Source organism: Triplophysa dalaica, chromosome 13 (genome assembly GCF_015846415.1).
Source record: "Triplophysa dalaica isolate WHDGS20190420 chromosome 13, ASM1584641v1, whole genome shotgun sequence".
NCBI lineage: Eukaryota > Metazoa > Chordata > Actinopteri > Cypriniformes > Nemacheilidae > Triplophysa > Triplophysa dalaica.
Genome location: NC_079554.1, coordinates 18625866 through 18770044, shown reverse-complemented (window position 1 = coordinate 18770044; position 144179 = coordinate 18625866). Strand labels below are relative to the sequence as shown.

The following is a 144179-nucleotide window of genomic DNA, read 5'->3' as shown; positions in this document are numbered from 1 at the left end:
TGTCATTTGAAACCTGCGTGACTTTCTTCTGTAACTCAAAAGATAAAGAACGTTGGTAACCAAACGACACTATTGACTTCCATTGTATGGACACAAAACCACTGAATCATTTCTCAGAATATCTTTTGCGTAAATGAGAACGGCTTTCATTTTAACACATCCCATAAAATATGAAAACAAGAGATTATTCAAAACTTCTGCCTCTGCTCAAATAAAGAAAAAGATCAAATGAAAGGCACATTTGTGTAAAGAAACAGTGTTGGATGGAACTGATTGCGTTCACACATGATCTGAATCGCCCTGCCGTGAGATGAGATCCATAAAAATATGAGCGCTTACTCATCTAGACAATGGCGTTATTAAAAAACACATGTTGCGAACGGGACGGTCCTCCAACAATCTGTCATTCCCGCCCCGGCTCGTGTCACGCAGCTCCGACCTGTGCTTTTTCCCCTTTTAACAAACAAAACATCAATCAATCAATCTTTCAGTGGACTAACTTTCGCCTGAGAAGGACGACAGGGCATTTGCGGTTAATGTTTACATTCAACCGCGCTTCCCCCCCTGCTCGAGCTTCATACAGACGTGTGTTTCATACAGACAGATGTAAAAATCGAGTTTTCATTGAATAGCCCTAAACATTCCCGTTAGATGCTTGAAAGCGCATGCTGCACAACATCTCGATTCAAATAGCTTGTCATCGTTCAGTCGAAACCCATAATTTGCCCCAACAATAGTGTTTTACGCACCTCAAGTCTGAAGCTAAAAGACATGTCAACACGTCATAGATCGAGACTGTTTGTGTGTATTCCATGGTGATGTGTGACCCCTCTCCGGGGACGAAATCTAAGGGAGTAACAATGATTAAGAAAATGACAAATGAACCGATTTGTTCCTCTCATGCAATAGGAACATCTGTTCTCGGAGCCGGTCGGCGAGGGCCTTGAGTTCACGGAACGCCATCCGAGCAGAGGGCACCCACCCGGGTTGAGAAGCAAGTGGAGGAGCTCCAAAGCTCCATGGAGGAGCTCCAAACCCAGTCGTCTGCCCCGCCCCTATAGTCAAAATTACGAGTGTAAACATTTACATATCTGTCTGTTAAAAAACATGGCTTAGGAAATAAACAAGTCGATTGGCCTCTACAGAACATTTCACCTCGACTCTGGTGTTGATTTGCACCGGTTGCCTTCTTGGTGAACTCCATTTTGTACAGGCTGTGCCCGGTCAACCATAGCGAAGCGTTTTATTTCGAATCTATTCTGAAAATTCTTGTCAGCGCCGCGTTCCTCCTGCGAGCATCTTATCCCTTTTGTTTGGAACAATTTCGAATTTCATGGCTGGAAGCCTACGCACATCATTGGAAACACACAGGAAAGAACCGGAACAAAGCAAAGGTGCGTGTGAGAATATGTAAACTGTGCAATTTGCGAACGCAAACTAATTCGGTCCACATCATCAATAAAAGCAATGTGTTGTGTGAAGTGATCACAGATGGACATCGACCCGGAGAAAAAAACCTTACGGATATCAGCTGTATTATTTGAGCTGACAAAAGATCTCCGCCCCACAGAAAGATAAATACCTGTCGGCTGCGAGTTCTGTCTGCTTTCTTCCAACATCTGTAGCGCACATGACAATGCGAGGTATTTCAACACCTCTGACAAGACCGTTTCTTTTAAAAGGCGAAAGAAAACACACTTCTAAAGTTTGTCCTGGGGGAGAAAAAAAGAGCAAGGTGCTCCGCCTAAAGCAATTCCCAGAATATTTTGCAGTCTGGATGGGTTGCACAGTGCATTCCCTGTCCTTTTTGTTAACTTTAACCAGGAATCTTCGCTTACAAAAAGCCAAAGACAGCTTTTGAAGGTGAGATTTTTAGTCAGATCTTATTGACATGGACGGAATCTAAACTTAGGCCAGGTATGCTTAGCACGATGGTGAAAGATGCTTGGTGCGATGAGCCGTTGTGTGCAACGAAGAAATCGAGACTGAAGGAATTTGGTTAGCACTATTACATGTTTTTTTGCATCAGGGAAATTAAAAGAACTACAAATCACTTGTTTAACCAAGCAAACAATATTTTAACTCATATTTTACACATTTAAGCCATTGCAACATTAAATAGCACCACCCAAAATATGTGCACTAGTGTTGCTTGTGTTGTGTTTTAATGAAAATTGTATCCGTTTCAAATGCAAAGGGATGGTACACCCTAAAATAAAAATTAAACATTCAAAATCTGTATATGACTCTTTCCTCTGTGGAACAGTAGAGAGAAGTGTCTCAGTGATTTTGTGTCCATACAATGGCAGTCAATGGAGGCCAATGCTGTTTGGTGACCAACTTTCTTCAAAATATTTTCTTTTTAACCAGTTTGTAGTGATTGGTCGAAAAATGCAAGCTTGTGATGGAAATATAACGCCTCTTACCATATTTGGAACATCAGGCTCCAAAAGCAAATTTACTGACAGGTACGCCCACCTTACTTGCGTATTTCGGCGGTCTTAGTCGTAGATTTGTGGGGTATGGTTACACAAGGCGTTTCAGCAAGGTCTGGGTGAGCATTTGACTTTGGATAGAATGGATCCTTTGTTCCGACACTGTAATTTATGCAATTTTATGTGTTTAATAGATGCATGGGCAACTTCTAACAGACCAAAGACACAGCAAAACACGTATTTGCGCCCTATGACCCCTTTTAGAAAAAAAAAATGTCATTGCTGTGTGAAATTTCCCTTTCATAAATTTTCCCCCCAGTTCATAAAGTATTGCGTTAGCAGTGGAAAGGTTGCAAATTCGATTCTCAATTATCACACATACTGACAAAACTTACAACTTTCAAAGTGCCAAATTGATATTTATACATTTTGTATTTAACATTTTTGTTAGGGTGGACATAACATGTCATACAAAGCATGTCATACTCTGTCATGACCCTTATAATGAAAAGCAGACCCAAGGTTAGTCAAAAAAGTCTAAAAATGCAAAAAGCAGAGAGGTCTGGTGAAGACAGAGCATTACAGATTCCTTCACCATCCAATTATCCACTAAAGCAATCGTCCGTGAAACAGGCAAGGGGATGTGCTTTCAAATTAGTAAGTGGCGTCTGGGTCTGAATCCCTCAACTAAGAATAAACCATTATATGAAGATGCTGAACAAAAGCGAGACACGGGACGCGGTGAGGCCTGCGTTTGTGCACACAGGCTCCATATTAAAAAGGAAGGACCAAATTATCTGATTAAAGGAGAAATGGAGCAAGGACACATGGTCCACAGGCTCAGCCGTCTGGGAGGAATTAGAGTCAGTTGGAACCACAGAGAGCTCGAAAACAGCCCTGTCCTCAAATACTTGAGCGGGGGACAAATATTAGCCTTGATGTTAGAACATTGAGGAGCTCACAAGCTGTTCCTCAGCTCATCAGAAAGAAGGTCATTTGTATGCACGGAGCCTGTGTTTGCAGCTAGCTATCCTGCTGTTGCTAGGGTTCTATTGGCTGGTTTAGAAATAGAGGTTTATTGAATCGGACGTGTGAAGGAAACAAAACATGTCTGGACTGACAATGTCGACTTCCTCTCTTCCTCTGCAGCCTTGATGAGGTCTGTTTAAAAAAATTGAGACTGAAGATGCTAGAAGCAAGACCGTCTGACATGTTTTATTTGAAGTGCCGCATAAGATCTTATCAGAATCATATTATGACCTTTTCAGCATTTAAATGGTATGTGTGAGTCAAACTAATATTAGGGAGCAGGTGCATGCCAAATATTTAGAAGTGAAAGAGTCCCAGTTCAGTGTGATGAAATTATCTAGACAGATAAATATGCCATTTATAGACTTGACTTGTTAACATTTCTAAAAATGTAACTTGGATAAATTGACAGAAAAATGCCAAAAACCAGTCGGAACAATTTATAACACTCAATGGGCCAACCAGGACCTCCTTGTAACACCCTAGAAACCAGTCAAAATACATCCTGGGAAAGTAATCAGAGCAACTCTAATACCATGAGCAAATTTACATGATGAATCTTCAAAGATTCTTGTTTTTTCTCATTCTGAATACGTCTTGTCTTCTTTAGCGAAACCATTTTAAATATAAAACAAGTGAAAGTTTTATATTTAATAACAAGTGATATGTCTCACGCACTCAGCATTTTTCAGTTGAAATTACGTAAGCACATCAAATAATGCTGCGCTGAGCTTTAAAAATAAGATGATCTCTCGAGCTCTTCAAGGGATAATTCATCCAAAAACAGAATTTCCATCTTCATCCAAGCTTTTTTGAAGAACATTGGTTACCAAAAAACATTGCACCCTATTGACTGTATGGACACAAAATATCTTCTCTTGTGTTCCATTTAAGAAAGAGTCATATACAAGTTTTGAATGACATGAGGGTTAATAAATGATGACAATTATTTTTATATTTTTGGGTGAACTGTCCCAAAAGTTTTTTCATGTTCATATATATATATATATATATATATATATATATGTATACACACACACATAAAAATTAGACAATAAGCAAAAATTAGACAATAGATTTGTGTGACATTTCATATGCACTATGTTCCAAACAACTTCATAGTGTAAACATTGGTTTCATGTGGTTTTACTGTTCAGACTACAAAAAAGATAAACAGATTAGATTCAAAGATTATTAAATTTAAGTCTAAACAAAACTATTTTGTCCATGTGATCCTTAGCCCAGTTTTATTTATATCCCTGCAATTTCAAACCAACCAATTGTCTTGTAACAATACACAGGTGTGAAAAGAATCCAAAGCCGATTTCCCTAAAATAGGTAAACGCTATTGAACTGTCCACCCAGACACATCATGCGCAACAAAGCTTAAAGATAACCAAAACCACATCACTCTATTTTCAAAACCAGATTAACTGTGTGCATGTGTGGCAGAAAGTTTCTATCCTCTGTCATGGAAAATGTTTTCGTTTTTTTTCTCCTATCCTTGTGTTTCAAGGTTTTCGAGTTCCTTGAATGATTTTCATATGGCCAAAATGGAGCATTTTTTTATTGCGCTCTTATAGTTACTTCTAGTTCGGGGTCAGATTCACAAGTTCCTTATAAAATGAAAAAGTGCCACCAGTACAGTTTTTAAAGTTCCTATTTCGGGCTTTACTGGATGAGGGTCAGTGATATGACGGCCATTTTTCTCATTGGGCCTTTGAAATTTTTGAAATATACTTCAGTAATGCAGTTCATACAGAGATTAACTTGACTGCAGCCATTCTGTTTTTTAACAGTCAATATGTTTTTTTAAGTTAAAATTGTGATATATTTGTGGGGCATAAAGTGCAATATGTCTAAGTGGTATAACTGTCTAGAGAAAAACTAATCTTAAAACTGAATTTATGGGAAAGGAAGTAGTTTGGCATAATCCTTATTTATGATTTTGTGAAAAGCAGCTGTTTTACAACATTATGAACATTAGAAAAACTACTAGAGAAGTGTATTGGGAAGTCTAGTAATTTTACACCATTTGGCATTTTTATTTTTTATTTGCTAATAATTGTAGGGAAAATACAAAGACATTTTAAAGCTGCAATCCGTAACTTTTGCATCTTACCATCCCTGAAACATAAAATCACAGATTATTTATAATGCATTTAACAATCTTTAAATGGGTTACAAATTTGACCCGCTTCCTGTTGTGAATCAGGGTAAGGAAAAGCTTATTCGACTCTAACGGGCCCTTTGAATGGGTCAGGCAGGCAGTCCCGTGCACAGATAGGGATCAACCTGTGCAGAGCACATGCCCTCTCTGAAGTACCATTTCTTCATTAAATCAATGCTATTGGTCACTCTTTACGTCTGTCTGACTGTTTGACAAATATTTATCCAATAAAAGGTTAAACAGAGCTTGTGTCTAAATCTTGTGGCTCCACAACTGTTACTGAAGTTCATTCCACACACACAGCAGCTCAAAGTCTTTTAAGGGTAAAGTTGTCGTTAAAGGTGCAGTTGGTAACAATTTTGCAGTAAAATATCCAAAAACCACTAGGCTAATCTTATATATTTTGTTCAGCCTAGTACTAACAATATCTCGAATGTTTCCAACTTAATCGTTGGAAAATCGGCATTCTAAACAGTGGCACGGGTCGGTGCAGTTGCCCGTCAATGGCGTCATATCCACGTTACCCTTTGGCACCGCCTTTTCTTAGGTAGAAAGCGCATGACAACAGTGTCGTGGACAAATGCGGAAGTGGTGTCTAGCAAGACACTAGCTTGTTTCGAGCAGTCACTTTCTTATGGACCACAATTATTCGCAACATTTATAAACTTTACATCATCAGATAACATGACTTCTCATCAAGCTACGGCATTGTTTTTGTTTGGATTGTGCGCCCTCTTTTTACAAACTGTAGCTTAAAATAAAGATCTTGTTGTTTGAACAATTACAGCGTTTTCTTTACGCAAGAAATATTATGTCTAAAATCTTCAATTTTATGTAATTAAAGTTTGAGACATTTGGGACCGGAGAGAGAGGGCTAGCATTTGCCTGCACTTATTAGCATATTCACACAGTTGCATTTCATCTATTGTAAATAAGATTTGGGCCAAATGTATTTTACAACAGGAAAACAGCACTCATATAACTACGAACATGTTTTTGCATGTTGATTGTGATGTAGCCATTTAAATGATGACGGATAAAATGCACGTTTTCTTGGTAATTAAACAGCATTTGAGTTGGACACAAAGTGACTAAGTTAACCTCGTCACAAGAAATTGAATTTTTAATTTACGATTGATGATACACTCAATTTATGAATCAATCGTATTGAATGGTCACATGGTTAATTAATGTACACGCTGTTAAAAAATGTTTTGGATTTGGAAAGGACTTAAAACCAGCTTTCATGTGACATCCAAATCGGTAACGTTAACAAGCAAAATTTTCTAGCTCCAAATGTAAAGAAGAAATGAATGTGTTTTGTAGCTTTAATGAGAATTCTGTATAGAATTTAGCAGTAAAGACTGTAAAGTGTTTACGAAGTTCATTCAATTTCTGTATATTATAATATAAAGCTTTTCAGACTATTATTTTGTTTGATTTAATTTGTCATTAAGATGAGGGGGGTTCTGCCCTTTTTCAGTTTCAGCACATGCCCCTCAAAGTTCTGTGCACGGCCCTGGGGTGAGAGACCACCCGCCAAACAGCTGCCTGCTGCGAAGGTCAGATGCGAGCACCACATGCAGTGGAGTATTACAGAGGTCGAATAGTTGACGCTTTCATTTGGACAACAAGCCACACTGAATCACTGAGGATTTTTTTATGCCCGCCTCTAAGCGAAGCGCCAAACCTTCAGCACTCCGGCAGAGCTTCACCGGTGACCGCACCGATTTTATAGTATTTCTTGGCGGACTCCAGAGCACCAGTCATTTGGTGATGGAGTGTACTCGAGCTTTTTCATGCCCTATCATCGTTAACCATCTCCACTACCCTGCACAAACAGCAGCGGGCGGCCAAACCACAGAGGGCCTCTCAAATTAAACGCTTATTTAAATCAAAGCGAAAAGTGAGTTCCGAGCGTTGTTGCTTGAGAAATGAAAGAAGGAAACTTTAGAAATATGTGATGCTGCAAAAAAGGAAAACTGTAAAAGGTTTAACAAATGCTTTGTGTGCACTTCCAACACTAGCTCCAGACAAATGGCAGATTTTGCATAAAACTTTATAAAGTTTCACTTAATAGATCTCAAATAGCAAAAGATCTTGTCAGAAATACTACTATGAGTGGGGTTTTCACCATTTAAATTGTTCAAAATCTTATCTGCATAGACAGACACAACATACATTTAAAGTGGTCATATACATGTTTTTCTGTGTCTTTGGTGTGTTATAATTTGCCAATGCGTGTATTAGACACGTAAAATTGTAAAGATTCAAGTGTTTGAACAAAAGATGCATTCTATCTAAAAGTGAAAGCTCACCCAGACCTGCCTGAAACGCCTGGTGTAAACACACCACACAAATCTACCCCAGTTGGTGGTATGATTTTACGAAGACCGCCCAAATGTATACGCAAGTAAGGTGGGCGTACCTGTCAGTACAATTGCTTTGGAACCTGATGTACCAAATATGGTAAGAGGCGTTACATTTACATCACATGCTTGCAGTATTACACCTATCACTACGCACTGGTTGACTGGCCAATCATAGCACACCTCACTTAGAGTGATGGCCTTTGTAAAAAATGTTTGCGTTTCAGAGAAGACCGGCAAAGAGGAGATATAAACATGCACGGTATGTGTAAAATACAGCATTTTTAACCATAAATTGTGTAAACATTTCATTACATCTAAAACAAAGACGTTTTAGACGTTTCATATCACCCCTTTAATAGTACTCATAGTGAAAAATGCTGTGCTATTTTCACCCCAGCTTTGAGGCAAAAGGGCCGAACCCAACCGATGAGTTGTAAATTATCCTATTTTGGATTTTTACAACCAAAAAGTTAAATTGTTTTAACCCATTGTTGGGTCAAATACAAAGCATTTAATGGGCTGATTTAACCCAATGGCTGGGTTTGTCCCTTTTGGACCCAACACTAGGATCGAAATTAACCCAGCATTTTTTTGGTGTAGTTTTTCAGAAAAGATAAAAAGAATGTACTGCATCACATCATTTTCAGTCTGCTGGCTTACATACTTGTTAAACCTAAACAAGGCATAACTTTAGTTATTCGTATTCATCACTCTAATGGTCTTACCAAGTCTGACTTTCTCAACAAAGCTGTTGTTCTCTTGAAGATATTGTATTGCTATTCTTAAAAAAGAAAAAGTGGGCCTGTAATTGTCTCCCTATTGCTCTTAACCTGTTATTGTATATGCCTACGAGGTCTTATGGCATTTCTTTAAAAGAACCGGAACAGTATATTGGCTCCGCAGTAAAAGTTTGATTCCAGTAAGCCCAAATACAACTAGAATCTTGAGCTGTAAAATGCAGAGGGTATAATAAAGTTGATTCAATGATTAATTATTGAGCTATTCACAATTTTACAAGAGAACACCGGGTTCTTTTATTAAACCCTTTCATGTGAGGCCAAAAATACCGCGTTTGCACTCTGAGCGATACATAATTTCATATAAGAATTTCGTGCGGGCAATGGGAACCAGTAAAACTGTGCTTCTCTTAGACCTCCATGCTTCACAACATTTCCAGAAGAAAACAAAGGAAACTTGATACGGTAAGAATGTCTTTATATGTTAATAACTTAACATTAAAGCAATAACGTAAATGTAAAAAAGTTACCTAGTCTTTCTAGTGCTTGTCTTTTCACAAGATTTCTTTAATCTTTCTTTAAACTGTAGAGACATGAAGAAACAGTAGAACATTTTAAGTGCTCGGGTACTAAAAGCAGAATTCCACATCAGCAGTAAACCAGTGTGAAGATTTATTACCCACGAGGCCTTTCATTCCAGCGCTCACCTGAAGTACACAATGTCATGAGGTTCAGTCGAGGATGGAATTGTGTCGGAAACTTTGCTTTGTGTTCCAAGGATGAATTTTCCATTTCATACAGAATTTGTGTTATTGTTATTATTCAATTATATGCTGTATAAATGTGAACCACCTGTTGCGATGCCTTCGGGGCGGCGAAGGCAAATGGCCGCTCTCAGGGGGCGGATTGATGCCTGTTAACAACTAAACCCAGACCATCTCCTCAGTACTGCCATGTTAATCGTTTGGAATCCACAGTAATACATGCCTGATGTTTGCTAGGGCCTGTATAAGGGTTCTGTTTGTGTGGCCTGATACAATTCCAATGATACCCTCAATAAATAGAGATAAACCTTCCCATGAGTCAATGCGTCAGTTTGAGGGAGGCATTCTGCTGCAGTTTCCTGCCTCCCCGCTGCATTAGCATGAACGTTCATAGTAACAAACTGCCATTAAGGGATAATATGTGGCCGAGCGTCCCAGAAGAAACTCAAACAGGTTGCTCTTTCACAGTTCGGGAGATTGTATTGAGTTGCGAGTTATGTTTTGTTTGGGAACCAATTTTGTTGCAGATGTTTCTTTTAAAATTCCTAAGAAGAAATATAATAAAGACAAAGAAGATAAATGTACACAAACTTCATTGCAAGAATAATGAGTTACAGGATTTAAGTGGCTAGCCGGGAGTTATTCTAGGATTGAGTATTAGCTTGAGCTGAGTTACGTGGCATATATACAGATATATGTATTTCGCAATTACACAGAAAAACACAGATGAGCTTCTTCAAACAGTATAGCAATGTCTAATTCACATGGCTAGAATATCATGAGAAATGTTTGACTTCGTAGTTCTTCTTCCAGAGCTTGAGAAATGGGACACTAAACTCTAGAAGTCTAAAACTCATGAAACTCTAGAATAAGGTACAGTAGTTGATAGTTAAGGCTGTCACGTAAATAATATATTACAATATCTAATGAAACATTATTTACATATAATATGCCTGATCCTACGTGCATCAGTCAAATACATCTTTTTTTATGGCCAAAAGATCATTCTCAAAATATGAGTGTTGAAAGTTCGTAACCTGTATTGAGAGAAAGTTTATAACCAGTAGCTTTTTAGGTCAAATTTTATAAGCCTACTGAGTTATTTACAATATAAGGTTAAAAAGGTATACAACAGTCGATCCTTGCAAAATAGAATGCCACACAATAATCGTTTAACATCGATTATTTTGATTTTGTAATCACTGGAAAAGACAACTACAATTAATTGCACAGCCGATTTGTGTTAACACTATCTATCGAACGAATCATGGTTTTTAATATCAGGTGACAATACGTGTATATAAGTGCTACTTAGGAGATTACTTAGAAACAAAAGAGATCTTTTATGATTTTTCTTCCTTACGGAATTGATAAACATATGAGTACATGTACAATTCACACAGATTCTCTGGAAAATATGAGGCAATTTAAACCAAAATTATCCTAGGTCATATCCTACATCTACTGTTTACTGTTCTGGTTTCTTGTTTCACTGTTGTCAAGTTTAGCGTGAGACTTCTGTCTCCATTGGATATCAAAATCCCTGGAAGCCATTTGTTTAACTCGAACATGTCTAAGGCTATTACACATCATCGCTGTCCATCATCTCAGAAGGCTAAAAAACAATTTGAAAACACAGATCAAAGGAACAAGTTATATACCCTTACACGCTACATTTTGCCGGTTATGAAACATGCCACAATATCTGATCGGTGAGGTTTAGGGGGAAACAAGGATTTCTGCAATAACTTCCTAGAATTCACCAGGTGCGTCACTAAAGAAAAACATTTATATTCTAGTCAGTCTAGACTGGGAATCTTAACGTATTGTCACAAGTCTGTTTCTTATCTATTTTTTCTTCAAAACATGGATTCATACGTATACCTTTTTCTATCAAATAATCATTTACCCAAAAGGCAATGCAATCAGTCCACAACTGCCAAAGCTTGGGTGTTTTTGCCAACTGTTGGGAAATGCAGAGACCATTGGCCTGACTTCATAAGGATTGTTGTTGTCAGATTTTCACCACAGTAACTGGATATCTTGCTTCACAAATTCACAAGACAAAAATAAATAACTTAAAAAAAAGGTTCTCAAAGATGTTGTCCCAACTCCCGCTGTCCCTGTACACCCACCAGTCCAACAGCAGTTTCACTTAATTCTGTTGTTGACAAACTTTGCAGGCAAAAATCTCAAGCCCAATTTAGTTTTGGGATAAATGTAGGCTGTAGAAAAACAGGTAATGATTTAAAATAATTCAAAACATAAAACATCCCATCATTGGTGAATTAAAGGTTCTGTAAACAATGTAACCGGTTCGAAAATATTCACCAGACTCAGCCACTGGTCAGGCACGCCCTTTTTACAAAACTCCGCCTCCAAACACTTGCACACACTGATCAGAAATGCAGCTGACGCTCATCATCGTGTCAATGGTTCATGTAAGAAAGATAGATAGATAGATAGATAGATAGATAGATAGATAGATAGATAGATAGATAGATAGATAGATAGATAGATAGATAGATAGATAGATAGATAGATAGATAGATAGATAGATAGATAGATAGATAGATAGATAGATAGATAAGCCTTTTTAATAGAAACAAACATGTTTTACCCAACTTTTACAAGAAGGTTCAAGGGATAGTTCACCAAAAATGAAAATCAATGTATTCTTTACCCACCACAATGTAATTTCAAACCTGTATGTATATCTTTCTTATGCAAAACACAAAAGAAGATATTTTGAAGAACGTTGGCAACCAAACAACGTTGGTCCCCATTGTCTTCTACTTCATGGATGCAAAACCAGTGTATGGGGGCATTTCTCAAAACATCTTTTGTGTTCCACAAAAACCAAGAAACAAATACATGTTTTGAGGGACATGAGGATGAATGGTCCTGTTTTTTATCATTAACTTACCACCCCTTGGCCACATTTTTAGGAAATATGGCATTAGTTTTCACTGCTATGCTGACACCCAGCTCTACTTCTCTTCTAAGTCAAATTCTACCATTCCATCTTCCTCTCTTTTGGATTGCTAAGAAGAGATAAAATCCTGGTATACATGTAATTTTCTTAAGATGAATACCAACAAAACATTGGAACCAAATCTGATTTGTCAAATTCAAATAGTTTTTCACTTTCAGTTGATAATTCTTTAATTTGCCCTTCTACTCGGTCAAAAGTCTGGGTGTTGTCCTCGATAGTTTCATATCTATACCCCAAAGCATACTCTCAGATCTTCTTCATCTGTTTACCTCATTGTACCTTCTGTTTCTTTAGCCACTATGGGGTCTAGGGCATTCACTTATGCTGCTCCTTATCTTTGGAATTCGCTTCCACAATCTATGAGAGAATGTGACTGCCTGATGACTTTTAAATCACCTCTTAATACTTATTTGTTTAAATTAACTTTTTCTAATCTATTCTAAATTTGTTATACTTTTGGTTTTGTTTGTTGTTCAACATGTTTCAATTTCATTATTTTACTCTACGGTAGGGCTGTGCAATATATCGAAACAAATGTGCATAACACAATATGCATATCGCAATGGTTTGCAATAAATGAGCTATTTAATTCTTCGAAAAGTTATGTATGGTCAAAGTTTAAGGTCGATGGGGATAGTTGTATCTATCTGGCAAGCGGATGTTAGTTGGGATATAGGTGCATGCGAAGGCTAGCATGCATATACTCTGACGCAAATAAATCAACAATCTGCGTCGCAAAGCTTTCATAGCGGCCCAAAGATGAGCCATTCCGAGACATCCACAGCTGCTGCTGACGATTTAGTGCCAAAGCGAAGAAGCACCTCAAAGATATTTTTCAGCAATCTTTCAGAAGATGTAGTTATGCTTTCTTTTTCCTAAAATAATGTGACACGTATGTTGGTTATATATATATTTTTATATATTAATATCATTGATTGATTTTTAGAAAAATAAATATATTGCATATCGAATATCGCATTATTTAGCATGCTATCGCAAATCACATTTTTCCTCAATATCGCACAGCCATACTGTATGTTATCCTTGAGTCCCCTGATAGGCGCCTTCAAAAACAAATATATTATTATTAAAGGTGATCAGGTGAGGCGGCACATTACTTTCAAAGAATTAAAAAATACACAACGTGGCGTTTCCTTTGAAAATTTTTAAATCCTACTGCATTCATGTGCACTTATCTCATATGATCATACTGATACGATTCAAGACAATTCTGCTTACATCACATGTTAGCATCACTTCTACCCAAGCACGCTCACATTGAACATCACATGGGCACAGCGCACAACAAAGGTTTGGGTGAATGCTCTCTTTGTCTCTATGACACACTGTACCATCTGTGCCAACTCGGACCACCTTGACTGAAGCGAGGGTCAAAACATTAGGGTTTATTCCCTAAGTTTGGACCTAGGTCCCCATTTCTGCTTCTTTATCCACGGTCCACAGAGGCTTTGGTTATCAAATAATGCCATGATGGGTTTCTAGCAACAGGCAAAATAGTGTTGGGCAGAGATACTCTCTTGCATGTTGAGAGACTCCAGCGGAGGGCCGAAAAACAGCTAGCGCATTTCTGTGCCGACGAAGGCCTGAGCTTAGCAACAGCTTTGTCCTCTGCAAAATTCTACCAGTAAGAATCTTTTCATGAATTAAACATGTGGAACACAAAGTGCTAGAGATGTCCAAACATTATTTACTGATTTTGCGTTATATAACCTGAGACAAAAGCCCACTCTAATGGAGTTGAAATCCTGCCAGGGGACTGTAGAAAAACAATCTTACTTACCCATGCAGACCCGAAAGATCTGACTAATCTGTTTTTCACTTACATAACATGAAATCAACTAGATAGAAACAGGACATGAGTAATACATGAGGTTACACTCGGTTGTATGGTCCATGTTCCAATGTAACCTGTTGAGGAAGGAAAATAATGTGGATCATCAATTGTTACCTTCAATCGTACCTGTAACAGTTACGGTTTACTGCAGGGATCTGGAATATAAAAACCCTTCTGTGACCACGATCTAGTCCTACAACCACGCGCTCGGTTCATCCACAAAAAAATTTAAGAAAATCAAATGCACATAAATGCATGTAAAATAACTTTCCATGACGCCATATGGGCCACGCAACCTTCGCCAACAGCGGAAGTCAATAATACATTTACTTATAAACAGCCATTACAAGAAAAAAATGCCATGTGAACCTGCCCTCTGGTTTTATCGTGTGTTCTTTCCTCTTAAATGTGGCAGCTTAGATGTTTATCATCCAAGGTTATTTTGCTCTTATTGAATTTATAAGGAATCCATGCAAGGTCATGACAGGAAATTAAAAAAACAGGTACCCACAGGAATCTATCGGTCAGAAATCTTGTGGTACGTCGCAGCTTCATGGAAGAATAAGAATGGATCATCCACTGATGAGTTTACCTTCCAGGGTAACGGACAACAAGATTGCTTTCCTGACATTCCGCCACAGCTAAGCATTGAATATTGAAAAAATAGTGGGATATATTATGAGACGAAAGGTAACAATATACTGGTGGGGCTTTTTTAACTTTGGGCAGTTTTATGTCCCTGGGGTGGATTGTTATTAAAATAAACAGTTGGTAAAGACAACATTAGACATGTGATAAAAGAAATATCAAGATAAATATCACCTGAAGAAAATATTTTGAAAGGGAGTTTAAAAACACACAAGGTCAAAAGTGAACATAGCTGAAGAAACACCTATAAAACTTTGTGCAAAAGAAATATCCATCTTGTACTGAAATGACATTGGTCGATGTGATAATCTCCATTAGCACGTAATTAATAGTCCTTAACATTAACCACACACAGTCCAACATCCTCAAGCATGTGCAACAGTTGCATGATGGAAATTCTGGTGTCTTGATGTATCTTGTGCATCTGAAACAAACACATACACACTCAAACGCACAAAGATCTTATAAAAGGCAGATGGGTAAAACATGTGTTGAGCCCTGTAACGTGGTGCACCACATCTGAGCGGTTTGTCCGAACACACGGTGAGCTGTCACTATTAAACTGATAATAGAAGGACCTCTACTGGAAGTTTCACAACTTTGTCCTCTTCATATCAGTCTTTAGAACAAGGAAAGAAACAGGCTTGATTCAGAACACAAAGCTCGATTCGTGGATCATTTCATATAAAGAACACTGTATTATATGTCTTAATGGAAAACAGGTGATAGTTTCCATCGTGATGTTCTTGCGATCTCGCGTCTTTGCAGAATCTCACATAACTGCTATCATATGCGATCAAAAACTTAGCCATCACAACAAGTTCTAGAAACAAAATGGGCGAAGTGACATTCCAGTAACAGCTTCGTTCAATTTGCGAGCAGATGATATGATAGAATTATGATCGCGTTGCTGTTTTGTAGCATCGTAATATTAACACAACCTGCGAGTTCAACTCAAACGTGCTATTTTAGGCCCCATCTGTCCCTCTGCATATCAAAGGTTGATGTTTTACTGCTGAAATCGTTCAAGATCTCCAAACGCTCCAAAAGCCAGATGTCTGCGTCTCGGAGTGACATTCGAGGCAATCTTATAACAGCATTGTTTGATGTTTCATTAATCTGAAGAGTTGTTTTCTCTTTGGTTCCATATACAAGCTATTTCGCTTTTGTCAGCATTGTGGATAATTTAAGCGACGTGTGAGAGCCCACAGTTTCAGGACCAGCTTTGGAGATTTTACGGAGATCTCAGTTATGTTTCATTTAACTATTTGTTCTCACGTGTTCAAAGTCAAACAGGAAAAACAAAAATACTCAAATGAGACATTTTGGATTACAGAGGATACATAAGGATTACAGGACCATATAAATTATTTTGGATACTATAATAACTCAGAACAGCAGGTCTTGGACGAATCGGATAAGAAATATTTGAGTTGATATTTAAAAGTCTAATGTATGTGATTGCGGATTTTAGATCCCTTTAGGAAACACAAGATGTTAAAGGAGATATAAAAGGGATAGTTCATCCAAAAATACAAATTCTGTCATCATTTATTCACTCTCATGTCATTTAAAACCTTAATATCAATAATTTTATCTATTGAACATGAGAGAAGATATTTTGAGAAATCTATATGGTTTTGTGTCCATACAATGGAAGTCAAAGGGTCCAATGTTGTTTGGTTATCAAAATATCTTCTTTTGTGTTCTGCAGAAAAGTAAAGTCATACAGGTTTGAAAAGACTGAATAAATAAGCTGTATGAGTAGTTAGAATAGGACAATATGTGGCTGAGATACAACCGTTAAAACTCAGGAATCTGAGAGAGCAAAAAAAATCTAAATATTGAGAAAATCGCCTTTGAAGTTGTTAATCAGAGGCACTGTAACAGGCCATCCCCTCACAAAAATAAAGTTCTGATATATTTACGGTAGGAAATTTACTAAATATCTTCATGGACCATGACCTTTCCTTAATATCCTTATGATTTTTAGCAAAAAATATATTTAAACTTAAAATGCTCCCGCGCTTCTTAAGACTGGTTTGTGATACAGGGTCACAAATGATGAAAGAATTTTCATTTTCCGGGGAAGTATATTTCATTCTGCTTACGCGAGGGTTAGAAACAATAAGACAAATACTGTCTTCATTGTGACTGTATTTAAACAAAACTTCTCTGATTACCATCATTGATCTTAATTGCACAAACCGACAATGGTCTCTCTCTTACATCGCACTGAAATTACACGCTTCTCAACAGGCGCTACTCTCTGGAGGTCAGCATGTCACTGGGATGCAATGCAAACGTGGAATTAAGCATGATCCCACACAACCATGTGTGGGGATTCTCCGCCGCTCGAAATGACTAGTTAAATCCTCTCTGTCCTCTCAAGATGCAGCCAAATGCATAATTAACATTCCCAGGCTGTTTACAGTTGATTATTTAACTCAGTGGTTTTCCCTGGGAGCCGGTGATTACGTCGCTGCTGGACTACTAATAAAAAAATCCCTTTGAAAGTCAAGGCTCATATCAGGGAGATCTGGCGAAGAGGAAACGGCTATTAAGACATAGACAAAACTCAGCAGCAGTCTAACATTCAACATAGTGAAGACGCAACTAAACCGATGAAGACTTCATAAAAATACAAGTTGCACCTTAAAGTGCTCTTAAGATTAACCGTGGGTGAACAGACATGGACAACTCTAACTGATCGATCCATACTCACTGATATCTAAAAGAAACAAGTGACCAAATAAAGATAGGTTATGTTTATAAAAACAGCAATGTTTACAAATACCATTAAGCTGTGACTTTCGAAGACAGCATCTGCATAAGTTGACACCTTGTGACCCCACAAAAACACAATTTGGTTAAAGTGTCTATATGCCAAAACATTAAGGCATCCCGATACAGAAATCTTGAGTCGAACAGCTTGTATTCCCATGTCGGTTCTCCCCACAATCCGGCCACATGAAAATACAGGCCTGCCTGCCGGTGTTTATAATTTGATAAGTGCGCACAAGTTAAAAGCTTGTGTGAATATCTGCTGGTCGGTATAAAACAAGCAAACCACTTTCCTACCACACACAAAACTAAACAGGCACATGGTGGCACATTTTGCCAGGAACGTGCAATTACTTGTAGTTTGCAGATCCACGCACTTCCTCTTTTTACACATTTTGTGTTCGTCTTTGAGAATCCGTTCGGAGGCATAACCACATGTTGCATTGGATGCATCTTAAATGTGGTGACGGGAACACAGTCGATGAAGCATTAAAATTCCACTGGGATCACATGGTTGATATACACGGTACGGCGATCCTCAACTTTCTTTAACACATACGTGTTATGATATCTGTGTTATTTGTATTACTGCATATACTTTATAAAATAAAGCCTTTTTTTGCATGGTGGGGTATAAAATAGAGTAGATTTACAATGAAAAAGGGATTTTGTTTCTCAACCAGGGCCAACCATCTTACTACAGACAAGACCATATCTATCATCAACAACACTCTGCAGTTATTGCGACTCACCTTGACCTCAAAGGATGTCAAGAATTCACCATTACTTTTAAGCGCATCAATATTTCTAAGCTTCAACAAGCACATAGAAACAGGTTGTTATTCGCAAGCTTGAGTTCAGATCCCACAATATAAAAGTCATTTATGTGAAATCACAACTGGAGAACAGACCCAGGTTTCTGTGCCATCTGGCAAACCCTGGGCTTTTGATTCAACAAAGCTGAAATGCAACAGGACTGATGAAAGCCATTGCTTACAATGAGTTCATCACAAACTATAGCACTTCCCACTTACATTGGATTAAAGAATGGAGAGTGAAAAACATCCTCTGAGTCTTCCAGACGTTCGTTCAATGACAATATTAAATCTCTAAATCATTGGCAGTATCTGTTATTTTTCTGTTATAAGTCATCATTACAAGTGAGGCACTGATTCATTTGGAGGGAATAAAATTTCTGTTAAACAGACCAATGCAGGTGTACGTGTGTCTGGTGTACACCAGCTTCTTTAACCAAGCCTCTTAACCAGAAAGGACATAACCAGATTTACTAGCTAAACTATGCAGTTGAAAGACATGTTCCACCAATTCAACGCAAATAAACATAAAAAAAATCATATTTTTTGCCTTTCATCATTTACTCACCATCACGTCATTCCAAACCATGACTTTCGTCCTTCAGCAGAACACAAAAGAAAAACGTTGTTAACTAAACAACCTTGGCCCCAAAGACGTTTATGAACCAAAAAAACCTGAGACATCTCAAAATACATTCTTTTGTTTTCCACAGAAAAAGAGTAATTTACAGGTTTCGGACAACATGAGAGTGCATAAATGAAGATCATTTTATTTTTAGGTAAACTATAAGCTTTAGCTCAAAAGTACTGCTCAGAGTAGCAGTAACAATTTACATTTTAGTACACAATGGCGTCATGTTGGCCATAAACACTCACTACCTTAGAACACATACATGCTGTTAAATATTTTACACCCTGTGATCTGTATTAATGCATGACTTCAAGGTGCACATGTTAGAACTTAAGACCAATTTACTTAATGCTCTTCTCTTAAAAGAGCACTGTTTAACATCAGTACATCCTCCTGACAAATACCAGACAATTGTCAAGCATTTTTAACAATTTCTCTAAAGGTGAAGAACAAGTTCTAAAAGGTGGCTTTTGACTTGTAACACCATTAAGTAACATTGGCTCCCTACAGTTGTTCGCATCAAATTCAAGGCTCTGCTCTTGGCCTGCAAAGACCACCACTGGTTTGGCACCCCCTTATTTTAACCTGCTAATGCAGACCTATGTATCCACCAGATCCTTATCCTCTGCAAAGGAACGATTTCTTGTAATGCCATCCCAGAAAGGGGAAAAAATCTCTCTCACGTACCTTCTCATGATCTGTTCCACATTTGTGGAATAATCTGCCCACTGCTAAAATCAGTGGATTCTGTGGTCATTTTTAAGAATCGTCTAAAAATGCATCTCTTCTGTAAGCACCTAACCAATCAAAACTGACTTCTATCTCTTTTTGACTCTTTCTATGCAAAAAAACGTAGCTTTGTATACTGTGATAGGCTATATGAAACCAATTTCACTGCACTTTTTTACTGCTTTTTGTTGTCCTTATGTTGTTCCAGTTGCTTACATTGTTTCCCTAATTTGTAAATCACTTTGGATAAAAGCGTCTGCTAAATGACTAAATATAAATAAATAAAAAACAAGCCTCAGGTTCACGCGCACCAGATGGATAATGGAAGCTAGACATCAACATTAATAACGAGGTCATAGGGATGCACCGATACCGATACCAGTATCGGGTATCGGCCCGATACCAAGCTCATGTACTCGATCTCATATTCGTAATGACACAACGATACCAATGACCGATACCTCACGTGACATACGGAATGCGGAAAACGCGGACAGAATTGAGGCATAAAACCAGAATTTGCTGTACAACACGGAATGGCGCGGAATCTGGCAAATGTATTATTTCCTGACAAGAAATTAGCGCTGAACCGCTAACGAAATATTCAGATACTGTTTGAATATCTATTCTGCTTGTTTTGCGTGACTGTGTGTGAAAGAGAGGTACGGTTGCGTGTACTTAACCTGAACGCATTGTGCTTTTGAAACTTTCAGAGCCAGTGTTTCACTTCACGAGGACACGAACACAGTGATCCGACAAAACAAAAATCCACTTAAATTTAACAAACGCTCTTTGCGGCGTCCGTCAAAATAAAAGTCTGGTTGACTTGAACAAGTTATTATACACACTCACATTTTACCACATCACCCTCCTTAAATTTTTTTCAATTCCACCACAGAGTATATTGTTTACTTTAGCAAACGGAAGTAAATGTGCTAGTAAAATTGTGCTACTTATCCCAAAAAAATTTAACTTAATTTAAAAATAGTACCTAAATTTAAGTAGAGAGCCGTGTCGAGCAGTTATTTGGTTGATATATGCACTTTTTGGAGCATCCAAAAAGTCGACGCCCATTCACTCCCATTTTACCGGTTGGAAGTAAAATGATACGTTGTTTTACAACTTTGTCTGCATTATTCTTCAAGAAGAAAGTCATATTCAGTCAGGATCCCTTGAGAGTGAGTAAAACATGGTCATTTTTTTTGCTTATGATATATCCCGGTAAGCTACAAAAACAATACTATTTTGTGCCTTTTCTTTGGACTTCGACAGCCCCTGGTTACCATTTGGTTTTAAATGATAACCCTTACTTTTCCTTCTCTGCTGTTCGCAGACACAGGTGTGACCTCTCGCCACTGCTAATTTGGTTAAATCCATCAGATAACAGTGGCATCACATGCGCTGCATTGCAGAAACAAATCTGTTTACAGCACCTTCACCCCACACATACGCCCGGTGCTAAAAACTGGCTGGTTTTATACCTTCATGTTCAGCAGTGGCTGTATTTCTTTTAAACCTAGAGGACACCCAAGTTGTTGAGAGACTCTAAAATGGTCACACTCCGTATCATATGCCAAAACAAGTCGTGGACCACGGGGGATAAAGCTGGATGTCAAATAGCCTGTATTGAAAACAGCTTTGCTTAGAAAATAAATCCAGACTGTGGGTGGAGGCCCAGACTTGCCCAGAGCAAGCGACTGCAGCTCAACATTTCATTCCTAAACGAAAGGCATAAAACCATCAAAAGCTTGAAAAACACATGTAGTTCTTCATGCTGGAAATGATCAGGTAAACTCCAAAGGACGTATAAGCTGCTTAGAGAGCCGTCGAACGCGTTTCTACAACAGTGTGTCGACCTCTGTGAATGGAATTTTCATCTAGCATCCAATAAGTCTGTGTTGTTTTCAATGTGAAGATCAAACATGCAACTATTTAGTTGTTTATTTCCATATTAGGCCACCGGTTGTTGAATTCCATTTGTGTTGAACTGTTGTTGGATGTTCATTCAAGCGAAACTGAATGTCATACTATGCAATTGTAAGTTTAACAAGAACCTAGCCATCCATTAGGTCTCTAAGGCAATGGAAACCAAGGCAACAAGGATGTGCTGTCTGAACATTATGTAACTATTAAAGCACTTTCATACATTTGAAACAGCAGGAAAATTCTAGCCCTGTTATGACACATAAAAGCAATGAGTGTCTTTATTTGTTGCAGGCTTTTGTTATCGCAACATATTATATTTTAATTTCACTGTTTCTGTATTCAATTTTCTATTATTTATTGCTTTTTATTATTATGGCCTTCATTTGACTTTGTAAATATTATTTATGCTTACTGCAATAAAGTCTCTATATCCCACTGGGCATTTTTTGTAAAGATGTACCCCTCCAAACAATAAACATTTATCCGTGTACCTCCTCTCTCTCTCTTTTGTTCGGTTTTCCACACCTATTTATGCTTGTAAGTGCAAAAAATACATATAGTCGAGGAGGACACTCGGCACACAAATAAGACCATAAGTGTGGTACAAAATAAATGTGGCAAAGCGAATACAGATCATGACACACATTAACACTTGATCGTAAAATATATATTGATTGGCTTATCTGATTGGACCATTTAACTCTTTATTTTAGTTTTTAAATTAAAACAGTTTCTCAGCACCTTTTGAAAACCATTGCCCCAGGTGACTCAAAGTACAATCTCATTACCTGCAGTTCATACTGTTAAATAGATTTTCAGAAAGCAATAAGATGTCTAAAGCCTCAGAAATCACAACGCCTGGGGTGGAGATGCTTTAAAATCGTAGTTCTCATGTAATGTAATTCTCAGCACACACATCCCTTAAACCTCCTACTCTGTGGTCTGCCAGAGATATTTTAGTGGTTGCAACCCGTACGCAGTTGGCCGTTTCTCTGTATTTACAGCCTCAGTGTTTATGGGGAAGTGCTGAATATGCATATGAGACACAACAGGAGCCTTAAACCTGGCATCATCGCACCAGGTCTCTCAATGAAGAGGGATTCACGTTACTTCATAACCATAATAAGAAACACCTGGCGAGGTAAAGCCTTATAAATTGCTCTCTTGGGGGTCGTTTGCACTCCATCTGTCCAACGTTTAGTTTATCTGGACAAAAAGCCTTTCAATTGAATGCTGACTGAGAGCATTATTGCGACAAAACCCTCTGCTCACAATGGATTTCCACCTGAGCACGTGAAACCGCATAAACCGACCCATGTCCCATGTGGCCTATGACATCCAGCTAAGTGTTTTCAGAGCAATAAAGCCCCAAAAATGTTAATAATGAAGCATATAAATGTACATGCCAGGTGGTTCTGTGAGCTTGGCTGTATTATTTATCTCTTTACTTTTATGACACTTGGCATGCTGGTATGCAAACCCCCGATGAAGTGAAAACAGGGTACACGCTGACTAAATTGTTTTATTGCTTCATTATCACGGAGGTGAATCAGGGAAGAAATTTAAAAGAAAATGAAGCGATTTAAATGGAACCAGAGCTGTCATGCATACAAAAGGTAAAAAACTTGGTGATTTCAAAGAAAGGCCTGAAATGTAGGCTTCATCAAAGCCCAGATGTGCACATCCCTTGACAAAAGCTAGCACATTCATGAAGTTGCAGAAAAGAAAAAGATGACAATGTTGATTGCAAAGTGCACGTGGCACCGCATTGCTTTTATCAGTGAGTATAGAACTCAACGACTTTGTCCTTCAATCCACCGCATTGTTTTACTCGTGGCATAACACAACTACTGATATAAAATCAAAAGTAATATTCAAATCCTCTTGCTCAGTAAAATACAGATGTAACAGAATAACCAAGTTTGTTGTGCAGTACTGCAGCTTTTAAAATGTAAACTCGCTTTGGATGACGCAAGAGCAGTTGAAATACAGAGTTACGACACTCGGTGTGGTCACGTGGTTCATGGAGCGCTCAATAGTTCCAAACAACTCCGTGCAGTCAATCTATTTGAATGGAATTTAGCGGGACAGACAACAGCAACTATATTTGCATACATTTTCCTAAATATATTAGCACATTGTGTAAACTAACTACTACGTTGACTTCATTTATAGCAGCATTTTGTCTGGGGAGTAATGTGAATCAACGATCTATGAACATAAGATCTATGAATATAAAATATGTCCAAAGATTCCCGGATGGTAAACAACTTCTGGTAATTCGAAGTGCAGAAAGATGCAAACTCAGACTGCTGATAACAACTCACCGCGAGGAGGAAGTTTATTGACGCCAGTGTTGGGTGTAAATAGTTACTAAGTAATTATTTACTGTAATTTAATTACTTTTCCCTTGAAAAAGTAAAGTAAGGGATTACTCATATGTTTTCTGTAATTTAAATACAGTTACTTTTGATGTAATTAAACTAAATACTTTGTTAAATATATGCGTGTTTAATAGTGTAATTGACTTCAAAATTCAAAGTCTTACTTTAAAATCTGTGCTTTAATGTATAATTCTCACATTTGTAATACTTTGGTCAGTTAATAATATTATTTATTTGAATTAATTAAATGAGCCGTTTCATGTATATTCTTGAAACACTTAACTAATCAAGGTTGATGTAGGATATAGAAAGTAATTAGTAATGAGTAACTAAAATACTTTTTGGACAGAGTAATTTGGACAGTAATCTAATTACACTATTGAATATGTAATGAGTAACTAGTAATTAATTTCTTTTTCAGAGTAACTTACGCAACACTGATTGACGCTCCACTGCATTAATAAATTATATAACTAATGTGTCACTAAATTAACAAATTAAGTATACAGTATACATTACATACGAAATAATGAATGAATAAATAACTTAATGGAAAAAAGAGCAGTATTTTGATGTGTTTGACAGTTATTGGCCACGATGTTGTCTAGGCAACTAAGGGCACTTCCGCTTCCTGTCAGTATGTCCAAGTTTGTGCGTTCTATTTTGCCATGCACTCAATAGTACGTACTATTCCAACAAAAAGACAGTAACTTACCTACTATTAGGACTAGTAGGCGAATAGTAGGTAAGTAGGCGAATAAGTAGGCGAAATGGAACGAAGGCTAGGTCTATGCGAGTGTCGTTACTCTGTATTTCAACGGCACTGGATGACGCCATTAAAGAATGAAACTTCGAAGCAAGTTGCCATTTTATAACTAAATTTAGTTTTTCTCTTCTCTGCATCTTAATCCAGTGTTAATATAACGTACATACTCGTTGCCAGACAACAAAGCAAGTATGAAACCGTGACTGATCGTGACCTGTCAAAACTAGCGTTTATTGAAAAAATGTAAGATTTGCCCAAAAAGTGTGTTATAAAGTAAAAAAACGTCACATAAATACCCGAAAAGTTGCAAAAACTTAACATAAATACCCGAAAAGTTGCAAAACTGGTCATCCTTGGGTTGTTTTGAGAGCCGCCGTGGATTTGTTCTAGCGTGCAACGCGCTTGTGCGTCGCCCATTCAAAAACTCTTGCGTTGTAACAGACGTATCATTCGCTCGTGTGATACACTGGTTTCCTCACCTGTTATGACGTAAACCACTGCATGAAGCTACGTAAAACGTCAAATGTCCAACGCAGTAGCGCCACCAACGTAAAAGCATGGATAACGACGTTGAGAGTATACGCTAATTTACTGCAAAAAATATATGAAGTAGTTCGTTTGTATATGAGCAACGTCTCTAAACTGATAATATACGCAAACCTCAGAGATTGATTGTTTTTTTCACCTAATCATTCGAACTTAAATATTCATTCATGTGTCCATTCATTTAACGCATAGCAGTGCTGTTGTAATTAAAAATGGCCTCTCTTGTTTGTAGAATGGAGAAAAAATAACTTAATCGCCCAATTTAACCTTTTATTCTTGGACTCTGTGAGTTGAGTTCATACCCTAAAAACTCTTGATGCTGAAGTTAAATGTGAAAACATATCTTTTATTGCCTCTGGCTTAGGTGTCGTCTATAACCATTTCCAAGTCTCACCAGGCTGAAAGAAAAGAAATGGATTTTATGTTCTCTTTAAAGAACTTCCTCAGAGTAAAAAAAGCCATGTGTATCTGACATCCAACTGGTAAGGTGTGTTTTATTGTTGCAGTTTAAAACATTGGCTATAAAACACAAAGTAGTTGTATGATGAGATCATTTGATCTCAATTTGTGTGGTGGAATATGGGAATATTGCACCAATTAATACAGAGAAACACTACCATTCAGTTTCACTTAATCAAAGATGTTTCGAACAGCAATAAAAATGGCCTCCTTGGCAGCACTGCGTGGTCCAAACTTATCTATTCATTAGGTGAAAAATGAATTTGCTGAGGTTTGCACTAATATATTTTTCTCTCTTTCATTTTAGGTCTCTTAGACTTTAGGATTAATCAAATAATGAGAGGGAACAACAACTATAAAACAGGGGTCCAAGTTCTACATCCAATGGAAAATATCAATTCCTTCCAGGCGTTTTGGTCCAACTCTGTCGGAAAAAAACAACGAAAGAAAATGAAAAGACAAAAGAGAGGGCGAGAGAAAGCGAACTGCTTCACAACCAGCACCCACCTGAAGACATCAGAGTCAGGCAGTCGTTCAATGATATAATCTTTGTTGATTCCAATAACTGCTTTCTGTTTATGATAGATTGTGTGCATAATTATGCATGGCGTGTGTGTTTTTGGATGACATAGATTGCTATCTCAGCTTGATACTATAAGACATCCATAAGATATTTTTAGGATGAGTTCTCTGAACACTACCAATCTACAGTAAGTCCCCTGTAATCCACTTAAACAGTTATTATCTGTAATTGTACCTCAATTTAAGAAAATGTATAATCAGTTGATTCAAATATTTACCTTGCCTTTAATCTGATAATGTGTTTTGCTATCAAATGCAAACACTTTAGACAAGATCATTACAATGTAATCTGTTTGTCATTATTCATATAAAATAGGCCTACTGGAAAAAACCCACCACGCAAAAGTTCAGGTGTTACATATATTTCCATATTGCGATACATATGGTTCTACTATACTATAATTTGAACTGATATTCGCCATCTCCATAATCTTTCTTACCCAAGAATCAAAGAACATCCTAATTGCAGCTATTCGTAAGGCGCGTTTGATGTAATCTTTTGATGTAATATTACTGTCTGCTTCCATTAGACAGACTTGTCAGATTAGTTTTCTGTTGTGTCGAACATGAAGGTGTCTGTAGGCCTTTTATTACTTTTGTCCAACATCAGGTCTGGTTAATTAAACGCAGCCTTTTATTTCTCTCAGATGGCAATTTGTTTTGCAGCTGGCTTAACAAATTAAATCAAGTGCTAAGCATTTAAAAAGCACAATAATCAGTTATTTATAACATCAGCTAAAACTGAAATTACTATCACATGTGCGTATGTGTGAGTGAGAGGTAACGGTTGGAGGGCAGCAGTTGAAGACTCTTTGCAGCTGCGTGTTTAGAATACTCTTCGCAACATACATTAGGCATTATAGAGGACAAATGTTTTTAACTTTCTTCGCATGTGATTAGATTTATTTAAGCACGCTGCCCTTCATTCACACGACTAAGACCAATTTACTTGAATTTTTAGCAAGCACTTATATGTAATGTGCTTAACCAATATAAATGTGTGTGATAGATATACAGAATCACATAGCCATAATTCATTTTTGAAGTTTTTAGATTATGGCTGTCGCAATAGTATTAATGCAGTGTAATACTGACATCTAGTGTCAGAATAAAGTAGTGACAAGTGGTTGAGGGATGAACAACCAATGTTTAGAGTCAATTTCTGTATAAGCATCTATAAAAAGTTAATAAATTAAAATTAGATAAAATAAATGTTGAACTCATTTACCGTTTGTGTTTTCACAATGGAAACTTGCCATTAAATCGTTTTAGTATTATAGCTTATAAAGCAGATAAATGGGAAGTTTTTTATTGTGACAATAATTTAACAAGGGAAAAGAGAGAAAAAACAACACGAAAAAGATTAAAAAACATGGAACAGTAAATATGTAAATAGTATAAAAATACTATGAAAATGTTTTGGTCAACAGGACGTGTAGCCTATGAAGTAGCGAACGAATTATAATTGCAACAAAAAAACACGTTAAAATCTACATTCATTACAATACTGTTTGCCTATCTGTTTTAATTACATTTACATTTAGTCAATAATTCAGATATTTTACGAATATGAGTTATATTTTATATTTAATAATTGGAGTATGGGCTCGAAGACTAGCCAATCAGAGCCCACGCTTCTCCGTTTTCACTGGCTACCACCCACAAAGATGAGCACAGACGTGAGCGACCTTACGCAACACCACAACGGACCAATCCGGAGCTCTGAAATCCGACCGGAAGTTGTGTTTAGTTGCGTCGTTATTTTCGCTAGGCTAGTGTGTTGCCACAAGAACCGATTTAACTGACTGCTGTTATTTATTCGAACATTTTATTTTTCATTTCAGCAAAATGAAACACAATTCAAATGTTCCCGCTTTTCTCACGAAGCTTTGGACCCTCGTCGAGGATACCGACACCAATGAATTAATTTGCTGGAGTCAGGTAAAAAGAAAGAAATAACGTTACCCACCCACAGGCTAAGAAAAAGGATTAGCATTTAGCCTAGCTCAAAATGACACACTTGTTTGTGATCCGGGTAACCGTTACTGTGTTGTGTGTGTTGTTTATTTTCGATAGCTGACACACTATGTATAACGGGTTTTATCCTCCATGCTTCCATTTCATTGCATTGTATGGTTAATCACAACAGATTGTAGTTAAATAGACATTTGTACCTGTGTAAGTGGATTTATGTGTATCGAGTCTGTATTATAAATATTTACATTACAAGTAAATAAATGGCTTGTACATATGTTGAGGTGAGAGATTACGTTCTTCTGTTGTGTTTCATGTTTGTTAAAGACCTAGTGCATTACAAAATAAAAGTTCTGTATTTATTTGCAATTTTTTAAGAATGTGCACTCATATTTCTCAGCATACAGATATCAGAACAAAATCAGGGTTAATGGACTAAATAACACGTCTATTTCTTATAGGAAGGAAACAGTTTCCTTGTATTGGATGAACAACGGTTTGCAAAAGAGATCCTCCCAAAGTTTTTTAAACACAACAACATGGCAAGCTTTGTTCGACAACTTAACATGTGTAAGTACGCCCTCCGACAAAATGTACCTCCATCATCACTGATCTCATAATACAGTCAATGTCTCTTTTCTTCTGTTTCTATGCAAACAGATGGGTTTCGCAAGGTGATGCACATTGAGACCGGCATAGTGAAGCAGGAGCGAGATGGACCGGTTGAATTCCAACATCTGTACTTCAAACACGGGCAGGATGACCTGCTAGAAAATATAAAGAGAAAGGCAAGATGTTGTTTAAAAGAGGAAATGAGTCCGACAGTCACAAATTTCCGTTTTTTGGAGAGTTATTCTTGTAAACGATGTCATGAAGTTTATTTTTGAAGGCTTTTCATTTGAGGTTGATGATGTTATTCTTCATGTAGGTGTCAAATACACGACCTGAAGAGAGCCAAATAAGACAGGAGGACCTTTCTAAAATTTTGACCACTGTTCAGAGCGTCCATGAGCAGCAAGAGAATATGGATGCTAGGCTTGCCAACCTGAAAAGGTAATAATACAGTCTTTCGTGAGGTGCATTCTGTTCTCTTATGCATAACATTCTCTTGTCAATGTGGTTTTATCCAGTGTTGTCGAAAAGCAAAGCAACGTTGAGATTTATTATTTGTGATGCTTGCTAGGGCAAAAATCTTCATTATGTGTGCTCATACTTTGCAAATAAAATGTGTTAAAACTTCGGCAGATAGCATATAACCATGAGCCTATAAGCAATTGTAACAGCGAGTTTTGCATGGTCAAACACAACCACAACATCTATCAAGAAAATGTCAAAATCTTGTTCTCCTCTCCTTAGAGAGAATGAAGATCTTTGGACGGAGCTTTCCGACCTCAGACAGAAACACGTGCAACAACAGCAAGTCATAAAGCAGGTATGTTGCACTTCCATGCACCAGTTTTGTAACACATTTGTATAGGCCATTAAAAAACATGCACGGAGAAACCCACACATGAAACCTAATGACGCTTTTTGCATCGTTCCCTTAAGCTGGTGCAGTTCATCTTCACGTTTGTTCAGAACAATCGCTTGTTAAACTTGAAACGCAAAAGGTGAGTCAAGTATTGTGTCTAAAATTCATGCCACTGACTTTTGCAAGCTTTCACTGTTATTTTTCTCAATGTTCTCTTCTGATTGATTGCAGACCGCTTGCTTTGAACAGTAATGGAAAGAAGGCGAAATTGATCCACCAGATTTACGAAGAAACCAAAGACCATGGCAAAGTACGAGTCGAATCATGCGATTGTGAAAGCGGTCTGTACTCCGTATACTGTCTCACCTTCCCTTAAGGAAACCTGCTACTGTCCGTTATTTTGTTATTATCATCTTGCATTTTTCTGTCTTGATAAGATCTAAGGCATGATTCACTTTGTGTGAAAGTTTCCTGCCCCTGGAAATGCACTTTAAATTGTTCAAGTGGCCATCAGTTAAATTTGTGATGGTGTGGGACTGCTTTATTTTAATGAAAGAACTTTGATATTCTAATTCATATACAAGCTTGATTATTGGTTTGTTAGAGATTCATCTTATATCGTTTCCGTTAGTCCGCAGTGAATGGTGTCAATGGAATGATGAACAGTTCCGACATTTCTGACGATGTCATCATTTGTGATGTCATGGATGAAGATTCAGAATTTATAGATGACACTTCAGTAGTGGTTGATCAGAGGTAAGAGTTAAGTATTTAATACTATTTCCAGATTGAGTTTCATCTGTGGGGGATTTAAAATGGTTACTCCTGGTCTCTTGCAGGGATGCAGAAATTGTGGAAGTCGATTACGAAAGCAGCCATGTTACAAGAAACAGCAGTATTAACAGCACCGTAACAAATTCAACCGCACAAGAAGCAGCAGCCAAGAGCCTCTCTGACATTTCAGTGAACAGCGGAGCCCTGCAATTGAACAAACTCTCGGGTCTAAGTTCAGAGGATCCAGTTAAGCTAATGGACTCTATTCTCAGTGAGAATGGAGCTATTTCACAAAACATCAACCTTCTTGGCAAGTAAGTAGCTGTTACCTTTGTACAGCATGAGGGAGCGAAATATCTATATTTATCATAAGCTTGTTTGGCAAAATATGGCAAAAAAATGCTTTAAATGTGGAGAAGATTATTTACATATAGTCATTTAGCAGACGTTTATATCTAAAGCAACTTACGAAATATATTGATAACATTTTGTCTGTTAAAGGCCTGTTATTGAACTTTATTCATTTATGGTTTTTAAATCATTGTGAACTACATATTACAGGGTAGAGCTGATGGACTATCTGGACAGCATTGACTGCAGTCTAGAGGACTTTCAGGCCATGCTGTATGGAAAACACTTCAGCATTGACCCAGACATCGAAGAGGTATGTTGTAGAAATGTACGGAAGTTTCCCACTGGATAATCAACGTGTAAGAACACCGGCAGTACCGGTCTCATCGGGTTGCATGTCGTGGATTTCAGGGCGGCCGAAAATGTGGTCGTGCAAACGTCTCTTATTTACTTTCACTTTAATAAGCGGCAATTCAGCTGCATTTGCTTGAATTCATGATGGGTTCATTGTTTTTCTTAATAAAAATACACAAAACTCGCTTATATTACACACATTTTTATTGCAAGACAAAAATCACAGCACATATATCATGCAAAAAAAAAAACAGTTAAGAACAATTTAAAAAACATTCTGGTTAAATATCGTGCCTTTATCAACAAAACGAATAACCACTGCAACCATCAAATAAGAAACGAACGAATATAAAAAACTTTACGTTTGATAAGGTGCCTTTATCAACAAGACGAATAATCACTGCTTAAACAAATAAAAAACTGTTGATTTGTTCTGCTGCGGGACCCATTTTGGCCGCCTCATTTTTATAGTGCACTTGAAGTGTGAGTGTAAATTCAGTGTTACCTCCGGATTCTACCACCTTCATCAGGCAAAGTTTAGAGGTTGCCAAATATTTCCAAATAGGTGCTTTTGCATTTCGCTTTGAAACCAAATCTTCTGCCATCGTTTTATATGTTAACTAGCCTCACTCTCCTCATGTGAAATCTGAAATCCATAAATTAAATATGACAAGTGCTGCTGATCTTTATTGCAACATTCGTTGCGCTTAAGTTAAATTGAAAAGACGCGCTCTGGCGCTTTATTGTACTCAGTCACTAACTGAATTAAGTCCTTTTTGCTATAAAACGTATAAAAACAATGGTGGGGACGGTGCCGCGATGGGCAAGTGATGTAACCGGTATGTGGGTTAAACAACGTGTATCAACGGTAACACAGACTATCGCAACAAGCCTAGTATGTTGGGATGTTCATAAACTCTTTTTACCTACGTGTCCACCCATTTGTTCTGCTAATCCCATTTTTCATTGTTGTTATATAAACTTTAAAAAGTCAACCCCGGTTACCCAAGTTATTGTTGGAAAAAACAAATCTCCTTTTTTTAATGGGAAATGTAAGTTTAACATTAAATACGAAGTAATTTCTTAATGACCCTTTTGGGAAACACGTTAAAGGGATAGTTCACCCAAAAAAAAAATTCTGACATGAATTACTCAACCCTCAAGTTGTTCCAAATGGTGAAGAAAGATATTTGGAAGAATGTTAACAACCGACAGTTCTGGGGCATCAGTGACAACCAAAGTAGGAAAAATGATTGTATGTTTATATTTTTTTGTTCTGTTTAACACAAAATAAGATATTTTGAGGAATTTTGTAAAGCAAACAGTTCTGGGGCACCTTTCACTACCATTTAAAAAAATCTACTTTGGTAGTAAACAATGTCCCAGACTTACTGTCATTTGCTAACATAATTCAGAATAGTTTTCTTTGTCTTTAACTGAACAAAGAAATCTATACCGGTTTGGAACAACTAGAGGGTAATTCATGACAAAAGTCTTTATTTTTGGGTGAACTATCCTTTTAAAATAAAGTTTAACAAAGTAAACCCAAAAATATTTTTGAGTTTCATCTGAAAAAATGATGATCTGAAATGATGAAAAGGATTTTAAAAACTTGCTACTTACCATACATATTTCTCACCCTGAAAATAACCCGGAAAAACTGAAATGGGGTTTGAAAAAAATAACCTTTGTTGGGAAAGTGCTTCATTTGAATTTAGCATTAATTTTCAAGTTTATCTGAAATTTATCCACGTCTTCATTGTATTGAAATAAAGCCTTGTTTTGTTGTGCTGTTTACAGGAAACCGTCTTGGAACCAAGAGATGGTATTGGCAAAGACAAAAAAGGAAGGTTTGAGCTCGATAATGCAGGTGACTCATTCATGTTCCTCTACACATTAATTATCACATTAATTATTTATTCCTTCTTTGGATTTACTAACATGCTGGTTTCCTGATTCAGATAAGCAGTTGATTCATTACACCACCAGCCCTTTGCTGGCATTTCTGGATGGATGCACACCTCTGCCCCCGCACGTTGATCCTCAAACCGAAACCCTGAGCCAGTCTCTACTGGAGCCAAGCGCGGAGGAACCCGCAGACTTGCTGGCGGAAGCCCTAGAGACAGAGCCCCCCCGCAGCTCGCTGATCCGTCTCGAGCCCCTTACAGAAGCACAGGCAAATGAGGCCACGCTGTTCTACCTGTGCGAACTGAACTCTGACCTACCTGGTTCTGATACAGCACAGCTGGATATTTGAATCAGCCTGCAAAATACAGACATTTTTGTAAATATTCATCAAAATGGTGATATTTATTTTTTGACAATGTTTTGGTATCATCTGTCCATGAGTTTGACATTCCTTTATTTCAGATACGTCTTATATCGTTCACTAGTTAATGTACTTCTCACTAGGATCTCCATCAATCATGCTGCATTTATGTTGCTGGGTTACATTGCAGCTTGTTTTGTGAAGCACATGTATTCCTGTTCTTATTATTGACCGGTTCAGTAAAGATCAGAGATGGTCACGCGAGTCAACAGCTATTCTTAAGTGTATGGTAAAGAAGTGCCTGCCTGATGTGCTAATCTCGCTAATTCTTTATCTGTGAAGAATCTGGTTTAGAGTTAGTTCCATTATATTAGGCAACATACATTGATTTGTTGTTCCTGTGAGCTTTTCATTATATACTGTACTTGACAGTAGCAAATAAAGGATTCTTAAAGTGTCACTCCAGTGTGTTTTGGTTGTTTTACGCACACCACTCAGAAAATCATCTTGGTTTTAAATCTTTAATAAGACGATGGATCATAACAATGTCACACTTGTCAAAAGGTAGGAAATAATAACTCCTTACATGAGCATCTTTAAGAAATATCAGCAAGCATGCAAAGACTAAAAGAGTAATGATAGCAAATCAAGGGTTTTCAGAGATTCAGTGCAAAATGTTCAACACAAACACTGATTGGCTACTAGCTTAAAAACAAAATACACAACAGACAATGTGCAAACTACAAAAGGGTTAGCATTGATACAGTCATGTTCGTTTTTTGGTGCAAATAATTAAGAAGCATGTCAGTCTACAATTGATCACTTACTAATATTGTGCATTTTATGGGAAACTTAGTCTGACTTAGACAAGTACTTAACCTGCACTGTCACTACACAAATAACTTAAGGATACGTCTAGTTTACGTTTAACATACAGAGATCATCGATCATTTTTAGAATATACCATCCTGTTGAAGAATACACTCTCAAAAGTCTTAAGGAATATATGAACATCACAAGAACTCAAGCTGCTCACTTCATTTCGGTCTCTATCTGCTGAAATAAACACCTACCAACATGCACGATGAAAGAAAAAACATGTGATGTTAGTTGAATGAATGAAGCGCTCACAATATTTACATTAAGAACTCTGCTATCCTATACAGGTGGATATTCACAAAGATAGTGCGGGCAAGCTTTAGCTTTCAATGGCATTCCTAGTCGAAGTCGCGGTTGGTGAGGACCAGCGGGGCCACAAGGGTCCACACGTACAGAGAGATGCAGATCCAGCTGGAGGTGATCTTCACCCACACCGAGGGCCATTTGCTGGTCATGGTCTCATAGTTGGAGTCGGGGCTTTAAAAATAGCGACAAATCAGATTTTAGACCAGAATTTGAGATTGAGGTCACTTTGATTAATACTATATATATGAAGTAAGGAAAACTGTTGAGGACACACACCTGTACCAGTTGGTAAGTGTCATCATGATGTACAAAGAGGCCAGGAACAGCATAAAGTGGAAGAAAGAGTAGCTGTAGGTGACTCCATCCTTCTCGTTGTCAACAGCACGGTTGGTGCCGTCACTCCCTTCGAAGTTCTCAGGAGCGGGGCCGTCCTCGATCAGAGCAGACTCATCGCTGGTAAGGGTCAGCTTGTTCACTTGAGAGTTGCTGGAGTTACGGACACTAGGTAAAAAATATTAAATATCATTATGACGAACCCTACTCAGGTATTCAAAAGAGAATGAATGAGAAAATCTTTTACCTGGAGTACAGGACACACATCAGGAACAAAATCAATCCCACAACGCCTTGGGCATCCCACCACTGAACGACACGATCCTGACCGGCGGGGGTGGTGCTGTTCAGACCAATGATGCCGAGCAAGCTGGGGTTGCATTTACGATCTTGGGGGAAAATGTCACTTTAGAACAATTCTATTAAACTGCACATGTTCACAATAGAGTCCTAGGTTTTGACTGCATTGCATGCACCCTACAAAATGAATGTCATCCCAGAATGCTCTGCACCTATATCATTGCAACCACAAATCTACAAGAAGCAATGTCTTGTCAACTTTACTTTTGAGATTCAGTTTTAATGCCAGCTGGAAGCACAGTTCACAATATAGACAGCTCACTAGATTTTTGAAAAGACTTTCTTTAAACAAACATCTCACCAGGTTCATTGGACATGGCAGACCAAGTCAGATACATGGTGTACAAGGTCACAATAGAGGACTGCAAGAGACCAGACCTGGGCTGGGACTCCTGAAAAAAGAAAAGAACATTGACATTATTAACTAAAGAAATCGATTCTGCTATTATGTAGATAACTTCATTTTAATGGATAGTTCACCCTAAAACGGATATTATTTCATTCCAACCTGTATGACTTGATTGTTTTTACAGAAAACAAAAGAAGATAGTTTCAAGAACGGTTATAACCAAACAAGCCACCATTGATTTTCATTGTATGGACACAAAACCACAGAGATTTCTCAAAATGTCTTTGTTTGTGTTGCATGGGGGAAAAAAGAGTCATTGGATTTTTAAACGACACGAGGATGAATAAATGACGACTGGGTTTGGGTATATGAGAATTAATGATATTTTATATAAATGTGTTGAATGAAAACTAAAAGATTTGAATTGAAGGTTGTATACCTGGATTTTAGGCAAGATGGACAAGACAGAAGCCCCGACACACAGCAGCATGTTGATGCTTATGAAGACTTTGTTCTCAGTACAGCCATCAGAGTGAGTGTAATACACATAGAACAGAACCAGTGACATCAGAGACAGAGCGTAATTGATGGCGGTGGCGGACAGAAGAGCTATGAGAGGTGGAAAAAAATGTTTTTGTTAGTTACATTTGGTTCCTCCTTATGCTAGATCAAACAAAAGTCAAGCTCTTTGCTCACATACCTGCATACCAGCAGCGAGAATTTCCCTCCTCCATCTTCTCCACCCAGGACTCGTTCCAGGAGTGGGCGAAGTCGATCAGGAGCACCAGCTGGATGAGGATGAAACAGAACGCTCCAGACATACCTACATAAAACCAGACTGAAAGATAGCCGGCAGATCATTAGATCCTTACAAATTAAATGGGAAGAACATCTACTGACTGCAAGCTCAAGATCTCCTCCACTCCTCCATCGCGTGTATGTACAAACAAGTTGATACTTATTGTCTTTACAAAAAGCGTGTTTTAAAAGCAATACTATTTAAAAAAGTCATTTGAAAATGATTTCAGATTATCTTTTCTTATTTCTGGCTGAACTATCCTTTAGGGTAATGTCCTTAAAGATATTTTTCATTACCAGTAGTAAAGGGGCCTTCAGGAATGAAGAAAGCTCCAACGGTTATAGCAGTGGCGGCTACAAACTTGAAAAACCAAAACCTGTGGAGAACATGAACATTTTGAAGATTTTAGTTAACCTCGCACATTCTATTATATAAATATTATTTTATATTTATATTTCCTGAATATCCAAGATAATGGGTTTGAATCCCCAAACTGATAAATGTACACCTTAAATGCACTGCAAGGTGTATGACAAAAACATACAGACGTGATCAAATTTGTTGGTACCCCTCCACAAAAACCAAAGAATGCACAATTTTCTCTGAAATAACTTGAAAACTGACAAAAGTAATTAGCATACACCATTGTTTATTCCATATTTAATAGAAATCAGACTTTTCTTTTGATTTTTATTCAACATAATATTGTAAATAAATCAAACGAATGAAAACGTCATAGAGAAAAATGATGGGACCCCTAACCTAATATTTTGTTTCACAACCTTTAGAGGCGATCACTGAAAGCAAATGTTTTCTGTAGGTCTCAATGAGACTTCTGCAGCTGTTAACAGGTAGTTTGGCCCCCTCTTCCTGGGCAAACTGCTCCAGCTGTCTCAGGTTTGATGGGTGCCTTCTCCACGCTACAAGTTCAGCTCTTTAAATATAGATGTTCGATAAGATTCAGATCAGGACTCATAGAAGGCCGCATCATTCTTGGGTGATTTTAGCTGTGTTTTTTGGGTCATTATCCTGCTGAAGGACCTATGACCTGAGACTGAGACAGAGCTTTCTGACACTGGGAAGTATGTTTCGCCCCAGAATGCCTTGATAGTCTTGAGATTTCATTGTGCACAGATTCAAGGCACCCTGTGCGAGATGCAGATAAGCAGCCCCATAACCGAGCCTCCTCCATGTTTCACAGTAGGTTAGACTCACTTCTTTTAAAGCTTAATTTTTTCGTGAACATAGAGCTGATGTGACTTGCCAAAAAGCTCCAGTTTTCACTCAACTATCCAAAGGACATTCTCCTAGAAGGATTGTGGCAATATGACAGTCTACGTGATGCAACAGTTTTTAATTTCATTACTCTTCAGGAGGAATGAAGCATAATTTCAATGAGCTGTAAGGGTACCAACAAATTTGAGCACGTCTGTATATATATAAATAATCCTGAAAATATTTTGTTGTTATTTTTTGTATCTACTTCTGCCACATGGATTCTAATTGTCTAGTCAATGTCAAGAACAAGACTTCACGTTACATAAATATGCTAAAGACTTGCTGCTAATATGCTATGTAGCTTAAACCGGTTCGCAAGGTAATGTTTTAAGGCTATCTTATACATCGCCAATGTAGATGTAGATCGCCACCTAGGTGTTTTTTTCATGTTTCGCATTTTACCAGCTCAGATTTTTTGACGGCAGGATACACACCCATTATGCACAGTGGCTCGCGGGTCCTGGCTGCTCTTAACCTTGACCATGATGAGAGAGAAAAGCAAGAAGAACATAGCCATTCCAAAGCACACGCGATACACCGATTTATAGCCGACCAGCACGTCACAGTTCACGTGACCTTCGACACCTGGGATGGATGTGCCTATTCCTCCTTCACAAAAGCCTGGAATCTGTAGTGACAACACAAATATTTCAACCCCATAACAACCCTGCGTCAAACAAATTCAACAGTGCTTAATAATGACCTTCTTCAGATGGCCCTCCATGCCGGGCATGAGCATGATGCAGGCGATCCCCACACCAATCAGCATGAAGAAGGCATAGATCAGCCGAGTGACGGTGGAGTTGTTTCCACTCGGACAGCATGAGCACAGCAGGCAAGGAGCACTGCCACAAAGGCAAGGAATCTACGGAGAAAAGCACACAATCACACATGTATTAAACGTGGACACATACATTTCTACAAGACAACACCTTCCTTTGGCATGTAGGCCAATCCTATGTCAGGAATACAAAAAATGTCACTGAATGAGGGCATCTCTGTTTTCTGATCTGTCCCTCGCAGCTTGTTTCCCGTTTACGGAGTAGAGACATCACAGCGACAAATTCGGAGATCAACATTTTAGGGAGATCTGTCTGGTATTAGTGACATTATACAAACATCACCTTTAATTTTCCAAACACAATGGTTTCAGAATGTCTCATTTTGAGAGTTTATTGAATGTGTATCACAGTGATACTAAATAATAATGTGTCATCCCTCCTAACCAAAACATTCAACAGACAAAGTCACTTATAGCTTAATTTGTCTGGTCAACGGTTTAGATGTGATTAGATCAAAGAGGATATTAAATCTTTCCTAAAATAGAAATCGTGAAGCTAACACCTTGAAATTAAATCCACCTCACTAATATCATGAACAGACCTTAAAGTGATGCTTGACATGTCATTATAATGTAAACTGAAACTTTTAAGTCAACAAGCTTTTAATCATTTTATTTGTATGTATACAAGAACAACTAATCTGTTCAATATTATAAAATACCTCCCTTTATTTTAACTATAGAACCAGAGTTTGTTTTATTCGTGGTAAATGATATTTGTAGTAAAATGATGGTGATAGAAATTGTGGCCAAAACATTGTTACTACACTTTTAATATAATGAAACTCCAGTTATATTTCTTTAAAACAGTTATTATTAAGGCTTATTAAATACTAAATATTACTATATAGCTTCTCTCAAGCACCATGTTTTTATGTTCTGTGTCATAAACTGGCATCTGATCAGTGTTTTGGTGTCGCAACAACTATAATCATAACAAACATGACGTCCTTCTAAAACCTCATGACACCTCATGTAGATCGCCTGTAAACGATATTTTATTCCCCATGTTTAGGACAAAATGTCTAATCGATTGTTGACGAGAATCAAAACAAAGATTTGCTTGGGGAACCACCCATCCTGACGTTGAACATTTAAGAAAGCAGGGAGATTCGATCGATTCATATCACAATTGCACAAAATATAGTAAGTGAATATTAAGGAAATAGCCTAATACGCCATACGTGGTATATATAAACACGATCTATGTTTTTATAAATGTAGGGCATTGCGTTGGGCCCAGGCACCATTTTCCCTTTCTGTTTATCGTTGCGGTTGTCATCAGCATGACATAACTCGAATAAAACAGAAACATTTATTTTAATCGCACGTATATGTGATTATATTTTTACTTTTGACAAGAAATAAGTACATCAACTCACCCAACTGGCCATCGAACAAAGGCCGAGTACAGCCCCCATGTTTAACTGTAATGTATGTTTCTTCGTGCGGGTTTGAAAATGGACGCAGTGTGTTTACAGTACAGCGCCGCTGTCTGATGAAGCCGGACGTCACATGAACGGTAGCTATTTAAAATTTCAAAATAAAAGTCATTGGCGTTTTTTTAGTTTGTAGCCATCCAGCGTATGCGCGTCCAAACTTCTTGCAATAAAATAAACACATTTACTGAAGCGGCAAAGTTTCAACGTTAATCGCAAATGGGCGACTAACGTGTAAGTAGAAGTCCACGGATCGAGATGGATAGACAAGAGTCGCGTTATTCCCGTTCACACCTGACTGTAACGTTAGAGCTCTTAGTTTGTAACGGGGTCTTTTTTTAAACGGGTTTTTTTTAGTTTGTGGGTTGTTTACTTACCTGAAATGGGATGTACAGTCGTTAATTGTATATTGTCCATTAAATATATTAAATAATTCAATACATTACAGCGTATATCAAAAGCACTTTCACTGTCTAACGTAGAAACCCAGCATCACATGAGCGTGTAGTTATTTAAAGCCAATAATTTAAAATATACATATACACATTTATGTTTACTACATTACATTACATTTAGGCATTTGGCAGACGCTTTTATCCAAAGCGACTTACATTGTTTTATCCTATACATTTTACATAGGTATTTGCAATCCCCTGAGTTCGAACCCACAACCTTGCGTTGTTAACGCAATGCTCTTACCACTTAGCTTCAGGAAAGCTATTTTCAGTGAATGTTTTTCTTTTCTTTTTTTATCTCTAAATATTTTATTGAAAACATTTAATATTTTTAAAAGAGGGAATTGTTGAGCAATGTATTCTTAGGCCTGTTCCGGGAAAGCCTCGGAAGGTGGCTAAATGTCTGATGCACAATTTTCTGGAAACACTTCAGCACCTTGGAAGTCGTCATCTGATTGGTTGAATTTCACAGGATTTCCGTGAGACGTGCGTGTCGCGTTCTTTAACTGTCCGCCTGAAAACAACACGAAGTCGTGTGATCTGAGAAGTAAGCTGCGTGTTTACAACGGTTGCTATAAGAATTCACCACGTGCGACTAAACGCTTAATTTCTTTAAAATATGCGAGGTTTGCATAAATGCATAATCATGTTGTTGCTGTTAATCTTTGACACGTTCGTGAATGTACACCGGTCTGTTACTGCGAGACATTTCCACTCCTCAAAACTTGACGCAGCACAAAACGAAACGTGATTGGTTGCTTTACCGGTCAGTCACATGGCCTCTTTTGCGGGCCTTGGCCAAAGAAAGCGACGAAAAGTTCCAGACCATCAGTATTTGAGTCTCCAGACTAGTTCCTGGAGGAGTCCCCCCTATAGTACCCTGTAATGGGTTTCTGGGGTCAGTCAGTGAGACCTTTCAAAGCGTGTAGCTACATGGGGCACATCTAGAAACAGGGAAGTGTGTAATGTACAGTCAGCTAATTATTATCATTTAATCTAGTATATCTATGATATATTAATATTAATCCCACTACTGTACATTGTTTCACGTATAATAAACAAATGCACATGACGTATGTATTTAAATTTGATTTGCTTAACTATAAATTAAAATTGAGGAATGTTTGTAAGGGCAGCGCTCCTAATGTTGATAAGCTATTATTTAATTTTCTATTCTAAAGAACGAAACTTTACTTAAAAATGATTCACTTAAGAAATTGAAACAGGAACCTGGAGTTAGTTCATAGAGACAGCTGTGGTGTCATGGAAAGCTGTTTTTAGGACGGAAGGCATATGTGAGTAACTAGTGCATGGTCTAGAATATCAGCAGTGTTTTTAGAAAGTTGTTGCTGTTGCTAAGGAAAGCGAGTTATCCGTCTAGTACAGTCTGATATGAATGCTGGATGTGTATCGGCTCATCTGCATAGCGTTTAAATGTTGATAGTCAAATTCCCCATCAAGATTGTTTCAGTTTATGTAAAATAAAAAAGCTTTGTTTGAAGTATGTGCATTCCAAGGTATTAATCACATGTATACCTTTAATCCACTTTGAATTAAAATGTCTGCCAAATGCAAAAATATAAACGTGATGCACTTGTCCAGACTAGAATCTGATCTAAGGTCTAAGTGTCTTTTGGTATTCCAGGTTACTATTTATAGAAATGAATCTCTGGATTAAGGGTTTTCTAAATCTTTCAGACTAGCATATGACATGGTCACATCACAATGTTTAAATTGAGGACTTTACTGTAGAAGAAACAGCTTAGACTAATGGAATGAACAAATGTGCAGTCACTGGAACAGACCCAGCAGTATACCTCTATTATACCTTCTAATTTTCTCCAAATGAATCCTAATAAATGTGAATTAATCCCGCTAAGTAACTATAAAGGATACCTGCTCATTTGTTTAAACAGTTTGGACTTGAAGGCATTATTTGTGTGTTTTATCTGATGTGTGAATCCATCTAACAGCAAGTAAAATTACCATATCATGTGAGACGAAGTGAAGATTATGCAAAACTCTCTCATCCACATGTAGCACAGTCCAACGGGTTTAATAGGCCAATAAACAGGTATTACACGCTCATTTTGTGACAGCAAACCCTCAGCCGTTTGCTTTCTTTATCACTTGGCTGGGTCTTACCAAGAGAACTAGGTTGCCTATTCACAATAATTATTAACTTATTTATTTACATAATCTTTTTATATCAATATACTTTTTGTCTGCAAACCTCCTCTATCACTTCATAATCAAACACATGCCCTTGGGCCAGCAGAGCTCATTTTATTTTTGGAATTGACAAATGCAATGAAGTCACTGCCTTGGGGCCGTGTGGAGAGGTGATTATCTTCGGCTTGTTCTGAGTGCGACCGTTTTGTTTGCTAAGGGAGAGGATTGTGATTGTGTAAGGTGTTTAAAGCAGTTGTAACATGCAGATTAAGGTGTGACCCACAGTGCGGCGGGTCACTGAGTGGTAAAAATAGATCAATGCTTTGCTTAAAGAGCTATTGATAATAACATTGGCACTTGAAGCATCCAGTACATGTGAAAAATGAACCGGTGAATTACATTTACACTTTTGGCAACTTATGCACTAAATCTATCCTTTGTGGTCCATGGGAATCAAACCAAGGGCAAACCATGCTCTCACCAACTTTACCATATTAAAACCATGACATTTGTAGCTGAAATATTATTATACAAAAGGTAACGAGTCCTCCAAAAAGCATGGTTCTTTCACTTTTGGCAAACAAAACCATAGTTTATTTTCGAAAGTGTAATATGATGTGGGATAATGTACACATTTAAAAATAAGAGACATCTTATATGTTAAGTGATATGATTAAAGCAACAAAAGGTGAGATCTACTCTTCAGCAAAAAACGTATGCTTTTGTTTTTCTGGATGCGTTTGGGTATACCAGCGTCTGGCGCCGCGCGCTCTCGTGTGATGTCAGCGACAGCGGCGCGCGGGGTACATCTACTGCTCGCTCGCGGTGGACAGTGTCAGAGCGAAGGAGAGTCACGACGAAGATGGTCTTAATAAGCGGAGTTCCCTTCGCGGATAGCCTTTGTTGGTACTGATTCGGAGTGGACTCCTGGATAACTCGGATTCGGAGTGAGTACAGTGGCAGACGCGCGATAGGGATGCGGTGAGAGGTTACAAAGCAGTCAGGCGCGCTCTGTTTGTGGAGAGCATATATGCGCTTTGAAGTTGTGCCCTGCTGTATCCAGATGCGCACGGATGCGTTACATCTGTACATTAAATGATACGCGTCTATGTGAATGAAACGCAACACCGTGACAATAAGGGAAACGGGTAAATACACGTGTTTTGGTTGGCACTTAAACGATCTCTGTTTTCATATGGAAAATCTATTGTTCTCATTCGAGCGTTATTTGCAGTTCATGTAGAAAATGGTCATGCAATACATATCTGTCCAATTCACTAAGCAGACTGTATTTTGAAAAATGAATGTTTATATAAATTCACCTTGATTAAAGAGTGTCATAAAAGAAGGACAGTCGTTTCTTGGACGGGTTATGCCAGAACAAGTCTTTACTCTACTACTATAAGGTTTAAATTGCATTTATTTGAGTTCATAATTTATTTTTGGTGTATCTGTCTGACCTTGAATTGGGATGGATTCCGAAAGACATTTGCATATAAATTGATCATTTAATAATAACTGATGCAGTTTCATGTTTATCTGTTGATTATTACAGTTTACATTTATATGATATAAATCGTATTATACAGTGCTCCCTATGATTTTTTTATGCTTAATTTGATCAAATCTGCATAGTTGTAAATTCTTGCATTTTAGCTATATGCAATTGTATTGTGTATTGAGTTATTGTTGCATATTATTTAGTGCATCACATGTTTATTGAAAAAAGTTAAAATTAGACTTTTATCAAGGCCATTTTGTAACGCATTCATTAACTTCCTTTTTAATTTCACAACCACAGTCTATATGCTTTCAAGATATGCAAATATCATTAACAAAAAGAAAGACATTTACAGTCGTTTGCTGTTGTTACATGAAAAAAAATCTAACACTGATTTTAACGTAAGTTAAAATGTTAAAAGTTGCCTATGAGATGCAGCATTCATTATGTTTCCATCTCCCAAAAGAGGCATTTATGCAAGTGGACACATTGTCCTTTCCATTATAACTCCAACATTTTGTTCTGGTGTAAGGCTTCTTTGCCCATCATTACTGAAGATGCTATTTTTGTATATTTGATAGGGGTTGCTGGTAATAAAAGGCTGGCGTGTTTATGCTGTGTGATAATAGAGGGGTCTCCAGCGAGGTTAAATCACACATGAAATTACGCATTGATAGGGCCAATCTTTCCTCAGAAAAGCTTTATGACCCTCGTGAGATTTATTGACAGAGGGCAGGATGTGGTTTCCAAAGCCTGTTATTTTATTATCAGCCCGGTCATTGATATAATGTTAACTGCATTGCAAAAGTACCCTCAGAAAAAGATTTCAAAGAATAGTTCACACAGAATTGAACATTTTCATCAATTTCTGTGCCAGTCGTGGTCATCGTTTATGTTCATTGAATGAAAAAGGTGGAATTTGGATATTAGCTATAAAAACTTTCTTTTTGTTTGACAGAAGATAGAAATTCATAAGGTTTTCGAATGTTATAAGGGTGGGTTAACTCTTTTGCATGAAACCTATCCAACAAAGACGTCCTTGTGTATGAATTAATCTGAAGTCAAATGGGATGGAAAACAGGCAGATATTTTCATTTACAGCCATCGGACCTCATGATTTAGAAGCTGACCCGTCAATCTAAACGGCAGAATGTTCCTCGACCACAAAACAATGTTTGTCTGTTGTGTGTCGGTAAGGGCATCTCCTGCTGGGTGCCACCCATGGAGAATCTATTTTTAATTGGCCTTGTTGATGATAACAGAGACTTTGCAGCAATGTCTGCTCACCAAGTTCATTGTGCTCTTATCGTTTGGCTCAGTTTATTTTCTCCATTAGCACTAGTGCTGGGTTCGCACTCGCTTCTGTCTTTCACGCTTGTGTCACAAGCAGCAATTAGAATAGAGAAGCAGATTTGATGCCCAGACTTATTTTATTTTTTAGGCTATATGTGTAAATATGTGTGCAAAGCTATTGTCTTTACAGAATGCTGTTGTTTTGGATTATTTAGATCCTTTACTATTTAGCTTGTGTTGTTGTGATAGTGAGTATGTTAATAGCATTTTGCATTGTTTTTATATCAAATGCATTGATTTTGAATAGTAAAGGAATCGTTCTCCTTTAAAATGAAAATTCTGTCATTTGCTCACCCTGTTGTCATTTTAAACCTGTGTGATATTCTTTTTTCTGCAGAACACAAAAGAAGATATTTTGAAACATGTTGGTAACCAAATTGTTGGTCTTTCTTCAAAATTCTTCAAAATATCTGCTCTTGGATTCTGCAGAGGAAGAAAGCTCATGCAGTTTTGGAAGGAGATAAGTGTAAAGTGTATTTCAAGTAAATGATGAAAGAATGATGAAAAAATGGGAAGAATAAGAATCCCTTTTAAACTGTTGCCTACACAGTGCTGCAGTATAGCTATTGAGAGATATAACGCATGATGCTAATAAAAAGCAAAATGCATTGCAGCATTTTTTCGTATATTTATAGTTTAAAGCGTTGGTCCCCATTGACTTGCATTGGTTTTGTTTCCATACAATAGAAGTCAATGGGGACCAACGCTTTTCTGTTACCGCGTTTTTCAAAATATCTTCTTTTGTGTTCTGCAGAAGAAAGAAAGAAAGTCATACAGGTTTGAAATGACACGAGTTTAAGAACTCTTGTGAGGCAAAACTGAGCAATGATGCAATACCAGTCAAAGGGAGCTTGTGTTTAGTTTTTTATGAACAGTTTTCAGTCATTTCAGACACTGCCAAAAGATTCTTAACATGGCTCTCTGGATTACTTAGTTCTAATTGGTAATTTGCTGTATTGCGCTGTCAAACAGTCTTTTATATAATAACAACTAAACCACACAATATTTTAACCGTTGTCTCTGGCAATCAAACACTTTTACTGCACTAGTTTAATGCCTCTTGTAGTACTTCGTGATCTTTTTATTCTCGTGTTATAAAATAATTTCCGCTCAAATCAGTGTCAGGTCGATTTATTTTGTTATTTGGTGGTGCGTTGAGCAGGTGGTATGCTATCACCTTGTCATTATACAATGATTCTACATGGTGTTATATAAATGAAAAAGTCAAAAGTGAAAATATAACAAAACTACTGATCAATGGTAGGTCCAATTCATATATATATGTCCTATATATGTAGAGTATAACCAAAACTCCTTTGTAGTTTTTTCTAATCAGGTGCTTCAGAAGATAATACGATATGCAACAGATCAAAACTTAGCCTTGAGGAACTGTGTCATCGCTCTCTCTCTTTCTCGCTCTCTCTCTCAAAACAGCTGATATTCATTCTGTTCAGCCCCTTAGAGTATCATCAAGGCTATAGTGAAACCCATGACAGCTTCTGTTCTAGTGTTTCACTGGCAACATTTCAAGAGAGCTCAACTCTCCATTAATTTCTTCCTGTGAACTGTCACAAACAGTGACAAAAACAATTCAGAATTCTGTCATGCTCATCCAACTCGTAATCCAAAACCTGTATATGCCTTTTTCTTTTGAAGAACACAAACAAAGATATTTCGTGAATTGTCTCTGTGGTTTTGTGTCCATACAATGGAAGTCAATGGTGGCCAATGTTGTCTGTTTTCCAAAATTCTTCAAAATGTCTTCTCTTGGATTCTGCAGAGGAAGAAAGGTCATGCAATTTTGGAAGGAGATAAGTGTGAGTAAATGATGAAAGAATGATGAAAAAATTGGAAGAATAAGAATCCCATTTTCAACTATTGCCTACACAGTGCTGCAGTATTGAGAGGTATAACGCATGATGTTCATAAAAGAGCAAAATGCATTGCAGCATTTTTTTCGTATATTTATAGTTTATAGTCCCTTCTGGTATTGTAATATAATTGTTTTGTGAGGTAATGGTAAAACTTCGCAATAATAAAGTGTGCTTTGCAGATTCCCCAACATGGAATTGTTGGTTCAACCAACGGGATGAGAATACTGGAGGTGGCGTTGATGGATCAGAGGTTGTTTGCACCGACACTTTTCGCTAATGACATGTGGGCTATTGTGCATCTCGCCGTATGTGGTTCATGATGGTGTTCCTCTTCAGGGTGAGGTCTTAAAGACCACACATTGTCCCGGAGATAAGGATTAATCTGTACTTTAGCAATGCTTGTGTAAAGTCTAAAAGCAAAGGGTTATAACGTCCACACAGTCCTGCTGTTATCTGTCATCTTAAATATGCGGATTTGAGACAGTCATCGTCAGAGCTAAAAATAAACGGCATCAATCCAGGGAAAGAGGTATCCCGGCTTGCTTGCTTCTGTTCTCTGCTACCTGACAAAACATCTTGCACTAGAACAGCAGTCTCTTTTTATTGTCTGCACTTAGCCGTCTGTACCATTTGTCAGATAAATAAAACAGATTGTGATATGTTGTGGAGCTTTACAACTCGCATAAAACCTTTGGCTGTACTGAAAAGGGGTCGCATTCATAATGTCTGGCTATTGATCTTACACTGGAGCCCTCACAGACGTGAATTATTTATGATTGTGATCTTCATGCATTGTACGATATGTGTGCTGTAAACCTACATTGTGTGGATTCGTGTAAGGAGAAGTGTAGTAAAAGTCAGATCAATGTGCCGTAAGAAAGGATTGTCCTGCATTTGAGATTTAGTTTTGGCAAAAAACACGGAAGGTCAAATCGGAACGTCTGGCATATACAAAGTTCTTCACATCCCGCAGCTTTTGCATGTTTGCATTTGACTAATTTGATTTTGCTTTTCAGCTATGAAAAAGGTCTCTACAAAAATGTGACGACATTTACGCCTGTTGAGTTTGTGAACCCTATCATTACCGTTACATTAACTCATTAAGCAGGTGCTTTTGTTCAAATGAGAATCATCACAAGCCATTTATTATGTAAAAGTCAACAATGTTCAGACAAAAGCAATGCTGAGATTCAAATGTTTGGAGGAACTAATGGAATAACGCATTAAAGTGTCTTTAATAGTTTATTAAGAAGTGGTTCTGTTTATGGGAGTGGTTCAGTAAATTGTTTGCAGAAGACATCTTCAGCTATTTCTTGAAGGTTGTGATGGTGTCTGTAGATCAGATGAAGCATGGAAGCACAGACGAACGTCACAGATGAGCCAACAAGACGGCGCCAAAGCTTTTTAGATTATGGGCTGTGTTTGGGTTTTTAACTGCTGTATTGCTATCTAAGTTTAGGATTTAGTGGCTGTTGCACTTATAATTGTGTATCTTGGGAGTCATCTGCTTATATTTCACCTCTATCGGTGCAGTTTTAGAGCTTTAAATCACAGGCTGGGGTTGTGAAGGTGTCACTTCCTTATTGGGGCTTGTTATTGATCAGTTTTAGTTTATCTCCATGCTTTCCCTTCGTGACCTTTATTATATAACCTGTCATAAATCTTTAAAAGGTTTGTCAGAGCCTCAGACACACCGTTTTCAGCCAATAGTAAGGCACACAGAAAAACTCTTATCCTGATAAGATATAAAATTAAAACTCACTTGGACTCATTTGGCTACTTGAGAGAATTTGTTAAGCTAAGCATATATCGATTGGCTAAATAGAGCTTTAGGTAAATGCACTCGGATTGATTTAATTTTGTTGAAGGGCTCGTTGCTTAGATGTTAATCTGTTTTGAAAGAAAAGGGGGTCAATCATTTTATTGCTCCTGCTGTATTATATTAATTTAACATATAGTTTATTTTGGAGTCACCAAATTTGGTTGAACTCGGAAAGTTTTTAGAAAGCCAATGAGATGTCCGTCAAATGGCTCTTGCTGTTTAAGTTGGCGGTTGAAAATCATTGATGAGGTTTCTTGAGCATTATCAGGAACCGGGAAAACATATGGTAGATGTTCTTACAAAATCTTGTATATGTCCAAATTCAGGAAATGATTGTTCAGGAAATGGAAAAAAATTTTTTTTGAGCGATAAAATAGTTGTCAAAGTTGACACTTTTTAATACTTTCTATTGGTTAAATATTTGCCACAAAAACAAACAGTAACAAACTTAAATGGTGACTAATAATAATGATTTATGAGATTAAATAAAAATTAAGAAATATGGAGATACATGTTTCAGAAGGACAGCAGCAATATGCTAGGTTGTTTCAGCCCATGGTCGGGTCAAATATGGATTTTGGGATTGTCTGTATTTTGCCCAACCGTGGGTTAAAATAACCCAGCATTTTTAGTGTGAATGGGAATGCTAAGGTGTACTGAGTACTTTTTTCATACATATACCTTTATTTGTATATATGAGACATGTCACAATTGTAAAAACACTCTGTCTCAGTATTATGTTTTTCTTTAAAGGCCTCACAAAAAACAGCTGATAAAAGAATCTGATAAATGCAACTTTGCCCTTCTTTGGTATTTCAGCAGCATCCAGCCCACGTTGTTGGTGCGTCATTGAGTGAGATCTTTGTTTGAGGAGGCACACAGCCAATGGGAAAAGTGTCCTCTGGGGAGTCACAGTGCAGGGAACCAGGGGTTTGCCTTTTAAAAATGAGAAGATGAATCGCGTGTAATCCGTGCTTTGTTCTTCCATCCCACATGTGTTCTTCCTCTTCAGCTGCCGGCAATAGATTGAAACCTTTTTGTTGGACTAACCTCCCGTTCATCTTCAAATCACCGCTGCTGAGAATGTATCTGATCCTCTCTGCATGATTGAATGTGACTTGGCTCATGTTATTTTTGGCCACACATGTGATTCGATGCAGTAAACAGCTCTGATGACTAGGGGAATAGCTGGCGACATCTTTACAATGCAGCACTAATTGGCTTTGTTCTCCAAACACAGATGTGTCGTGAAGGCGTTGTATCATGTGAATGAGTGTTGAGTTAAATGAATTGGATCAGACCTCTTGTAGACCTTTTAAAGGTGTTTAATTACAACGTACAGAGAAATTTGGTGTGTTCAAGGTCCACATAGTATCTGTCGAAACATGAAATATAAATTCTCAGAGAATGTATTTATTATCAATATATAAAACCAGCTGTTTATGTTTTACTAAACCCCCTATGATGGAATCAGGACATCAGACAAATATCAGCTTACACTCTTAAAGTGCTTAAAAGGTTCTTCACAGCGATGCCATAGAAGGTCCTTTTTTGGTTCCACACAAGGAACCATTCAGCTAAAGGTTCTTTAAACGTCTCTTTCTTACTTTTTTATATTTTTTATAATCTGAAGAACGTTTTTGCCACAAAAAACCTTTTGTGAAACAGAAAGGTTCTTAAGATGTTAAATGTTCTTTAAGGAACCAAAAGGCATGGCTTTTCATAGAACATATGATAGATTTTCAATTTATAAGGAATATGGATTGTAATGGATGTGACATAATAATAAAAGGGTAATACTTGTCCGAATACCGAACACCGAACATGGCTTTTTGTATTTCTTCTGTTTATTTAGCCATTATTTTTCACTATTGTGTAATCGGAAAGGTCAAAATGCTTTTTATGTTTTGTCTTACTTTTCAATATAATACAATATAATGTAACTTAAAATAAAATAAAATTGAGCAAAACAAGTAGGCTAAAAATTGAGCCCTCACCCTTCTTGAATAGCCTATATTAGGCCTATAATGTTAACTGACTGCTTAAAGAATGAACTGTACTTGAATCTGTAGCCCTACTACAAAACACTCACTTAAAAAGTGTCATTCAACATTATTAGCATAAAAATGAATAAATGAAAACTGTTGGATTATTAAAGGCTACATTGCAAAATGATTTAAAGAAGAAAACATCCATGCAAGCAATTTTGAGTGACAACCATTCAGTTCACGTCTCTCCAAATTCCGCACACAGAAGCTGACTGTCAGTCACTATTCTCTTTTAAGGTGCACTCCTGGCCGGATTGCACAGAACATACTTTGACAAGTTGTTTAGTACATGGAATTTTTTGCACACAACCACTGTATGATGGCAAAGGATATCGCGAGCAGCGGGCTGTCAGACCGCCAATTCCATTCTGAAGTACACAAGTTACCGACCGGTAAAGATGATTTCATTCAGAAATGGACTCCTCCGGCACGGCAAGTTCCGTTCTGGGTCTTTCTCTGAGACTTTAAAGGTGTCATGTGACACGGCTAAAACGAATATTATTGTTTGTTTAAGATGTGATGCAATGTGTATACACGATTTAAGGTTAAAAACGCTGTATTTTTCACATACCGTGCATGTTTGTATTTCCTCCTTGCCCAGCCTCTCTAAAAGCGCAGATTTTTTACAAAGCTCATCACTCTGAAAAGTGAGGTGTGGTATGATTGGTCAGTTAACCTGTGCGTAGTGATTGGTCAAATACCGCAAGCATGTGACGGAAATGTAACGCCTCTTACCATATTTGGTACATCAGTTTCCAAAGCAAATGTACTGACAGGTACGCCCGCCTTACTTTTCATATACATTTGGGCGGTCTTCGTCAAATCATAACACAAATTGACGTAGAGTTGTGGGGTTGTGGTTACACGAGGCATTTCAGGCAGGTCTGGGTAAGCATTCATTTTTAGATGAAATGCATCTTTTGTTCCGACACTTTAAGTTTTGCAACTTTTCGTGTCTAATACATGCATGGGCAACTTCTAGCAAACCAAAGGCACAGAAAAACATGTATTCGTGCCATATAACCCCTTTAAAATGCTCCACACACTGGCGACATGTTTGCTGGATTTATAAAGTGCTTCTCTCTCTCTCTCTCTGCTGGTTGCTGCTTGATCATATCACACGTTATGTTCGGTAAATTTATTCAGCCATTTTCGGTTGCCGAACATTCGGTGCATCCCTACCTTTAAGATTAACAGTTGCCCGCATACTGCGGACTCCAAACTACATGCAGTCGGTCATTGTGCAGGTCCGACTATGTTAGACTACATCTTACTCAACTGGAGCTATTTAATAATTTAGGTCTAATATAGAACAGAACATGCAGCAATACAATCCTATTCCTTCTGGTGAAATGGGTATTGTGGGTAACATATTTCAATTGAACTCTGCATCCCTCACAGCAGGATGAAGCCGAAACATTTTAATAACTCTCTTTGTATGTCCCATATTCCCAGAGTTGCAATTCTGAAACTGAACAAACAAACAAAAGAGAACTAGAGCTTCACTTCAGCCAATGACACACGAGGAACAATGCCCAGATTAACACCATGAATCAAACACTTCTGAAGCTTATAAATCACTTATACTCAAAAAATAGTGTTCTTAAGATTTGTGCTGATGTTATTCCTAAAGAAATAAATGGAGTGTTTTGAACCGCAGGCTTTTATGAATATTCAGTGCGAAAACATTTTAATTAGTCACAACAGCCAGCGGTTACATACCGCATTCTTTCACACTGTGTGAATCATGTATATTTTTATGGCCACTCCCCTGGTATGTGTACAGATGGAAGAATTCAGTTAGCTTTCCAATAACGTGGAGATAAAGTCGCAGCTTTGGTCTAAAGCTTAGTGAGCTGTCTATACTTTATTAGACAACACTTCAGGCATCGCAGGCGTGCTGCCGATGAATGAAGACGGTCATTTTATACTGCCTTCTAACCTACCTCAATTTGGCTTAAAGAGATTTGTTTACAGAGATACAAACCCAGAATGCATTGCAAACCGAAGATGATGGTGATCAATGTTGATTAAAGATGTAGTGTATTCATTATTGATACCGATAGATATAAAATATTTACCCAAAACACCAAAAGACTATACTTGTTCACAAGGCAGACAGGCAGTTGACCTAAAAAATGACTTTATAGCTTTGGGTCTTTGCATCGCGCTTAACTGTTCATTCGTGTTCAGTGGGAACACAACATGACAGTTAAAGGGGAGGAGTTTACGGAGTTAACACCCTTTAAAACAAGGGTGGGCGGTATGACTAAAATGTACTCCACATGTAAAGCTGGGTTCACACCAAACGCGAACAATCATGTTCCCCATATTTTCAACCTTTGCGGAAGACGATATTTAAGCACGTTCGCAGAAATCAAGTTGCCTGATTCACGTCATTCGCAACGCCCGCCACTAGTGCGCGTCTATACGCATCCTTGCATTGACTTTGTATGTAGTTTACTCGCAAATAAAGCATTTTGCGCGAGTAAATTACATACAAAATCGATGCAAAGATGCGTAAGGCGCGAATGTGCGCCGTGGATGACGTGAATCGGGCGGCGCAATTGCAGCGAACTTGTGTCCATATAGTCTTCCGCAAAGGTTGAAGTATTTGTCATTTCGCCTCATTCACGAGAAAAGAGCGAACTTTTCACGTAAAGAGGTTGGAACGTGATTGTTTGCATTTGGTGTGCTCTAGCAAGTTCTATTTTGGGTTACCAGTAGAAGAACCATTACTTGGCTAAACTTAAATTCGACAAAGTTACACGACCATTTCAGCAAATTGTTTATTTATTAAATTAAGACCCAATAAATGTAGACAAATTGTTTATTTGTTGCAATTTTATACAATAATAATATAAATTTATTAAAATATAAATAGGTATATTATTAGCCACTAGCCAGACCGATCAAATAAACACAGACCGGAAGTTAACTTCGGGCCAGGTGCGTGCATCCGATTAAACGGTCTATACATTATCTCATTTAACTGGGGTAAATATACTGTTTATGTTGTTAGGATAAAATTAACACCTTTAAAGAATTTTTGATACATTTCATATCTCTGTATTGATTTAAAAACTGAATAATGGTCTATGAACATTAGCTGACTATCACAAACATGAACAGCATAGGAATATTCATTTGATTCTAGTTCCTTTTTAAGTGGAACTTGACAGACGCAAACTAAAAGATAAAATCATTTGTACAAGCGAATTATAAATTTGGAACGGGTGTAAAAATTTCAGTGGTATCTGTTCTGCTATATTTAAATGATGTGAGCTGTTACTAGGTAACAGAAGACAACTAATCTTTGTTGACACGTGGGTAAGATTAAGCAGTCAAGCTAGCTGTGTGGTTCAAAAGTCCAAGACCATTTACCTTAGCATATTGTTTTAATTTAAAATAAAACAATTCTAGTTAACATGACATGATACACTCCAGCTCTCGATGATCCATGATATCCCAGCATCCTTTGTGATCCAAAGCTTGACTTGAGTGATTCTGTGGGATGAAGGAAATCTGACATTTTGTCCGTAGGAAGTAAAGGTTAATACCATCATACCATCCAGGACTATAAGTGGCTTAGTGTATGATGTACTGTGGCAAATGTTTTGAGGCAGAAATATGAAGTCTCTATAATGACTATAGTGTTACAGATCAACTACTCTGGAGATGGTGGTCTCCACTGAACTGGTGAATCAAAAGGTTGCTGGTTCGATCCCAGCAGCCACCACCAGTGTGTCCTTGAGCAAGACACTTTACTCCATGTTGCTCCAGGGGGATTGTCCCTGTAATAAGTGCACTGTAAGTCGCTTTGGATAAAGGCGTCTGCCAAATGAGTAAATGTAAATGTAAACTACTCGCTCCTCATCCACTTATATATGTCAATATATGCCTCCCGAGAACATAAACGTGTCCTGAGTCCTGAGACACGTAGTAAGCTTGTTCAGAGGTCAGCATCCATGCTTGAGAAGCTGCTTGGGTTTTATCTGTTCCACAGCAGGATTGGCACAGTTACCTGAATCAATGTTCTATTAGCTCGGCTGTTCTAGGTCGTTGATGGTTATGTCCAATGCAATGATGGTTTATGGTCCTGTGAGACCTCAGGGCAGCATCCTCTTGGAAACCAAAACTTCTTTTTCTGCTCTGCGTTTCACCCGTGCCTTCCAAACAAATTACACCGGGTAACTTTATCGAACTCCCTGCGCTTTGCAACCTTTCTACGTCTTGCCAGCTAGAGACCAAAAGAAAGGAATGGTAGAAGTGTACGGTTAAGATAATCAGGTATGTAAAAATAATAAAATGCTACCAAATGCACCCAATTTAAAAGTTGCAAAAATGATGCACTACAATTTTAAGATTTTCATGGAAAGTTTAAGCAGTATTTCCTAAAAACCCTGTCGTTGGCATTTGTTGTTTTGTCTTAAATTTATCAGTTGGTTTACACAATATTTTAAGCAGTTTTTTCCAGTTATTTGTACCATAAATGAAATCCTTATAAAGCTTTATAAATGTAAGATAATTTGCAAAGCATTTTTGCAATTATCAAGCTCTGATGTTATTTGCGTTGTAATATTTTAGTGTATTTTTCCGGTTTTTTTTATATGATTAGCAAGACGCAAGCATATTCCCATATCTACTGAATATCATTTTGCTACTGCGGGTAGAGCCCTGTCAGTCATACTGTATGGCCCCCGTTTATAATCTATACTTGGTCCCATGCTAGATGTCAGAGCAATAGATGGATGTGGGTTAAGAAGATCAAATGTAATATATTTTCAGCTGGTTCATGCTTTGCAGATTCAATAATGATGATAAATGATGATTGCGTTTGTCTCGAAGCTGTGTGATGTATATTAATAACTTCCATTAGTAGTTTAAAGTGACAGGATACTTCAGAAATAATGCAGTTGTGTTCGGATTATGGGATGTAAATACAGTGTTTTTATTAGGATGCTATTCTGTCTTTGGATTCTCAGGTGGTTCGCCTAAAAACAAACTTGTTGCATTCGTGCTCCCCATGCAAATATTGACAATCCTTCCAAAACCCAGTGATGGAGTCCCTTCATTCTGTATGGTCAGCCTTAGGTCATTGTTGTTGATAAATTGCTTGCTGTGTCCCTCCATTGTGTGACCTCACAGAATCCCAGAAAGGATGAAATGCATAAAAATAAACGTGTCGGCACACTTTCAGCACCATCAAATTGTTTCCTCATAGGCTTATCGCAGTGGCGCATTCAGCCGTAGGTCATCTGCCACATTGTTCTGGGCTCTATTGATTGGCAGATAGTGTGCCATTAACGTCATTAGACAGGTTGAACAGATGAGTGAGTAAATAGACAAGACCTTTAAATGCTAGGAGCTGGGAGAATGGCGCATAGCCCGCCTCGGCATCTCTTTCTCTCTCTCCGAGTCTGACTTTGTGATTCCGTTCGGTTTCCAAGACCACTGCAATTAGCCATTAAAAGCAATGCTTTTAAAGTGTTTCTTACAGCATTCCATTTTTAAAGCAGATGAACAACACACCTCCAATGTCCAGCAATACAGGGCTTGAAAAAAATAACCAAATTGGGTTTTTTGCACCAAAAAATATTAAATCAATATTATTTTTCTGTGCTTAAACTGAAAACCTGTCATAAACTTAAATCAATTGAATGTTAATTTTATTGATTTATATTCATAAGCCTTTTTTTGAGTCACCCTTTAAAAACTCCCTTTCAACAAGCAATCACAGCGGAAAAGTGTGCTTCATTATGCAAATCAGGAGGTTAAATACTGATTTGATGTGGAGTGCGCTTGATGATTATTTGAAATGCTTTGATCTGCACGCTCTTAAGTGAAGTACACTGCTAAACTGAGTTTTGTTTGGTTAATTTATTTTTAATCAACAGTCGTACAAATCGAAGTCAAAATCTGCATACAAATATTTTAGATTATTTTTAGTTTGTTACATTTATGTTTGTAAATATCCATCTCAGCGTCCTAAAAATAGACTTGTCATACATGGAGATTGAATTTAATTTCGAATGTTAACATTTACACTCCATCCAGGGTGTATCCTGCCTTGATGCCCAAAGACTCCTGAGATAGGCGCAGGCTCCCCGTGACCCGAGGTAGTTCGGATAAGCGGTAGAAAATGGATGGATGGATGTTAACATTTATTAACATTAACATATCAGGGTTCCGTTTTATCTTTTTGTAGTGTTGTCGATGAGATGGAAGAACATGATATTGTCTTGAATTGAAGTACAGATTGAGTGACTAAGGATGAACATTAGTTGTAAACTCAGAGAAAGGAAATTAGGAAGTGTTTGCTATTTTTTAAAGCTTGTTACTGAGCTGTACATGGATTAAGACCGGATTAACCTTGTTTGCGCTGACATTTACAGTAATGCTGTTTATATTTAGCATAGTTCTGTTTGAATTTAACACCTGGGTTACATGCTGAATGGAAGCACTTTTTTGCTTGGTCCTGCAACGATGACATCATTTCCGGTCATACTAGACCTCTGTTATATCAATTTGATTTATATTTATAAGGGTTATATGGATAAAGCGGTGGAACAAAAATTTAAAAGACAATTCATTTTCAGTTTTTTGGAATTTACTATTTATAGGTATGCATTTAGCTCAAATTTTAATTTTTGCTTAATTCTGTGAACTAATAACAATATTTCTCCCAAATTTCAAATTCAAATGTTGTTTCTATTTGCATTTATTTGCAGAAAAGGAAACTGGAGAAACATGATTCAGACCTCAAATACTGCAAAGAAAACAAGTTCATATTCACTTTAAAGCAATACATTACTAATATTTATATATATATATATATTCGGAAAATTTCTAAATTATTTATGATTGTTTTCATGTGTCTGTCGTGCTGTCGGATGATTTTATGTCAGTCCTGAGCTTTGATTTTGTTCAAATGTAACAAACTCTGAACTGGAATGGCCGCAATACATCTAAAAATGCTAAATAAACGAAAATTTGGAATAGTCTCTTAATTATTTGGATGGATTTGGTGCTACACTACTCTGTATTGTTACTTTAACAACGGTAGTTTTGCTTCTCTGGGACATGAGTCATGACTCAAGAGATGTTTTGGACTGTGTGACCAGACCTCTTTGAGAAACCATACTGTGACTGGCAAACATGTTAAATGTCTCTACTGAGATTGGAACAGGTGTGTATGCTACAAGATCAGGACACGACCTTGCAGAATATGTGGTATCCCCTGTGCTCATTTTTGTCACCAGGCACCCGTGCATTGGGTCAGGTGGTAAACCTTTCCTCAATTGAGAAAACTGCCAAAAAGCAGAGCTCCTTTGCCCCAGGGTTGGATCTTGCCGTTTGCTCTGTTGTCGGGGAGCCTTGGACTCCCAGAACACCCAGAGGTTTCGTTGCATAATGGAGTCAAGAGGGCTCAAGCAACCAATGAAAACACTGCAGCTCCCCTTGCATACGATATCTCACCCAAAACCCATCAACGGCATGCTGAGATGTTATTCTGTGGTGGTTTCTTTCAGGGGCGGTTCGACCTGCCAGCTGGCATCTTCTGCAAGGAATAAAACATAAATCAGTGCTGGTGGCCCGCTGGCGGGTGATGTCATTTCCAGCCGTAGGGTCTCAGATAGTGTGTCGCTTGGCTTTGTGCACAGAGCTGACTTCCACGTTGTAGAAGAGATTGTGTTCGAGATGTTGGAGATCGAGATGTGCATCCATTTGAGTGCCGTCTGATCCCAGGAACCAAAGCAGACGGACAGGAGCATCTTTGGCACAGGTGAAACTATAAATAGATGCAGCCGTATTTATGATCAAACACCATCTGTTTAGTCACCATTAGTGTTGTGGTTAGACAACAGGTTAAAGGGATAGTTCACCCAATTCTTTTATCATTTACTCATCATGTCATTTCAAACCTGTATGACTTTCTTTCTACTTCAGAACACTAAAAAATATATTTTGAAGGATGTGGGTGCCCCAACAACATTGGTCCCCATTTACTTCCACTGTATGGACATTTTTCAAAATATCTTCTTTTTGTGTTTCACATATAATCATATACAGATTTTGAACAACATGAGGGTGAATAAATGACAAACCTGTCCCTTTAAGGTTTTGGGATTTGGGGTCAAGTATGTAACATTGTCAATGTTAAAAGTATTCTTGTCTTTGACCTTCACACTCAAGGAGAGAAAAAATTGAAAATAGAGATACAGATTTCTGTAGCATTAATTAATCATAACATCGTGTGTTTAAGGGAGCGAAAACAAGAATGTGGAAACAGTTGCTATGGACGGGAAATCTAAAGTGCACTGGACTCAAATTCACTAATACACAACAGATCTATAAAAACAATAGCAAAACAAAAGACAGTGTTACAAATGTGGAAAAATCGGAGAGGTGCCCACTGCTGGTCAGAACGTGTAACGATATGTCATCTTAAATCCATCTGAATGGATTTCATTAGCAAAAGTGATGTTTTGATTCTGTGAAGGAGGCGAGAGATGCACGTTGGAAATTGAAATTGAAAAAATGTAATGATTGAACTGCAGTAGAGCCATCTAATTTATAATAATGGATTCGGTCGGGTAGGCTGTATGGATTTTGTTAGAATCTACTCTGGAATAAATGCTTTTTTTGTTTCCTGTATGTATGTTTGTGTGTGTATACATATATATAATTATGAGTATATTGTAGAATTGCTTCATTGGTTTTCATATATGACTGCATATAAACTGCTACAGATAATACTAAAAGCTAAATCAGTTTTTGAGTAGTTAACAATTAACTGTGTAAATGTGTCGTTTGACAGCAAAGATTAAGATAAATCTCTCTTATGCCATTTTATATGATAAATATTTATAATATAAAAATAACATATTAACAGTTTTTTTGTAGGATACATGAATGGTGTATTTGTCAACTACACTTTTACAATTTTGTAATCTTATCTGATGAGGCTTAGAAGCATAAAAGACCCATTGGTTGTGCAATTTGTCAGTCAAATCTGCAACCACATTTACATGCACTTTCTGATGGTGTTTCATACAGAGGTCTGACACACGCACAGTCAGGACTGATTCAACGAACGTCACTCCAAACACACGAAATAAAGGCCAGCCAAGTGGGTCTGCTGTTTAAAGGCTATGCCAAGCAGTTTGGAAACTCTTGAGCTGCCAACACAATGAATGTTATTTGCAATCCACATTGACTAAGTGTATATCTCAGTAGGGATGCTGGCCAGATTTCTCCGAATCAATCCATCACGTTAGGTGTGGTGGAAGGAATGTGGTGCAGAGCTGATGGGACTTTACATAAAAGTGCAACGAGGAATTAGAGGAAGCCGAAGGGCTTTTTTTCTGCGAGTTCGGATGTCGTGGGTGGGTGGCGAGCAGGTACAGAATCTTGTAAAACATGTTGTGATTTAGAAGCTCCACTTTGCAGATGTGACTATGACGGAGACAGATTAAATCAATCACTCCATCCTGCTTGCTCACTCAGTCGGCGTATGGTCATTGCCTAGCCCTAGGGTAATGCTATCTCACGCCTACATACTGTAGTTTGCCATCACTGTTAATGTACAGAATCATGCAAGTTTACAATGACGTGAGGTTGACTAAATGATTTTTAGGATGTTTATTGTAGGTGAACCATGCAAAATATGAGATTATGAAAATGGAAACTAGTTTATTGATAGCTGGACATCTAGAAGTGTGTTTTAATCCGTCTTCCTTTTTTTGCAGATGATGTTATGAAGACCGCCAGAGATGACTGATGTGGAACCTGTCGTCTCTGACTTTGCAGCCACGGGCAGGACTGGCCGGAGGAATGCATTGCCAGACATTTTAGGTTCCACGGCTGGTCGTGGAGACGATGACCTGCCTAATAAACTAGCCGAGCTTTCGGTAGGAGGTACGTCATGTGCTGGTCATTCCAATCAGACAGGCTTGTTACAGAGTGACTCCAAAAAGTATGACACAATTAAAAATGCTTGAACGTTGGTGTATTAAATAGGAAATATTAACGCAAAGGGACTGTTCACCCCAAAAAAGATAATTGTTTTGTTTTCGACAGAAAAAAACGTCATGTACAGATTTGAATGGCATGAAGGTGAAAATGATGACAGAATTTTATAATTTGGTGGGGTATCCCATTAAGAAGAATTGACCTGATATATCCACCTAAAATGACCTTGGAACCAGTCGGTTGAAATAACAGCATAACATGATGATGGTTCTGCAATAAGCTCTAAAATCACTTGTCTGAAGATGCCACTTTGTTTTATATTTTGTTATATAATGCAGTGACATTCATACCTTATAGTGTGACTAGAAGTACTTTTCTGAGCCTCTGTATCCCACACTATCTGTTTGCATAGACATTACTGAGATGTTAAACAGCCCTTACCACGAGTGATGTTAAAATGTACATTTTAAATGTGCAAACATGGATATTTCACAGTAGGAGCATTTAGTCTGTAACACATTGAGGCTTACAGCTGTGATTGAAAAAATTTCTCTTAAAGGGCACCTGAAACTCTTAAGTGCTTCTGTGTGATCGAGCTGTCATAAGAAGGATCGCTGTAGGTTAGACTGTCACCAGATGTTTTCAGATATTAGTCCTTTTAGTATAGTTTCTGTGGTAGTCAAAGCTTGTATACATGTGATTTTACAGACCAATATTTACATATGTTTAATTCATCAAAATAATAAATGTCAATGTGTCAAAGACAAAAAAGGGTTTAAGCATAAAAACAGCAACAATAAATTAGTCATTTTACTTATAAAGTGCTTTCTATGAACATTAAAAGGGCCTTTGACCCAAATGTGAAAAATTCAATCTCAGTTCATTTTAAAGGGTAGAGAATTGATGGTAAAACTGAATGTTCTTGTCCACTTCTGACATGAGCTTTAACACTGTCGCATGATCATTGTAAATGTTTCACGTGCAGTACAGAACATCGATATATGGACAAACATACATGTAAAGACTTTCATTGATATATGGACTTACAGTAGGGCAGACTTCTGTGATGATGGTGAAGATTCTGAACGGCTCTGAAAGAAGCATGATGTATACTATTTCACGTCATACGTTATTTACACGTGTAAACAATAAGCAGATGATGATCAAAGTCAGCAGCACCCTGTTTACCCTTGACAAAATAACTGTGACTTGGTCCTGCTGAGGGGCGAACGGCTCATTTTGCCCTCTAGTGGTCATTTTTTATGTGACCATTACAAAGGTACAAAATAAATTTTTAGGTTCAAGGTTTGAGAGCTTCCTTTCATTTTGCGTTTTTTTATACTTTATGTAGCAGTAAAATATGAGGGGTATGGAAAAAAATGAAGGTAACACAACTTTTATTCCAATATTACAAAAATGCATAGAAGAATAAAAATCTCTCATACATTGACTACATTTTGACAAGACATTTTTCTATCAAATGTTTATTTGCCAAAACAGAAAACTATAAATTTCTTTCAACAATCTCAAAAATTATGTTTTTTTGTCATGTTATCATGCTTCTATTGGAATTGCAATGCACAATAAAAACGTGAAAAACATCATTTGTTTTGGCAAATTAACTTGTTTATATAACTTGTTTTATATTAAGTCATTCTCATTGGGCTTGACTCCATATGCTTTGCGTATGTGTGTCATTTTTGCCAAGCCTACATAAATTCTTCACTTAGCTTCAGTTTACACTCCAAACACAACATGCATGCAAAATGTCTTTTTTATATTTGAATAATGGGTAGTCATCAATTTGACCACTGTATTTGTGTTCCTCGTGTTTTGGTAAAGTGTGTTTAAAGTACTTTTCACCTAGAAATGTAAATAGTGTAAATACCTCCATATCGTTTTAAAGCAATATGACCTGCTTTCTTCCGTGAAATAATCTTGCTGGTTCAGGCAACAACACTTTAAAGTAACCATACAGGTTTTAACAACAAAAGTTTTCATGGAAACTATTTCTAAACAATATATTGCATTAAAACACAATATGCTTATAAACATTGTCTCCAAACAGATGATGGAGAACAGGGAGGAGAGAGCTCATCCTCATCTGATCCACCTAAAGAGACCACAGAGGAACAGAAGGGAGAGGGGTCATAATTCAACATGGACACAGCCGTGATCAGACCACATTCGAGACTCGCACGTGACCTGCCTCCACTCTTGCCCCATTGACCAAACAACTGTTACACTCTGTGCTATGCAACATCAAGACCACCTATGATTGGCAGTCAGAAATGGACCAGTGAGAAACAATGGTTTCCTATGAGAACAATTCATATGAAGTTTTGTTTTTCAATTATTTACAAAGTTCATTTCATACTTTGTTAAATTTGACATCCTCAAAGACTCGCTTTCATCATTCTTCTTAAAGGCCGGCTGTTTTGAGTGTCATGAAAACACATTCTTTCCTATTTTAAAACTATAAGTTTTCCATTGTAGTGTTTTTCTCTGAATGTTGATGCGTAGTGGCAAATTGTCTTTTATTGCACAAAATAAGTAAATACATTCCATTTGGTGATGTAAGTGACGTTTCTTTATCTTACAAAACTCGTCCGTCCTTGTACAGTGCAACACCACATCGTCTGTGTTTTTTTATCGTAAAGATATGCATTGGGAACATTTTAGCCAGAGGAGATGAACCAGTGCTTATTAACATGAGATATATTTTCTTCTTGTAAATACAGAATTGTACATTATATTTGCCAGTTTTGTTTAAAAATCTCCCATCGTGCGCATGTGTTACTTGCTGTTCGATGTTGCCGTACGCTGAATCGGAATGGTTAGTCATCTGATGTATTTCTGAAAACGTGGTTTCAATCGTTAATCATATTAAAGTGCTTGTCACAGATATTTCTTAAATCTTGTTCATGGCGAAGGAAAATATAATCGTGGAGAAGTGTCATTTTTTATCATTTTGAAAGCTCCATCTGCTGCAGATGCTGTGATTTATTCAGGGATACATTTTTTTAAGCTGATCATAATGCCTATGTCACTATTGTATGATGTAAGCCACAAATGAAATGCAGTTATGCTTAATGACAATAAATCCTGTGCTTAGTTTATGTAGTATTAGTTTTTTGCCCAGCAGAGGGCACTAAAGACATCTTTCACAACGTTAACACGCACACACAAAACAATTTTATATTCATGTAGATGCTCAATTTGATAAAACGTGATTTGTAAATATTGTACTGTATGACATATTATATGTCCAATATGTAGATAACTGGTTATTATTAATAACATGTATTTTATTTATAAATCAGTGCTGTAACTTCAAAGCAAAAACGTCTACACTTCTTTCAACAATACAATTGTATGTTTAGATTAGTTTATCTATTACTTACTAATCTGTCACTGAGCACATTTTACAAACTCAAAAGCCATTCAAATGTAGCTTTCACGAACAGCCCATATGAACTCTGACTCCTCCCACTCTGGTTTAATCATTTTAAGGAGTTGAAAAAACTATTTAAGATCCATTGCTGAGAGACAATGCTGTTGCTTTAAAAGAGAAATCCTATACATTTGTTTACTGGACTTAAAGAAGCTTAATTTCTCAAAATGGTTGATGCATTCTGTGGCACATGGAAACTAGTCAGCAGTGAAAACTTTGATGAGTACTTGAAAGCTTTAGGTAAGTTTATTATTATTAAAAATAATAAATTAACAATACATAAAAATGCATAACCGTAATTATACACATTGCTAAGTATTTCATCAGCAGTAAGAAAAAAAGGAAAAGAAGATTGATTTGTGTTTGGTTTCAGGAAAAGTTTTGATGCATATGATTCTTTTAAAGGTGTTCCGTTTGCAATAAGACAAGTTGCAGGTGCGCTTAAACCCACACTCATCATCTCAAAACAAGGGGACATAGTGATCTGCAAACAACAGAGTACTTTCAAGAACTCTGAGATCTCCTTTAGACTGGGCGAAGAGTTTGATGAGACCACTCCAGATGGCAGGCAATGTAAGGTAAGGTTTGGGGATCTGTTGTTGTTATTTCACATACATGACAATACAGAGATGCACTCTGTCTGAAGATCTCATGTGTTACTTTTGATCAGTCCATTGTGGTTATGGATGGCGACCGATTTGTTCAAGTGCAGAAGTGGAATGGTAAAGAAACCACCTATGCCCGGGAGATGAAGGATGGAAAGATGATTGCAGTGAGTGTCTATTATTTTTGCACAGTGTATTTATAATGCTTTAGTGTCTTTAGTTTTAGACTTATTTGCTACCTGTCATTATAGTTTTTTACTTTCTCTAGAAACTCACCTGTGAGGGCGTGGTGGCTGTGAGAAGCTATGAGAAAGCATAAGTCTGAACATCTTGACAGGGTGTGCTCCTCTCCACTGGGCAGCAACAGATGCAATGTGCTTTAATATTTCATGTAAGACGAATCTTGCACTCCATACACCAAATCTATCACAGTACGGACATGTTTGGATCATTTTTTTTATTACTTGTCATCAAGGCTGATTTGTGAGCATGTTAATCTGTTTAATAAACAACCAAACAAAAACATGCATTGTGTGTTCTTTTAATAGAAGAATGGATGATTTTTGAAGATGAACTCACAGTAACATATATCAGATGTTTCACGGATAGATTTGAGCTTTGTAATCCTTTCAGTTTTTAATTTAATGGTTTCCAAGCCACACAAAAAACACCCCAAAAACATAAACCCACTCTAAGAAATACCTTAAAACAACAGAACCCCATTATAGACAGTCAGTTCAATTTAATGGTTATAGTGGGGATTGTGTTGGTTTTGATAGTTAATGGTCTCTGTGGGTCTCTACTGGTGTTTGGTTGAGTTGTTTTAATGGGACATTATCTGGCAGATGTGATAATAAACACTATGAAATACTACTGAAATAAGACCCAAAACATAAAATACTGGTTGTATTGGTTGAACTGGTAAATTGCACCTGATTTATAATGTTATTTGCAAAAGATCCCTTTAGAATTTGCATTGTTTTTTCCAGCAGCCTGTTCACTTACTGACTTGAAAAATGACCCAACGTGTGCTAAATATACAAAGCAAACATTAAAATGTATTAAATCGTGCATCCATGAGGCTTTAGATTTGTATAACATCCAATCTGTGCGCGTAACCGCAGAAGGTCACGTGAGCGCGGCTGTTTTTCCTGTTTTAGTTTACCCGAGTGAGGTTGAATAACACAAACAGAAAGCCACGAAGCTTTCAACATGGTTTTACTCGTTACTTTGGGTTTGTTCGGTGTGTTGTTTCTGCAGGTTTCAGCTGCGCCGGTGAATGAGATGAAACACCTGCGACAATGTAAGTGTTACAGATCAGCTGTTACATGTGGAGCATGTGTCGGCTTGTGTTCGTGCGTCTGCCCTGCTGCACCCTGACACATTGTTTGTATTGGCATTTGCATTTTCTGTTGCTGTAATTGTGGTTGTTCAGTTGTGGAGCTCACGTTGTTTCTTATGTATTTACAATAAATCAGTGTCGCACATGTGCATTGTAAACGTAGCCTAACGTAAATAGGCTTGCCTATGTTGTTTGGAAAGACCCCAGACGTCTTTTATTAAAAGTATTTATAATTATGATTTTCCCACATTTTATGATCACACAATCTAGTTTCATAATTCACTTTTGTACGAGAGGAGCTAAGGGATTGTTCACCCACCGCAATTTCGGCTGCCGAAAATGGCATTATCGGTTTCGGCCGAAATATCTGGCGCCTGTGTTCGGGCTCACTACAGCTGTTATCAAATGAAGATTATGGAAGTTCGCCATAAAAACGGCCGAAACTAATACATTTAACAAGGACAGCTCGAAACCAGAGGACAGAAAATGACACGCAAACTCTGTGTGATGCGCGACTGCGACTGCGCATTTTCTCGTGCGTGTTTTGACCCCGAACTTTAAACGCAACAAACTCTTTAGATGTGAATGATCAGCGGCACGATCTGTCAGTAAGTGATGATGTAGATCCCGTGGACCGTCATCCGGCAGGTGCTGACATCACTTGAGCTTATTTTATGCCTGTTTACATGAACTGCCCCTCTGTGGTGGGGTATTTCATAAAAATGATTATGCACAATTTATAGATTTCTTTTATTAGCAAAAGAGCTGCTGAGTTTGACTATAACTAGACTACTGATATGCATATGATAATTCCAGAATAATTATAATATTACAATGTTTAGATGTTTGGTAAAACAAAGTTATATCTCCTTTTTTGTGGTTTTAGTAATCATGACAATGAAATCAATTTCTAAAAAGTAATTTTCGTTTTTCGGCCAAGTGCCTTCAAAAAATTCTGTTTCGATTTTAGCCAGCATATTTTATTTCGGTGCATATTCATCCTTATGTCATACCAGACCTTTTTACTTTCTTTATGCCTTAAAAACCGGTATTATATGACCCAAAACACAAAAGATATTTTAAAGATATTGGTATCCCACCAGTTTGGCTCCATTGTCTAACATTTTATACACTCAAAACCACTTTCACATTTCTCATAGTCTTCTTTTGGTATATACAGGTTTTAAAAGACACGAGGCTGAATAAATGACAGATTTAAAAAAAATTGGTCAACCATTTAAATATTCCTATCTTGTCTTGTCGTGTTAACTTGTTTCCACTATGAATAATGTTGCTTTACTTGTGTTACTTTGGTTCATGGGATATTTTATATCATTGTTACATTTTAACCATCATTTTAAATCCCAGGTAAATTCTGGCATATCTCAGACTTGCACTTGGATCCGACCTATCATGTCACGGAAGACCATACCAAGGTGTGCTTTTCCTCCAAGGGCATTCCTGCGTTGGACCCTGGAGAGTTTGGAGATTTCTTGTGTGATTCCCCATACCAACTTATTCTTTCGGCATTAGATTACATGAAACAAGCGGACATACAGCCCGAGTTCATTATCTGGACTGGGTAGGATAATACAATACAAATATAAATATCTTATGGGTTTATTTTCTGTGCATTCACATGATTTCTGTTTTATATTTTAGTATTTAAATTCAAAATGTGTTATTTCTGCATCACTAGTGGTATTAACGTCAATAATAAATATTTAATTTAGCATTGGGTAAGTAGCACAAGGGTCATGGCTTCGAGGGAACGCAAGTACTGAAAAGAGTCACTTCGGATAAAGTATCCGCCCAATTGTATAAATGGATACACTATGTTCTCTTCTGCAGAGACAGCCCTCCACATGTCCCCAAAGAGAAGCTGTCTACCGACGTAGTCATCAATGTTATTGCCAATATGACTCACACCATACAGCAGTACTTCCCCAACTTGTCGGTTTACCCTGCCCTTGGCAACCATGACTTCTGGCCACAGGTATAAATGTGCACAGGATATCAACTAGTTGTCTTTTTTACCTAAAAGCATCAATTATTTTCAGGATCAGTTACCAACATCTGAAAATACGATTTATGATGCAGTAGCCAAGCTCTGGTACCCTTGGTTAAGCCCAGCAGCTGTGCCTACTTTGCTTAGAGGTACATGCTAAAAAATACACAATACTTACTTATACATACTGTACTGTACACATTTAAAGGTTATGCTACTATATGAGATCAAACCTCAGTATGCCCGTCACCTAAACTGGTCAGGCAAGTTGACTTTTTACAAAACTGACCAGGTAAGCATGAGCATGTGCAGGCTTGTTAACAGGGATAGTCAATTACAAAAAAAACTTTAATCTTTTCCTCACCCTAATGTCATTTTAAACCTGTCATCCTTCAGCAGAAACACAAAAGATATTTTGAAGAACGTTGGTGACAAGGCGAACATTGCCTCCCATTGACTTCTATTGTGTGGACACAAAACCACGGAGACATTTCTCAAAATATCTTCGTTTGCGTTCTGCACAAAAGAGTCATGTACAGATTTTAAACAACATGAGGGTGAAAACATGAATTTAAAAGTAATTTTATATCACGTGTGTGTTTAAGGTGGCTTTTACTCCCATGTGATCAAACCCGGTCTACGTCTGATGAGTCTGAACACAAACCTGTACTACAGTCCTAATAAAGTGACCGTGAATGTGAGTGACCCCGCCGGGCAGTTTCAATGGCTGGAGGAAACGCTGGAATTGTCGAGGAAGAACCTTGAGAAAGTGAGACCTGAGAGGAATTTTAATGCATCACAGGGTGCCATTTAATATCAGACTGTAAATGACCATATGCATAGTAGTACGGCCGTGTAAGTGATGTCAGCGTTTATGCGAGGTGACATGGGAGTATCATTTATCTCTCTTCTCTTCCTCTGAGGTCTACGTAATCGCTCACGTCCCGATTGGATACCTTCCTTTCGCCACAAATACGACAGCCATCCGAGAAAACCACAACGAACGACTGGTGAAGATATTTCGCAACTACAGTGACGTCATTCAAGGTCAATTTTACGGCCACACTCATCGAGACAGTATAATGGTTCTGCTGGATCAGCAAGGTAACAACTGTTTGACCCGTGTGCTTTTTTAAGAGAATATAATTCTAGAATATAAATATAAAAGGTGCAATGTGCAATTTTTTGGAGGATCCACTGACTGAAATGCAATCTAATACTCATAACTATGTCTTCAGAGGTGTATAAAGACTTTACATAATGAAGTGTTTTTATTATGTTTTTATTACCTTAGAATGAGCTATTTCTATGTACATACACCGCGTGGTCCCCTTACATGGAATTTGGCTTGTTGTTTGTACATTAGCATTAAATGGACAAACTGCTCTACATATTGTGTTTTTATATACTTCTTCGGGAAGAAGCAAAAACTTGACGACATCTTAGTCATGTGTCAGCCATCATAGTGCTTCGAAAGGGAGGAGGAGGGGTTGAGTGAGCCGTTGGTTGCAATTCGCAACCTCACCACTAGATGCTGCTAAATTTCATACACTGGTCACTATACCTTGTTTTTCCCCAGAAGAATGCATGTCATAATGAAATTAAAAGTTAATTCATATATTTAACGTTTATTCAAGGGGAACCTGTGAACTCTATATTCGTCACATCTGCTGTTACACCTATCAAAAGTCAGCTAGAACCGTATTCAAACAACCCTGCTGTCCGCGCGTATCTGTACAACCCACAGGATTATGGTTTATTGGTAAGTGTCCACTTTGTTTTACTGCTAGCATATTTATTTAAGAATCATAAGTACCTTTAATATCCAACGTGTGTCTTCTGAATAAATATTGTATTGAGTTTTTTGAAGCCACATGTTGTATTGAGTTGTTTAAAGATAAGTGTTTCGGCTTCATTCTTATAGATTAGAAAATGGGATTTGGTTTAAAAGATCATTACCACACCACGTCTCTTCCTCTTCCTAAAACACTTTCTGAAAATGTCATGCTGGTGTCAGTTCTTATTACAGGGTGTGTTTTAGTCTAAGTGTCATCTGCCTCTTTCTTCACATCACTTCTAATAAAACCCCTCTCTCTTTTCATCTAAAGGATATTTGGCAGTTCTATTTAAATCTCACCGAAGCCAACATGGAGAAAAGGTCAGAATGGAAGCTGGAATACACCATGACCGAAGCGTTTGATATCGAGGACATTCAGCCCCGCAGCTTGCATGAACTTGCCCTTAGGTTAGCGCAGCCACAGAGCAAGGCCTTTGTGAAGTATTTTAACCATTTCATGGTGAGTTATGACATGAGAATCACATGTGATGGGTACTGCCAGACGACTCAGGTTTGTTCTGTGCAGTTTTTAGATAAGGAGTCATACTCAAAGTGTATTGTGAAAGCAGGCGGAAAAGTGGATTGAACTATGGAGTTGAAACTCGTTATTTGCAATTGTAATGTTGTTTCCCAAAAGATTCTCACTTCCGTACACACGGCATTTTGTTTAATGTGGTTTAAAAAACAGCAATTCCCATTTTTGTACTAAAGTTGGTAAGTAACAGACATTCAACATTACAATAATAATAATACATTTGCATATTTCTACCAGCAGATTTTCACTATACAAGAATAATAGAGATAAAAAATAAAACAATTTAAATGTTTTTTTATATTTTTTACTTTGTATTATTGCATGTTTAAAAGTGTATTTTCTTTTTCTTGAATTTGGGGAATGTATGACTTGTTCTTGACAGATTTTAATCAGATTTTTTTAGGTTTCAAGTACACATTACAAATCTCGCTGTCTTGAAATTATTGTAATACATTTTTATATAAGTACTGTTTAAATCTTGATCATTTTAGAGATCTGTTTAATAATTAAAAGTCTGCTGCTAAAAATGAAGAAAAAAAGATAAAATGCTTTGATTTAACAGGACCAGTTAACTGTGAAATTGCAACCTCCTTTGCACAATAAAACATTAAAGTTTACTTTGTTGTTCATTATATAACAAAATATTTCACTATTCACTGGAAAAACCCAACTAGTTGGAATTTACTTATTTTTTGTGTTCATTTACTTAAGTGCAAAAATTTGACACGAAAAAGTAAATTTACACACAAAAAAGTTTTTTTTAGAGTACTACACCAGCTGTCTGGCCACCTGCTAATAACACCAAGCATTACCGGCTCCAAACTACATCCTTTATTATTTGCACTAGTTAGGGGGTCAGCTATCCTCTGTCTCTGTACACCACTGAGGCCCCAGACCCCTCACAGATCTACTGTCTGCCCGGTGCCTCCACTGAGAGCTTATGAAAAGTTCCCTCTTTCATTTGTCTGGACTTCAAGCCTATGTGGTCATTGGCTTTTAAGTGCTACACTTAATGACTCACAATAGTTTGTGGGAAGGATCGAGGAGATGAAAAGCATCGACACAGAGATTAAAATGGGCGCCATGGTAACTCTGGCAAGTTGCAATAACGACAGGCTTCGATGCTCTAATGAACGTGAATCAGTGCTTTGCCAATCGTGTTCCCCGTAGAGACTCGTCTGTAACTGGGACGGGTCAATATTTGCCCAACTCTTGAGGAAGGATGGTTTTGTCCAACACGGGCCTGGCGGGGCTGGTGCTGAGGTGGGCCAAAGTTTGACAGATGCATAAATCTAGAAGAGTTTTGTGTCCCTTTTTGGGTTGGCGAATGGAAGATGTTGCTCTTGCCTGCAGTGCACGTAGCGTTCGTAAACAAATACTGAAATGTTTTTTTTTTTTTTTGCTGAAATGAAAATATTAGAAATGTAAAAATAAGTGTGTTATTCATGGATGCAATACATTAATTCATGTTCACATCTTATAAATTTAACAATGGAAACCTTGCAGAATCCGTTCCATGGTGCGAGTGTCGAACATCCATTTCTGTAAAGATGTGAAAGCGTATAATCATAACAAATTACCCGCAGGCCGATTAGCTAGTTATTGCTGTCACATATATTCAGGAGGGCTGGCAGTTCCATGTCTACTTTAAGAGTTAAAGAGCTGTAACAGGGAAGGTCAATGTTAGAATCGGGCACGGGTCAGCTAAGAACTGATTACAGGGCCTCATTATGCCCGAGTAAGTAAACGCTCATCAGAGTCAAAGCATTGCTTTGATGAACCTGCTTAACCTACTGCACTATTTAAGCTGTGGATTACTGTAATGATTGTGTAACCATGGCAGCCCCCGGGGATTCGGCATTCGTGGAATATGCTGGTTAAATTTACGAGCGGAATGAACGTTCTTTGAAAAGCGAGGAATATTTCTGCTCGATTGGGTTAAGAAATTGTTTGAGGACCTGATTTTTTTATATAGCTGGGCCTAGACCTTAACATCTTTCTAGCCAAAATATTTATATATTTTTCTAAATACAGTATTTTAAAATGAACTAAAAATTAATCCGAATTACAGACGAGGTCACTACTATCCCGATTATTTCTCCTAGACATCACTGAGATTAAATGGAAACATTTGCTTAAGGTGTTCAGATATTTCTGACCCATAAAGAGTCTAAGATAAGATCTCAACCGAGCTGAAATCAATGAAAAGTCCATATTGTTAATGATTTCAATATGAACTCAAACATTTATCCAACAATCAAATTCAACAAAATCCAGATTATTTCCTTATGAAATAAACATTCATGTACATCTCTATACAGTATCTCTAATGTATTTTAACAATTGTTTAATTTGTTTCGGTTGTAAATCTCCTATAATACCATAATATATGTCACCGACTGTTATGTTGTGAACTATTAGAATTTGCATGTACTGTAAGCATTAGCATGCAGCTTCATAACCCTTTATTATCCTCTTTAATTACTTTTGAGTTTAAATAAATAGCGTAGTTAAAATTGATTGGCCTATTACTAAACTTTTAAGCTACATTTAAAGACTGCTGTGTCAGCTTTAGCTGTGTATTCCGTGGCGTTTTGTGACTTTTCGAATGTGACTTTTGCCCAAGGGGGTTGTGATCAATTTAAGCTGAACACACAGAAAATGCAATGTCATCTGGGAACCTTTGGCACCCTTTTTATGTGTATACAAACCATACCAATATTTATTTTGCATACCGGGGCAGAATGTAAATAGTGATGCACCTGTACAGAACTATCTGCATTGGCCTGAGAAGAAACTCATTTACTATATAAATAAATGTCACTCAATCATTCAAACGTTACACAGAAAGTTGTACATGCCATTTTTTGTCTATTTTTTAACCTCATTTTTTAAATTGTTCTAATTTAATCCAACATTTTCCTCCACACATTCTCTGTTCAGTGATTTACAAATGATTTGCTTAATGATTCAACAAATTATTAATGAAAACCCAGTTCAAAACTGTTATTCATTTGAAGATCACTACTCCTTTGAAATTAAAATCTTAAAATACTTTTCCAAGGCCATTGTCCTGTTCTTCCCCTTAACTGTGTTCTATTACACGTATGGAAGCAATTCGATTTCACTGTACAGTACAATTAAATTAGGACAGAGAGGCAACTAGTAAGTCCCACAGCAGTCTTTATTTTTTATAGAATCAATCTGTTTTTATATATTTCATCAATAGTGTGAAAGAAGAACTTTTACTGACTTAGCTAAAGCTTAAATTACATATGTTAGTTTAATATAAATTAAATTGTAAATGGAAAGTGGCTGTCAAAGCAAAATGTTGTATAGCCAACTAAAGCTACAATGCTCACGATTTGTGTATTGATATCTGTGTGATGAAATGAATAGGCCCTTTTCACAATGTTGTAACTAACTTCCGCCTTTTCGCAAAGCAGTGTATCATAACATCTGCCTTGCAACAAGAAGAAGAAGAACTTCCGTTTTGCCGTCGCGCTGGAATTTTCAAAACAGTGATAAAAAACCGACAGAACACGTATTCAAGTATTTATCCTAGCAACTTCGCTAACACAAAAAGAAAACAAAACGCTTATCTTCATAATCAAACAGGTACTGTTCAACGAAGAATTTGTATTCTTTATCTAGCTTTGGTCTTGTCGTAAACTAAAACTAGTTTGGAAGATGTTATACATCATCTAGCCGTATTTGTGGCAGCTTTGCAACGTATTTGGTTAACTCCATCATGAGGCGCTAGCGGAAGTAACGCTACACTGCTTAGCGGCAGAACGGAAGATGTGTGACGTCATGTGAAAAGGGCCTATTTAAATGCCCATTGACTGGATTTAGAAATTCCACATTTCCTATAAACACAGATCTGATTTTGAATGTACAATACTAGGAAAATACTTTAAAGTCGGCGATGTTTTTTTTCTTAGCAATTAAAAATTAGGTTTTGCAAACAAAATGGAGACAGATTTGTAATCCAGTATGCAATCTGTCAACCATTGCACCCCCGACCTCGCGCCATTTCTCGTGACAGGAAGTGAATTGAGATCATTTCGAGGGGTGGATGTCAACGTTTTTGATTAAAGATTACAAGAGCAAAATAATAAAATAAAAAACAAAACAATAATAAATAACATTAATAATACTGCAACACTGTTAATCAATTTGAATTGTGATTTTTTTTATTTCATGGTGACTTTAATGGTTGTCTTTCATGATTGGGTAACGAAAGCACTGCGTGATTTCCCTCGTACCGTCAGAACGTGACTTGTGGCCTTTTTGATTATGAAAACCCTGCAAAGACAAAAATCACTTCCTCATCTTTTTTCATTTCTTTGTTGTTTTTGTCGAGTTCAATGCAGAAGTTTGCATTCAGAAACGGTCTAATCGTTTAACATATTCTGACCACAGATCAGTGACTGTTAAAATGTATGTACAGGAAAAAGTTTCAATCTGAAAACTGAGGAACATTTCTCTTTGGGAAGTTTTAGTGTAGCTTCTCTTTCTGTTGTGTTTCATCTATGCCATTAAAAAGGCATAGCCTACATGCTTTGTTGGCAGCATTGTGTTATCTTTGGAGTCATACCATGGTTCATCCAGAACTGGAGTTGTGTTAGAGTCCATTTAGATTATGCAAACGTTTCGACATAATGAAGTCAGGCAAAGTTAAAAACACACAGAAGCAGGCAATAAGCAAACAAATCCAAACAAGGGGAATAATTGAATTGTCAAAAGGTCCATGCACAAAAAAAGGCAGTGAAAACTGGCAATACTGGTTCCCTTAAAGCACATGGCTAAGAAAGTCACAAACGGGAAGTTTGTCTTAAACTCAGGTCAAAGCTCCCCCTGGTGGAGCCATGAACTGCTTTATGGGCTGAGGGGTTAAAGTGTTTCAATAATCGTATTATTCTGTTACAGTATACAGTATGTATACACATCACCCTCATTTTAATCGTGATATCAGGCTTAGACGATGCTTGTGCCAGTCATTTGAAAGACTTTTGTTTTCAATGGTAGAAATGTGTCTGGATAAGAACTGAACATTTTATAAGACCGTGGGTTTCTGCCTGGACAACTCAGTACAATGCGTTACAAAGAATGGCTGAAGAAAAGTGAATTGATCAATTATTGAGTGGTTTTCTAAAGGGGGTAGACTATCAAAAGAATTTCAAAAGGGTCACAAAAGGTCAGCTTACATCATCCAAGATGTTTATGTATTTGTTTCTTTAGTCGAAAAGAAATGAAGGTTCTTGACGCGCATCGCAGAACAGAGCAAGGCGAGCATTTGTGTTTATAAAGCATATACATTTTTTTTTTTTTAAGAAAAGGACTCATCGTTTCACTAGATAAGACCTTTATTCATTGTCTGGTATCGTTTAAAGCCCTTTGAAGCTGCACTGAAATTGTCATTTTTGACCTTCAACCGTTTGGAGTCCATTGAAGTCCACTATATGGAGAGAAATCCTGGAATGTTTCCATCAAAAACCTTAATTTCTTTTAGACTAAAGAAAATAAACTACCCTAATTACAAAGTATTTTTTACTCCTTTAGTATGCCAGTATTAGTGTTTTATTGCTCAATGAAAAGTTTTAGGAACATTGGCTGACATACTGAGTCATTGAAGTAAAAAGTCAAGAAGTTATAAAACAGTCTGACTATATTGGGCCTATTTGTTTCCTATAGACTCACACAGTGCAGATAGAGTGTTTCAATACTGCCACCTCCCGGTGAAGAACACTTATTACAAGCGTTTTCAGTTTATTCATTTGCATGGCAGACATCCAATAGATCTGGGGCATAATTAAACTAATGCATACCATCACAAGGTTAATAAATATAGCAAGATATTGTAATTCTATCACTGGTTACTTCAGTTTAAAAATTAATTAAAATAAATGAAGCAGTTTACACTCTTAAACATGTTTTTCCTACATGTTGGGTTAAAAAAAATTTAGATACTGGGTTGTTTTAACACATCGTTGGGTCAAATTAAGGTGAATTTAACCCAACTGTTGAGTTTGTCCATACTTGACCCAATGATGAGTTGAAAAACCCCAACATTTTGGATTCTATATTCTGTTTAAAGTGAACTCTTAAATAAGTTTAATCAAAATTCAAGCGTATTAATGAAAAGCCAATTCTTCGATTCTGAATTTTGTTGAACATTCACTGTAATTTTTTTAATAGCAACGAATCGATTTATGAGTCATTTTATCCCATTATTTTACATTTTTTTAATCTTTTTACATCATTTCAATTTATCAATATTGGGTTATTCATTTTTATCATTAATTTCAGCAGCTCACCACTTGCCAAAATCTAAAAGGCAGCAAAAAGCGTTTTTTTTAAGGGCTTCAATGTATTACACTTACTATACGGGTTCCATATGGTGACTGTAAAATATTAAGCCAGAAAACCACACATGCGTGCAATAATTAGATGTGACATTACTTGTCAACAAACGATCAGCATTTTGGGTACAGACCAGCTTTTTACACCCTATTTATCACAAGTGTTGTAATTGAACCCATTGCACCACTGCAAGTCTGCCCAGATGTCACTATTAGGAGAAATGGCTGATGTCACTGCTAGAAGGCAAGTATCCATCTGGCGTGTTATTTATCATAGATTATGTAAAGTCTCGCTCAGAATATAACCCAGCAAGCATATTAGCTGATGCTGCCAGTGCAGCGCAGGTCATCTGAATTTTGGGCAATCCCAGGGGTTCTTGAACCTCATCCATTTGTTAATGTTATCTTATTGCTGGTGTATTCACACCAATGGCATGTTAACTGTTAATTAAAAAAGGTTTCTTATTATTGTGAGTGAGAGATATTGTGGAGTATTATTTGTTTGTTTGTTACAGAGACTTTGGTTGGCCGAGGGCATGCCCACATCCACCATCTGGTCTGCACGATAAGCTCTTGGACATTGCCTTGATGTGTACGGTTTAATCGCACCAGTGGTTTTCGTCCATACGCTGTTTTTGGTTTGGTGAGAGGTTTCATGTTCTCAAAGCATTTCTTTTATTCAGTAAGTGTGATAGAGTGCATGGCAGAACCTTCTAGAATATCACTTACATCAAAATCTCATCTGGTTTTTGTAGACTGAAGTAGTTCTTGTTTCTTCTGGGTGTACTTTAATTTCAAATGCCCTTTCATATTTGTGAACAGTATTGACCTTGAATGTTATAGTGATTACTCGGGAATTAAATTACATTAAACAAATGGGATGGTTATATAAAATCAATGAGGCCTATTCGAATGAGACAGTGATGTAAATATGTGTTCAAATATGGTTTGTGTCAGGATTGACAGAATGCAGAATTGATTTCAATAAATCATTGAACAAGAAGAATTAAAAATAAATGCAGAAGGCATTTCAAAGAAATGCAAATAACGTATGTGTCCACACAAGAGTTCACCAAATGCTACTGTAAATGTGAAAGATCAGAAATATTAAAATATTCATAATATTACATTGTTTATCTGATATATTGTATATGTGCTCTTTTTCATAAAGAATAATTAATTGTTATTTCACTTGCTAGTGCAAAATAACATTCCCTTTTATCATTATTTATTAAGCAAAATGTCCTGTGGGGCTAATTTATAACATATTTCTTAAATAAAGAATCTCAAACAGCTATTATTCAAGCATCAAAAGCTCCTACACTGTAAAAGTGATATAAGATATTTAGTCTCTTTTTAAGGAGAAAAATATACGAATCAAGTAAGTTTATGGTAAAAACAAGCAAAACAAATTGCCCAATGGGGTTTGAAAAATAAACTTGAGTTAGGTACTTGAGAAAAAGGTCAAACTCACCCCATTGGCAGATTTTTTGCTTGTTTTTACCATAAACTTACTTGATTCTTATATTATTTTTCATATAACAAGACTAAATATCTTAGGCCGCTTTTCTTGTCGAGTAATTGTATATTGTTTTAAGAAGTTTTAGACGTTTTTTACAAAAAACAATACGAACATGCTTAGAAAGAATGTATTTTTTTACAGTATACAAATTCTTTGGGTGAAAGGGCGCTGTCCATGTATTCCAGTGCTGAAAGTTTGAAAGACACTTAGGCCATGGATTGAGTCGTTTTGTGGAAGTATGTGCATTTGTTTTGTTGCCCATGTCTTATTAAATTTAAGAGTTTTGCCCCAAAATAACATCTTGCATTAAGCAGATAAAAAATAAAAATCACATAAAAAATCACCATCAAAATCATGATGGTTATGGCCCTTTAGAAAAGGTAATTTTAGATGGAGTAGTTCCTCTAAGACAAACACTGCATTGTACTAAAACCTTAAATCATCTTTCAAGGTTTTTGAGGTATTACACTACAATAGAGCCTAAATCATTTATTTTGCTATTTGTAAAATTAGATTATGGTTATCTATACAAAAACACCATCAATTCCGGACAAGGCTGCAGACCCATTTCAAGTGACAGCTGCTCTTCCGCAACAAAGGTAATTTCGAATGCAAGCAGGTCCCTGCATTTGATTTTTTTAACATCTCCCTGAGTGCTGAATGTAATTATCATCCCTCCATCTAGAGTCCCCTGGGAGCCCTTCCCCCACCACGCTCAGCTGTGACCGGCTCTCGGCCCTTTCGGCCCTCCCCCCTCCTGAACATGTGACATTATCCTCACTGTCCCGGGCTGTGTGTCCGCACCCACCACCAGCAGCACCAAGCCAGCTGTACGCCTTCCATAATCTCCACACAATGTCTGATCCAGGGTCTCTGACACTCCAAACAAAAGTAATATAACATATGTGAATAATGTTACCATTAACCATTAAAAAAGCCTTGTTACTGTGATTGCCATTTTGAAATCATAGCCACAGGATAGACACAGGCAATAAACCACAGATGGTCTTTGAATGTCTTTTAGTGTGTGTGTGCATGCTGTTGTGATATGTGGATGTATCTCTATTTAAAATGTAACCTGTTTGTATTTACAGGTTTCAGTATGACTGGGTGCGTCACAAAGCGTGTTATGAATATGCATTTTACCTCCAAGAGGGAAAACACGTCTCTTTCACTTTTTGGGGGAATAGTTAGTGTAATCTCTACACCACAGATTATGACGGAATGAATTCACAAACCTGAATACACAGCCCTGCCTTGTGCCGGAGGGTCAGACCAGAGGACCCTAAGGGCACATCTCTTAAGCACAGTGCCCTACCATTACAAACCGAGTTCAACCTTAAGAAAAAAGGTTTAAAAAAATCCTAATAAATTCATGAAATGAATAATGGTAAACATACCAACTTGTCATCAGGTTTTTTAACACAAAATATGTAATACAACTTTGCACATTCTGGAAAAAGCAACTTTGAACTTTCTTAAAACCTATTTTCTTTCAAACGCTCATCAGAAAGTATTATATATAAGTTATTGTGGAATTTAACCCTATTGGCAAAATTCCATGTCTATAGGGTAACCCGGGTTATTGCAGTTTACCAACATTATTTATTTGATATTATATGATATCATTTGACATCATATTATATTATATTTATTATTAACCTTACCCTAGGGTAACCATAGCAATCACTTTGTGTAAAACGTTAACTAATTCCCACTACGCTACTAAAATTGTAGGTTTATTCTTGGTCTTCGGGAGCATATTGAGAGACGACGCTTCTCCCCTCCTCCGCCATGTGATGACGGACGGATCGTATCACCGGAGCGATGGCTTGAAGTCACTCTCATCAGCAACAAAGCAAAGGCAACAGCAGCGGCACTGACGTAAACCATCCAGCACATCACCGGAACCATACGGACGCGTACCGACACCATACTGTCTCCTGCGTACGATTAACAGGATGGAAATCTGGCGCTGAGAGACACTGGGATCTGACGATGCTCGGACTTCAATTCGTGGCAACGGTTGAAATGCGCGTTAAATGGATACTTATGACAAGATGCTGCAGGGTGCCGCATTGCCTGGCCGCTTGATGGGGATGAAAGTATAGAGTAGTGCTTTTATCGGACATGGTCGTTTTTACATGCTTTTTGGGGTGGGCTGGAATGAACGAACGGATTTTAGGGTCGAATTAATGGACAGACGTCATTGAATTCAATGCATTCGATTTTATCGCAAATACACACGATTTAAGCCATGCAATCGACGAGCACGACCGGATGAATGTATGTGATATCCGTAATAAACCTATACGATACAGGTAAGGACTTGGTATATGAGGTACCCTATCAGTTTCAAAGCTTACACTCAGGACCATCCAAAAGTCTGGTTTAACGTGAAAGGACTGCGGTGAGCGTGATCTTTTGATTGACATCCATCATCATTTCTACTCTATATAGACTAGTACAGAGTATTGCGTATAGTATTGTACAGTATAGTTAGCATTGGTCCAGAGCAAGGACAATGACTCATTTACAGGCAGGCCTGTCTCCAGAAACCCTGGAGAAAGCCAAGGTGGAGTTAAAGGAGAACCCCGACACTTTGCATCAGGACATACAGGAGGTGAGGGACATGATCATCACTCGTCCAGACATTGGCTTTCTCAGGACAGACGATGCTTTCATCCTGCGCTTTCTCAGAGCACGGAAATTTAACCATTTCGAGGCCTTCCGTCTCCTGGCCCAGTACTTTGAGTATCGCCAACAGAATTTAGATATGTTCAAGAACTTAAAAGCGACCGATCCGGGGATCAAACAGGCCCTGAAGGATGGATTTCCGGGGGTGCTGTCGAATTTGGATAGATACGGGAGGAAGATTCTGGTTCTGTTCGCAGCGAACTGGGATCAGAGCAGGTGAGGCGCTATTGGATTTTGGCTAATGGTGCGCAATGACGCGCAGTCTTGGTGCTGTCTTCATCTGTCATTCCCTGTTCTCTAGAGCATGACGGTTACTCGTTATAGACCTTTAGTTAACGTTAAATGCAGTAGTGTACATTTAATTGTCTCCACATTGTAAATACATTTAGTTAACGTTAAACCTAATTTATTGTGTCTATGTGTGTGTCTTCGTCCATCTGTTAATAGAGAGATTTAACATCGCAAAGGTCATGGGTTTGAGTCCCTAGACACTGATAAAAAAATGTAGGCTATATACAGAAATGTTTGTGTAGCATGATAGTTTGAAGGCTGGTTACAAAAATTGTCCCCAGACTCCACATGTGATCAGTGAAATATCACCAAACAGGGGTCCGGACTTTTATTCGGTTTATTCTGACACATGTTAGCCTTAAAATGAATGTAACTGTATTTCATCACAAAATGAACAAAATGGAATGTGGCATTTGTATCAAATAATCAAGCAATGCATATGTTCTTTAAAATGCAATCATTTCCAGTATTTCTGGTCAAATTTAGCATAACAAGTTCATAGTTAATATGTTAAACTTCACTTAGTTAGTTTGCTAAAGCGCCATGCAAAATCTACAACAGTTGTTCACACATGGCAAAAACGGCTCATAAAAGTTAAGTTAGTTTTGAGAAAAAATACTATTTGTTTGGGTAGGCTATAGTACAGTGACATGCATTTTTATTGTTGTTACTCAAGTGTTAAAAGACCTTAGAGGGAAAACTGTAGATTCGTAAATGTTTTGTGAGAAGCACAAAAATTCAACCTTCTTCATGCTTTTAATAGTTGAAGTTTAGGACACAAAACTTGAGTCCATATCAAGTGGTCCTTTGAATCCATGCCAGTCGCACCATCGCCTCGGATGGAAGGGCTCTTGGCAGCTTCTTGGAGGAACAATATGTGATGACACGGGTCAAGCAGGGCGCCTGATTTGCTTGCTTTATTCAAGCATTGTGGGAAACGTTTCTCTTTATCCACACTTTAGTTTTTTGCCAAAGTTTTTCTTCAACTAGTGGTGAAGGAGTACCTACAAAATGTTAAACACAAACGATGTCAAGTATTATGTGTATTAATATTTCATAATTGTAGGATCCACAAGATGTTAAAAAAACTCCCTAAAGGCTTAATTGTGCTTATCTGCAGGTACACGTTTGTGGATATTCTGCGTGCCATCTTACTTTCTCTGGAGGCAATGATAGAGGACCCTGAGCTACAAGTAAATGGATTTGTCCTGATCATTGACTGGAGCAATTTCACTTTCAAGCAAGCTTCCAAGCTGACGCCAAGCATGCTGAGATTGGCAATTGAGGGGCTGCAGGTAACACAACATTTATTTCAATATGTTAACTCTTTATGAAAAATTGACAAGGTTTGTATTGCACTGCCTTCTTTGAATTAGCATTTTGTCTCCGAATCAGTTTGTTGAGAATGTTATGATCATGCAATCTAAATTCTTAAATCCTTGAAAATTGCGCATTCAGTTGTGATGTCACGAAGCCTGTATCTGACAAGTCTTTGAAACTGCAAAGGGAAATTCTCACACCTGCGTCCTGCCTGCATGGGCTGAACAGGTGCTTGCAGAAATCCCTCTCCCATCACACATTTAATATTCTCTTTGTGTGTTGCATGAACGCGAGCTGACCTCACGATCTAACGCAAGGCGACACGCTATGCATATGAATCGAGATTTATATATGTTGCGCATACTTTACAGTTTACTCAACTGCAAGGTGATGTTTAGTGTTTTGCTTTGTTGCGCAACAGGAGGCATTGCATTTTATAAATGAGAAATTTTGTAAATGTTGAATGTTGCTATTAATATTGCTAAATGTTACAACAATAAATGTTAACAACAATTAATGTCGTTAAATGTTGCTAGAAATTTCAAGCTGTTTTTATATCAATTCGTACTTGTGCAATTTAGCATCTTTTTAAGTCATTCCTTTAGCCTTGAGTCTTTATATAGATAGAGATGATGTACATTTTACTTACACCGGACGCGACCGGCGTAGCGCAATACGACACACGGCTAATGGGATTGTCACATCGTGACACGCCACATCCAGTGTGGACAACGTTTATAATTATATTGGGTTCTAATGTGTCCGGTGTAGCACGGTGTAAGGACGTGAAAAACTACATATATATATATTTTAAATCTTAAAGGTGTAAAAATATAATCTTACATTTATCCATCCTCATGTCGTTCTAAACCTGTAAACGACTCTTCTGTGGAATACAAAAGATGATATTTTGAGAAATGTCTGTTTCGTTCCATTTAATGGAAGTCAATGGGGGCCGGTGTTGTTGGTTTACCAACATTCTTCAAAATATCTTCATTTTGCCATACAGGTTCGAAATGAACTGAGGGTAAGTAAATGATGACAGAATTTTCATTTTTTTGGTGAATTATCCCTTTAAAAAAAACTCTTCGACCATCACAACCTGTACTTGTTTTTATACAACTGTTACTGTAACATCAATATGACACATCTTTAATCAACAATCATGCATTGTGCCATAAAATGGCCACTGTCGATATAAAAAGAACAAATCTCCACGCAGACATTGTCCATTCTCAGAAGCACCTGTTTGAAAGCTCTCATCTCGACGTTGTTCTCTTGTGGAGAGTCTGAGTCTGATACGTAGGCAGTTGGGTTTGAGTCCTGTTGACTGAATATTAATGCGGCCTCATGATGAGCCTATTCCACATTCCAGTGCCTCTTCAGACAGATTAGCCGGTGAATAATTGATCGCTGCCATTAGCATCTTGCATCCACAATGTGCTGTTCACATTGAGTGGGACACTGCTTTTGTAGCCGCTTGAAAAGGAAACAACAGCGTGGATTGAGAGAAAAGAGCCGCGGCTAATTAGTTACAGTTCAAAAGAGTGCTCGACGGCTAGCTTGTCGACAAAAGTCACCATTTACATGTGTAAATATTTACACTAATGCAAATGGTGTGTTTTTTCAATCAATTCCTTCTAAAAGTTTCAAAAAGGAAATGCTTGACTTTTAAAAGTTTTCAAACTGCTTGGAGGTCAGCAGAAGAACGTCAGAAGGTGTGTCACCCTGTGGTTCTGTTTAGACACTGACAGAAAGCAGAACTTTGAATTTAGTCACTAAACATGACGTCAAGCCGGAGGGGAATTTGCGCAGCTCTGTGACCCAGAAGTGTCGGGGTTGTGCGAGGCGTAACGTTATTCAGAAGATGACGTTGTCCATATGGGCATCTGTCAGTCTTCATTGTCAACGTGATGAAGCATCAGAACCTCATTTGATGATGATTCAGTTTGTTCTTAGTAAGCTCTTTATGCATTTAGCTTATTTCCAGTCATGAGCATGCACAGGAGAACGCAATCAAAAAGTCCATAAAAAGTTTATTTGTTTGCGCAAAATATTGTTTGTATCATGTTTAAAATCATAAACATGACCTCCTCGGGTTTGCACACAACAAGCTTCTTTTGTTCTTTTAAGGTTTGTTTGTGAGTGCATCACAAGTTTAGAGTAAAGTCATAGAATATATAACTGACTAGCAAATGGTGGCTTTAAAACAGCACTTGATGCATAGAAAATGGCTGTTCTTAGCTAAATCAGAAGGCATCATACTCGCAAGTCAAAAAGAACTGAGAGAAGGTGGGCCTGGTTTTCCAGTGCTTTGTTGTTTCAGCCTCCGTTGTTTGCTTCTGTGCTTTGGACATGCCTTTTGTCTCTCTTAGTCTTGAGAAATAACCCACGCTTGGCAGCCAATCACAACAGGCCGATCTTCCCCATCCCACCCCATGCCGAGTTTCCCTGGCAACCTGTCCAACCGCCGTGCTATGCACCCTCCAGATGGGCTGAGCTCACAGAGAGAAACATACTCGTGTCACTCAGCCGCCCTGACAGTATGTGTGTTCTATGTAGTGTGCTTAGTGAGCATCTTTCTTGAGACACAGGAAGTTAATTTTCTTGATATGCACCGCGTTGTTGCATTCCAATGAAAAGCTATGATGTCATTTTTATTGCACTGAATGGGTTGGGGTGAGATGGTGAGTTTTACTAGAGATGGCTTTAGTTTCATTATTTAGAAAGTAAGAATGTACTCTAAAAGAAAGTTCAGAATCAAGGTCGATTTTAAATGTAAACAGAGCTAACATTTAAATAGTTCTCCCAAAAATGGAAATTCAGTCAATTTTTATTCACCTTCACGTCATTCCCTGTTTGCTGGTTTTCACTGTAAAGTCCTGTTGAATAAAGTACATCTGCTAGCTATTACAGGTCACAGGAGGAGGTGAATGATGCTCGTAACAGATGGATTTAAGATCCTTTCAGTGAATCGCTAATATTACTCCTTTGCCACGATCGTTCTATTTACAGCAGAATTATACCACTAAGTCAAATCTATTTATTTGTCTATCTGTCTGTCTGTCTATCCATCTATGTGTCTGTCTATCATATCTCTATCTATTTTACTGTCAGTCTATTTCTTTGTCTGCCTACCTATGTGTCAATCTATCATCTGTAGTCTATAAATCTGTCTTTCTGTCCTGTTTATCTATCTAGAAATCAGTCCTGTCTATCTATCTATCTATCTATCTATCTATCTATCTATCTATCTATCTATCTATCTATCTATCTATCTATCTATCTATCTATCTATCTATCTATCTCTATCTATCTCTATCTATCTATCTATCTATCTATCCATCCATCCATCTATCTATCTAGAAATCAGTCCTATCTATCTATCTATCTATCTATCTATCTATCTATCTATCTATCTATCTATCTATCTATCTATCTATCTATCTATCTATCTATCTATCTATCTATCTATCTATCTATCTATCTATCTATCTATCTATCTATCTATCTATCTATCTATCTATCTATCTCTATCTATCTATCTATCTATCTATCTATCTATCTATCTATCTATCTATCTATCTATCTATCTATCTATCTATCTATCTATCTATCTATCTATCTATCTCTATCTATCTCTATCTATCTATCTATCTATCTATCTATCTATCTATCTATCTATCTATCTATCTATCTATCTATCTATCTATCTATCTATCTATCTATCTATCTATCTATCTCTATCTATCTATCATATCTCTATCTATTTTACTGTCAGTCTATTTCTTTGTCTGCCTACCTATGTGTCAATCTATCATCTGTAGTCTATAAATCTGTCTTTCTGTCCTGTTTATCTATCTAGAAATCAGTCCTGTCTATCTATCTATCTATCTATCTATCTATCTATCTATCTATCTATCTATCTATCTATCTATCTATCTATCTATCTATCTATCTATCTATCTATCTATCTATCTCTATCTATCTCTATCTATCTATCTATCTATCTATCCATCCATCCATCTATCTATCTAGAAATCAGTCCTATCTATCTATCTATCTATCTATCTATCTATCTATCTATCTATCTATCTATCTATCTATCTATCTATCTATCTATCTATCTATCTATCTATCTATCTATCTATCTATCTATCTATCTATCTATCTATCTATCTATCTATCTATCTATCTATCTATCTCTATCTATCTATCTATCTATCTATCTATCTATCTATCTATCTATCTATCTATCTATCTATCTATCTATCTATCTATCTATCTATCTATCTATCTATCTATCTATCTATCTCTATCTATCTCTATCTATCTATCTATCTATCTATCTATCTATCTATCTATCTATCTATCTATCTATCTATCTATCTATCTATCTATCTATCTATCTCTATCTATCTATCTATCTCTATCTATCTATCTATCTATCTATCTATCTATCTATCTATCTATCTATCTATCTATCTATCTATCTATCTATCTATCTATCTATCTATCTATCTATCTATCTATCTATCTATCTATCTATCTATCTATCTATCTATCTATCTATCTCTATCTATCTATCTATCTATCTATCTATCTATCTATCTATCTATCTATCTATCTATCTATCTATCTATCTATCTATCTATCTCTATCTATCTCTATCTATCTATCTATCTATCTATCTATCTATCTATCTATCTATCTATCTATCTATCTATCTATCTATCTATCTATCTATCTATCTATCTCTATCTATCTCTATCTATCTATCTATCTATCTATCTATCTATCTATCTATCTATCTATCTATCTATCTATCTATCTATCTATCTATCTATCTATCTATCTATCTATCTATCTATCTATCTATCTATCTATCTATCTATCTATCTATCTATCTATCTATCTATCTATCTATCCATCCATCCATCCATCCATCCATCCATCCATCCATCCATCCATCCATCCATCCATCCATCCATCCATCCATCCATCCATCCATCCATCCATCCATCTATCTATCCATATATTTAGGCTAGCCGTGGATTATCCCGTTTATACCAGTTAAAGCAGTTATTGATGCTAACGGTGCAATATTTTATCAGACAGGTGAAATTGACAGTTAGAAACGCTACATTTTGTTCACACTTCATGCAGCGCGGTGCGACGGGCAAACCCGTTAAGAACAAGCAGGTTGTCATGTTGCGTCGTGCAGGTCTCGTCGGTTGTCATTTTCAAATGTTGATCAAACTGACTGGAACTACTTCTGCATGACACGGTTTTAATGCACACCTTCCAGCCAATCAGAATCGAGTATCCAAACAGACCAATGTATAATTGTTAATACACCATTGCAATTGTTTAGATTTCTCAAAATAAACAATGGAACATTTATCAAATGTTTAAAGTAATGTCTTGAATTGGATAACATGAAGTATTAAAAAGAAATGCTTTTTTTGTGCTTTGGGCATTTGGTATGTGCAATATTCATGTAGCCAGTAAGCAAACACAGTAAATTGAGATCCAGTGGGGGCAGAGCCCTTTTCAGAGAGAGGTCATGGATTATGGCGAGCCAGCTGCACACAGAGTGAGTTTACATCTCCCTTTGTCAATTGGTTTGACTGGCCCATCTGTACGTCCAGGTCCTCTGTCTCCCAGAGAGCAGAGCGTTTCTACGCTTCCTGCTCAGTTGAGCCAACAGCACTCGACATATCTGGGCCTTTAGGAAAGCAGTCAGACTAATTGTTTTGCTTGGTGCAAAGTGGCACAGTTATGGTCGCGCTCTGTTTATCGCTCCGTTGCGGGGACGTTCTGATGTGCAGCAGAGCTGACAGCTAGCGAGTCGAGCTTCGTCTTTGTGTTATTGGGCATGCGTTGCTTAGCTCAGTGGGCTGGATCTGGCAGGTGTAGATAAAATATCTCTGGCAGAGCTTCAATTACAGATGTGGACAACGGTATGTGTCAGCATGAAGCTTATTCGTATTACTAGTATACTGTATTGAGCATTGTTAACGGAATGCTAATTTGCAAAAGTCTTAGGCAAGTTTGATTGTTTTTAAAGATATTTATTCATATATTTTGCTTTAGTGTATAAGGAGAAAATAAATCGATTTCATTTGTTCACCCTCCTTCCGCTGTGGAACACACAAGAAGATATCTTGTAAAAAAATTTAGTGTTTTTATGTCCATTCACAAAGTCGTATAGGCTTGGTTTAAATGACATGATGGCGGGTGAATTATGAATGTTTATTTTTGGGTACACTGTCCCTTTAAGTGTAAACATCAAGTAAGACACCAGACAGTATGACCTGCACAGAGATCTGATCTCATCTTCATCGAATCGGGTATAGAATTACATAAAACAAGTCTGAATCCATAAGTACTGGCAAATCTCCAAGATGCACCCAAGTGACAGGTTTGGTCGAATGTGGATCATATTTTAGGCTTGAAATCCAAAGTCTGGAAACGCAAGGTAATTTGTATGTCTGAGTCAAAAAACCAATGCACTTCACTTAGACGCAGAAAACAGGTTTCATATCTAGGCCTCCTTTCACAGTAGTGTTTCCATGAAACAGGACAGCTCTCTGACTCTGATGTGTATTATGTGGTAAGAGAACCATGATAAAAAACTAGCCTGTCCTCAGGGTATGTCTTTCAAAGACTCCAGTAAATGGATTTTTTCAATAACCTTTCTGAAGTCCAGCATGACATCAGCAGCTCCTCACAAAAGATGATTTTCACGTCAAGCCACCGAAACAAATACGGGCAGATAGAATCACGCTTACGTTAGTTCATCAGCCTACACAGAGACTAAAACAAGCCCATGAAGCTCTGAGAAATGCGATATGCTTTGATAAACTCATTTGACAGAGCTGTTTAAAGCCGGTACTTATTTAACATTGCATGTTTCAAATGATCCCTGATTTCACGACGATGCCTTTTTAAGAGCAATCACAGTTTATGGTAGCTGCTTGTTGGCTTTGTATTCAGACTAATAGGTTTTGCTACAGGCCGACTGTGAAGACTTTATTCAATATTGCATATATGCTTTTAAGAATCATTTTGGGTGCATCAGTAGCATTTCCAAATACAAAAAAAACGTTATTATAATGTTTAATTTGAAGAGCCGACTATCTGTATTCCTTTTAGAGATTAATTTTCGTACCACATCACAACCAGCCCAACACTGGCTAAACCAACACAATCTTATGGCCATTCTTAACTATTTTACAAGGTGGCTTTTTTTCATTAAGGTTTAATATATTTGTGTAATTCAACACATATCATGTGTGAATCTCTCAGGAATTCTTAACTATTTTACGAGATTGTTAATTAATGAACGATCTTATTTGTATGATTTAGTATGATGTAAGGTTTAGGGGTGGGCTTAAGGTAGGGGCTTCATTATCGCTTTTCTGTGTTTTCTGAACCGATTATCTGATTTTATGTCAGTGACGGTTAGGTAAAGTGAGTGGAGTTTGCTCTTTCTGATAATTGTGTTTCAGATGATTCACATCAAGCAAATTTATTTAGCCCCTTCTAAAAATTCCCGTAAGATCATGGTGGCTCAGCCAATGGCATGAGAGTTTGGGCGGTGCTACCCCTTTGTCCAATCAATGGCGGATTATATCTGTTTGCTAATGCTAGTGACAAACAAATTACACACATCACTTCTAAAACCTTGACATACAAGTCTGTTATTCATCTTTTGTACTTGTCTTTCGCTTAAGGTTTCTATGCATTCTAGGCAAACCTTTTATACGTCACATTTTATCGAAGTCCTCATAAAATGCTTCAACAGTAACACTATTTGTATGATAATAGATTCAAACAGCATTATCCAAATGTGATAATGCACATCACTGTTGTCACTTTAAGATCTTTTAAAGTAAACAGAGTCAGGAATGGGTTAATACACTCCGGCAGAGGCAGCTGTAACCAATGTAAGTGTAAACATCAAAAAATAACAAGATTAGGTATTTCAATTCAATTCGTACACATCTGCATTCTCACAGACTTGCTTCCAAAATGTAGTACAGTAACCTGCCTACGTAGGCAGCAATTCAAGGCATGAAATTGTGAAGGAGCACTATTTGAATGATCAGTTCAATGTTATGGTGGTTGTTCCAAATAGGTCACTTACTGTCCTATTTGTTAGTCCATGATACCTGATCTGTAAATATATAACTATATCACATAAAATAAAATTGTTCTTTTTCAAAATACCCGCTTGATGTTTAACACACATGAGGAGTTTAAATGTAATATGTTGAATATATCGAATATGTATTTGTTAGAAAATGGTGTTGGAGGCAGTTGCTGCTTCTTCCGATACTGCTGATGTTGCACACATCAAGGTTGTAGAACCGAGGCCCAGTATAACGACGGAAGTTCATCTCTATTTCTGTGGAAATGTCTTAGACTTTAAAGTAAAAAGAACATTTCCCCTTTGTCTCCGCCCACCGTCTCACTGCAAGGATACAGATCAATCGAGCTTCAGCATCTCACTCTAGAGGTAGTGCAGATATTCATATTTTATTCAAAGAGACCTTTATCTCTGCCATAGCAGTAGGGTCCCAGAGCTGAGATATCAAACCCCCTTGGGCGAGATCTGCCCAATCATCATGCACTCCCACCGTCACCTGCCCTACACCAGATCCAGATCTGATGCTCACTGTTGGCCTGAAGGCTCACTGGCCACAGACTCGCAGATGTCCACCGGTCTCGCCAAAAACACACAAAAAAATTCAGTCAGGCTTTAGACCGCATCATAACACTGAAACTGCCCTCATTAAAATAACAAACGACCTGCTTATAGCATCAGATAAAGGTAACATCTCACTCCTAGTCCTGCTTGACCTTAGTGCTGTGTTCGATACTGTAGACCATAACATACTTTTAGATAGCTTACACAATTTTACTTGTATTCAGGGACAGGCACTACAATGGTTCAGATCTTACTTATCAGACAGATATCAATTTGTCCATTTAAATGGGGAATCATCAAATCTAACGTAAATAAATAATTGATTACCTCAGGGATCGGTTTTAGGACCCTTGCTATTCTCTATATACATGCTGCCCCTTTGCAACATTATTAGAAAACATGAATAGCTTGCACTGTTGTGCAGATGATACTAGCTATATACCGTATCTCACCAAGACCAGATGATTCCTTCCAGCTATCCAAATTGAGTACATCGAAGATATAAAACATTGGATGACTAGTAATTTCCGTCTTTTAAATAAAACCAGCACTGTTATTCCATCAAATACAGTTAAAGAGGCGTTATATTAGACAGCAACCTATCATTTGGAAATCACATCTCAAATGTCATAAAAACAGCCTTTTTCCACCTTAAAAATGTTGCCAAATTATGAATGTGTCGCTGATGCAGAGAAGCTTATTCGTGCATTTCTGGCCTCAAGATTTAGCTTCTGTAATTCACTACTTAGTGGTTGTCCTGCAACATCAATAAACAAACTACAGTTCTTTCAGAATGCAGCTGCCAGAGTTCTAACCAGGTTCAGAAAACACGATCATATAGCCCCAATGTTATCATCCTTTCACTGGCTAGGCTACCCATTAAGTATCGTTTTGACTTAAAAGTTATTTTAATTACTTACAAAGCCTTAAACGGTTTAACCCTACCTACTTAACATAGCTTCTATCACATTACAACCGATCACGCTCTCTACGATCTCAAAACTCTGGACTTTTGATAACACCTAGATGAACTAAATCCACCAAAGGGGGCAGAGCTTTCGCATACGTAGTGCCTAAACTCTGGAATAGCCTTCCTGATACTTTTCGAGGGTTAGACACACTCTCTAAATTGAAATCTAGATTAAAGACACATCTTTTCAGCCAGGCATTCACTTAATGCTTAATATGCTAAATAAACTCCCAGGGGACTCCATTTATTAGATATCATTTACTAGAATGATCTTGCCTGTTCTATAAACACCATGCACTGTGCTGTGTTTTTGCCTTTTTTGTGTTTTTCTTATTTTCTCCTGTAAAGCGGCTTTGAGACAATGCACAGTGTGAAAAGCGCTATATAAATAAAATTGAATTGAATGAACGGAGAGTTTATCATGTATAGAGTATTTGTCATGCTGAGGTTGGAAAAACCTCAAGTAACAGTGTTGATCTTCCTACAAAATTGAATGAATTGTACTTAAATAACTTGATGATTAAGTTTTTTAAAGGGTAACTCATTACTTAAGACTTTAAGATTTTTCTGAGCTATAACTGAAAGACATCATACTGTAACACGGTATCATAATGAAGCTTCTCTGGATTTACTGTAAGCTTTATGAATACGGATTACTGTACAGAAAGATAAGCGAACAGCGCAAGGTATTTATAAAATTAGCAGGTGATGTCAGGAGAAATGAGAATTATATTCAGTTTTTGGTGTAATCCTTTGTGGAATCATCAGAATCGATCGTGATCAGAATCTAAATGTGATTTTATCTTATATTGTGAAACTAAAATAATATAATCTATATAATGACTTTTTTCCCCTCAATGTGTTTTTTCCACGTGACATTATTTTATTATGAAATAGAGAAGACTGGAATGTATTAACATGAGATGAGTTGTAAACACCTTCATGTTATACAATTAGATATTACCTATAAGGGTGACATCACTATCTTACATCACCACCACCCTTAAGTTGTTTGTCTCCTTGTATAAATATTAAGGATTTATAAAATAGACACCATATTTGGTGCAATTGTTTGATCATATTTATGAATGTAAAATAACAGAACCATGATCATCTAAATCTAAATCTTCTTCTTGTATCAGCTGTTTTGAATTAAATTATTTTGTATTATTTAGTCAATTTAATTGCTTGACTAAATTCAATAATAAATCATAAAAATCCTACATAATACACAATATTACAAATATATATGTATTACATATCAATAAATGTCATCCTGTACTGTTCACACTCTTACTTTACACTTTATAAACTTGAACCAATTTACCAATTTATTTAGGCATAAATGAGGCTGATAATAAATATGTCATATATAAGTTTGAAGTGCAACAAACATGAAACTTTGTGTTACAAAACGCCACAACCTCACTATGCACGCACATAGGTTTTCATCTGCATCTGCTTTCTTGAAAAATACAGTATTTGATATTTCCTTCTCTACCATTCACAGGACAGTTTTCCAGCCCGGTTTGGAGGAATCCATTTTGTTAACCAACCTTGGTACATCCACGCTCTTTATACAGTCATCCGGCCCTTCCTGAAGGACAAAACAAGAAAACGGGTGAGAAAGAGTTCATACTTTATGCATCTTTGATCAAATTAGATTTTTTTTTAATCAATACACTTGGCCACATACTGTATATGTCAAAGTTTTATTTTGTGCTTTCAGATCTTCATGCATGGAAACAATCTGAACAGCTTACACCAGCTGATTCTGCCTGAGATTCTGCCATCTGAACTGGGTGGCATGCTGCCTCCTTACGACATGGGCACCTGGGCCAGGACGCTGCTCGACCACGCGTACGATGAGGAGACTGACTACTGCCCCGAGTCCTACACCCTGTCCGTCAAAGACCTGGAGAAAGATCTTTCCCCTAAATCCATGAAGAGGTTTGTATCTTTCGTACACTATATTTGCCTGTTCACAGTCTTCATTCCACCAGAATCATCGAGAGAATTGCTCTGGATATGAAAAATGAGCTGCTTTGCCAGAGGCATAAAGAAACCACGGTCGAGTTTTTGTTAGAAGAATCACATTTTGAGTACATACCTTTTCTCTTGGCTAAGCAACCGACTCCCCAGCCTGGTGATTAAACATCAGATTAGGTGATTTATTGTTGAGCGGCTTTATCAAGTCGTGGAATTGTGGGAGAGCATCGTCTCAGGTCTTCTCAAGGTGTCTTGAGTTACTGGTTCATGAAATCAGCATCAGGCAAGAGTCACTGGCAAATACCGCACGTACACAGGGAGCATCTGGAGTGTAAAAATATGTGATGGAGACATCTCCATTCCTGCCTTGGTTACGGTAGCAGAGCTCATGTATCCTTCCAAATGTATCCCAATGAATGTGCATTGGTGCATCCATTGCTCCATCAGGACCTGCGTGCATGCAAGAACTGACTTGGCACTTTCGATAAAAGGACACAAAACAGCTCATTTTTTTAGTTGAATAATATTCAAAAATATATTCTAATAAAGTATGTTTTTTATTATATCATTTTTTGATCGATACAAGACAATACAATATATAATTAATAAGTATTTAAAATACAAATAGCATAAATACTACATATTTTACAGTTTTAAGTGTACAAGCACGTATATTTACAGTATATACTGTATATTTAGTCTAATGTTTCTTAAAATGTAATTGTTATGCAAACAAGAACGAGTCTTGAACTGTCTGATCTAACACCTAACATTCTTCAAAAGGGTAAATTATTCAGAGCAATTAAAAACCACACTTCTCCATTTGTCTGGTTAGGAAAGGTCACACAGACATATTTTTCTGTTGAATTTGTGTTTTGTTGGGGTTTCGCTGGAATAGCACGACCTCTTGGTGCATTTTGAATGTAGATTCTACATTAAAAACGTAAACTAAATGAAAATGTTACCTCAGCCATAAACTGAAACAAATAAGGCACTAAATTAGTAAACAGAAAATACACTAAAACAAGCTGAAATAAAAATGAATTAAACTTACATACCAATTTAAGATGAATAAATAAATAATAATTAAATTAAAATCAACATTAAAACAAACTTATACAAATATCATCTCCTTCAAAACTACAATAAACCTGAAAATCAAACTGTAATGAATCCAGGGTGAACAGACACCTCTGCTGAGATTTAGTGCATATTATATAAAATAAGAAAACACAGTTTAGGTATACAGCAAATATACATTTTATATTATATTTGTATCATGTTTTAAGTTTCAGTGGTCCTATTGTCCATTTACCTGTATGTGTGTAGTGAGCAAATATTTTCATATTCTTTTATTCATGAAATCCCCCACAATCTGATATTATTTCATAGACAATTACATGACATTAGGTTAAATGGATTATATTTTGTTTTATTTTGTCCTTAGGTCATATCAAGTAGTAGTCCCATAACAAACTGCTGTTTTTGTTGAATTGCATGATAAGATTCATAGTTTATAAACAAATGTGTCTGTCAAAGTAAAGTGCCCTAGATCTGTGCGTGATGAATGATAACACCCTGTCCTAAAAGCTTCTTATGCCTCTACGAGAGGGCTTCATCAAAAGTAGGCCAACACGTGTAAAGATGCCATATTCCCTTTAAATCACTGTGACATGCACAACACTTACTGCGCAGGACATGCATGTTTCATTTCTAAATATTGAAGCCCAGATTTTCATCACAGTCTTCTGGTCCCCGCTTTACACGGAAAGCACATTTTCGGTCTTCGAAATCTAGATCTTGGGCTGGCGCTCATATTTTATTTATACCCGCAGGTCCCAGTCCGTGGTGGAGCCAGGTGTCCTAAAACGACCAGAGAAAGCGAAGAGTGAGGAAGAGAACATGCAGCCCCTGCTTTCACTGGACTAAAGGCTCTTAATTCCCGGGAGGCACTGGGAATGAGCGCACCCTGTTCCTGTAATGCGAGAAAGCTAAATGTACAAAGAAAGGTAACGTTAAGGAGAGGAAAAGCAGAGAAAGACACAAACAGCCTGCAGGAAGACTGCGAAGGGCTGCCATTTATGTGATATTTTTCAAGCAGAGAGCTAGCAGCAGACGTCCGTATGTAATTGTCAAGTGCCAACTCAATTCTGTAAATACACTAGACGTGATTAGACGTGAGATCGAGTGAGTAATTGTCACACGAACCTGTAAAGACTGCTATGAATATCCTGTATGTGCTTCTCGTGATTATTATGTAGAACATGGTACTGTGGGATGGGTAAATCATGCTTATCAATATTCACAAGCTTTTGGGTTTCTGACATTTTTAATCCCCAAGAGTTGCTCAGGCGTTTTAGGAATGTGTAGAGCTTATAGTGTCCGAAAGGCGTATTTTGCTTCCGTTAAAAATAAAAATACCATTGTTTGATCAGGTTCAGTTTTTCACAGCAATTACCCCTTTACAAATCATTGAAAACATTTTTCCATCGAGCATTATTTTACCACAAGTTAGCCTGCGTTTTTGCTTTAGTGTTCTTATGTCCCGTGAGGTCAATTCACATAGGCACAATTTTTTTACCGATGGTCTTGATGTTTTTCCTATGATGTTCAGGCAAGGAACATTGCTTTTTGGGTTAAATGTTTTTGCTTTGAGTCTGTTTCAAGACATTATATCCATATCCAGGACCAAACCTTACCTGCTGTTAAAGTGTTGATGGAAATGTCTAATTCAACGGCCTTCCATTTTAAAGTCTATTTTTAGGTACTTTATGAAGTTTAAGGAATTGTTCACTTACAAGAAAATTCTGTCATTATCAACTCACCTTTTTCCATACAGTTCACAGTGTCTTGTAAGACTAAAAACAAAAAAACACACTACTAATAGTAGGCTATATATGAGGTTTATATGTAGTCTACACGTGTGTCACATTTCCAGTGTTCAGTTTTGTGAGGAACAGACTGAAGCATTTGTGGCCACTATGAATTGTTCTTAATATTTGAATGTTGGTTAAATGGAAAACTAAGATCGCATCTTTATGTTAAAAGATGCAACGATCAGCAATGTTTTTAAAAACTGAAATTGCCACGCCATTGACAACTTACTATAAACAAAAGCTCGCAATGCTCGCACCACCTTCTTATTGGTGCACTGCTGTGGAACTGACTTCGATAAGCTGCACTGCGTACGGAGCCACGAAACAGTATGTTTCAATGAGTGCGTTTACATGCACAAAATAAACGGAAATCCATCAAAAAACCTGTTTCACGTGTTTACATGCATAGTAATAAGCCGGCTACGCATAAAATCGCGTTTATATGGATGTTTGAGACTTGCCGGGTTTCTCGTGTGCAGTAACGTCACCGTTGATAGTCTGTTTAGTAATTAAAATGCAGCGGGAAAACAGTCAGACGCTGAATTTCTGTATCTCTTCTCCTGTCCACAGTACCTGCATATGCAACAATAGTTCTTCATTTTGATGTTTCTGCATCGACTGCATGATTATTGAGCGGACTTTTGTACGTTATTTTACTACTACTTCCGTTTGGGACTTTTACTATCGCGCTGTTAGACGCACATAACCAAAACAGAGATAAAACCAGTAAAGGCTTTTGCATGCAGTCCGAAATCGAAGTAATGGGTAAAAAACTACCTCTGCCGAGCGGGTTTTGCTCACGCGGTTTAAGAGCTTTCCCCGATACAAATAAACAGTTTTTACATGTTTACATGACCTTACTTGTTCTCATCTTATTATGTATAATCAGATTAAGACTGCATGTAAACGCACTCAATGAGGTCTTCGCCCGAATGTTTTTGGTGCAAGTTGAAATATCGCATCTAAAACAATTTGGAAAGACGTTAGGGTGAATAGATAATGACAGAATCATTTTACCTGAAATATTCCTTTAAAGTATTAATTCAAGCCAAATGCAAACAAGCTGTTGTATCATGCTCTAGCATGCTTCCATAGTATCTTGGTCAGCGTATGGGTTAGATTGTGTCAAAATAATTTACTCAAAATTACTCCGTTTCATGGAACGTTGTTGTGTTATTTGTCTCTTTGCCAGTATGTTTTTACATTGGTTTAGTTTCAAGCCCACCATTTGATTTTAGGGATGTTTTGTGTGTGTACGAAACAAGGACAATCTGTATTTTCACCCATACTATTATTGTTACATGAAGAAAACATGGAAGTATAAAAGAATATGAATATTCAGCATTTAGTAATAACTACGTGACTTAATCTGGACAGAAGTACATCACAAGCAACTTTATTCTCACTAAAGATTTGTTTAGAGCCTCTATTGTATAAATCTATTTGAGGACAAATGAAGATAGGAGTGGTTATAATTATGTGTGTGGTTAAGTCACTATTTTGTATTATATAAAAGTTTAAAATCTATTGGCTCAGCTTCTATATAGTGGCAGAGATTTGTTCATGTTTTATTTGTATTGTATTGAGTTTTTTTATATATTTGCTATGTCTGTACCCTTCATGTGTCTCTTCAGAATCTCAGTATCTCCATTTCCAATGTATATTATGACTTCTTAACATCTAAAAACTCTCTTGAGTCTCAGAATTGAAACCTGTTGCTAAAAAAGGAAACAAATCATTACTTTTCCCTAAACAGATCATTATTGTTCCTTCATTCAAATTTGGCTTTTTTAAATCTGAATGTATTCCCCCAGAGAGTAATGTCTTACTGGGTTAGAAGAATGGCAATTATGTAAAGCCATTATTACATTTTCAGTCTCATTGAATGACGATCAGACATAGTAACCAAAAAAAACTCCTGTAAATGGTTACCCTCAGATTACAGTGTAAATTGATCTGTTTCAGTATATACAGTATTTATTAGATCTGTCTTATTGCAATGACCAGTATTTTAATACACCTCTTTATTTGTATTCTTGTGTATGTTTTTGGCCATGCTGCATTATAAACAGACTTTTATGTATTTTAAGCAATCGGAATGTGACTCATATCGTCTCCATTTTTCTAGCCTTGCTTTCTATGGGTATGTATTGCCGTCACAACCAAAGCAACCCCAGGTTACGGAAACCAACAATTATCCCCTGCTTTTCTACAGTCTCCTTGGTACAGGAATAGTTCCGTATGATTACATTTAGTATTCACATGTTTTTTGATTGTCGGCTTAACTTTTCCATATCACTTTGATTGTATAATAGGGTGTTAGTGCTGAGAAGCCCATGCAGTATAGAGATATTATACAGAACACTACATGTGGTTTAAAGGAACATATCGAACGGAAGTAAATATGTGTATATGTCCTTTCAAAATGCTGAAATAAATCATGTAACTGAAACTTAACTGCGAAAGGAAAAAAGCAGCCAATAAACATTGATATTCATAGTTTAAACCATATTGTTCTGTGTACATTATTTTACTGTTTTTTTCTATTTTTGTTAAATCGTCTCTGTGCTTCTGAAACTTTGGATGTCCAAATCAGGAAACAGAAAAAACACTGTACTTTTTAATAGATTAAATACTGTGTGGTCAAAACTGACAAGCACTTTTTAATATGTTTTATTAGTTAGATACTTCCAAAACCCAGTGACAAACATAAAGAGAAATATTTTTTAAGGCAAAAATAAAACATCACGGGCAGTTTGTTAAGGAAAGGAATAGTAAAACCCGCGTGACTTTTGTTGAACACAAAAGACAACATTTCTGTAGTTTTGTGTTCATACAATGAAAGTCAAAGGGGGACAATGTTTGGTGTGCAACATTCCTCAAAATATATTCTGCAGAGAAATGCCATACAGAGGGTGAATGAATGATAAAATAATTTTCATTTTAGGGTGAACTATCCCTTTGACAAGCTCAACAAGTTTTGTACCCTAATATAAATGTCCAACCCTATGTATGAACAATAATAAAAACCACGATAAGCATCACAGCTAATAAATACATACATAAATAAAATACATTGTAATATAGATTAACAATATACAATACCTAAAAGTTTATCGTATACGATATCAACTATGGTCATTGAACGGTAAAAAAAACCCTCCATCCTGTTTTGTTTAAGGGACATTTTGTTCGCTGAGTGCGCACAAAGCCTATGCCAAAATCTTCCTCCTGTCCTGGTCTCATTCTGTGCCGCCCACTCGAGCCGTCTGCTGAGTTTGCTCTGGACACACCCTAAACCCTTGTGTACAAATGCAGCACAAACCACTGGCCTCTTGCATTATTTAGCGCAGGAGTCATCATAACAGCTCACGCCACCGGCTATAAAGTGTGCAATCAGACTGCTGCTCTCAGCACATGTAATAAACTCTAACTGTGGTAGGCGGTCTAATTAAAACACATTTGTCATATTTAAGACAATGTCATATGTCCACAGGACCATTATGGACCACTAATGGACCACTTGTAGCATCCACTGCCTCTTTATTTCCTTATACTTGGACTAAGCCTCCTTCCTCAATCAGACTGTGCACAGCAGACCTATTTTATCTTAAGGGCTTTTAATGTCCACCGAGTCCATGGGATGCCAGCGCTTATATGAGATTCACAATCACGCTGTCTATTCAAGACAGCAGTTTCCGTATTGTAGTGTTTGCCCTTGTCTAAGCTGGGTTATTTTAAATGGAGAACATCCACAGATCCTGCCCCGAGGAACCTTCACTGATGCGGAGACTACTTGCTTTTATAGACCAGCAGGATGATGTTGGAATTCAACTAGTTGTTGAATCAATGTTACTGACTGAAAATTATATTTTGTATTTATATGGTTTATATTGTCATTGCTTAACAGAAAGCATGACTGACCAACGTTTGCCCACATACCATCTAAAATTCATATCAGCAAAACCTATTGGTGTCAACAAGCTTATGTCATTTGACTTGCATTTTATTTCTATTTTGTCTGTGACCTCAACAGAACAGACCCGTGACTCATTTTGCGTTGCAGCTCACCAGTAAAGATATATAAAATCACACTTTTTTCAGTTTTATTCATACAGCATTAGCGCTGTACAGAGCACTATGAAGTCCTCAGTCTGGCCCAGATATCTTCTGCTCAGTTGACATGACCTGCTTGGGCTGCTCAGCATCACATTGCTCAAACAGACGGGGGACTAGAATCCAGAAGCTTGGCTTAGAGATCGTGCGTTTTTTTATAGCAAGGCAACCATAGAGAATTTGGCTTAAAATAGAGGACTCCTTTTATGTTGCACTCCACAGATGTGGGTATGAACAGGGGATGCCCGAGGGAATTACAGCAGCAAAATCAGAATTTATTCATCAGCTTCCATTTTTGGTTCTTTAATGAGTGGATAAGATTCAATTAAAAGTATGAATGGCCCTGGTAAAACAGCCAGACTACATAATCTCATAAGAGAGCAGATAATGTTCAAAATTGATGCTGAAGAGGCTAGTTTTGAAGTAGTATGTTTATAGTTATAGTGTGAAGCTGGAATGAAAAGAACAGTTCTGCCAAACATGAAAAATCTGTCTTTATTTACTCATCATGAAGTCATTGCAAATCTGTTCAGATTTCTAAATTTCTTTGTTCTGATGAACACAGAGATATTTTGAAGAATGCTTCCTGGACACCCTTGAGTAGTCAACATTTCTTTGTAAATTTCTTTGTTCTGTTGGACACAAAAGAAGATATTTTGAAGAATAAAGGAAAGCAAATAGTTTGGGGCACTTTTGACTTCCGTTGTCATTTTACCTACTCTGGTAGTCAATGGTGGCCAAGAACTGTTTAGTTTCAAACATTCTTCCAAATACCTTTCTCTGTGTTCATTAGAACAAAGACATTTATACAGATTTGGAACAACTCGATGGAACGATGACATAATTTTTTGCCGTAATCTGTCCCTTTAAGATAAAAAGGATTTGAAATCAATGCGCATGTCATATTTTGATATATAGGGAATACTAGGCTTTACCTCAGATGAAAGATGCAGTGTTGTTTAATATTTATTTATTTGCTAAATGTTTTGTACGATGATGAAATAAAGATAACAGCAATGTCATATTGATCAGTTATGTAGACAAAGAATGCCTAATTTTCTCAGAATTCAGCTCAACGTGCAGTTCCATGTCAGAGTAATCTAAAATTATGAACAAGGTGAGCTCATTGTCATTTTGTAGAAAAGTCAAACTTTTGGATGACAAGACAGGAGATTTGTACGCTTTTTATTTGATTTATAATTACTTCAGCACATTAATCCAGACACACTGCTTGCCTGTACAGATTTTTTGCATGAAAAAACCTTTAGAAACATTTGCATAAAGCAATTCATTTATTGTACCAGAATTCTGCCCACTTCCAGATAAATCCAACAAGACGTGAGTGGAAGAAATAATGACAGATTTGACTGGTTTAACTGACAGCTCTTATTCAACATACATTAGAACAATTGGCAGAATTTGACACTTGGAACACAGATGCCTCAAACTGCGAATCAAATTCAAAAAGATCAGTGAGCACATCAGAAACCCGAGATGTCACATACTAACATACCAAGGGGGTCATGCAAATACCAATCACATTCAAAACTGTAGAAACAGAAAATAATTCAAGTGTACAACCTCCGAAAATAACGTTTTAGCATTATACATGTGGACTTTGTAAATCGGTGGAGCTCTACTTTTAATAGCAAACTTTGCACTTAAACAAGCTAAGATCTTCTGTGTAAACATACTGTAAGCTGTCTCTCAATACTGTAAGACCGTATTAATTATAAGATAAAGACATTGTTAGACAATATGTCTTTTTGAAGCGTCGTCATGTTGTTCGTCAGTATAGGAATAGCCAGCGTAACAGAAGTCATTCTCTCTGCATGCTGCATATACTGTAACTTCAAAGAGAAAATATTTCTGTGGCCTACTTCCCTGCTCAAAGTCAGAAAGATTTAACTGTCTCACTGTGTCCCGGTTTAAAGAGAAACAGCCTCTGGTGCAAACACGTTAGTCTTTCTACGACCACATGTACAGCAGCACTGTAAACGGCTGTCTGTTCACTCATTCCTGTTATTTTGTCCACTGAAGTGGATGACGAGAATACATTCAACGTCAAATTTTAGTCTATTGATTGCAGTTAGACTTAAACTGGTAGAGAAAATGTACTTTTTTTGTCATTTGTCATATTTGCATAACAGAGCAAAATGTAGCATAAACACAAGACTGTACGCGTGTTACTTTTGCATCTGAGAATATAGAAAACGGTAACATAGATAACCATCTTCAAAAGCACTGTTGGTCATAGTGAAATCAAATATTAAACTACTGTTTATAGTAGAGCCTTACATTATAAGATGGCTTTGTGGATAATTGGGAAAATATTAGAATTTTGGACATTTATACTGCATAAGACAAATATACCGTGATTGCTTTGAAAACAATTTTACCATTAAATTCACAAACATTTCAAATAAATGAAGCCCCAGTTATTTAATTAAAGAGATGCAGAGCTCTCAGTCAAGTAAAATGATAGGTATTCATTCTTCCGATGATGTATGCAATAATTTCTCAAAGGGGTACTTCACCCAAAAATGAAAATTCTTTCATCATTTGCTCAGGAAAAAAATACAATTAAAGGTACCCTAGAACTATTTGCTTTAGATTCTTTAAAAAAATAACAAAAAAATATACTATAATTTTTCCTATAATGGTAGTCAATGATGTCCCAGAAATGTCAGTTGCTAACGTTTTTCTGAAAAAACGTCTGTGTTAATCAGAACAAAGAAATGTTTACATATTTGGAACAACTTGAGGGCGAGTAAATGATGACAGATTTTCAATTTTGGGTTCAAAGTATTCCTGTAATGTCTCCATTAATTCTATAAACAGAATTCGGGATCGGTCTAAATGCCGTCCTTGCATACAAATGCAGACACTGACAGAACTCAGACATACTACACATAATCGTATTATCAATGAGTCAAAGGAAATGGCCTACGCCAAGAGATAAAGCTCTTAGTGATTGTGTGTTGCTAGATTTCTTTTTTCCTAAAGACATCATGTACTGTCATAGAAAAATAAATAAACACTTCATTTTTTAACCTGTTCGAAATGTGTTCGCTGCTTAGTGCTCTTACTGTACAATAAGAAAAACAGCAGATTCTTCCCTGCAACAAATGTAAACAGATGATTTAAGATCTCAAATAAATAAACAACAAAATCTGACAGACATTTGTGACAATAATTGAAAATGTACATTATAGTTGATATACTTGCATTTTCCTTGATGCATATTTGTCAAAATCATGAAACCGTGATAAGCCACTTAATAAAGAAGTGAGAATTTCGATTGAATGATTATAGAGACCTCCAGTCACAGACAGATGAAGACCGGATGGACCTCTAACAATTAAAGTCTAAACTCTCTGTGATTCAGATGGAAAGCTCTCAGCAGCACTTTGTTTGTACAGCAGTTTATTAGCAGGTTGCACCTGGCACGGCTGAACAGAACCCATGGACGCAGGGTCCGGTTACTGTCCGGCTCCGCGGGCCTTCTGCTGCAGTAACGCTGCCCTCTGCTCCATCATGGCTCTCATCACACTGGGATTAATCGCTGGACTCATGGCGGAGGACATGGGCCGCAGTGGATATTGGCTGGATTTTGAACTCATTAAAACACACTGGAAGTACGGAATCTTGCCTGTAAAACAAAAAATGAGTTCTCATTCCTGACGTCAGATGCAATGTAAAAAGAATTAAGAGACCACTCCAAAATTCTATCAGGTTTTTTTAATTAAGTCTTTCTAGATATGTATTTAAGTAAATTTTTCATTTGTCTTTCATTTTGTGAACTTTGCAAATTCCAAATAAAAATATTGTTGCATTTATTTGCAGAGATTTAAGTAGGGACAAACAAGTTAAAATAACCAAAAAAGATGCGATGTCTGCTGATCTTGAACAAGTTCACATTCACGTTTAAACACTGCAATACTAATTTTTACATGTATTTAAGTGTTAATAAAATCTGATGGATCAATCTGTTTTTTTTTGCTTTTGAACATCTTTGCATGCACTGTAAAAAAACATAATATGAATGTAATTTTTTTTACAGATTTTTTTACGCTCATTTTTTAAATCCAAAACAACAAATTACAGGAAAAAAATGCAAACGTACAAAAACAAGAAGCAGGAAAAACTTAATTTTACAAAAAAAGTTCTTCACCCAAGCTACTGTAAAGGTTCAGTTTTCACAGTATTATTTTTACAGTTGATTTTTTAAATACCTTTAAAAAACGTCAAATTCAAGAAAAGACCGCTAATTTACAAGATAGACTAGGAAATCTTGTATTTTTAAGAACATTTAGGTTACTGGATATTTCTACCGCCCCAGCTTTCAGAAAAAAAATGTATGTGATTTTTTGACTGCTCAGTCTTTCACATTGCGGTTGGGTGACATGGGTGTTCTTGAGGTTTGCTTATGTTATAATTCAACAAAAACAGTACTAAAATTCCCACAATACGTGCAGAAATGCATAAACTAGAGTGGTTTCCATTTTTTCTGTACGTAATGTCCAATGCCTTGTTACAGTAAGTGTGGTACAGAACTACTGTAATGCTTACCTGGCTTTTTACCTTCTGTTACATTTTCTTCAGCTTTTGGATCTTCTATTTTATGATGAAGAGAAAGAGAGAAAGATAAATTACAGTAGAAAATCACTATAATACATTTAGGAAAGAGTCAAGCAAGCTGTGCATGAGTTTGATCACAATCCCATAGGAAGGGCAGATCATATTTGAGAGATACACATGTGAAAAGATGATAAGCATTTTTATGGAAAAGTGTCAAATGCTCAGGGTGAACTGTGTCAATGGATGACTGTCTCCAAATGTAAGAAAAGTTAAAATTTGCAGATTGATTTAGAAAAATTTCAATAATTTGCAGCAATTATATTTCTCTGAACATGATTTGACATCTGTAAATAATTGCGTTTGTGATTAAGCTGTTTTTGATTTGAAGCATGAATTTAACTGAGCACTTGACCCAACACAGGTCACCTGACACAGCTTAGATTTTAGAGGAAAGATTTTACATGCAACAGACCTCAATATCTGCATAACTTCTAAGAGAAAAAGGCTTTGAATTTAAAAGCAATTGTGACCTTGAATGGAAACAAACTGCATGAGAAAAAATGTTAAGATGAAGTCATTTAAACCATGAAATCTTGTTTTTCACATTCCATTAAATACAATTTGTTAACTAAGGCAGTAGGAATTACATTTCTGAGAAAAAAAATGTATATCATGAGGTGGTATTAAAATCAGACTAACACAGTTACCAAATGACAAACACAAGAGCTGACTGTGGGAAAATGGGTGAATTGAGATAAACTGAGGTGATGTTATTTATCACAAACTTCATCGCACAGGTGTTCACATGCAATCATAGTGATCTCATGAACACAACTATACTGATGGAAGTTATGAAAATGCACATGAATTTGGTCTCTTACAAGGAACTCATGCAAAGAAAATATTCTTTAGGTTACATTAGAAGAGGGCCAGCCAGACAGCGGTGTTATGGTATTAATAGCTGTTTTTAATTAGCATTTTTACTAATGCTATTTAAAACTACTTGAATCCCTCTGTTGACATTGGAACCATACAGTAACCTTGAATAGTAACAATGTAGTTCAATTCTTTCCAGTGGCTTAGTTATTGAAATGGTGATGTTAATTCATCAAGGTGATGTGGAATTGTACCTCAGGGTCGCCTGGTTATTTTTGAAGCTCTCCCAGATTCTACAACGGGCAGGTATGTTTGATCACCAAGAATGCTTATCACCGCTTTTGTAAATACAAAATGTAAACTCTTCACACAAACGCATGCATTTCATTTTTGCTTTTGATCATTGAATGATTAGGTGCAGCGCTATTATGCGGCACACATTCTGAATTTAAATGGATAGTTCACCTAAAAATGTAATATTTATCCTGAAATATGTGTAATTTGGACAAAAGACAGAATTTTCAGTCTTGGGTGAAGTATTTATTTAAAACTCAACAAGCATGAGGAAGCATCACACCACACAGTTAAATAAATGTGAATGTTAATATATATTTAAACATACTTGCTGGAGTCTGTTCCTCGGCTAGAAATTTCAAAAAAGAATTACGGTTAACAAAGATTACACATGGGGTAACATGCAGTTCTAAAGTTCTACATTTTATTGTCAGTTATGTATGTAGAGCTAGCTACAGCCAAAACTCATGAGTACTGTAGCATAAAAGTTAGTTCACAGAAAACTAGAAATATAAAGTTTTCAAAATTAACTTTTATTACGGTATATTGTATAAACACTAATTTAATTCTATTGCATTTTAATTCTAGTGCGAAAATGGTTTGAAAAATCTCTTAATATCAAGTTTGACAATGCTTTATCAAATCTGAATATTATGATTTGACTATAAAAATGTAAATAAATACAAATAAACATTATGAACAGAAACTGTAAATGACAATTTTTACGAATCTGAACATATTCAACCAGTAACTATAGAATATACATCCATACTGTACATATATACACATATAGAAACACTATAGAAATATTATTTCTATAATGATCTATAATGTTTCTGGACTGCTATTTCTTTAGGAATTGAATTAATTCCAATACAGGTTGGTTTTAGCTACTTGTTAAGTCACACATTATTGTAATTTATTGAATCTTTTGCACAATCATAGATTTATATTTTGCGTGAATTTATTGCAGTGCATTCTGGGATTGCATATTCTGCAAAGTAACACGTAATGCTGTCAACCTTCTGAAACCGTTTCCACATTAGGAGCACATTTATATTGACATAAAAGCTGCCTAAGTAGACAACTCGATAGATTTTGACACAGAGACACGGGCTGCTTCATACCTTGGGTTTCTTCAGTGGTTTTCTCTTCAGCTGGTACAGGTGTTTCTGTAGGTGAAGCAGAAAATAGCTTGTCATGTCATCTATGGTCTTTTCGATCTGTAATGCTTTAACGTTCACACGGCATTGAATGTGACACCTTAGTAATTGAATTCCAATGGAGCATGCAAAGTTATTTAATGAAGTTTGAAATCAACTTCTATTCTTTACGTGTCAGAAGCGCACGCTCAGTTACGTAACTACAAAGCCACGGAGCAGTGCATAAAAGGTGCTCTTCTGTCAAACTAGTCACAGCTGTAAGTTTAACAGAGAAATTCTGTCATGACTTCATCTGAAGTTGTATTACTTGACAGATCCAATTTTCTCCTGCCAACTGAATTTATTTTCCTGCTTGAAAAATACACTTATACTTATACTATATAGATGTTAATGTTATATAAGACAACGTGTAGATGTCCACAACGCATGAGATAAATTATTATAATAGTATTTTGTGTACGACTATCAAAAGCAGGATTTCACGCTGTGAGCTGCCAAGAATAAAACTCTATAGAAACTTGCATGGATGTGGGTCTATGCTTGTTAGCTCTAGAGATCAAAGGCTTTTTTGGGGTTATTTTTTCTCGTTGTGACTTCAGAGTGTTCAGTGATGGAAAAAAATGCCTTTCAGGATTTTTGTAACAGAGCTTTAAAATAGTCAGTGAAACCTACCCACAACTGGTGTTTTAATGGCTTGCTTGGTTTTGGGTATTGACTCGGCCTTCTTCTTGACTAGTAATCAAAGACATACAAGAATTCATTACTGGCACTGCACAGTATATACACTGAAAAATGTTTTGACATAAATCCATTATTTAATAACAAAATTATGTTTATGTCCATTTGCAGTAACTTCCCAAGTTCATCGCAATCATTTCTATCCTCTTTACTTTTTTTAAGAATGAAGGCAATTTGCATGTTTGTCGATGACTGTCAACAAGAAGAGCTGGTTCTCGGAGTATTTGACATGTAGTTGTAACAGGACGCCAATAAACTAAAGCATGCAAATACCATATACTGATTTCCCGTCGACGAGACACTTTGCACTCAATAATGATGTCTATTAGCTAAAAATGTGCCGATTTTTCACTCATGATGGATGAAGATTCAGATATGTTTATTTGATTATCACTGATTGAAAAGCAACCGCACAACTTTTCACAGCAACCCTGTGTTTTGATTATTCATGTACATACTTTAATAAATAAATAAAGTTAATGCATTATTTTACAGATTTGAATGAACCCTTTTATTAAGCGTGACTTAACTTACCCTCTACAGCCGGCTTTACTTCCTTCACAGCTCTCTCTTCTTTACATGTCAATAAAAAAGTATATAATTAGTTTGTATTATGAAATAACATTAATATTTAATATGGTATTAAAACCACAGATGGCGTGTGTAACACTCCCCCCTGTTGGCCAACATTTGTATAGTCCTGCCCCAAATTCATGCTATTGGTTGAGCTGGTCAGATGCTCAAACAAATAGATGGATGTTTTGGTGGCAAAGTTTTACGCTTTTCAGTATAAAAATGACTTTTACGGTTGTCTCTGCGTATTAAGTCAAATCTTTTTTAATTCAAAAACATAATAATTAAAACTCAGAAAATCAGCAAATGACTTCTTTGAATGAATCTTTTTTTGCTGTAGTCTTTTCATTGTGCCTACACAAATAAAGGTGCTTCAGGATACCACAGAAGAACCATTTTTGTCAAAATGGTTCCATAGAAGAACCTTTAACATCTGAAGACCCTTTCCGTTTCATAAAAGGTTCTTTGTGGCAAAGACAGCTTCTTCAGATTATAAAAAGGTTAGATAAAGATGGTTCTTTAAGAACGTTTCTTTGTGGAACCAAAGATGGTTCTTCTATGGCATTGCTGTGAAGAACCTTTCAAGCACCTTTACTTTTAAGAGTGTAAACAAACAAAACAGTTTCGGACACAATTTTCATCTAATATTTAGAACCATGACTTCATGAAGTAAAAGTAAATCTCAGGCGGAGAAATACATTAAAACAATATACATAATATATATAATAATATATTTTGTACATGTCTATATTTCTTAACAATATTTCAGAAGCTGTTGGTGGATGATTAAGAACCAGAAGCAGTGGAATGTAGAAGTGAACCAAGGGATAAAACCAGTAACAGAGATCATTACATTATTCCCAGGTGTTGACTTTCACAAAAGCAGCCGGGCAGAACATTTAGTAACATTTTGTGGCATTGCCACCGGGCACCTGCGGGGGACTACTCTAAAGAGCAGAGGAAAATATCATCCAGTGTGATATTTATAGGTTTTGTCGCTTCTCCTCTCGAAACACAAGGTTAAGACAAAGTTGAACCTATTTCGAGATGACCTGCAAAATGGATCACGAAATGATAATGTGCGAATTCAGACTGTGGGTTTTTCACGCTCATCTGAAAAGGCCACATTGGAAAATTACCAGGCTGTCATCATTATTTCATGAAATTTGACAACGTTCTTCCACAACAACCAAGAGTTTTTTATGTGAACTACAGGTTGTGTTAACTTACCCTTTTGTTTGGTTGTTGTTACTTTTGTTGCCTTTGTTTTTGTTGCTGCTGGCTCTGGAAGCACAAATATATATATTCCTTATATTTGTTATTTCTAAGTGTTACATAACAGTGCAAAGACAAGGAATGATAAACATGCATTTATCAATGCTCTCTTACAACTCTTTTAAGCATCCTTATAAATTCATTTTCAAATTGCTGACTTGGCTTCGGGCGTCCGTAAAACAAAAACGTACGACACAAACATTTGTTGACAACATATACATGAACATATGTATAAAAGCATTTACTGTGTGTTGAATAACGAGAGAAATAATATTAATTTAAGTGACATTACCTTTCTTCACAGGTGTAGGTTTTGTTTTTTCTCTAATGATCACCTTCTCTGTAAAAACAAAATGATAAATATTATTTGTCATTATTATATTTCTAAATAAGATCCCGAATCATAATTACCTGTCCTTTTAGCCTTCTGTTGTCCAGCTGTTGGCTCTGAGTCATAAAAAGCTTTATTTAGTATCAAAATAGATCTTGAACCATCATTTTTTTCTAAAATCATTACCTTTCTTACCAGGTGAAGGTTTTACTTTGTCTTTGGTAACCGTGGTCTCTAAAACAAAATACATACATGAGAAAACAAATACACATTCATAAAATTATAAGAAATATTGCTATTATAAGAACAAATAATGTATACATCACACTTTAACCATTGATCAAAGCCTAACATGATTCATGGCATTTTAACATTGATATGATCATCCTAAATTTGCTCTCACCCTTCTTTGCAGGACTTATTTTGGCTTTTTCTTTTGGTGCAGCCGGTTCTGAAATTTGAAGTGAAAGATTTAAACTCTCTTTAGCTCTGTTTATGTATCTAATAAAACACACGGCAGGCTTTCTACCTCACTTACTCAAGACTCGAACCGTACCTTTCTTTTTTGTTTCTTTAGGCTTTGTCTTTGCAGCTTCAGGTTCTAAAAGAAAAAAAAGTCATTTATTTTCAAATGAAAATTGCAAACCGTCAAGCGCAGCATTCTATGTAACACATTTTAATATCACCTTTCAATATAGTAGGAGCTTGATGGATTGTCAAAACAGGAACTTCGGATTCTGAAAAACAGGACATTCGGTTCATTGTAGTGTTGTAAGGAATTTATGTTGTATGAAATTTAAACTTGTCGCACAATTTGAAGATTTGTCTAAGCATGCAATGTTAAGTCTGATTAAATATTTGGGACACATCATTTCACAAGCGTTAGTATTGAGCTCGGTCACTTAGTGGCGAGAGTTAATGATCTTGGACATTAAAATTTAAAATGGTTTTAAATACCTGGAAGAGCCGATGGTGGTAATGGACTACTTGTAACTATATGATGCACTGTAAGATAAACGATGCATTGGTTTTAAAGTATATTTCATAGTATAAGAGGATGCATTTTTAAAGTACATGAAGTTTTAATAGAATGAAGCAGCTACATTACTCACCATACCAGCCAGGGGGCGCTGGACAGTACACAGGTGTTGGTCGGCACATGGGAACTGCTTTATGGGGGTTGTGGACACAAGTTCAGTCTTTTAGTAGATTGACTCTAGATTGTTTCGAACTGCTACTGTCTTTTCACATTATGTAAACTGTGATAATACGAATTACACTCACGGTCTTGCATGGGCACAGGTGCGGCCGACATGTCTACATCCTTTGAGACTCTGGGCGCAGTTACTAGGAGAAAGAAATCAGTTTAAAAGGGATTTCAAATTGTGTTGACTTTGAATATACATATATGGTGACTTACCTTTTTTTCTGGGTATCTTTACAGCCATTGTCTTCGCTCTTGGTGCTGTGGATCAGAAAGCAAATTTTGCGTTAACCTCATTCAATATCAACGGCTATTAGAAAAAGTCACTTGAGAAACGCCTTTCAGGTGATGGAGATCAAAATACAGGCATTTATGATGCAGAATTATGAAATATATAAATATATTTTACCTTTCCTTGCTTTCTCGAGTCTTGTTCTGACTGGAGATTCTTTTTCTGATATACAAATGTTAGTAAATAGGTGTTTAAAAACAACAATACATTTATTTTGGTGTATACATTTTTTTGTAATAAGTAAACAACATTAACATTAAAGCACCTTTTCTCTGTTTCAGCAAAGGCTCCCTTCTCTTGACCTCAGGTTCTGAAAGAAAAACATCTTAAAATATAGATCAGAACGTTTTTAATATATCATGGTTGCAACAATGAAGATGAAAATGATTATTGTCTATTCTATAAGGTGAGTAACCAAACTGCACCCAAAAAAGGAGCTGTTAGCTGGAAATATGTATTACTCTAATATAAGAATTGATATAAAAATGTAACATAAAATATTATTTACACTATTTAATTTATAAAAGAGAGTATAAAGCAGATTTTGATTCCTTGAAATGTCCCATAATGCTATTGGCAAGTAATACATACTGTAAACTATGTTTTCTGACCAGCCCTGTTTTGATAACCTGCAATAACATTTATGTATGTTCAAAAAAATACTTCATCAACACACTTTTCTAACAATTACTTATTACTGCTGAAATATTCTATATGTTTGTTGAGTAAAGCAAGCATTTTGCATTTGAAACAGACAGTTGCCTGAAGCTAAATGAGCTTTGATCAAACAAAACAATCCATCACATACTCTTGTGCTCATGTGTGACTCTTTCAGCTGTAAAACGAAAAACAATCAGACATGAATCAGTCAAAACTGATGTTTAAACAGTTAATCTTTAAGGTGTCTAAATTATTGAAAGGCCTCCATTAAAACGATTAGTAAAAATCATTCATAATATTCATTAAACATGTCTTGAAATATGTGCTTGGAACCAGCAGGGGACACTATTGTGTTTGTTACAATTGAGAAAAACAAACGCATCTTTTTTTGTCCTCTTTTCACGGATTGTTGGCGTGTCTATATGATTTAATTCGTCAAAAATGCAGTTTAGTAATGTTAAACCACTGTGTAATAGAGGTCCCACCCCAGGTGGCGATAGTCAGACTGTCTGCAGTGACAAATTAAGCAAACTCAAAAGGGGTTAACACACAAAAGGAAAACATACTTCTCAAATATTTTATGCAGATACATTTAGCATAAGGAAAATGGATTTCAAAATGAATAAAAGTCGAGTACCTCTTTTCTTCACTTTCTGAGGTTCAGCTGGAAGAAAAATGGGAGAGGAGTTTAGTGTTATATAACCTGTACTCCACAAGATGGCGACGCTGAGTTGACACAAAGTTGCCTGTTTTCAACCAGACGTGTCTTTCACACGCAGAAAACATACATGCAATAATCAAACATTTCTTGGTTAGGAAACGTTTTGGCAAAAAAAAAAAAAACGTACGCAGTCTGCGTTAGTTAATCATAAATTAAAACATATTCTGTACAAAAAAAAAGTAATTGTGTAAACAAATGCTACACGCGTTGCCTTGGTAACGCACGAGATCGAGCGGCCTCTGAGCGCATTCATTGGCACGATTCAACACGATTAGACAACCGAAAATTCTGAGCCGAGAACAGTTTGTAATCGTGCCGTGTCGAACCAGGCTCACGTTGAAACATAGGCTAACTATAACGGTTTCAGACTGTGCTTGAAACGGTTCGTCTCGATGGTGGAAAAGCGGTGCCACCGAGCAAGGCTTCTCCAGGTGGATTGTGGGATTGAAAGCAACGCAGGATATGCTCGCTGCTAACAGCGCACAGCGATCGGCCAAAACGGTAAGACTATTTCATTCCTCCCCCCCAAAAACAATGCGTGCATGCGTGTCAGAGCATTTAAAGATTTTTCTAAATGGCAACAGTATGACGCGGAGTCACGCTTGGCATGCATTTTAGTTGCGTTGGACTTCATACGGTGCTGCGCAGACAGCTCAGCGTGTGACGTCACAGTACCGCCAGAGCGATTCGCGAGCAATTAACTTAGTATGTTTTGGGAAAAATTGTCTGTATTTGCATGTAGACGAGTATTTTAAACGAAATATGGATACTGTTACAGTTCACAATAGTTGATCAATAGCGTCTGATCAATAGCATCTGATCAATAGTATCTGATCAATAGTATCTGATCAACAGTTGAGTTTTTATTGAGTAAGATAGGCCTACCTCTTGTTTAGTTGCATGAAAAGCTGATGATAACTGTTGAACAGAATGTAGGCCTACAATGAATCTGTGTAGATCTGGTATTCATGGAACAGACAGGTGAGTCGTAGCCGCTGTGAGTTGCTGGACAATCATAGAAATATGCCCATGCTTTTTAAATCAACATGCATGATATTGACCTTGCAAGTCAATATCAAATACCTTTTTCTTCCTTTGATTTAATGTCTGTGGCTTTTTGTGGCTGTTGTCGTATTTCCGAATGCATACAAGGACAGACGAAGGGCTCTTTTTGTTCTTCTAAATACAAACAAATGCAAAATATGAAGTGCCATACTTACTACTGGATTCATACCACTCTTTCTTCAATTTTAGCAAACATTCGCGATATGTGGCCTTGTGCTAGGACTGGGAATTATTTACTTGTTATTATGACAGGATATGTTAACTGAATTTTATCCACTTATACTGTATTTGCAAAAAATTAAACAAGATGTAAATGCTAAATTTGAAGGTCTGTTACACTGTAGTGCAATGAGCGGTTTCTTAGATTATCTTTATTTTATTCAACAGAGCACGATCAGGATCATATTCACTACTAAACATAGATGTAAATACTCTTGTACAGTACAGTAATTGTCTTGTACAGCTTAAAACATTGATGTCATTATCTTTAAAACACATAATTAGCTCATTACATCAAAGGGCGATTCCAGTTTTTGCGTCCATAAATCAAAATGTTATTAGTAAAAATTAATTTTTAAAGTGGTGGCAGTAAATCACAGGATACGAATATGACACCTTCATTATACATTTGGATTACAAAAAAGTGTCTGAATTAATGTGGCAGTTTTGATTTAATATCAGCGAAGATTGAAGATTAATTAGAAAAAACAATGAAGCGATCGAAAATAAAAACTGTGACATTGAAGCAAAGGCATAACACTGAAATATATGAGGATCCTGTCTGGGACTCTGAGATGATTTTTTGAATAAGAATTTTAAGAATTTTTTTGAATAATAATTCATTAAATCATTGTATAATTGAAAAGTCAAGAACAGTTTTTATGCTCACTGTAAATTAAAGGGTGGTATTCAAAGTGCCTTAAACCGAAAATGCTAATGCCATTTTTGATGTCAGTCAACCTTGAAGCAGAGTGCATGATCTGTGTTATTAAAACAGCATGCTTTCTTTATTTTGTCCTTTTGTTTTTTCACTGACCTTTGGTGCTGGAGTTTATTAGCTAGTAAAACACATTTACATTCGTCTGATTAATATCAGCAGGGCAGTCGGAAAAATGTTGAACTGCTATGAAATAAGATAATATCCATATGACTTTGATTTACCATTGAAATTTGTATTAGATTTGGTTGAAATTGTTTTTTAAATGACACTGGGAATTTTTTACATGTAATATACAGACTCTTTTGCATGAGGAATTTAAGCACTGTACCGTCTCAGTAAAGTATTGTAGTTTGACAAAGATTACAATGATATAGCGTACATCATGTAGAGAATTATTTGTCACCCATTCTTGTCATTTTTAAAACCTGCCTTTGTCAATAGATATTGCCTGTTTTTCCAAAAGTATTACTTATAGTAATATTTTCTAAAATATATTTCTATTTCAAGATGGAAAGATTTTGCATTAGAAGTTATAGCTGTACAAGTAACAGAAAGTTATTCAAATCGTGTGTTTTTTTCTACCTTTGCTTAAACATATGTAGTATCAATGCTGGAAACTCATATTTTTTTAACCAGATTTTCATTTATAATCGTTTGATCTTCAGTTTGAGCGGCACATTTCAGATTATTTAGTAAACCTGTCACAATGTAATGCAGGCAATAAAAACATCTCCTCATTTTAGAATAAAAATAATGAAATACGGTTAAAATCTACAAGCCAGTTTCTGAACAAAACATTAGGAATTTGGATTTTTTTAACATGCAAAGGCACTGAAAACTATTTAATAAATAACGCTCAGAGATTATTAAAAAACTGAAATATAACAAAACCATTTTCCATTATAAGCGGACCAAAGTGAAAGAAAAAAAAGATGTGTCTTTTGACATTTTTACGTAAAGATGTCCACCCCGCTCCCTTGACATAAGCCAATAAATAACAGTTAACCACTATAAAGTGTGCACTTAATAAACAGTGAAATATCACTGCCATGTTTTTTCACATTCATCTGTTCTTATGTTCCTTTATGTATTGTAGAGAAATGCACTTGGAGTGTAATTGCAACCTGACCTTCCTTGTCTTCTGTTGTTTTCACAGGTCTCTCAGCCTCCTCTTCTGGCTTCAGTTCCTCATCTACCGCTGTTTTAACCAACAAAACAAAACAAGGTGAGATTTATAGCCTAGATAGAAATTGCAAACAAAAGACACAAACATGAAGCTACACACACACACACACTCACACATTCCCCCCAATGCGAACTTTGATGTTTAGATCCTTTTTGTACTTTGTTTGTGCTTTCAGAGGAGTTTGTTCAACCCCATGGGTCAAAATGGATCTCTTCAAGTCGCACATTTTTGCTCTCTCCCGTCCCAGCAGGTTTCCTTTTCTCAGCAGGGATTTATGCTGTTGCATGAAACATGTCTAATGATGTTCCTGATAGAAGAATGACAGAATAGCTGCTGCTTGCCCGCGGCAGGGCCGACTTTTTCATTTTTCATGCTCGTTCGCTGCAGTCGATGGATCCGGGTGCTGTTATTGGTGTAATTTTCTGAGCAAATCATTCGAAAGAACAATGTAGTGAAGTAAAAAAGATGCGAGTTAACCTCATAAAAAACAGGTCAGCTTGTTGTTTTAAACCATTATGCCTTTCTGTGAAACACAAAAGGAGACCATTTCGGCACAGTAAGAATGAATGAGACATTTCCTTTGTGTTACACAGAAAAGCCACTTACATGGGTTTGAAACAACAGTAAATGCACCCAACGGCGTGGTTCATGTTCATTCTTGATTCATAGTGGTTGGTACAGTGTTTTGTGTGGTTTCTAAGGTGTTGCTAGGCACTTGCTTATCTGAATTGTCACAAGAAATGTTCCAGATGTTGGTTCCTCTTTATCAAATACGCTTCAGGAACTCACTTTTTTACTTGTTGTTGTGTTTTTTCATATGCAGTTATTGTCCTGGCAGCTTTCAAAATTGACATATCAAAGTTTGTGCATCTCATCTCATTTTGAATTTGTCATACGCTGATTCAGCTTGGTATTTGTAGTAGAGTAGGCGGGGCGAGACCGTGGTTCGAGTCCGGTGAGTAATTGTGAATTAGCGCCAGCTGTGCGCACACCGGCCTCGAATCACGTAGGAGATGGGAGCATATAAAAGGAACGAGCGACCGGACCGTCGAAGAGAGAGGACCGTGCCCGAACTTATGTTAAGGTTATATTTATGTTCTTGTGTTTTGTATTTATGTTTTGTTCGCCGGCGGTCGTCCGTGAGGGGCCGCCGGCTGTTATATTACTTTATTAAATGTTTAAATGTTTGCCGGTTCCCGCCTCCTTCCTTCCATTTATTGAGATGTGTTACAGTATTATATTTCCATCTTGCCCTACACACATCGAATTATCCCCAAACTCCTCTGTGGCTTTAATCTACAACTAGAAGAACCTTTGGCACTCGGGAATTGAAAAATAACTTGAAATGGTTGTGATCTAACAGATCTAATCTCACTGATGGAAACTCTATAACAAACAGAGATCCTTGTGGTTATAAGAATAGTTTAAATTTTACCCTCCGACAATGGCAGATCTAGATTGTGTCATAAATGCCGAAACAGCACTTGTTTGGAAATTGAAGTAGTTCTTCTTAAAGTTGATCTATAGGGTGGGTGTTTGTTGGTCCTGTTTCATTGAAGTAAATTGCCAAATATGGTGTCTGAACAGCACAGCCCTGTGCAGACACATCTAGCAAGTAGATAAAAACCAGCATATTTCTGATGTTATGGACTAGATGGCAAATGAACCATGTGAAAGTCTTTGGAGATCAAAGATTGAGGCCTAGGGCTCTTCCCAACCCTTACACACACACACACACACATGCCATCTTCACACGTTTAATAACTTTGTGTGAACTCATAAATGTGATAATTTGCTCATTCTGATCCTTATCTGCTTTACATGCTTCATAATGGCAAAGCTGGGTTTGTTACCTTTAGGGGCCAGTTCCGGTTCAGGTGCTTTTTCTTTGTCCTCTTCCTTGGCACCCTCTTCTCTTTCTACAGTTTCCTCTTCCTTTTCCGTTTTTAAATCTTTTAAAGAACACATTTATGGATGAAAAGATCAAACATTGAATAGTAAGTCCGTACATCCTTTCTAAACATTAACATTAAATTATGTAGTTAAATTGATGTACAGTTTTTAAGATGATATTTTTCTTAATTCATTAGCAATATCGGATGTGGGATAAAATATAGAATGGGTTGGTTTAGCTTGGTGAACTTTTAGCAAAATCAGATGAACTAAATGACTAAATTAGTCAAGCTGGGCTAAGCTTAGTAAAAAGCATCTTAAACGCAATTGATTTGATTATGAATAAAGGCCGTTTTTCTCACTGCTGAATAATTAAAATTTGTATATTTACGCTAAAATGTAATTATGTTATAGCTTTAATTATATTCCAAAGGAGCTGAGGGCAGAATGAATAAATAAAAAAGAACATAGACATACTTCCATGCTATACTAGAACTAGGGTGACAACTTTTTACAGCCGCGTAAAGACGTTTTCTTGTGCATCTTCGGTTTATTCAGTTTTTTGTGTTTTCCTTGATCATCTGGACCTTGGTTGCCCTTGAGTGACCTCTTAGGAGACGACTGCTCAGTGACAGCTGACATGAAAGAAGTCTGTTATGGGTTCAAACAGTTTTGACAGTGACACAACAGCTGCTACTGTTTGATCTGCCCAGAATGATTTAGACTTCAATCACTAACTCAAATTTCTTCTCTTTTATGATAAACCCCTTCCAACGATATGGATGAAAGATGGAGTAAACATTTGCTCTTTTGTTGTTTCTGAATGTACCTATAGATCTAGGTTTTAAAAGATATCAAATGATTTAAAAGGGATTGTTCACCCCAAAATGGAAATTCTGTCATCAGTTACTCACACTCCTGTCATTTCAAACCTGTATGACTTTCTTTTTTTTGTGGAACAGAAAAGAAGATGTTTTGAAGAATGTTGGTAACTAAACTACAGCAGTATTCGCTTCTATTGTGTGGAAACAAAAGTCAGACGCAAGTCAGTGGGTACCACCATTGGTTATTCTTCAAAATATCTTCTTTTGTGTTCTGCAGAAGAAAGTCAAACAGGTTTGAAATGACAAGAGCGTGAGTAAATGATTACAGAATTTTCATTTTAGTTGAGATATCACTTTAAAAATCATAAAAACCAAGGTAAGAGCAGTGCTTTCTTATGGGTATCAGACTGGGCAGTATGTTCAGTTTTGTAATGTTATATTACCGATCGATATAAGGAGAATAATTATAGACTACTGGCTGTTGTATTATACCATAGAATGATATTTTGACCACTTCACTGAAACTTTTAGACACAAGATTTATATCTGTGTCAACTGTCCAAATAATCCGGGTACCTGTCTCAGGCGAATAGTCGTCATCTTCATCGGCCACCACTGATGTCTCATCTTCATCTGGTTTGGAACTAACTACAGGCGCTGTTACCATAATGCCATCATCATCATCGTCCTCCCTATCTATTTCTATTTCTCCTTCCACTTTTAACTCCTCCTGCTCTTTCTTATCTGCATCATCACCAGCTAGTTCATCATCATCATCTTTTGGTTCAACATCAGTCTCATCTGTGAGACCGACTTCTGCACCGTCGTCACCCTGATCATCAGAGTCAGCTTTGCCACGGTCAACGTCAGCTGGTATCTTATCGTCATGGTGATCGGCAGTTATATCAGCAGCATCTTGTGAGTCAGCTATAGCATCTACCACATCTACGTTTGTTAGTATTGCTTTACCTCCATCAGCTTTAAGATCTATAGATTCCTCACCGGTTTCTTGTGCTTCAACATCAGTGACTATAGCATCAGCATCGAGCACAATACCGATATCATCACTGTCAACGGCATCAAACTCTTTATCCTCAGTTTGGTCATCTGTTTGGTCAGTGTCTTCATCGTCTGTAATAGGAGCCTGGTCTGTAAACTCTTGCTCTTTTGGTTGTCCATCATCAAGCTTGTCTACTTTTTCTTCTGTGTCTAATTTGTCCTGAACATCTGTGTCCTTAGAGACATCGGTGCTTTCTTCAGTTTTCTCCTCTGTATCAGCAGGACTTCTTTGTCTTCGTCTTCGTCATCTTCATCTTCTTCCCCAGCTGCTAATGCTTCTGTAACTACTTCTTTGACATCTTTAGGGGCTGAAACATCAGCTTCAATAGGTGTTTCGTCATCGTCGTCTTCTTTAGTGCCATCTTCTTCTTTGCTTTCTTCATCTTCCTTATCTTCGTCATCAGTGTCTATTGATTCATCAGCATCAGCAGTTGTCGTAGAAACCTTCTCATCAGCATCAAATGCAACAGGTTCTTCTGGAGCCGCAGCCTCTTCTTCTTCCTCCTCATCTTCCTTTGCTTTTACAAAGTCTGCTGTTGCCTCTTTTTCCTCCTCTTCTTCATCTTCCTTTTCTTCAGCAACCTCAGCAGATTCCTCCTCTTCCAGACCCTCCTCCTGGTCCTCTTCTTCCTCGTCCTCCTCCACATCTTCTGCATCCTCAGCAGATTCCTCCTCTCCCTCTTCCTCTTCCTTATCCTCTTCCAGACCCTCCTCCTCATTCTCTTCTTCCTCATCGCCCTCCTCCTCTTCTTCCTCCTCTTCTTCAACTCCTTCCTCCTCCTCCTCCTCATCAGTCTCCTCCTCTTCATGAATATCCACCTCCTCTTCCTCATCCTCCTCTTCCTCCACTATGATCTTTTTGGCTCGTATTTCTGCAACTATATCAGAGTTTTAGTGTTAGCACACTGCAAGTATAAATGGAAGTTAAGAGTATATGTCTCAACTGTATGTGAGGCTCTAACCAAGAATACAGCCCAACAGGATTTGATAGTTGCTAAAATATATTTGACCAGTTGTGAATTTGCACAAATATAAAGGTACATTTTATGACCATTTATAGTAATTTATAATAATAATATAAAGTATATATTTAACTTAAAATGATTGTCACATAATGCAGAGAACAGATAAGTTAATGTACATGTACTCACAATTTGAATGACTTTCTATAAACATGGTAACCTGTGCAAATTGTTATAAAATACATAGTCTGGCACTTTCAGTGCATGATGAATGAATCTGAAATTTTCTGTGATATCATTATGGACTCCATTGAGGCACATAATGCAAAACCGTCACACACTGGCCGTTCTATGAGGTCCTTCATGCTTCGTGCAATGGGATACATTTAGATTCACAACTGTTTTTTAACAGCCTCTCATATTAAAACACTGTTATAAATCATAAACAAAACTAACAGTATACTCAATGGTAGTATCCCTTCAGCATGCTTTTAGATAACTGTATAACATTCAAACTTTGTGTCTCACTGTTTATCAAATAATTTGAGTTGTTGCACAAAAGAGCGCTGCATACCACTTTATAGTTTGATGTGACCTTGTTGGTATGTTTCATCGATTTTCATGATTATTTTTGTGAGACTTAAAAACTGTCTCAAAGCAAATGTGCATCTTTTGTGACATTTATGTGTTTTAGCTTCAAGGCCATGGTAAGTAAGACATGGAGTTCAAATTAAAAATACAATGTATATATTCAGTTTATGTTTATGTAATTATTCAAATGTAAATATTCAAATAAATCACTTTTTAACTGGATAAATCAATACATTATTTTACTTGGTTTATTTCTGTTTAGTACAGTTTATTAGATCAATAAAACAATTAATTTTAAAGCGTTTTAATTTTTAAGTAATTGTTTTATTGTTGTTAAATGAATGAATTAAATAAACCATTTGAACGTATTTGTGTTTTAAAATGTACTCAAACAGAAAAATACAAATTAAAAAATGTTTTAACTTTATAATTTTTTTTAAATGTATTGTTGTACTTAACTACATTTAAAATATTTTAAATGGTTTAAATAGAACGATAAAAAAATGAATTTTATAATATTTTTAAAAGGAACAAGAAAACCCCCAAAGAATAACTAAGTGTTATTTTTATGTAAATATTTGTTTTTTAAATAAATATGGATTATTTGTTGTTCAATTGTTATTTAACTACATTTAAAACATGAATAAAAGAAACAATAAAAAAAACATGTTTAAAAATGTAGGTAATACAAAAATGAAACTATAATATTTTTTTAAATTTAAATGTTTTTATTTTATTTTAAATATTTTTATTTTTCAATTTAACTACATTTTTAAACATGACTAAAATATACATTATAGACATAAAAATATGTCGATACATTTTCCATTAAAAACATGTTTTTTTTACGCTTGAATTCCCCAATTAATAAATTGATTCATCATTATATTTTTAGATGGCACTCTTGGTCCTCTATGCCATGTATGTGCTATAGTGTACTATTTATGGGGCTAGTGCACTTTTATTTCACCGGGTCTTTGAGACATTCACCCTTTAAAAGAGAAGTTCACGTCATCTAAATCATTGAGCCACTGCTGGTTGTGCAGCATCCTTATAGTATGATAATTACAGTTCAGCATCCTCCTGCTGTGACACTTCCTATATGTGTTAGGAATACACAGCTAATTTCCCCGTCTCCCATGTGTCTCTGTGTCAGAAATTATGAACTGTACCTTTAAAGTAAAACGGGGGCATTCCAATTTGTGAGGATGGCAGAGTAGCCTTCAGTGTTAATATGATAAATGAAAAAAAAAATACATGTCATGTCAAATGCAGAGTTTATTATGGATAGGCGCTGTTATGTTTTATCCACAAACCTTTGCATTGGCTTAAACTGGTAATGTTTTTTCAATGCATGTACGGTAGAGATGATTTAATGATCATCTCACGAAGACGTTAATGGACATGCTTTTGGCAACACTCTTTAGCACGGGGAGCATAATTGGAGTTTAAAAACAAAGGGAAACGTTTACAAATGGATCCGAATGTAAAAATGCCATTAAAGACAGCATAATGCCCATTGTTCATAAAATCCTGTAATGCTTGCCCTCCTAATGCAACTGTAATATAAATATGTTAATTACAGGCTCATGCAAACTGTTATCTGTTATACTGATGTCTTATTTATTTTCAAGGGAACGCAATCCCATCATGCACTTCCAATACACAAACCTTTCTTCCTCGGTGGCAGAAATTCTCCTAGGAGACAATCACAGGACACAAGATTTTACTCAAGCAAGAAAATGGGATTGCGCAACTAATTAAGTTAGCTGCAAGTTATGTTAAAGATGGGGTAACACATGCAATTGCTGTAAATCTCGTATTAATCTTAAGTACCTTTACAGTAATATTCCATACAACGTTATCTTTGAAGATTATTTAGTTTCATCAAATTTATAAAAGAGAGATACAATTATTTCCCGATAAAGACGAGTTGCTGGAGGGTGGCAGGGGGGACGGCAGTACAGCACAAGCACACAATACATCATCGCATTATCCCTTTCGTGTTGTTTACATTATGCACGTACGCGCCGATTGCCAACAAAAGACATTTGACTCAGTTTGACTTACCGCGTGCTATTCATGTCCGGCATCTCTTAGCGCTGGGACCGCGCCATCTATCTGTTTCAAACGATCTCCAAATCCAGCGTTTTACCCACCGCACCGAAATGCAGTGAGCAAACAAACGGCTAAACTTCCGTCAGCCGAGTGAAGCGCGCTCACTCTCACGCTGGCTGGTCGAGGCGTGGGCGTAGTCGTTCTCTCACGCAAGCGTGTAGGCATGCTCTTTCGCTCGGTGGATGATGCGTGGGCCTGCTTTTTCGGGAGAGTGGCCAATAAAAGTAATAACAGGGATCCATACTTATAAAAAGAATTCTGAAGCTAGTTGGAGTGCTGGGAGAAGTGCATCGAGCACAGAAATACTACCTCATACGTTCAACTCGTATTTTAACAAGTTGACCATGTTAAGCAAGAAAAGCCAGCACGTTAGAAGTGTAAAGAATGCATGAAATCGCATGTTACCCCATCTAGTACATTTACATACAGTATATAAATGGTTTTATATTTGAACAGTTCATTTGCAAATACAGATAAATCGTTTTTTTACACTGTTGAAACGTCTTTACTGTAATTAGTTTTTGAGCTATTAATATTGAATATCAAATTCAGTGACACTTTTGCAAAAACAGTTTTTTACTGTCGGGCAAATTATTCCACCGCCCATCATTTCCAAGGGCACTAACAGCTGCTTTTACAATATTTTTTCTCTAATGCTTCATCAGTTAACGTTTGAAGGTCTCGCAGACCTAATGTGAGAAACGTTTAGTGAGGAGATTTGCATATTTATTTAGTGCAGCTGTAATATATCAACTTTCTAAATGTCTGTATGAATATCATTATTTGTGCCAAATACCACTTGACATGGTGCGTTGTTCAGTTTAACTGGAGAATAAGTGCTGCTTCAAACAATCACAAGGAATTGTGTGAGATGAAGCTCAAGTAGGGTATTAGTTAAACTAATTTGTTCTGTTTAGTTAAAGGCAGGGTGTCCAATTTCTCATAGCCGTTGTTAATCAAATCACCAAAAACAAACACACCACTACCCCCATCTTTCGCTTTCGTCAGCGCTCGGCTAATGTCCGTCCTGTGAACTGTGCACCTTACTGCTGATTGGCTACAAGGTTGTTTTGCTACTCAGCCCCAATCAGTTGTCTAAAACGTAATTCGGAAATCGATTACCCCGCCTTTAAGTCATAACTTTTAGATAGGGAACAGTTCACCCAAAAATTATAGCTTGCGTCTTCATTTACTCACCCTCAAGTTGTTCCAAATCTGTTTTGATGAACACAGAAAATATTTTTGGGAGAATGCTTTCAACCAAACGGTTCTTGGACACCATTGACTACCATAGGAAAAATTGCTTTATAAATGTATTGTTCTGTTGTACACAGAAGATATTTTGAAGAATGTAAAGCAAACTAGCAAACTAGGTCTAGAACTGTTTGGTTACATGCATCCTTCCAAATAACTTTCTCTGAGACATGTTGACAGATTTTTTATTTTTGGGTGAACTGAGTACAACTTTGCTGAATGCTATTCTGTCTTATGTTGACGTGACACAGTCAACGTAATGTTGTAAATACTCTAGCAACATAACATGGGTGGCAAACGTTTCTTCGTATATTCAGTGAAGAGAACAGGTATTGTATTCACATCTGATGTACACACTGTTGAAATAAAGGAGCACAGAGTTTGATACTAACCTTTTTTCCTCACCGAATGAAGTTCAACTAAATGGGTGCGGGAGGAAGGAATACATTGGACAGTGTTAGAAAAGAACCTACAAAATAGATCCTATGAAACATTAATGAGGGTCGAATAAATGATAAATGTGGATCAGAGAGAGAGAAACGCCCGTCTCTTATCCACAGCACTTTGCATCTGAGATATTCTTTGATAAAAGCAAGGCAACATCATCACACACACACACACACTATACACACACAGTGTGTACATGCAGTCTCTCTCTCATGCTCACACATTTAATTTGTCTGCAAATAACAGAAGTCTTTAGTGTGTGGCCACCTGTGTTCCTGGTGAAGCATTTACACATGCACAATTACAGTAAATTGATGAATTAATCATCTTGTTTGTCTGATGAGCGATTTGATCTGACAAGCCTGTTTTTCTCCACAGTGATCTCTATAAGTAAATCCAGTTGGTTCTCCGATGAATAGAACACATTAATGGGTTTCTGCAGGAAGTTAAGGATTTTTTATGAATATTTTCAACAATAATTTCTATGAATTTGTGGTTTATCATGTGTCTTTGTAATGTTGAAGCCTCTCTATATGTGCAGTATCATCGTACCCAATGACTGAGTATAAAGTATCTTTTAGCCTCTTTGTTTACACATAAAACCCAAACACTGACAAGGCGAAAGTGATAGTTCACCCCAAAAAAATTCATTCATTTATTGCTCCTTATGTCATTCAAAACCTTGCAGAACACAAAAATATTTTTAAGGGAAAATAAATAATGAAATAATTTAAATTGTTGCGTGAACCATCCCTTTATGATGAACACGTTTTATAAAAAAACCTGAATGCGCCATTAAATAATATTGGACATAAGTTGGTGAATTAATAAGATTAAAGTGTGTGGGTATGTGCATGTGTGTGTGCACACTTCCGGTCAAAAGTTTAGGATGTTTAGTTTTAATGAACTAAATTGTGAAGACTTGAATGTAATGTATTTGTTTTATAACAGGCTATAAGAGGCAATGACCACTTGTAAATAGCTGAGATGATATTCATATAAGATGCTATTGGTAAATGTTATATAAATTGATGCGCTGTGGCAGTCAATTCAATGAATTTACTTTAAGCACCTCAAGGTGACTTATGAGGAAGTTTAGCCAAGCGTGTTATTGGTTCAACAATCTTGGCAATGTCACTGTTATGAGCATTTCATTCCGTCCCTGACTCTCTAGAAATGTTTCACTTCAGAAATGTTGTGTGTGTGCGTGCATGTGTTGTGATCCTATACAGGAGGCTGACTTTTTTTTCAAATTTACATAACAAAGTAAGTGAAAATTCGATGTGATTTTCATCTATTAATGCACATTTTGATACATATTATTTAGATATTACATAATAAGATATTGTGCCCCTCAAAAAACACTTTTGTGTTTATACTACAACAAACAAATACAAATATCCTAAATCACATGTAGAATTTCTTTACAAAGTCTTAAACATTAATGGGGCCTCTTTCAAATTTGAGTAGAGATCTGTGGTCATTGATAATTAACCTGAAATTAAATTCATTACATTAATTGCTTTTTTAATCTGTCTTTATCTTTAGAGGTTTGAGTAAGGATTAAAAAAAGATATCTTATATTGCACACAAAGTGACATCTTTAACAATGACGGCTTTGTTTGCTCACCTGACAGTTCTTTATAAAATTATACACTTGTCTTCTTTACATATATAATCTGTGTTGTATCTTCACTTAAGTGATTATTTATTAAAGTCATTTACTTGATGCTTTTATCCAAAGTGACTTACAGTATTTTAGACAAGGGTGGAATCGAGTTCCTCTGTCACTACCTTTTAAAAGGGTCTAAACTTTCTCTTTATAGCCTCATAGGCCTGTATGGATATTTGGGGGTTTCAATTTGTAACATTGCAACTTTTTATAGTATATTTTTAAGTATATTATAGTTTTTTTATATGAAATAAAAAGTTTGAATGTTACAAATTTAACTTTTTATCTATTATCAGACTGCCCCAAATACCGGTCCTAAAAATGTAGACCCTTTTAAAAGGTAGTAATCAATGAGCTCCGCAGCACCCTTGTCCACAATATACTGTATTATACATTATACTGTATTATTTTTCTGTATTATATATAACTCTGGAACGCTTTACCACCGCACGTTAGAGCTGCTCCCACCCTACCGTTGTTTAAAACCAACTTGTTCTCCGTGGATTTTAATTCTTGTGTAAATTGAGTTGTCCTGTGTAAAATGGTTTTATTGCTTCCATTTTAGTTTTTATTTATCAGTGTTTTCTGTATGCAGTCTTAAGAATGCATATGTATATTGGTTCTATGCTATAATTGTTGTTGTGCTATGTTTAAATGTGCTTTATAAATAAACCTGACTTGACTTGACTTGAACTATAAATATAATTTAGTTCGCACGTTAATGATTTATAAATAATTTCTGATTTTCTGATTTCTCCACATATTCATATTTTTTTAATATGATATATTATATCTATATAAAGATGATATGGTTATAGATTCTTGTGTTTTCATATTTGTTCATATATGTTTGTTTCATCTAGTTTTTTTGAGTTGATGATCAAAAATTAGTTAATTAAAAAAGTTTAACTAGTAAAATAAATTCTGACAAACACAGATACAGTATATTTAAATACATATATATCTTTTGTTTGGAGCAGATAAAATAATTTGTTTCATAACCTTAATACAATGCTAATATCATACTAATAACTACAATCCAATTAAGCTGTTATGCAATTAATACATTTTTTAATAGTTGTTTTTATAATTATTACAGTTGTTCCCTTAATGGGGCTTATTGTATTAATTTTTCATTGTAAATCTGTTAATGGTAAACTTGTGGGGCACATTCTTGTAGCACATGAAAGCAGTTAGATTTGAAGCGATCTGTGACTTAATTCCTGAAGTTTCAAGGGCAAGAAAGTCCAGCTAAAAATAAACTAATTTAATATATATAAACATTTCTCATGACCTCACTAAGTGAATTTGTGGTTAAAGGGAGGGCCATACGAGCCGTCCTCAATGAGACCACAATGAGCCTTTAGCCTACAAAATTAAAGAGGGTAGAGATGCCTTAGGTTTTTCTAACCTGAAGCAGCCCTCTGTTTATTCAGATTCACTCCTCTTCATTTTCAATTCTTTAGATGTATTGAATAACACTTAGATGGTTGTTGGAATTGTAAACATTTTTTTTTTTTACTTTTAATGGTAAGATTTGTCACATGTCCTTAAATGGTAGAAATAATTTGCTCTATTCACCAGAAAAGCTGGATTCATAATAATCTTTATTCAACAGACGTATGCTCACCTCTTTGTAACCTTTATAACTCATAATCTTGATATATAAATGGAGAGTATAGAAAAATTCTAGCTTTCTTGTGCTTTAGTAGTGATTTACTCTTTTTGTTATTTTCTTTTGAAAATGTACACTTTCATTGTAAATCTCACTGGATAAAAGCATCTACTAAATGATCATAAAAGTGTAGCGATTTTAGCTGCATGTTAAAATAAGGATGAGTAAATTATAAAAGTATAAACGTAAGTGTTGCTGTGTATGAAATGTGAATCCGTTAAGAACACTTGATAGTATATATAACAGTGGTAAAACCAACAATATGAGAGAGATGACAGAGATTCATGTTGTACATTGTTTGTTTCTTTTTTATTGTAATTTTGTAGAATCACACACACGTGGCACACTGTGTAATGGTTGACAGTTCCAGGCAGAAATCCCTTGTTCTCCATTCTCAAAACTCCTCTGTATGAAGTAATGCTGTAAAATAATGACCCATTCTTTAATATTTCTGATTTGAAACACAAATGATGTCAAGTGTACACTGCCTGTCAAAAGTTTACACACTTTATCTATTGAAATTGGGTTCATAAGATACTATAAATTGTGGCATATGTGAATCCCTTAACAAAACTTTATGTTTAGGTAAATACCAAAGACTATACTTTTGAAATATTCAATATTATTAAGGATATTTTTCAATCCTTCATTTAACCAGTTCATTTCAGGGTGTGGTAGTGGTCAAATCCAGCTCAAAGTTCTCATAAGACCTATAAGCACACGTGGCTTGTCAGATCAAACCGCTGTAGGTTAGTTTGTGGTTTTAAATGGTGATGTTACAGTAAGTTCTGTGCTAATAATGCTGTTGTGGTATGAAGGTCATGAGAAATTGATATACCTTCATGCTCCTCAGGTTCTGGTGCTACTAAATTAGTCACAAAAGTCAAGATTGAGGTTATCCAATCAGTAGAGTCCTCCATGGCGTCGCTCACCGGCTTCATGTGATCATGGCTGATACCCCCTAAGAGCATGTTTTTCACAGGGCATCTTAATACACATTTCATATGGTCAACACAAATTCACATTATTTATAGACCCAAGTCTACCATCAATGCTCCACCAAACAGCGTCAAAATCTCTGTTTCAATTTAACAGCTTTGAAAACACACTACATGGGCAAAAGTATGCGGACACCTGCATTCTTTTTTCTTATGTGTTAAAAGTTTATTTCAAAGCCATAGAGTCGAATAGAGAGTTTGTCTTTCCTTTGCTGTTGTAACACTTTCCACAAAACTATACATTTTATATCATTCGTTTTGTTTTGAAGTGCTAAACACCTTCAGAATATTCATAAAGTTAAATCGAATCATGTGAGGACTTTATTATGAGCTTGTTTTTATTTCCCATTGGCAAGTTGTTTTTGCTTTTAAGTCTAAGAAATTTGTGTTGGCTTCACTTAAAAGCAGGAATAAATGATTTCCTAAAGGAATGATGATCATAAAATCGAAAAACATTGCTCAATTTTTTTTCTGCGAGAATATTTTTGCTTTAAGGATGTTTAGATATTCATACTGAAAAACAAAATAATGTTTTCGAAAATTATTCTTTGCAGACAACTTGCGTTTTAGGAGGTCTGCTCCCATTCAAACACAAGCGCATGTGGTCTGTTTCACAGCCACCGTTCCCATCCATCCCAAACGCCTTCAATCTGGCTTTTATCTGGGCTTTGTGAACATGTTCTACATGAGTTAATCATTTCTTTATGGATATCTCTTTTCGTGCACAGTGGTATTATCATTAAAACAGCAAAGTCAATGTTGCATGCACCTGCTAGTAGTGTTTGCAGCTGAAAGCCGCAACACTTTTATTCAGAATATGGGTATCCACCTACATTTGACCATGTAGTTTGTCATATAATCCAGATTATAAATGTTTTGTAACCATGAATGACATCTTCAAAAATGCGAGAAACTGATTCTTCAAATAACATCGGGATTTCACAAACATCCTGACAAGCAGACAAGCAACAACAGACAACTGGCCAAGCATACGAAGCTACAGTTTTATGTCATGTCAGTACATTTTCATCTTTCCACTGTTCATTAAATATAATATTTATTATGTTTTACGTCTACCTGCGGTTGGCATCAGATGAACAGCATGACCCACATCAAAGCCATTTCACCAGAAGTCATTATGCAAAGGTGACGTGACATCCTGCACAGACTCCAAACTGCCAAGACCTCCATTACAGCCTCTAAGTACCCTAATGTTCACTACTCCTCTAGAATAAATTATCAACAGTTTTGCTATTAAATATTCTAGTGGCCAGCTACTCGAATCGGTATGTTTCAAAAGCAAGTGTTAATGGAGGCTTATGAACATATATTAGAAAATGTATTCGATGGATGGATTGATGGATGGATAGCAAATATAGCAACATTTCACACCTCTAAGGATCTACAAAACATCCCCTTTGACATTGAAAAGACGATTGAAGATGCCGTTCATGATTACAAATAATTGATCTAAATATATGAATAAGTTAAATAGTGTTGCTGTATAAATGTATTAATGTTTTGGTAACACTTTCTTGAAGCGTGTATGTATAATGCATCATTAAAGTAGTTTTAAAGCATTGTGATGCTCCTTTTAATGCATTGTAATGTCTTATAAATAATTGTTATTACAGTTGATACATTATAACACTTATCAATTCATTGTTACACTACACATTTTAAATCGGTTATAATTCTCTACAACTACATATACAGTAATGCATTACAGCACACATTATGAAGAATTATAATGCATTTTACCGTTTAACAACTCTTTATAAGTCATTATACATACATGCTTCAAGGAAAGTGTAACCCTTACAAGACCCCTATTCTGTAAACTTGGCTACCAAAACCACTACATAATGACAAATCTCAAAAGACAACCGTTATGATAACATAAAATGGCTTGCCTCTAAGGCCGCCTGCATCCTTTAATGTTTTCCTGACACGATGTGGCTGTGGCCCTGTTAGGATGAGAGACACAGAGGCAGAGGTGTAGGGTAGCAGTACAAATACTCCGTCAGATTGAATGTTCCAAAGTGAGCATGCTCAGAGCAGGGGATTAGCAGACTCATTTAGCCACCATTAAAAATAAATCACACGTATTACACAATGTCACAGTGAAGGTGTGAAGAGAAACATATTCATACATTTTAGAGTGAAAACAAGAAATACATTTGGTAGAGTGTGAGAGAAACAGCAGATAAAACATTGTACTTAGAGAAATACAACAGGCATAAGAGACAGGATTCATATTCATTGTGAATGTAATAGGCCACTGTTTTGTTTGAAAGCATTAACTGGTTCGGTGGAATATGAAGAACTCCTTTTTTCACGTCTGCTCCCTGTTGCATCCAGATTCAAACCACAGAATGTCATTTTGACTTCTCCTTTACATAGAGATGCTAATGAAGTACTGATGAATTCAGTGACATTTGTTTGATTACCTTTTTCACCTACTCTATGGAAATTCAGCAATGCCCTTCAGGCTCTCGAGCTCAGAATTGACCAAATTCTACATTTTGGTGCATTTTTTTGTGTGATATGGCCTCCAATAGAATTGCAAATTTATTGCAAGACCTAATTATTATTTAAATCACATTTGCCAAAGTCTGCAACACTGGGAAACACTTAACTATACAATAATATTTGTTAACAGTTAAACATATAGTTAACAGGAACTAACAATAATCTTCCACAATAATTATTAAACTTAGTACATGTTCATTTCTACATTTCTTATGAATATTTAAAAATCAGACTTTGTATCTGTTAAGATTAGTTATGGACAATAAGCTTACATGAATAAAAAAGTATATTTCTGTGAACCAACAGAAAAAAATATGTTGCTCATTGTTAGTTCCTGTTAGGTAATGTAATGATGCAATGAATGAGAGCTTGTAAGGTTTTACCACGTTCTTAACTGAAAATTTTTACATATTCTAAGCAATGCCGTTTAAATAAATGTATATACGCCCTTTAAGTTTTGCTGTGTAGACCACTTTGCAGGATGTAAATACTGGTCAAGAGGCACTTCCGGTTTTATTTCATTACATAAATAATGAAACCTTAAAGATATTCATTTAACATTTTGATTTTGTTATGAATAGTCTGTTGGTTGTATTTTGTACATTTGTGTAAATCGTGTTAAAAACTGAAACAGGAAGTTCTTCAGGAAAGCATTGGACCGTTGTTCACATTTTCCGAAATGGTCTATATCAACAATTAGCTTATTTATTGTTATTGTTGCCATCTCCACGTGTTGCAGCAGTTGGTTAGACATTGTCCCTCAAGGACCAGTGTTGAAAAGCCCTGGCAAATGTGTGTTCACACATACAGTGTTGATTTTTATCACATGTTGCATCATTTTTTATTTTCTGTCATTTTAACTTCTGCATATATTTTGGTTTCCTCATGTTATCTATAGACCACCTGAAGGCAAATGGCAAAGACTCTGTAAATGCAAGGCTGTGTTAAGACGGGCCAAAGCACCAGCTTCCTCCCCATGAATCAGCATCACGTAGCCTACGAGGCCATTTCTCCCGGTGCCAATCAATGCTTAGCTGCGCATCGAGAGGGAAATTAAAGTACACATTCCTTCTCCTGAAAAGAATGCGAGAAATCTGTAACATAGAATACGGCATTAATATTCTACAGGTAAAATATCATTGTTTTGCTCAATGCATTTATAAAATTGAAAAGAATCAAATCATTCTGCATGGCAAAGAGGAACTGCCGTACAATACCACACAGTTAATGAATGAAGACACGCTACAGTGCTTTCAAAGCAAAGTTATCGATGTTAGCATTAAATTAATTGATTGAAGGGAATAATTGGAGGCTGATTGAAAGCAATATCGCAAAGTAGACGGTAACACGCGGATGTTGAAATTCACAGGGTGGAAGGGAGCAGTTGGCACAGTGCTTCTTGCGGTCATGCCGGCACAAATGAAGTGATTGTTTCAAGCAGATTTCATTCTCTCAAAACAAAACGGAGAAATTGATGTATGTTTGCTTTGAGAAATTTAGAATCTTAAATATGTAGTTGTTCATTTGTCTTGCAAAACGGGTTATTTCAGTTCTGATGGTGAAATCTGTGCCACAAGCATTTGGATGATGCTTGTATTTGTGTAGCTCTTTGCTGTAGATGTATCCAAGCCCATACTGCAGATTAAAAGCAGATACATTCACAGTGTCTAATAATGCTTTTGTTTTGCATTTTTCTTATGTAGAACAAATGCATTATCAACTTCAGAGCTTTTTGTGTTAACGATAATGTGAATTTGAGCGTGGACTCAGCATTTCAGTAGCTATGGTGTCAGCATTTCTTATTATTTTTTACAATGTTTTAATTTTTGTTTTAAGTTTACAATTTAAGCATTCAAACGTGTTTATTTCCGGGCCCACAGTAGATATAAAATTTCAGTTTTTATGATTTTTGGACCCCAATGTGTCTCAGTTTAAACAAATTCATTGATTAGCTCAAATGAAGAAAAAATTGGTTTTACGTTTCAGCAGCACTTGCAACTGCAAAAAGTTAATTTGCAAACCAATTATGTTAAATTTCCATATATGAACAGCAATTTATAAAAGACAAAAACTCTCATTCAGGTGACACAGCATCTTTGTCACAATGACTTCTGACCTGATTTAAAGACATACATTGATTTATCCTTGTCTTTTTCAAAGCACTCCAGAGAAAACTGGACTTTTTATGGAAGTGTTTGAAATAAGTGTTAAACCCGATCAGCAATTTCTTTTTATAACCATAACGCAATATGCAATCTGCTTTCAAAGTGAATTTATTCTGTAATTCACTTTGTCGCCATGATGAAGTCAAAGGTGTAGCGTCACACTGAATGAAATGCATGACAGTCTAGACGAAGGGACGTCGCATTCATGACAGACAGACGAGATGGATCAGTACATTTACATGGGCAAACGGCAGATTCGGATGAGTGACAGGTGCTCCCGGTTGACATGCAACAAAACACACAAACACACACGCACACACGCACGCACACTCGGGCATTAGCACTGAACTGCAGGCAGAGAGTCTTTACCAGGTGGTAAACAGGGGTCGTCACAGTATAATGTATGGGCTTTTTATTGGATGGCAACAGGATGACAGATGATGATGGACAGGGTGAAAAAAGGAGGGGAAATTTATTAGAAATAAGTAAATGTGACCCCTCATTCGGGGAGGTGTGATTGTGTTGCAAACTACATGAAATGAAAATCAGTGATCCTTTTTGAAATACCTTCAAAAATGGGTTAAGCTGTGTGCTTTCTAGAGCTTTGGATGGAATGAAGTGTGAATGAGATGTGATGTGAGCATTTAAAGGGACATACCACCCAAAAATGAAAATTGTGCCATCATTCACTTTCGTTTTAAATCTTTTTTTTTTTTACTGTTGAACTAAATATGTATGACTTTCTTTCTCCTGTGAAACAAAAAAGATGTTACGCAGAATGATCGTGACTGACGACCTCAGTCACCATTCACTTCCATTGTATTTACTTCAGAAACAATGCCTAATGATTCAAGGAATAAGAAAGCCATTCACGTTTGAAACAACATGAGGGTGAATAAAAAGCAGACAGAATATTTCTTTTTGGGTGGTCTTACCCTTTAATGACAGTGATAAAATCTAAATCAAGACAATTTTCGTAACAGCTTAAAATTGTCATTATGAAACTACTGAATCACAATGAAACACAATACATATAATTCCATATCCAGCAATTCAGCACATCTTTACAAAAGCATCAAACATGATCAAATCAGTCCAAAATATATTATCTGGTGGCGACACAAAGTAATACAGTGTCCAGAAAGACAGTCAGGCATTGCTGGACCACTTTAGCTTTCCTTCCTTTTGATTACTATTGACTCCAAGTGAATGCCACGCTGGCTGATAGCAGCCGGCCAACAGGACACCCTATCTCTCCTCGTCAGTGTCAATGCTATCAGGGTCCGGTCAATAAGCACCTCCGCACCCCCCACCCTCCTTAAAAACCCACAGGCATTCGCCCTCTGGCGCTGCTGATAAACCGGCGGCAAGAAAACGAGCTCTGAGCTTTATCACATCCCGGAGACTAAATTCTTTTCCAAGTGTCCAATTGTGCCCCATCCAAGCCCAAGCCGAGAGGTTAGGTGGATGTTTCGTAATAAACCCCTTACACATGCATAATAATCTGCTGCGTCCAGCAATCTTTTTAACCTGACAAAACAACTTGAAGGATGACGCAAGCAAATGCGGTAGAGAAAGATGAGAGATCTGAACCTACCTTCAAGGCCGTTGGCATCCAACAGGTCAAACATGATGACGGCCACGGCCGACCAGGTCAGGACGAGAGCCAGCACCAGGATCCAGGACATGGGAGAGCTGAACGTACTGTAGAGGTCATCGGTCATGGTGCGCTTGGACGTGCGTCCGGACTGAGAGCTCACATCGTTCTTGCTCTCAACTATGGTTGTCGTGGTGGTGGAGGACCGGACTGTAAAACAGGTTAGAAATGTTACATACATGCATGTATACAATTTAAGTTAACATAGCCATAACATGAGGACAGTTGCACACGCTCACACATTTATGTGGTCTCATGGTTTGTGCTGTGACATATATAGCAGATGGATGGTAGCATTTTGTGTTTCTAAATGCATTGCCTCATCAGTAGGGAGGGCACACATCTGTGCACAATGGCCATGTTTCATCATCAAAACATCTCCAAGGCGACAGAAGAAAAGCTTTCTGTCATCTATTGGCTTTTAAAGGCCTCTTTTGTAAATGAATATAAATTCCTGCAGTAACTCGGCTGCTCTGATTCCTAACATACGCCGCATGCTACCTAGAACCCCCCGTATCGATTTGTGCCAGCATCGATGGATTGTCATTGTAATTGATTGATTCTTCAGTAAGCCATTGTGATTGTGTTTACAGTCTCAGAAATTCATTCGAGCATGATTCAGTGTGAATCCGAGCCGATGGTTTTTGTTGGTCTGTTGCTGTGTGTGTGTGTGTGTGTGTGAGAGCGAGGGGGGGTTTGATCCAGACACACTGAAAGTGTCAACTAAGACCACCTGTTATAACTCTTCAAACCGGACTATGTTGTCAAATGTGGGATCAGGGGTTCTATCCGAATGCTGACTCAAGACGCTCTAGATGTGGCTTCATCTGACCTAAATAGAATTAAAATACCTCTCGGATGAGGGAATTTGGCTGTATGATAACTTCGTCTCGGCGAATTGACTGCAAGCTTTAGTTTGTGATCGTACAGATGACTGAGATGGAGGATAATGTACGCAAAAGCCTCGGTAAATATCGTTCCGCCGTGTAAATACACACTTCAACCCTCACGTATCGTAAACAAAACACCGACACGGGTTGGCACAGAAAGCGGCCTTTCTCGTTGCTCATTTTAATACACGGCTGTCCTCGGATTCTCGTGTAGATATCCATGGCAACTAATCCCGGGTTAGTAAGTGAGAGCTGTTGAGAGACTTGAGTCAGCAGGAAACACAGCGGCGAGCTTTAAACACTGCTATCCCTCAAGTGTCACTTTAAATATGATTTATTCAGGCCTCTCGGAGAGACGTTTCACGTTTTAATCAGAATATCAAATTTGATTTTAAGTCTTTGCAACATTAAGCCATTTCACGCAAGACTGGGACTCGTTTCTGCAGCTCCTTGACGTCAGTGAATGGCCTGTTTGAAACTTTATCTCAAGGCACAGATCACTTTCAAGAAGTATGGGAATTTTATAAAGGCGTTTGTGTACACTGTAAAAATTAAAACATGCTATTTACTTAAAAAAATTTAGGTAACATTATTACACTTATTTTTTTTTAGTAGTTTTTTCTTTTTTTTCTTTTTGTGGAATTTACCTTAATAAATAAAGTAAAATTCTCTTGACTATTCAATCAACGGCAAATGATGACTTTGTATCATTTAAGCAATGTACTTTATTTATTTAAGTTGTCTCACAAATTTTTTTACTAAAATTCCCTTAACTTTTCAATAAACGGCACATGATGACTTTCTATAATTTAAGCAATGTGCTTCATTTATTTAAGTTGTGTCACAAAAAAATGTAGTAAAATTCGCTTAACTTTTCAATAAACGGCACATGATGACTTTCTATAATTTAAGCAATGTGCTTCATTTATTTAAGTTGTGTCACAAAAAAATGTAGTAAAATTCCCTTAACTTTTCAATAAACGGCACATGATGACTTTATATCATTTAAGCAATGTGCTTTATTTATTTAAGTTGTCTCACAAAAAAAATTAGTAAAATACCCTTAACTTTTCAATAAACGACACATGATGACTTTATTTCATTTAAGGAATCTGCTTTATTTATTTGAGTTGTCTCAGAAAAAAATGTACTTAAATTCCCCTAACTTTTCAATCAACGGCACATAATGACTTTCTATCATTTAAGCAATGTGCTTTATTTATTTGTCTCACAAGTAAAATTTCCTCATTTGTATTGATGAAAATGACTTGAAAATAAAATGTACTATCAAGTCATCAATTTATTCAGGCTAATTTATTCAGAACTGTTTGCAACAGGTTAGGAATCTCGTCATCTGGAACCTGATCATCACTTTCTCCAGCGCTTTCTGAATCCTCACAGTGTGGATCAACAGCAACTGAATGCTGCCTGGTCTTGCTCATCACATCAGCCTTGAAATCATTAGGAGAATGAGGATTGTGTTTTCTGCTTTTGTGCATCACAAAAAGTCCCATAAAAGTTTGTCTTAAAATCACACCCATAAAATACACATTCTACAGTTTCGTGACCTCTGAGTTGTTTACACAAATGTTGAAAATAGTCATTTTCAGAAGAATATTGTGTATTACAAATGTTACAGTTAAAGGAAAACACTGCCTCTGGTTCCAAAGTGTCCTCAATTAAATGATATAGTCAAATGTGTGTGAAGAGCACCGTCTGTTTTGAAAAAGCATGGACAGTTGTAATGTGGGCATGCAAGGTATAGTATGGCTATGTGTAAATGGTCAATGTTTTAGTCTGTAGTGCCCCAAAAGAGCTCCCTTTGAAGATGATGTCAACTGGCAAACTTTGCACTTCCACACCATGATTTCATGCTACATTGTCAAAGTCCTAAATGCAGGTTATTTAAACTGACAATATAAGAAGCCTGCATAAATGCTAACAGAGATGCTGCAACAAGGAGCCTCACAAAGATCTGTAAACAAAAAAAGTTACATATTAGAAATTGTACAACCTAGCTTGAAGAGGTGGACACACCTCTTAAATATAAAGATGTCACAATTTTAACGTTTTTGTACAATTATAAGCATATAAACCTAAATATGGCTTACCTCTTTATGTGATTATCCACCGCTCTGACAAAACGCCACTGCTCACATGCAATTTACATCTTCTTCATCTTGTCTTGTTTAATGTCCTCAGTACCGTTCAGTCCTTAGTACCGCCACCTACTGTATAGCTTACTTCCATGGGTGATGGATCCGCTGTTTATTAGCCCGGTGGGCTCTCGCTAAATCCTTGGTGTTTCGAGTATGATGTCATCACCCAAACGTGTTTTTCGTCAATTTAACAATCATAGGTAGTTTAGATGGTAAGAGTAAGGTTGGGGTTAGGGTAAAGTTTTCGTGAGAATTGAAACACCAAAGATTTAGTTAAGATTTAGTTTTCTGTGGCTCAGTGGTATGAGCATTGCGTTAGCAAGGCAAGGCTGTGGGTTCGATACCAGAGGTGATTTGTTATATATGCCTGTTCGATGCTCTTTTAGATCTGTGTAGGACAAGTTATAAATTAAAACCCATCGTGATTTGAAGGATACGAAGTCACTTAAGAGTTAACTCACCATAGAGTGACTGACTTGTCATGCGATCGCTTTTCTCTGACACATACACAATATAAACATATTACACGATGTCTATGTAATTGTATCTGTTTTTTTTTCAGAATATAATTATGACAGTGGGTTTCAGAAAATACAATGACAGCTTAATACGATCGTTTCCACCTCCTTCATTTGCAATATAAGCATAAAATCTAAGATGATACATTCTGGGTATTTGGAAACCATCGGGATCGAACACACAACCTTGCGCTCTCCACGCAATGCTCTTACCACTGAGCTACAGGAAAGCTTTAAACATAGGCCTACTTGTATTGTAATCCCTTTAAATGTGCCATTGTGGTTTTGGCCAAAATAACTCCTGGCAATAGTGTTTTTGAAACTCATGGCGACTGTTAAAAACACAATGTCGCTTTAATTGAGCGTTAGCAGCGCAGCAAAACTCTGCGCCAAAATGATCGCTGCACTGCTGTTCTGCTCCGCGAACACGCGCTGCCTACGCGTGCGGTATGAAACGGGAGAGAACGGTTCATGATGCGCCACTCTGCTTTCACACACTTGTTTGTTTCGCACTAGGGATCCGCGTGTGTCTTCTGACTAAATAAACAAACCTGGGTCACATTTCTTAATAAATATATAAATAAACATCCAACTGAACATCTTGAACTTCCATGGTGTATCCAGATTAAAAAACAAGACTTTGAATTAAGTGTGGGACAACACAGAAATACAATTATAAACCTTTTCAGGACTAAACACAATAACTGAAAAGAACAAACTATTGATATTGTATCAGTAGTTTTGATGTTAGGATGGTAGCCTACTTCAAAACACTTGACACTGGGCTCCTCAACCTGCTATGCCGTTCAATTTCAAAAGGTGTCCAAATAAATAAGTAATTGAACAAGTTCTCTTAAAATAAATATGTATCTTATTTCAGCTTTATTTTGTTCCTCAAAACAAGTTACAAAATTGAGGACATTTCCTTAAATTAAAAAGAGAAAATAATATCTTGGTTTTATTAGTGAAATCTCCTCAATATTATTTATAAAACACTAAACCACAGTTTCATTAATGAAATATACACACTATTTTTAATCATCACATTAATTTTTTTAATGGAATTTACAAGACCCATGATTAATTTTTTACAGTGTAGTTTAGTAACCACACACAAAGTAAATTATAGATATTATTATGGATAATAGATATTTAGATACTATATTTGTTTAGATATACTAATTTTGATGATATACTTCACTTCAATGACCATACAATACAAATATAAACAAATAGCAATAATTTGTTAATATATACAGTGGACATTTTTTTCATTATATCTTCATAATAATTTGAATAAGTAATTTCTTTTTTTAAGTTTTTTTAAGTTAAAGTAATTTACTTTATTACTACCCATGTGAAAAAAGTGCACCCTAACACAAATAGTGCTCTTATTTTCACACACTAATTATGTACTTAATATTGTGTACTGTGTATTGTGTACACCATGAAAAGAAGTACAAAAATATTTATTTTTAGTATATTAAAAGCCAAATGAATATGTGACAAAGGGGCACTTTAAGTTCATTATGGAAGTGTGCTTTAATAAAGTGAACCTAGTGCACTTTTTACCTGAGTTGCCAAAACTCAAAATACTAAGTTGAAATGACTTGTGAATAAATTTGATTGAACTTTAAAAAATCTTTACAGTGTTTTGAGAACATTTACTTCTTTTGTCTTGAATGAATCATGGTCTGCTGATAACTCTATGTTAAAACCCTTAAAAAGTTGTGCTAACGTTACAGGCCTGTTTTAAAGCAGTGGCAATACCCATAGAGCCAGATGATCTGGTGTATTTTTAGCAGCTTTCAAGCATGAAATTCCCCTTCAAAGCAGATGGTTGCTGTTTTAGGACCATCTCTGTGGTTATATTAGTACTTTTCCTTAGTACATATACGGTAACATTTATGTGACTTACGTAAATACAGTTAGAAATGTGACTTGAGAATGAAGTACAGTACCTTCCATCTCTCATGCGCTAATAAGCAGAAAACACAAGCTCAAGAGTCAATTCCCTGCTCCGGAATACTTTCCAGCCGAAAAGCACCACGCTGTTTCTCTGTATTTTTCCTGTTAGTTCCGACAAAACCCACGTTTGTTTCACGGCCCCCTACAAAGAAGCGAAAAATCTGCCACCTGTCGCTTAAAGTGGCCGAAAAGGAATGTCTACGCTTCCGAATGGGGCCTAGAGGGAAGGCTAGGCTAGTCCAAAGAGCAAATCAAATCCTAAGTTGTCCTTATGTTTGTTAGCAGCCCATGATGTGTGTGGGTCAGGAGACATCGAGCAGAGGGGAGGCTGGGTTTCAAGGTAACCTTATCTCTGACTGTGTGGTTTATTCTTAGCGTCCCCAGCAGCAATGGCATTTTGGTTTGCCTTTTTAGGCAAGGGGTGTTACCCTGAAGAGAGGCTGCGCTGCTGACGCGTTGACGTGCGTGGCAGGCAACACACATAAACACACTTCGGAAGTGTATTTCAGTCTTTTTGACACCATCCTCTGTTAATGTAATAAAAGATTGCATGTTGTTCTTTGAAAGCATGAATATCTGATTTAATGGAAATTTCTTTGCGAGATTCAAGTATAAATGGATAAAAATGGAGTCAAACTCGGGTTAGGCTGT

General features: G+C 36.7%; 8 protein-coding genes and 2 long non-coding RNA genes across 11 annotated transcripts in view; 7 read left to right on the top strand and 3 right to left on the bottom strand.

Annotated features, from left to right (window-relative positions):
- The window catches only part of LOC130434587 (uncharacterized), a 2336-nt gene extending 274 nt beyond the window's left edge, over nt 1-2062 (top strand). Inside the window, exon 2 of the long non-coding RNA XR_008908689.1 lies at nt 910-2062. This is a non-coding gene — a long non-coding RNA (uncharacterized LOC130434587). The remainder of the gene's footprint in view (nt 1-909) is intronic.
- A 22842-nt stretch (nt 2063-24904) lies between these two features.
- On the top strand, nt 24905-27129 carry LOC130434792 (uncharacterized). The gene is made up of 3 exons (XR_008908718.1): nt 24905-25019; nt 25951-26068; nt 26353-27129. It is a non-coding gene; the product is annotated as an uncharacterized LOC130434792 (long non-coding RNA).
- A 1237-nt stretch (nt 27130-28366) lies between these two features.
- On the top strand, nt 28367-34280 carry hsf2 (heat shock transcription factor 2). The gene is made up of 12 exons (XM_056765275.1): nt 28367-28568; nt 29063-29171; nt 29262-29389; nt 29530-29654; nt 29958-30033; nt 30150-30211; nt 30304-30382; nt 30704-30828; nt 30912-31160; nt 31408-31510; nt 33352-33421; nt 33513-34280. The coding sequence occupies exons 1-12, from the start codon at nt 28476-28478 to the stop codon at nt 33806-33808; spliced, it is 1515 nt and encodes a 504-aa protein (XP_056621253.1). The 5' UTR covers nt 28367-28475; the 3' UTR covers nt 33809-34280.
- Nucleotides 34281-34327: 47 nt separating this feature from the next.
- On the bottom strand, nt 34328-40505 carry serinc1 (serine incorporator 1). Its single transcript, XM_056765128.1, has 10 exons — nt 40348-40505; nt 38828-38989; nt 38559-38752; nt 37143-37222; nt 36748-36885; nt 36487-36656; nt 36000-36090; nt 35586-35727; nt 35282-35506; nt 34328-35176 (listed from the first exon to the last, which is right to left on the bottom strand). The coding sequence occupies exons 1-10, from the start codon at nt 40384-40386 to the stop codon at nt 35038-35040; spliced, it is 1380 nt and encodes a 459-aa protein (XP_056621106.1). The 5' UTR covers nt 40387-40505; the 3' UTR covers nt 34328-35037.
- Nucleotides 40506-43846: 3341 nt separating this feature from the next.
- pkib (protein kinase (cAMP-dependent, catalytic) inhibitor beta) lies at nt 43847-64721 on the top strand. Of its 2 annotated transcripts, none has more exons than XM_056764726.1 (3): nt 43847-43978; nt 61382-61550; nt 63673-64721. In XM_056764726.1, exons 2-3 carry the CDS (start codon nt 61406-61408, stop codon nt 63756-63758), a joined length of 231 nt encoding a protein of 76 aa, XP_056620704.1. In that variant the 5' UTR covers nt 43847-43978; nt 61382-61405; the 3' UTR covers nt 63759-64721. The 2 variants fall into 2 exon arrangements, with proteins under 2 accessions (XP_056620704.1, XP_056620703.1); XM_056764725.1 differs by lacking the exon at nt 43847-43978 and adding an exon at nt 59176-59415.
- Nucleotides 64722-65139: 418 nt separating this feature from the next.
- On the top strand, nt 65140-66188 carry fabp7b (fatty acid binding protein 7, brain, b). The gene is made up of 4 exons (XM_056764348.1): nt 65140-65298; nt 65464-65636; nt 65729-65830; nt 65932-66188. Exons 1-4 carry the CDS (start codon nt 65226-65228, stop codon nt 65980-65982), a joined length of 399 nt encoding a protein of 132 aa, XP_056620326.1. The 5' UTR covers nt 65140-65225; the 3' UTR covers nt 65983-66188.
- Nucleotides 66189-66771: 583 nt separating this feature from the next.
- smpdl3a (sphingomyelin phosphodiesterase acid like 3A) lies at nt 66772-72002 on the top strand. The gene is made up of 8 exons (XM_056764347.1): nt 66772-66966; nt 68374-68587; nt 68857-69001; nt 69066-69162; nt 69619-69782; nt 69937-70117; nt 70651-70775; nt 71122-72002. Exons 1-8 carry the CDS (start codon nt 66876-66878, stop codon nt 71434-71436), a joined length of 1332 nt encoding a protein of 443 aa, XP_056620325.1. The 5' UTR covers nt 66772-66875; the 3' UTR covers nt 71437-72002.
- A 9085-nt stretch (nt 72003-81087) lies between these two features.
- Nucleotides 81088-100637, top strand: clvs2 (clavesin 2). The gene is made up of 5 exons (XM_056765356.1): nt 81088-82185; nt 83381-83555; nt 94777-94887; nt 94996-95216; nt 97091-100637. The coding sequence occupies exons 1-5, from the start codon at nt 81797-81799 to the stop codon at nt 97182-97184; spliced, it is 990 nt and encodes a 329-aa protein (XP_056621334.1). The 5' UTR covers nt 81088-81796; the 3' UTR covers nt 97185-100637.
- Nucleotides 100638-103415: 2778 nt separating this feature from the next.
- LOC130433968 (probable serine/threonine-protein kinase kinX) lies at nt 103416-125758 on the bottom strand. The gene is made up of 28 exons (XM_056763777.1): nt 125635-125758; nt 125147-125173; nt 122742-122800; nt 122148-122678; nt 121440-122097; nt 120000-120098; nt 118090-118158; nt 116039-116134; nt 114872-114898; nt 113840-113884; nt 113692-113736; nt 113499-113543; nt 113363-113425; nt 113191-113247; nt 113036-113083; nt 112765-112815; nt 112635-112679; nt 112482-112529; nt 112274-112312; nt 112159-112194; nt 112040-112087; nt 111703-111756; nt 110434-110472; nt 109834-109893; nt 109126-109170; nt 108327-108347; nt 106820-106864; nt 103416-105899 (listed from the first exon to the last, which is right to left on the bottom strand). Exons 1-28 carry the CDS (start codon nt 125756-125758, stop codon nt 105730-105732), a joined length of 2694 nt encoding a protein of 897 aa, XP_056619755.1. The 3' UTR covers nt 103416-105729.
- Nucleotides 125759-130928: 5170 nt separating this feature from the next.
- On the bottom strand, nt 130929-143862 carry LOC130434082 (triadin-like). Its single transcript, XM_056763978.1, has 6 exons — nt 143522-143862; nt 137934-138143; nt 136706-136744; nt 133553-133606; nt 131480-131602; nt 130929-131061 (listed from the first exon to the last, which is right to left on the bottom strand). Exons 1-6 carry the CDS (start codon nt 143526-143528, stop codon nt 131036-131038), a joined length of 459 nt encoding a protein of 152 aa, XP_056619956.1. The 5' UTR covers nt 143529-143862; the 3' UTR covers nt 130929-131035.
- Nucleotides 143863-144179: the final 317 nt, after the last annotated feature.

Bases quoted from the DNA above. Each gene is read 5' to 3' on its own strand.
- LOC130434082 (XM_056763978.1), bottom strand. The intron at 131,603-133,552 runs GCAAGCCATTTT...ACATGCTCTTAG, and splicing joins GGATGCAGGCGGCCTTAGAG to GGGGTATCAGCCATGATCAC. The intron at 131,062-131,479 runs GTATATCAATTT...ATTATTTTACAG, and splicing joins AGAACCTGAGGAGCATGAAG to CATTACTTCATACAGAGGAG.
- hsf2 (XM_056765275.1), top strand. From the start codon at position 28,476: ATGAAACACAATTCAAATGTTCCCGCTTTTCTCACGAAGCTTTGGACC. The intron at 29,390-29,529 runs GCAAGATGTTGT...TTCTTCATGTAG, and splicing joins TAGAAAATATAAAGAGAAAG to GTGTCAAATACACGACCTGA. The intron at 31,161-31,407 runs GTAAGTAGCTGT...TACATATTACAG, and splicing joins AACATCAACCTTCTTGGCAA to GGTAGAGCTGATGGACTATC.
- pkib (XM_056764726.1), top strand. From the start codon at position 61,406: ATGACTGATGTGGAACCTGTCGTCTCTGACTTTGCAGCCACGGGCAGG. The intron at 61,551-63,672 runs GTACGTCATGTG...GTCTCCAAACAG, and splicing joins AGCCGAGCTTTCGGTAGGAG to ATGATGGAGAACAGGGAGGA.
- serinc1 (XM_056765128.1), bottom strand. From the start codon at position 40,386: ATGGGGGCTGTACTCGGCCTTTGTTCGATGGCCAGTTGG. The intron at 37,223-38,558 runs GTGTGTATCCTG...TGTTCTCCACAG, and splicing joins CGAGCCACTGTGCATAATGG to GTTTTGGTTTTTCAAGTTTG. The intron at 35,177-35,281 runs GTGTGTGTCCTC...CTATTTTTAAAG, and splicing joins ACACTTACCAACTGGTACAG to CCCCGACTCCAACTATGAGA.
- clvs2 (XM_056765356.1), top strand. From the start codon at position 81,797: ATGACTCATTTACAGGCAGGCCTGTCTCCAGAAACCCTGGAGAAAGCC. The intron at 82,186-83,380 runs GTGAGGCGCTAT...GCTTATCTGCAG, and splicing joins GCGAACTGGGATCAGAGCAG to GTACACGTTTGTGGATATTC. The intron at 83,556-94,776 runs GTAACACAACAT...TACCATTCACAG, and splicing joins TGGCAATTGAGGGGCTGCAG to GACAGTTTTCCAGCCCGGTT.
- LOC130433968 (XM_056763777.1), bottom strand. From the start codon at position 125,758: ATGCCTACACGCTTGCGTGAGAGAACGACTACGCCCACGCCTCGACCA. The intron at 122,098-122,147 runs GTCCTGCTGATA...GATGTCTCTAAG, and splicing joins ACGAAGACGAAGACAAAGAA to GACACAGATGTTCAGGACAA. The intron at 113,885-114,871 runs GTACTCGACTTT...TTTTTCTTTCAG, and splicing joins TCAGAAAGTGAAGAAAAGAG to AACCTGAGGTCAAGAGAAGG.
- fabp7b (XM_056764348.1), top strand. From the start codon at position 65,226: ATGGTTGATGCATTCTGTGGCACATGGAAACTAGTCAGCAGTGAAAAC. The intron at 65,637-65,728 runs GTAAGGTTTGGG...ACTTTTGATCAG, and splicing joins CAGATGGCAGGCAATGTAAG to TCCATTGTGGTTATGGATGG. The intron at 65,831-65,931 runs GTGAGTGTCTAT...TACTTTCTCTAG, and splicing joins AGGATGGAAAGATGATTGCA to AAACTCACCTGTGAGGGCGT.
- smpdl3a (XM_056764347.1), top strand. From the start codon at position 66,876: ATGGTTTTACTCGTTACTTTGGGTTTGTTCGGTGTGTTGTTTCTGCAG. The intron at 68,588-68,856 runs GTAGGATAATAC...TCTCTTCTGCAG, and splicing joins GAGTTCATTATCTGGACTGG to AGACAGCCCTCCACATGTCC. The intron at 69,163-69,618 runs GTACATGCTAAA...TGTGTGTTTAAG, and splicing joins TGTGCCTACTTTGCTTAGAG to GTGGCTTTTACTCCCATGTG.